This window comes from Oryctolagus cuniculus, chromosome 12 (assembly GCF_964237555.1).
Source record: "Oryctolagus cuniculus chromosome 12, mOryCun1.1, whole genome shotgun sequence".
Classification (NCBI taxonomy): Eukaryota; Metazoa; Chordata; class Mammalia; order Lagomorpha; family Leporidae; genus Oryctolagus; species Oryctolagus cuniculus.
Window position 1 is genome coordinate 55,340,640 of NC_091443.1, and position 144,179 is coordinate 55,484,818.

A 144,179-nucleotide genomic window follows, 5' to 3' on the forward strand; every position below is an offset into this window, starting at 1 on the left:
GAGTAGAGGGGGTGTAGATCAGAAGAAGTAAGGGAAGCTGTGTGTGTGGTTCACCAGCTGTGACAATTATACTGATACGTTATCCACAGGGGAAACTTGGTATATGGTATATGAGAACTCCTTGTACTACTTCATATTTTTTGTGCTATAAATTCAAAATTTCATTCCAAAATAAAAAGTTATATGAAATAAGTAAATTTACAAAACCGTTCACAGTTAAGGAAAAACATAAATACTTTCTGACATAATTGCTGTAAATACTACATGATCTCATTTATATGTGGGATTTTAAAAAGTTGAGATCAGAACTATAGTTACCTAAGACCAAGGAGACCAAGGGGAAGGAGAGCTGGGAAGAGGCCCATCAGTGGGTACAGTTAAAGTTGGACAGGAAGAATAAATTCTGGTGTTCTATGACACAGTATGCTGAAAGTGGTGACGACAATGCAAGTATATTTCAAAACGGTTAGGAGAGTATTTCAAATGTACTCATCATTAAAAAAATGCTAAGAGTTTTTGATGACCGATATGCTAATAACTCTGATTTGATCATTGGTTTTGAATGTATGACTTTAAATATCCTATTGCATTCATAAATATGTCTAAATGCCATGTACCAACTTAAGAGTCTTTAAAAGAACATTCATGATTCAAGAGAATAGCTCAACATAACAGCAACAGGCGTTTGCAAGAAGTTGACTCCCACCCTCATGGCTGATGTTGAAGGGCTCAAGATCTTAGTGGAGAAATAATTACATGTGTGACTGAAATACCAAGAAAATTAGAACTAGAAGTAGAGCTTGAAGATTTGGCCTAACTGTGACAGCTTCATGATAAAACATTAACAGAGGAGGGCTTACTTCTCATGGATGAGCAGGGAAAATGGTTTCAGAAGATGGAATCTACTGCTGGTAGAGATCTATGAATATTGTTTAAATGACAGAGGATTTAGAACATTATGTAAATAGTGTAAGCATAACATGGTCGAGAATATTGACTCCAATTTTGAAAGAGTTTCTACTGTGAAGAAAACAAAATGCTATTCTGGCCAATAGAATGCAACAACACATCAGAAAGATCATCCACCCAGACCAAGTGGGATTTATCCCTGGTATGCAGGGATGGTTCAATGTTCACAAATCAATCAATGTGATACACCACATTAACAGACTGCAGAAGCAAAACCATATGATTATTTCAATAGACGCCGAGAAAGCATTTGATAAAACACAACACCCTTTCATGATAAAAACTCTAAGCAAACTGGGTATAGAAGGAGCATTCCTCAATACAATCAAAGCAATTTATAAAAAACCCACAGCCAACATTCTATTAAATGGGGAAAAATTGGAAGCATTTCCACTGAGATCTGGCACCAGACAGGGATGCCCACTCTCACCACTTCTATTCAATATAGTTCTGGAAGTTTTAGCCAGTGCTATTGGGCAAGAAAAAGAAATTAAAGGGATACAAATTGGGAAGGAAGAAGTCAAACTATCCCTCTTTGCAGATGATATGATTCTTTATTTATGGGATCCAAAGAACTCTACTAAGAGACTATTGGAACTCATAGAAGAGTTTGGCAAAGTAGCAGAATATAAAATCAATGCACAAAAATCAACAGCCTTTGTATACACAAGCAATGCCATGGCTGAGAAAGAACTGCTAAGATCAATCCCATTCACAATAGCTACAAAAACAATCAAATACCTTGGAATAAACTTAACCAAAGATGTTAAAGATCTCTACGATGAGAATTACAAAATCTTAAAGAAAGAAATAGAAGAGGATACCAAAAACTGGAAAAATCTTCCATGCTCATGGATGGGAAGAATCAATATCATCAAAATGTCCATTCTCCCAAAAGCAATTTATAGATTCAATGCAATACCAATCAAGATACCGAAGACCTTCTTCTCAGATCTAGAAAAAATGATGCTGAAATTCATATGGAGACACAGGAGACCTCAAATAGCTAAAGCAATCTTGTACAACAAAAACAAAGCCGGAGGCATCACAATACCAGATTTCAGGACATACTACAGGGCAGTTGATATCAGAACAGCATGGTACTGGTACAGAAACAGATGGATAGACCAATGGAACAGAATTGAAACACCAGAAATCAATCCAAGCATCTACACCAACTTATATTTGATCAAGGATCTAAAACAAATCCCTGGAGTAAGGACAGTCTATTCAATAAATGGTGCTGGGAAAATTGGATTTCCATGTACAGAATCATGAAGCAAGACCCTTACCTTTCACCTTACACAAAAATTCACTCAACATGGATTAAAGACCTAAATCTATGACCCGACACCATCAAATTATTAGAGAACATTGGAGAAACCCTTCAAGATATAGGTACCAGCAAAGACATGTTGGAAAAGACCCCAGAAGCACAGGCAGTCAAAGCCAAAATTAACATTTGGAATTGCATCAAATTGAGAAGTTTCTGTACTTCAAAAGAAACAGTCAGGAGAGTGAAGAGACAACCTACAGAATGGGAAAATATATTTGCAAACTATGCAACTGATAAAGGGTTGATAACCAGAATCTACAAAGAAATCAAGAAACTCCACAAAAACAAAACAAACAACCCACTTAAGAGATGGGACAAGGACCTCAATAGACATTTTTCAAAAGAGGAAGTCCAAATGGCCAACAGACACATGAAAAAATGTTCAGGATCACTAGCAATCAGGGAAATGCAAATCAAAACCACAATGAGGTTTTACCTCACCCCGATTAGAATGGCTCACATTCAGAAATCTACCAACAATAGATGCTGGAGAGGATATGAAGAAAAAGGGACACTAACCCACTGTTGGTGGGAATGCAAACTGGTCAAGCCACTATGGAAGTCAGTCTGGAGATTCCTCAGAAACCTGAGTGGGAAAGGGGAGGGTTGCGGGTGGGAGGGACGTTATGGGGGGGAAGCCATTGTAATCTATAAGCTGTACTTTGGAAATTTATATTCATTAAATAAAAGTTAAAAAAAACAAAAAAATAAATTTCTTATATAACTCTAAAAAAAAAAAGAAACCTGAATATAACCCTACCGTACAACCCAGCCATACCACTCCTTGGAATTTGCCCAAAGGAAATTAAATTGGCAAACAAAAAGCTGTCTGCACCTTAATGCTTATTGCACCTCAATTCACAATAGCTAAGACCTGGAACCAACCCAAATGCCCATCAACAGTAGACTAGATAAAGAAATTATGGGACATGTACTCTATAGAATTCTATACAGCAGTCAAAAACAATGAAACCCAGTCATTTGCAACAAGATGGAGGAATCTGAAAAACATGCTGAGTGAATTAAGCCAGTCCCAAAGGGACAAATATAATATGTGCTCCCTGATTGTCGACAACTAACTGAGCACCAAAGGGGAAACCTGTTGAAGTGAAATGGACACTATGAGAAACAGTGACTTGATCAGCCCTTGCCCTGACTGTTGATGTGCAATGTAATACTTTACCCCTTTTAGCATTTTTTTTTGTTCTAGTACTATTGGTTGAACTCTGTAACTAACACACAATTATTCTTAGGTGTTTAAATTTTAACTGAAAAGTGATCCCTGTTAGATATAAGAGTGGGAATAAGAAAGGGAGGAGATGTACAATTTGGGACATGCTCAAGCTGACTTGCCCCAAATGGTGGAGTTAGAAACGTTCCAGGGGATTCCAATACAATCCCATCAAGGTTGCATGTACCCATGCCATCTCCCTAGTCCAACTGATCAATTTCAGTTCACAATTGATCACACTGATAGGTCTAAGAGTCAAAGGGATCACACAAACAAGACTAGTGTCTGCTAATACTAACTGATAGAATCAAAAAGGGAGAGAACGATCCAACATGGGAAGTGGGATACACTGCAGACTCATTGAATGGCAGCTATCCTAAATAGCACTATGGCCTCAGAATCACCCCTTAAGGCATTCGGATCTGGCTGAAGAGCCCATGAGAGTATTTTAGGCATGGAAAGCCAAGACACTCTGGAAAAAAAAAAAAAAAAGAAGATGACCTAAATGAAAGATCTCCACGAGTGAGATCCCAGTGGAAAGAATGGGGCCATCAAAGAAGGAGGTACCTTTCTCTGAAGGGAGGAGAGAACTTCCACTTTGACTATAACCCTGTCGGAATAAGATCGAAGTCGGCGAACTCAAAAGGCTTCCATAGCCTTGGCAACTCATGACTAGAGCCTAGGGAGATTACTGACGCCATAAACAAGAGTGTCACATTATTAAGTCAACAACAGGAGTCACTGTGTACTTACTTCTCATGTGAGATCTGTCCTTAATATGTTGTCCAATGTGAAATATTGCTATAGCTAGTACTGAAACAGTATTTTACACTTTGTGTTTCTGTGTGGGTGCAAACTGATGAAATCTTTACTTAATAGATACTGAATTGATCTTCTGTATATAAAGATAATTGAAAATGAATCTTAATGTGAATGGAATGGGAGAGGGAGCGGGAAATGGGAGGGGTGCGAGTGGCAGGGAAATTATGGGGGGGGGAGCCATTGTAATCCATAAACTGTACTTTGGAAATTTATATTTACTAAATAAAAGTTTAAAAAAAATAGAAAACAAAATGCTATCAAATAGTATCATATGCTCCAGAAAAATGTCTCATGAATGGAAAGTCACTGAATGTGGCATCTGTATTGTGCTATTACTTCTTTTAGATTTTAATAGTTCTCTATCTTTATTTTTCTTTTGTTATTTTTATGAATTTAAAAAGAGCAGATTTCATAGGTACAATTCTAAGAAGATAACCTATTGTGGTCTCAGTTTTAGAAATTGCCACAGCCATTCTATTCTCCAGCAACCACGACCCTGATCATTCAACAGTCATCAACATCAAGACAAGACTTCCACCTGCAGAAAGATTATAACTTGGTAAAGGCTCAGATGATTTCTAGAACTTTTCAGCAATAAAGTATGTTACTTAAGTACCTATAATTTATTTATTAGTACAATTATTTATTTTAAATTTATAATTTATTAAATCATAAACTACTTTAATTCATTAATTTTTAGATACAATGCTGTTTAACACTTAATAAACTACAGTATACTTTAAACAATTTTTGTCTGCACTGAGAAACCAAAAAATTCATGAATCACTTTATTGCAAAATTATATTTATTGCAGTCATCTAGAACCAACTACAATATCTCTGAAGTAGCACATAGTGGTGGTCAGTCCTTAACCTGATACAGATGCCAAACTGATATAGTCAGTGATATTGATAACTTTCAATAATTCAAAATAAATTAATCTCAAATTTAGAAAAATATTGTCACAGCTTCCTAATAATTGCCCACCACATGGAATTATTCCTTTCTCAATATTCAGTTCTGCATCTGATGATACTTGGCCCTTGGGAGAAGCGGAGAGCAGGAAAGATGTCACCTCTTTGGAAAGCTAACAATGGAGTATATTTTTGACCATTATTCCCAGTTCTACTAATTGGTTTCATTCCTAAAGATGGGAACTGTTTATAATTGTGTATCTAGAGATATAATGATGACTCTAAAAAGGAATAAATCCCTGTTTTTCTCATTCCTGGAAGTAGCTGAGAGTGTAATCCATACTTGTACAGGTAAGTATAATACCTCATCTTTATTTCTCTACCACCAGGGTACATAATTATCCCCATTTTTCCCCCTACAATCTATTTTTCTTTCTATCTTCCTTTTCATTTAATTGAATGATTTTCATTCTTTTTATATACCATTCTAATCTTTTCTTCAAAGTTAAATTTCCATTACAAAATGAACACAAAATATTCTTCAAGGTAGAATTATTTTTATTTTTATTAAAGTGGTGTGTGAAATATCCTGATTCTGGATCATAAAATGATCATAAAAATGAAAAACTATGCCTGTGTCTTAATTTTTCCATTTCTATCAGTCATAAAAAAGTATGCCAGCCCATTTGTGCCAGAAATCTATCGTTGCTTGCAATCTGAAAAATTCCAGGTTTCTTTCATGATTGTATTTCCTGAAAATTAACATGATGGATAACATTTAACATTTGTCACATGGCCAAGCATTTTGTTTATTTTAACTCATTTAGTCCTTATAGTGACCATAAAAGGAGGCGATTCTTGGTCTCTGTCTTTTACTGATGAAGAAACTTACCACACGAGGAAGTTTGGTAAATTACTCTGAACCACACATCAGGTAACCAGAGGATTGGAGGAGGCAAATTGGTGACTCTGTCTCTGCACTGTTACATACTGTATCATCTTGTGCATTAAAAATCACTACTATGTGAATTTTCCTTTTTCTTCCATGATTTTGATACTTTTTTATTTTTTAAACTGAAGGAATAATGCACTTTATCGCTTTACCAATGGTCACTATTAGCAAAAGACCACATACTGGCAGCAACAGAGCATTTGATACCCAGTCTACCAATATAACAAGAATGTAGAAATCTGCATATATTATCTGTCATAGGCAATTATGTAAGAGATAGATAGGCTTAAATGCAAATATGGGTATTATCAAATTGCATTAATAAAGAGTTTTTAAATTTTTAAACTGACATTAACATGTAAAAATTTGTACATTTTATGGGGCACAATGCTATATTTCAACACATTTATATAGTGTAAACTGATCAAATCAGGGAAATAGCCTTTCCATTTCCGTATTCACCTGTTTTAAAATTAAAAGAACAATAAACAGAGCAAATCAACTTGGGGTAAAAAACATGTTTTTTTTCATAATAGTTAATATAAATTTGGTAATCATTTATAAAGCCTGCTTTGCAGAAAAGTACCCATTTATTATTTAAACTCTCCTTTACTCTTGAACAATTATTTTATTACCACTGAATTTTATAAGGAATATTCATAATTAATGGCAAATAATTTTACAAATACATTTTTCCATTTTTCTATTCCCTTACAGTTAAATTCACAAAATAGGATTACTGTGTAATCCTAGTGCGCCGCAGCTCACTAGGCTAATCCTCCACCTGCGGTGCCAGCACACCAGGTTCTAGTACCTGTCAGGGCGCCGGATTCTGTCCCGGATGCCCCTCTTCTAGGCCAGCTCTCTGCTGTGGCCAGGGAGTGCAGTGGAGGATGGCCCAAGTGCTTGGGCCCTGCACCCCATGGGAGACCAGGCTCCTGGCTCCAGGCTCCAGGCTCCTGGCTCCTGGCTTCAGATCAGCACAGTGCACTGGCCACAGGGCAACACCTGCAGCAGCCATTGAGGGGTGAACCAACAGAAAAGGAAGACCTTTCTCTCTCTCTCTCTCTCTCTTTCTCTCTCACTGTCCACTCCGCCTGTCAAAAAAAAAAAGAATGTCATAAAAAATGTTAAAAGGTTTTATTTCTACTATGACTTGGCGCTCTAATGAGTACACACTCCACATTCCTATCAGCTGAAACTGAGGCGAGGCTCTCCCAATCCCATAGCAACAGCAAATTTAATAATCTTTTTCAGGAAATAGTATAATAGTGAAATTTACTTTCTAAGTGTAAACTTAGAAAAGTGTTCTAGTCACATTTTGAAAATTAATTCACACATTTTATTAAAATTTTGTCATTATATTTTACATTTAAGATTTCTAATTTTTCAGATCTTAATTTGCTATAAAATATAGGATAACATACAATTCTGTTTCCAGTGTTGATCAACAAGTTAAACAGCTATTGAGTGACATGACTTTTTAAATAATTCTTGATTTTCCTCTACATTTTGTCTTCTTTAATGTACAGTTTCCTAATTTGTATCTAACTCATAAGTATGTTTTTGTTCCATTGTGTGTTCAAGCTAGTCATATTGATCATTGTTTAACTATTAAAGGTTTACAATACATTCTGATTTCTTTTACAGAGAGCATTCACTTAGTCCTCCAACTGCTGATATGTTTGCTTTTCAGAATTTCCCTGAGTTTGAAATTAATCTTTTTGTCACTTTGTATTGTTCCAGCACAGATCCAATTGATCGTACAGCAGCATCACAGTTAATGCATGGATTAGTTCAGTGACAATAAATAATTTTATAACCTTGAATCATTTTTTCTATTAGCATTAACTGAATTCCCATTTTATTAAGGGCTTCAAATATATCAGAAAAAGTCATATTCTTTCAATAGAATGCATATATTGCACATGCTTCCTTTATATGAGAGTTTACTAATTTTTGAAAGGCAGAGTTACAGAGAGAGGGAGACACTGAGAGAGAGAAAGAGAGAGGGCAGGAGAGAGAGAGATCTTCCTTATACTAGCTCACTCCCCAAATGACCACAATGGCCACCGCTGGTCCAGGCTGAAGCCCGGAGCCCAGAACTCCATCCAAGTCTCCCACATGGGTAGCAGGGGCCAAACCATTTGAGTCACCTTCTACCACGTTCCCAGGCATGGTAGTAGAGAACTAGAGTAGAAACAGAGCAGCTGGGGCTGGAATTAGACTCGGATACAGATTGCAGCATTGTTCACTGAACCACAACACCAGCCCCATTTGTTTCCTTTATAAGTGATAACTCTCACCACATTTAACAGGTTATTATTAACCTTATATATTTATTTAAATGATCTTATTAGATTTATCATTTTCATTTAATTATCCTAAGTTTTATGTGATTTGACAACCAATGATTTCAGTTTCACACCTTCTCTCCAGTAGTATTACTTGATGTCATCTTCATGGCTATCGTACCTTGTTAAATTATAATGCTAGCAGACATGCTTCCTTGTGTTCTTAATATTCATGTCTCATATATAACCAAAAGCTAGCTGTTTAAAAATTGTTTAAAATTTTCTCTAAAAGTATTAAAAATGAAATATTTCTCAATATTTATTTTGCTAAGATTTTTAATTAGAAATTAATTTTGAAATTCATTCATTTACTAAAATTTTTATGGAAATACTCCTTGAAATCATATTATATGGCCTTCATGGTAGTTGTATGTAATATGATGTGGATTATTGGGAACTTTCTCTTGAAAGACTGCCAAAGGATTTATATTCCCTGATCAAATTGACTCTTCAGATAGATCAAGAAGCAGGGTATGGAATGATCTAGTCTTGAATAAGTAGGGAATCAGAAATATTCAGTAGCCTTTCAATAGTCAAAAAAAAAGAAAATATAGAAAATGGAAACTAATATGACAAGGGAAGTGTAGAAGATCAAACTGAATTACAAAAAGTTGAGAGTAAAAATATGTGGAAAGTATAGAAGAGACACGAGTGTCGCACAGATATCTACACTGGGTTTCCATGAAAATAGCATTAATATGTATTAAGGCATTGGAATTGATGAAGTTCGAGGGAATTAGAGTTTAGTGGAGTAGATTAAAGTGGATATGTAACAGATAAGATCATAAGATCAGTTTTGACCATTTAATTTGAATGTGGAAATGGAACTCTTAACATATAGATGTGTATCCTATACATAGTTTGGGATATGTAGCTTTGGGGTTCAGAGATAAAACTACAGATTTAGAACTTAATACAGAAACACTACATTAGTGAATAAACTGCCACTGAAGTGTTTTTAAATCTCAGGTTAGAATATAGAGTCATACCAAATAGTAAGAACGGTCAAAAGAACAAAAAAAAAAAGATTATGCCAGTAAAAGACATAAAGAAGTCAGAACTAGTGGAAAACGTTCATAGAAATGCTTGGATTACACTTGTCTGGAGATAAAGACCTGATTTAAAGTGAGTGAAACAAACGGCATTGTTTTTCTTGCATTGCAAGAATTCTGAAAAGGGACAGGCCGTGTACTGGCTTTGGTTAAGTGACTCAACATGCCCGTCGAGTCCTAGCATCTTCCTAAGTTTCTCAATTATTTAGCTATACATTGTAGGAAATCATGATTGCTTCACAGGTAGGTAATGCCAACATTAAATACAAGAAAAAAATCAACCAAGAAAACCTGTTCTCTGTGTAAATTTCTTTCTTTTTTCCCTAGAAGAAAAGCTCTCCACAGAAGATATCATACGACAACTCACTGAACAGTTCTGAGCTGCCTTGTCTTACATGAATCCATGGCTAAGGGCAATGGGATTATCACTACCACCTTGGAAAAATAACACATCGTGCTCTTAATACGGAATGGAAGTGTTCTCTTCTAAAGTTGGTACATTTCAACCCACTATCTGAACAAGTGGAGTTTCTATAGGCTAGAAATAGGAGGAATCTTGGCTTCCCAAAAGCCAAGCATAGAAGTTACAGAAACAAGGCCATGATAAAAAATAAATAAGTAAAATCCTGTATGGAGCTCTAGTAAAACAAGATTTCAACGTGATCATTTCATAGAATATCAAGAATCAGAATTTCTTTCTCTAAGAAAAAACACTCTGTCAATACTGGAATGGTTAGCATGTTGAATGAAGGAACAGTGGATCTCATATTGTCAGTGAAAAGGTAGAGAAATAAAGGAGTAATTATAAAGGGACACAGATTTCAGAGATTAGGTTTAAAAAAAAAAGTTCACCATGTTAGTAGCTCAGGGAAAGCAAAAGTTGAAGGAAGTCTAATTAATTGACATGGGGAAGATCTACCGTGTACTGGAAGGAGTTGGACTTGAAGAGTAGAGAACCATGGCTGCATAGCTATATTAGAGTGTTTTACACCTATAGATGCAAGTCTTGTCTCTGAAAAGTAATGTTTCTTCATTTGTAAGTGAACCTTAAATTTTCAATATAAGAAATTTTTACAATAAGGAATTTTAAGAAGTTTAAACAAAATAATGTGCTAAGTAGAGTGCCTTGCATTGAAAATCATTTAATAAATTTTATTTATTAAAATTATCAGTGATTAATTACCACATTTTGCTTCTTAACAGACATTCTGTGATTGTATCCAATAAGTAATTAAATATAGAAGTTCATGCATGTTGCATAGCAATGAGTCATGAGTTCAAAATATTAACAATTTCAATTCGTACACCTGACCTCAATTATAAATTTTTCAAACAAAATTAAAATACACATGCAAGGTGAAATAAGGTGAAATGTTTTCAATACTTTTGGCCTGAACATATTGATTTGAATGATGAAGAAAGAAATTCCACTAAGATAACTGAGAGTAGAGAGGTTGTGACTGGAAGACATGCTACAGCAGAAAAGTCACTGATTGGGACAATTTGCATCTAATATCAGAGTGCCTAGTTTGAGACACAGTTCCTCAGCTTCTGCTACAGTTTCCTGTTAATATGCACCCTGGGAGGCAGCAGGTAATGGCTCAAGTACTTGGCTCCCTGCTACCTATATGGGAAACTCAGAAAGAAATCTAGTATCCTTCCTTAGGCTTACCCTAGCCCTGGCTGCTGTGGGTGTTTGGAGAGTAAACAGAGATGGAAGATCAACTTCTTTCTTCCTTCCTTCCTTCCTTCCTTCCTTCCTTCCTTCCTTTCTTCCTTTCTTCCTTTCTTCCTTTCTCTCTCTCTCTCTCTCTCTCTCTCTCGTCTTCTCCCCCATCCCTCTATCTCTATATCCTTTCAAAGAAAATTGAAAAAAAAATTTTTTTTAGAAAAGAAATTCAGCTAAGAAGACTTCACAAGTTGATGAAAAGTATTGAAGTCAAAGAAATAGAAATTATTTCCCTTGAGGATATTAGTGGACCAACACCTAGGGAAGTGGTCATGGAAAATTTCTAGAAGTCTTTGAGAGACAATGAAGAGATAATGGAATAAGAAGGAAAATAATTTCATTTGCCTCCATCTAATACACCCATAATTTTATTTCTCTTTTAATGTAATCCCCTTGAGTACTATCAATACCTTCATATTCTTTTTATTTTTCTCATTAAACTCAACCTATTCTAACTCAGGATATGTAGCCCATAGAAAAACCTAACAGTAAAGAAAGGGAATATACCATTGTACAATTAATCCTGAGTTCTCATCACTCTACCCACAGGTGGTCTGAAATCACTCCTGTGCACAAGTCAATGGGCGGCCTGAATGACTCTGTGGTCTCTGAGTTTGTGCTGCTGGGACTCTCCACTTCGTGGGGAACTAAGGTTTTTCTCATGTTGACATTCTCCTTGTTCTATGTAGGGATCATCCTGGGAAATCTCTTCATTGTCTTCTTGGTCATTGCTGATTCTCACTTGCATTCTCCTATGTACTTCTTGCTGGCCAACCTGTCCCTCATTGATGTGAGCTTTTCCACAGTCACAGTTCCCAAGATGATCTCAGAACTTTTAAGTGAATACAAAGTAATCTCCTTCCAAAGCTGTATGACACAGACATGCTTCATCCACATCATGGGAGCAGCAGAATTGGTGCTGCTCATAGCCATGGCGTTTGACAGGTACATTGCAATCTGCAAGCCTCTACACTACTTGAACATCATGAGCCCTAAAAAATGTGTTTCATTTGTAGTCATTGGCTGGGTAACTGGAGTTGTCCATGCGATGTCTCAGTTTGCTTTTGTGATAAACTTGCCTTTCTGTGGTCCTAATACAATAGACAGCTTTTACTGTGACTTTCCTAGGATAATTAAACTTGCATGTACAGATGGAGCCAAGTTTGAGTTTGTTGTTGCTGCCAACAGTGGCTTCATGACTGCAGGAACCTTCTTCCTGCTAATCATTTCCTACGTCTTCATTCTGGCCACCGTCTGGAAACGTTCTGCAGGGGACTTATCCAAGGCACTCGTCACGTTGTCAGCTCACATCACGGTGGTTGTACTTTTCTTCACCCCATGTGTGTTTCTGTATGTGTGGCCTTTCCCCACATCATCAATTGATAAATACCTGTTCATTGTTGACTTTGCTATCACTCCCGCCTTGAATCCTATCATCTATACACTAAGGAACAAAGATATAAAGATAGCAGTACAAAGACTGAGCAAACAGAAATACTAGTTCATATTTTGCTGATCAGACTTATCTTAAGATAAGAACAAGGAAAGAGAAATTGAGAATAACAGACAGAAACCAGAGGTTGGAGGGAAAATAAGATCTCTCTAAGAAGGCAAAAGGAGATTTTCCAAGAATTTCTAGCCATAGAATGACAGCCCCTGAGTGTAGAACAGAAATAAGAAAAGGTGAATTTAAGAGGGTAGAATAAAAGTTTCCAGTTATCCACATCCCCCTCTTCACAAGCTCAAGGAGCACAATGAAGAGAGAGGTCCCCTACACATGATGAACACCAGTTAGGTGAGCACTTAACTTTGTCGTGGGCTCCGGGAACAGGTCTGCTCTGCTGAGCCCAGGGCCATGCCAGCTCCTGGACACTCTCCACCAGGCTCCAGACGGGGACCCAGCCTTTCACCATGCTCTCAGGCGGCAGGTCTGCTCCTGTGACAGGCCAGACCCTAGAGTCCCACGTTCCAGGCCATCCTTAGGTATTCAAAGTCCAGACCCATGCCAGCACCAGGCCAATCCCCATGGTCCCAGGATCCAAACCAACTCCTGCTGCTTCAGACTCTAGGCTCCAACATCAATCAATACTCTAGTCCCATGCCAGCACATATGAACTCAAACACCCCATTCTATGGACCCAGGTTCCGCACTTGACTCAGCGTCAGGCCAGCCTCTGAGCCCACTCCAATGGTTTCAGGTCCATTCCAGTAAAATAAAAGACAGAAGGCTATGCAAATTGAAGCCCAATGAGAGCAGAATAATTATATCAGAAAAATTCCATTTGAATTTAAAATAGTTATTATTAGATGTTAAGAAAGTATATGGAATGGGTGACAAAGGGAGATTTGATATTGCATAATAAAACTCAACAGTAACAAGTCCCAGTGTTCCACAGCACAGTGGGCCTTCTACAGTTCATAGTAATGGATTATATACCATACAAAAAACTGGAAGAAAAGAGCTGGTAGGCTCAAAAACAACAAAGAAAATGTAATTAAGTGGAAATGTGAGCAGCTTGGTTTGATCAGATTACTGTGTGTATACTTGTTGAAATATTGTACTGTGCCCTGTGAAAAATGTACACGTATTACATGTTAGTAGAAAATTAATACATTTTAAGATGAATTCTAAATAAAACTTTTTTTAAAAGATTTATTTTATTTATTTGAAAGACAGTTACAGAGAGAGGTAGAGACAGAGAGGGAGATCTTCCATCACTGGTTCACTCCCCAGATGCTACAACGGCCAGAGCTGCGCTGATCTGAAGCCAGGAGCTTCTTCCGGGCCTCCCACATGGATGCAGGGGCCCAAGGACTTGGGCCATCTTCTACTGCTATCCCAGGCCATAGCAGTGAGCTAGATTGGAAGAGGAGCAGCCGGGACTAGAATCAGCGCCCATATGGGATGCCGGTGCCACAGGCCCGGGCTTTAACCCGCTGCACCACAGTGCTGGCCCCCTCTAAATAAAACTTTTAAAAATAAAATGCCTGCAAAAGCAGAGGAAGATGGTTCAAGGTTAGGCCCTGTCATCCACATGGGAGTCCTGGATGGAGTTGGAGCTATTGAGTTTGTCCGCGACTAGCCCCAGCCATTGTAGCTATTTGGGGAATGAACCACCAGACAGAAGATCTCTCTCTCTCTCTCTCTCTCTCTCTCTCTCTCTCTCTGTGTGTGTGTGTGTGTGTGAGAGAGAGAGAGAGAGAGAGAGACTCTGCTTTACAAATACATACATACATACATCTTTCAAAGTTGAATTCACAGATGCAGAGAGTAGAATGGTGGTTACTATGATTGGAAGGAGGGAATAGAAATGGATAATTCTTGACCAACTGTTATAAAACTGCAATTAGGAGGAATATTTTCAGGAGATCTTTCTCACAACATTCTGAATATAGTTAATAACAGTGTCTTGATCCTTGAAAACTAATAGGACAGTATATTTTAAGTGTTGTACCACAGTAAAAGAATGATGTTAATGGCATGAGGGACACACTAATTAGCTTGATCTATTAGTTTCACAATGCATACATCTGTTAAAACATGACATTGTAAATACAATATCCCCTTGTCAATAAAAATAATGATAAATAAAACTCAATATCCATTTGTGATTTTAGAAAAAGAAATTTGGTATAACAGGAACAAATCTCAGCAAAACAAAGGCTGCACGTGCCAAACACATAATTTGCATCCTATTGAATGGGGAAAACATAAGCATTTCCTATAAGATGTGGAACCAGTCAAGGGGGTATACTCCCAATTCTTGTATTCAATAATACAATATTGGAAGTTTTATCTAGATGAATCAAGCAAGAGAAAGAAATTAAAGGCATATGAATAGGAAAGCAGAAAGTCAAATTTTTGGAATATATGATACTATACAGAAACTGATATAAACTGTACAACTTTAGGATACAAAATCTATACCGCCAAATTAGTAGCATTTTGTACACCACTAGCAAACTTACAGACAGAAATCATAAAAGCAATCCCATTCATAATAATAGCCACCAAAACATCAAATATCTTGAACTAAATGTAATGTTAAAGGATGTTAAAGGCCTCTATGATGAAAATTACAAAGCTCTTTTTTGAAAGAAATTGAAGAATACCCCAAAAAACGAGGATCTTCCATATTTACAGAGAAGAGGAATTAATATCATCAAAATTTCATACTACCAAAAAATTACAAATTCAATGCAATGTTCATCAAAATAACAATGATGTTCCTTACAGAACTGGAAAGAAACATCTGAAATTCATGTGGAAACACGAAAGATCCCAAGTAGCCAAAGCAATCTGGAATAATAAAAACAAAGCTGAAGGGCTCCTATAACCAAAATAGTACGATATTGACATAAAAATAGACATACAGACCAAGGGAACAGAAAACTTATCCATGCTGAAAACATTCCCCAGAGAAAGGACACTGTCTTCATAAATGATGTTGGAAAAATTGGATTTCCACATGCAGAAGTTTGAAACAAGATCCTTACCTCACACCCTATACAAACATCAACTCAAAATCAATGAAAGATCTAAATTTAAGACCTGAAATAATACAGAAAAACATAGGGGAAAGACTCAAGACATGACATAAGCAATGACTTTTTGGATAAGATCCAGAAAGCACAGGCAATAAAATCATAAACAGACAAATGGGATTGCATCAAGCAAGAAGATTCTGCACAGCAAAGGAAACAACAAAGTGAACAGAAAATGAACAGAGTGGAAGAAAATACTTCTAAATTATGCATCTGATAAAGGATTAGTATCCAGAATATATAAAGAGTTCAACAAATTCAACCATAACAAAAAAAAATCCAGTTAAGAAACAGGCAAAGGATATGAATAGACAGTGTTTTGTTAAAATATTTTATTTATTTATTTATTTATTTGAGAGGCAGAACTACAGACAGTGAGAGGGAGAGACAGAGAGAAAGGTCCTCCCTCTGCCGGTTCACTCCCCAATGGCCGTAATGGTGGCACTGCACCGATCTGAATCAGGAGGCAGGAGCTTCTTTCAGATCTCCCATGTGGATGCAGTGGCCCAAGGACTTGGGCCATCTTCTATTGCTTTCCCAGGCCATAGCAGAGAGCTGGATTGGAAGAGGAGCAGCCGGGACTAGAAATGGCATCCATTTGGGATGCCAGCGCCACAGGCAGAGTATTAACCTACTGTGCCACAGCATCAGCCCCGACATTTTTAAAAAGAAATACAAATGGACAATAAATACATGAAATTGCTCAGGACCACTAGCCATCAGGGAAATGCAAATAAAAACCACAATGACATATCCTCTCTCTCCAGTTAAATGGTTATTATCCAAGTCAATAAATAACAAATGTTGGTAAAAATATGCCATAAAGGGAACCCTGATACATTGTTTGTGAAAATGGAAATTAGTACATTCATTATGGAAAACATTCTGTACATTCCTCAAAAAACTAAAAATAGATTTACCTTAAGACCCATCTATATTCTTTCTCATGTTCATTGCAGCCAATCCACAATAACAAACTATGTAAACAATCTAGATGTCCATCAGCTGACAATTTGACAAGGAAAATGTAATATAGATACATGATGGAATACTATTCAGCCATAGAAAATAAAATCGTGAAATTTGCAGCAAAATAGATAGATCTGGAGATCATTATATTAAGTAAAATAAGTCAGACACAGAAAGACAAATTCCATATTTTCTCTCATATGTAGAAGTTAATCTATATAGAAAGAGTATAAAAAATGTGTGAGTGTTGCTTTCCAACTTGGGCTCTACAAAATCCTCCCGCAGAGAAGGGTGGTGAGAAGAAGAAAGGCTGTTCCTCCACCACTGACGTGGTGACCCAAGAGTGTACCATCGACATTCACAAGCACATCCATGGAATGAGCTGTAAGACATGTGCTCCTGGGCACTCAGAGAGATCCAGAAGTTTTCCATGAAAGAAATGGGGACACCATGTGTACACATGGATACCACCCAACAAAGCTGTCTGGGCCGAAGGAATAAAGGACATCCCATACTGCATCCATGTGAGATTGTCCAGAAAACATAATGAGGATGAAGATTGGCCAAAAAAGCGCTGCATGTTGGTTACCTTTGTACCTGTCACCGCTTTCAAAAATCTATAGTCATGTAGAGGCGCACTGCAGCAGCCACGAGCTGGAGCAGGTGGCAGCTTGGAGACAGAGGTGAGAGCAGACTGCAAACCATGGTGATACAGTCAGAGGGAGAGCATGGCATGAGTCTGGACTGGAGCCCTGGGGTCTAGTAGTTGCTAGCTGTTGCCTGCAGACCCATTGGAAGTAGAGGGGGCACATTTATCTCACCCCAACATCCCCACAACAGCACCTGCTTCCTGGCTGAGATAAGGTGGATTTGGACAGGAGCTACAGGAGACTTTGTGCACATCAACTAGCTGAGACAGAACACCATCTTCTTAGCAGTGCTAGTGGCAGCAGTGGGGAGAATGCAACATTCGTCCAGTGGTTCTTAGGTGATCCAGAGATTCTAGTAGAGATAGATAACAATCCACAGTCCCCACTGACTGTGAGTCTGACAGGATGTGAATGGACAAGCTTGTAGAATGATGAGGTTCTTGTAGGCTCCCAGGATCAAGACGCCTAGGCAGAGAGGTCTTGGGGAACATCTGTCTCTCTATTGACTGGACAGACTGGCAGGGCAGAAACATCTGTGCCCAGTGACTGGGGGAGCTTTGCGTGCGGTGGATATATGAGAAGGTGCATGGTGTAGGTGGGTCTCTGGGCTATCACCTGGTGTGGCTCCACACATTTGGAGCACCTTAGTGGCCTAGAGCAAATCACTGCAACAGAAACTGTGCTCAAAGTGAGGACTGCACAGATCATTTGTGTGGTTCATACAGTGGTGTGGAACACAGTGGAGGCCAACATCCAGCCATTGAGATCTATCACGCCTGATGTTACCATGGATACTTGCCCCACTGAGGAGCAGTGACCAGTTTCCTGGCCACACCCACCACACACCTCTTGGTATTCACTGAAAGCACAGAAATTCCAATAAGCCACAGAGGCATAGCTCAAAGATAAAAGCCATCAGAGGAAAAAAAAAATCAACTCCACAAATGCCTTAAAACATGCAGAAATTCAAGAAACAAGAATAAGAGAGATACCATGAACCCCCCCCCACCAAGGAACAAAACAACATTTCAATATTAGAATATGAAGATGAAGAGGTTGAGGAAATGCCAGAAATGGAATTCATAAAATTAATCATAGCATTACTCAAAAGTAATCAGAAGCAAATTCAAAAACTAAAGGAAACCATACATGAAAGAATTTTTCCCACGAAATTGAGATTTTAAAGGGAAATCAAAATGAAATATGAGAAATGAAGAATTCAATAGATCAAATAAAAAATGTGGTGGAAAGCCTTAACAGCAGACCTGGTGAGGCAGAAGAAAGAATACCCAAACTAGAAAATAAATCTTCAGAAATTTTACCTTAAAAACAAAAAAAAAGAAAAAGAAATTAGAAAACTTAAAAACAGTGTTGGCGATTTATGCAATACTATCAAACAACCCAACATACCGGTATTAGGAGTTCCTGAAGGTGTGGAAAGAGAATGGACTGTAAGGCCTGTTTAGTGAAACAATTACAGCAAACTTCCCCAATTTTGAGAAAGAAAGGGACATCCAAATACAGGAAGCACAAAGAACTACTACTAGACATGACCAGAAAAGACCTTCACACAACAATTGTAGTCAAACTCTCCACAAAAAAAAAAAAAAAAAAAAAAAAAAAAAAAAAAAAAAAAAAACACATAAAGAAAATATCCTAAAATATGCAAGAAAGAAATGTCAACTTACTTGCAGAGGATCTCCAAGTAGACTCACAGCTGATTACTTACCAGAAACCCTACGGATTAGAAGGCAATGGCAAAATATTGCCCAAGACTTAAAAGAAAAAAACTGTCAACTCGGAATACTATACCCTAAAAAGCTCTCATTTATGAATGAAGGTGAAATATGACCTTCCATAAAAACATATTGAAATAATTTGTCAACATTCATTCGGCCTTACAAAAGATGCTTAAGGATGTGCTACACACAGGAACACAGAAAGACAGCCATCATTATGAAAGATTGTGAGTGCAGAAAATCAGCCAGTAAAAGTACAGAAGAAATGTAAAGTAAACAGAGACAAAGAAGGGCACTATGTATTTATTAAGGGACCAATTCAACAGGAAGATGTAACTATTATAAACACATATGCACCTGGGGGGCGCCGCGGCTCACTAGGCTAATCATCCGCCTAGCGGCGCCAGCACACCGGGTTCTAGTCCCGGTCGGGGCACCGGATTCTGTCCCGGTTGCCCCTCTTCCAGGCCAGCCCTCTGCTGTGGCCCAGGAGTGCAGTGGAGGATGGCCCAGGTGCTTGGGCCCTGCACCCCATGGGAGACCAGGAAAAGCACCTGGCTCCTGGCTCCTGCCATCGGATCAGCGCGGTGCGCCGGCCGCAGCGCGCCGGCCGCGGCGGCCATTGGAGGGTGAACCAACGGCAAAGGAAAACCTTTCTCTCTGTCTCTCTCTCTCACTGTCCACTCTGCCTGTCAAAAAATAAAAATAAAAAAAAATAAACACATATGCACCTAATTACAAGGTAGCTGGCTATTTAAAATAAATGTTAAGGGTTCTAGAGAGAGACATAGACTCAAATGTAATAGTAATAGGGGACTTCAATACCCTATTTCAGCAATGGACAGATCAACCAGACAGAGAATTAGCAAGGAAACAGCAGAATTACTCAACACTATAGACCAAATGGACCTAACAACTACAGAACTCTTCATCCTGCAGTCACAGAATACACATTCTTCTCAGCAGTGCGTGGAACTTTCTATAGGGTTGACCACATGCTAGGCCATTAAGCAAGACTCAGCAAATTCAAGAAAATCGAAATGATACCATGAATATTCTCTGACCACAATGGAGTGAAGCTGGTAATCAACAACTCAGGAATCTTTAGAACATATGCAAACACATGGAGACTGAATAACGTGCTCCACCAAGATCTGGAACCAGACAAAGGTCCCCGGTCTCATCACTGCTTCTCAATATAGTCCTGGAAGTTTTATCCAGAGCCAGTAGACAAGAAAAAGAAATCAAAAGGATACAAATTGAGAAGGGGGAAGTCAAACTATCCATATTTGAAGATGACATAATTCTATACATAGGGGATCCAGAAGACTCCACTAATAGACTATCGGAACACATAGAAGAGTTTGGTAAAGTAGCAGGATATAAAATCTATACACAAAAATCAGCCATTGTATACAAAGAAAATGCAAAGGCTGAAAATGAACTTCTAAGGTCAATACCATTCAAAATAGCCACTAAAAAATCAAATACCTTGGAATAAATCTAACTAAAGATGTCAAAGATCTCTGTGATGGGAATTAAAAAACGTTAAAGAAAGAAATAGAAAACACAAAAAAAATGGAAAAAAATCTATCATGTTCATGAATCGGAAGAATCAATATTATCAAAATGTCCATTTCTCCAAAAGCACTTTATAGATTCAATGCAATACCAATCAAAATACTAAGGACATCCTTCTCAGATATAGAAAAACTGATGCTGAAATTTATATGGAAACACAGGAGACCTCGAATAGCTAAAGCAACCTTATACAACAAAAACAGAGCCAGAGGCATCACAATACCAGATTTCAAGACATATTACAAAGGAGATGTAATCAAAACAGCCTGATACTGGTACAAAAGCAGATGGATGGACCAATTGAATAGAATAGAAATGTCAGAAATCAATCCAAGCTTCTACAACCAATTTAAATTTGACCAAGGAGCTAAAACCAATCACTGGAGCGAGGACAGTCTATTCAACAAATGGTGCTGGGAAACTGGATTTCCACATGCAGAAGCATGAAGTAAGACCTTTACTTTACACCTTACACAAAAATCCACTCAAAATGGATTAAAGACTAAATATATGACCCAACACATCAAATTATTAAAGAACACTGGGAAAACCCTGCAAGACAATGGCACAGGAAAACAGTTCTCAGAACTGCTATCGATCAGCCGTTAAAGTTTCAATTTTGTCTCACCAGGAAGTTCTTGATTGTAATCCTGCTATTAAATATGCTATCAGTCCTTAAAGCATGGTCTGTTAAATCCTGGAGATCCCCAAAATCCTCTGAAGAGGTTTCAGAGGTCCTCTTTATTCCAACCACATATATGCATGAGGTTAACACAGACTGTCCTCAGACATGGGAATTCAGCTATTTTCTCTTAGTGCAGATAGTAAAGCAATTGGTTAAAAAAAAAAAATGTAAAGCAAAGCTGCTCTACTCACTAATTTTTTTTGACTTTTAAAAAAAAACAATTATTTCTCATTTTAAATGTTGGTTACATTAGCTTATAATGGACTTATTGTGGTGACGTTGAAGTAAATTTTAAAATAAGCATTTTTGAAGCACTCCCTTTTTAATTTCTTATTGAGCAACATCACATAAGCAAAAGCACTTTGATAATTTTTAAGAGGGCAAAAGGGTCTTGACATCAAAAACTTTAAAACTACTGATAAATACAAGCTACTTAAATTCTTCAGTCTTGTTTCAAATAGTGTGAATTTCATAAATGTATTTTCTCTTTCTGACTTTATATTTCATCAATTCCCTTAACAGGAAACCAGTTTAGGAGTCTTACTAATTCGGCAGATTAAGTCACAACCACTGAACACCGATTGAGTATCTACTATCTACAAAGCAATATGTAGGTAGATGTAGACCCAACATGCGTGTCTCTTGAGCAAAGTCCTCCCCTGGAGATTTCTGGCAGCATTTACAATTGTAATGCATAAAATAGTTTCACAAATCTAGATTACAACGGAGGAAGGATATGTCTCTGGGTACATGCAAGAGAAATGCCAAACATCATTAAGACAATTGAGTCTTTCATTTGACATAGAAGCCTGATTATTTCCTTCCAGGACTTTGTGAAGTATATGACTATTTGTTCTTCATTACAATGACTGATACTCCTTTTAATCATGGCAGGACATCTTAAAGCACTGATTTCTAATTTCAACTGATACTAGCACATTTCACACAGATTTGGCTATTGCAAATGGCTTGTGACAACTTCCTTTTGCACATTATGCCTAAAGATAGCAACAACCAGTTGTCTTACTTCAAGGGTTTTAGGAAGATCAAAGAGTAATTATGCATAAAATAAACAGGAGATGCAAGGAATAATACTCTATGAATGAAATTTCATTTCTGAGTCTTTTAACTTTGTTGTCAAATATCTATAGGATTTTGTTACATTTAGGTCAAGTTTGGAGGATTTCACATAATTCAACAAAAACACAATCTGTATTTGTTGACTCACTGCCCTTTGTTGATGACATGATTCTATATATAGGGAACTAAAACACTCCACAAAGAGACTATTGGAACTCATAAAAGGGTTTGGTAAAGTAGCAGGATATAAAATCAACACACAAAAACAAATAACCTCTATATACACAGACAATGCCATAGCTGACAAAGACCTTCTAAGATAAGTCACATTCACAATAGCTACAAAAAAATTTAAATGCATTGGAATACACTTAACCAAGGATGCCAAAGATCTCTACAATGAAATTTTCAAAACATTAAAGAAATAGAAGACATAAAAAAATGGAAAAATCTTCCATGTTGATGGATTAGAAGAATCAACATCTTCAAAATGTCCATACTAATGAAAACAAACTATAAATTCAATATAATCCCAATCAAAGTACCAATAATATTCTTCTCAGATATAGAAAAATGATGCTAAAATCCATATGGAAACACAAAAGAGCCCCAAATTGCTAAAGCAATCTTAAACAATAAAAACAAAAGTGGAGGCATCACAATAAGACATACTACCAGGCAGTTATAAACAAAGAAGCCTGGTACTGGCACAAAAACAGATGTGTAGACCAATGAAGCAGAATAGAAATCCCAGAAATTATTCCACACATCTACAACCAATGTGTCTTTGACAAAGGAACCAAAATCAGCCCTGGAGCCAAGACAGTCTCTTCAACAAATGTTGCTGAGAAAACTAGATCTCTGCATGTAGAAGCATGAAACAAGACCCCTACATTGCAACTTATCCAAAAACCCACTCAAATTGGATTGGAGACCTAAATCTAAAATATGATACCATCAAATTACTGGAGAACATTGGGGAAATCCTACAAGAAATTGGCATAGGGAAAGACTTCTTAAAAAAGACCCTAGAAACACAGGCAATCAAGGCCAACATCAACAAGTGGGATTACAGCAAACTGAGAAGTTTCTGCACTGCAAAAGAAACACTCAGCAAAGTGAAGAGGCAACCGACAGAATGGGAGAAAATATTTGCAAAGTATGAAACCGACAAAGGATTAACTTCCAGAATCTATAAAGAGCTCCAGAAACTAAACAACCACAAAACAGACAACTTAGTCAAGAAATGGGCAAAGGACCTGAACAGACATTTTTCAAGAGAAGAAATTCAAATGGTCAATAGACACATGAAAAAATGCTAGCCATCAGGGAAATGCAAATCAAAACCACAGTGAAGTTTCACCTCACCCTCATTAGAAGGGCCCTCAAACAGAAATCAACAAACAACAAATGCTAACAAGGGGGAATGTAAACTGGTACAACCACTGTGGAAGACAATATAGAGATATCTCAGAAAGCCAAATTTGGATCTACTATATGACCCAGCCATCCCATTCTTGGAAATTTATCCAAAGGAAATGAAATCAGCATATGAAAGAGTAATCTGTACCCCCATGTTTATCTCAGCTAAGATATGGAATCAACTCAGCTGTCCATCAAATGAGGACTGGATAGAGAAATTATGGTATATCTACACTATGAAATACTACACAGTGGTAAAAAAAATCATTTCATTTGCAAGAAAATGGATGCAGGTGGAAACCATTACCCTAGTGAAATAAGCCAGTTACAAAAAGACAAATATCATATGGTCTCTCTGATAAGTAGTAACTAATTGAGTACCTAAAATGTAATCTATAGGAGCAAAACTGACACTTTGAGATGCGTTCATTTTAACAGCCTTTGCCTTGATTGTCAAGGAACAATTTTTTTATTTATTCTTTTTTTCAGTTCATCTACTTGGTTTTTTTCTTCATATTAATTTGTGAACTCTCTACTTAGTGTAGGGTTAATTTTATGAGTATAAAAATTAACTGAAAAATTGATCTCTGTAAAAAATAAGAATGAGAAAGGAAGAGGGATGTGAAAGAAAGACAGGAGTATGGGTGGGGGTGGGAAAGAAGCATCATGTTCCCAAATCTGTATATATTAAATGCATTAAGTTGTATTCCTCAAGCAAAATAAAATTTTAAAAATGAAAAAAAAATGAAATTAGACATCTGATGTGGTTCATCTTCTTGGACAAAATAAAACTAAAAATAGTGAGACATAATGAGTATTTCTAAATTTGAAATAAAAACTATTTGAAGTTATACTAATTGCTTAAGTATTTGTTTCTGCTCCTCTGTAAATAAGCGCTGTTCAATTAAAAAAAAAAAACTAATACCTATGCTACTCTCTCCTGTTATTCACAAGGAACCTTACAATAACCTCTCTGACTTCCTCTGTGTAAATAAATCAGTTGTGCATATTCCAACTGTTTTGTATTCATGTGAAAGAGAATTTCCTCTCTGAATTATCGCTGCCCTTTCCCTCCTTCAAGTACTGCCCCCGGCTTCTGAAATACCACATTCCTTGCTTCTCCTCCTACATCTTATGCTACTCATTTCCATCATCGTTTGCAGAGATTTCCTTATTTTTTCAACCACCAATCCTTGTGTTCTCAAAATTTCATCTTTGATTTTCTTTCATTTATATTCTGTCCCAGGTGTTATCCATTCCCATGGCTTTAATTACAATGTAGACCCTAGGGTCTCTCAAACCTAGTACTTTTTCTTAAGTTCCTAACCCACGAATCAAACTGCCTTCTTACCTGAATGTCTCGCAGGCGTCTCTCACTCAACAAATCTAAAGTTAATCAATGAAACGTTTCTCAAACTTGCTTTTCTTACTGTGTCCTCAGTCACAACAAATGGTACCAATAACTACCTTGTTGTAGAATCCAAACTCCGGAAAGATAGTGGATTTTTCCCTCCCTCACTCATTAACCAACAAATCACCAAATCCTAATAATTCCATTTTCTAAATAGCTCTCAATTGTATCCTTTTATGTATGTATTCAAGGTCACCTTTGTTGTCTACAGCTTCACCTGTCATCTTTTCGAATAGAATACGGACACCTATGTAGTCTTTCCACTTCAATTTTTGTTTGCCTTAATTCCCATTACTCATACTTCAGTAAAAGAGTGTGTTCTTAAAAATCTAAGCATGTGGGGCTGGCACTGTGGCACAGTGAGTAAAGCTGCTGCCTACAGTGCCGGCATCACATATGGGTGCTGGTTCAAGTCCTGGCTGCTCCACTTCCAATCCAGCTCTCTGCTGTGGCCTGGGAAAGCAGCAGAGGATGGCCCAAGAGCTTGGGCCCCTGCATCCACTTGGGAGACCCAGAAGAAGCTCCTGGCTCCTGGCTTCGGATCAGCCCAGCTCTGGTCATTGCAGCCATTTTGGGGGTGAACCAACAAATGCAGACCTCTCTCTCTCTGGCTCTGCCTCTCTGTAACTTTACATTTCAAATAAATAAATAATTTTTTTAAAAAAATCTAAGCATGTGATTCTTTTGCTTCCGATCTTTCACATTACTAAATGCACATCTACAATTCCTGCTCCTCTACTGATCCAAACGTCTTCTGCTATTCAGCAAATCTGTGACCCCTGCTTGAGGAGGTAGCCCTCCAATCACAGCACACTCTGTTCCTGGCTGAACAACTCCCTAGAACTTAGTTTCTACCTGGGTCCTCCCTCATTCATCTTACTGTGCTGATGTACCATGTCTCCAGGCTCCCAGTGGTACAAGGACACTTTAGAACAGGTCACATTGCCGGGAAAGAGTGGTTTATGGGTTCTTTACTATTGCAGACAAAACTGGGTCAACAGAAGACATTTTCCTCTTGTGTCAGACAATTGTGCTTCCCTTAAGCAACTGAACTACTCTACTCCATCTACATCTATGTTTTTTTAATATTTCTGCCCATATTACTTTCTAGTTTTTATTTTGCTTATAAATTTGTAGAATGTCACTATTTTAAAAAGTTAATTTTGAAAACAAATACTTGGTTTCAACCAGCATTCCTTATTCTGCTGCTGTTCTAAAGAAAATCATTTCTCTTGTCTCAGAACATGAGAAAAAGAGACACAGCTCCCAACTAATGCTACTTAAACAAAGACAGATCTAGACACTTTCAGGCCTCTGTGAAAACACGAAAGTCAGATTTATACCAATTATAAAGCCAAGTTTCCCCAGGGAGAGTCACTAGGCTTGTCCCATTGACTTAACATCAGTCCATTTGAATGGTTATCTCTCTCTTAAGTAAAACAAACAAGACAACTCAATAAAATTCCCCATTACATTTGTGTTTGCTTTCTCAAACATATGAAAAAAAATTCAATAAAACACAAGTGTTTCTTGTTTTCAGGAAAGATAAAGGTCGAAAGTTTTCAGAGAGTCACATGCAACACCAAACAGTTTGGGAGCACAGTAGGCATCAAAAGCAAGTATTCTGCCGGCGCCGCAGCTCACTAAGCTAATCCTCCGCCTTGCGGCGCCAGCACACCGGGTTCTAGTCCCAGTCGGGGCACCGGATTCTGTCCCGGTTGCCCCTCTTCTAGGCCAGCTCTCTGCTGTGGCCAGGGAGTGCAGTGGAGGATGGCCCAAGTGCTTGGGCCCTGCACCCCATGGGAAACCAGGAGAAGTACCTGGCTCCTGCCATTGGATCAGCGCGGTGCACCTGCCGCAGTGCGCCGGCTGCGGTGGCCATTGGAGGGTGAAGCAACGGCAAAGGAAGACCTTTCTCCCTGTCTCTCTCTCTCACTGTCCACTCTGCCTGTCAAAAAAAAAAAAGCAAGCATTCATTATTTGAAAGCAGGAGAAAGATGAATTTATTCTGTTATTAACTACATACACTGTGTCTACAGACAGCGGTTTGAGCTTTGTTCCTTCAACTTTATTCAGACTAACACAAGTGAAGGGATGGCTGTCCACCCTGGATATATTTTCCTTCTCTCATCTCAAACATTCCAAGATTTTCTACTCTAAAAAGGGATTACTTTATATTAGCCAACATATTACCATGAAATTTCCTCCTCACCTCTGTCTCATCACCAGGCAATTCTTCTGCTATTTTTCTCTTGAGGAAACCATCGTGACCCAAAGTTGTAGTCCCCAAGAGAAACTAGTAATGATCTGGGTATTGGCCATCTCAGTAACATCAGAGTCACTAATTAGCTTCATTCCCATTATGCAGAAATTTATATATAGCTTTGTTGTTGGGAGCTTTATTTGCAGAAATTAAAACTAAGCTATCCAAATTTCTCCTCCAAAAGAGGCACACCCAATGCCTGAGCAGATAGGTAAGAGGGATGCTTTCAATTGCAAAAGTAGCCCTACCCTGGTTACTTCCCTTTGTTTATTCCTTTGATCTCACTCTGAATTATGCCCTTCCATGAAATATTTTTGTCAGGATTTTCTCCTTCCAGCAATGTTTTTGTCACTTCATTCCATGTCATCTCTCTCCTGTTTTCCAAATTTCAATCACTGAAATATGTTTTACTATAGAAAATTAATTCTGTGTATACCCTTCTTTTATGTTTTCCATTTGTCTCCTTGGTGTGAAGATTTTTCAGGATCTGTGTGTTTCTTACTTTTGCACTCTCCAAAACATAGTAAACTTCATTTTCTACTGCGCAAAGCAGACAGCTGGTTTCAGCTATTTCCACCCTACTTGAGGACCAGATTATTTCTTAAACCAGAGGAACATAATCTCAAACATTGACCTCCAATAATCTGGGGTGTCTCTCTCTCTCTCTCTCTCTACCCCCCGCAACATTCCTTGCACATTTGAAAGCTCTAGGCAATGCCTAGAGTAAGATAGTGTGCTGATTGGGTACTCTTCTCTTCTTCCAGGGCATGGTATGGAGGGGCAGCTTTGAGTTCTGAAATGAAATCATTCAAGGACTGATCAAGCTGAAGAAACAAGAGTAGAATTGGGAAGTGCAGTGCTCAGAGGAGGAGAAGAAACAGTCCTCTCGAAAGGGAAGGATAATTTTAAACAAAACCAGAATTCAAGGAGTAAGAGGCCTTTGCAACAGGATGGAGAGTTCCTATGAAGCATAAGGAGTTCTGATTTGCTCATGACTATTGGACTAAACAGATGTAAAGAATTATTGCTGAAAACCAAGAGATGGGAATTTAGAAATTCTGATGTCTGGTTCTGGCTTTGAGATGTATTACCATCAGCACACTGGCTAGACCCTGAACCACACTGGGTTGTTTCTCTACTTGTAGAATAAAGTGACTGGGTGAGTTGATACCAAATTTCCTTAACACGTCTATACAAACCTATAATTCTTATTTTACTTTTATTTAATGTGTGTTTCATTTGCTTTTTGAAGATGTGTCTCCCCAGGTACGAATTTTAAATCTCCAAAAGGAAAGATGACGAATTCTGTGTGGATGTGGCCTCTGAAGAATCCTAGGCGTGTCACTGGCCACCAGTGTTTCCTAAGAAGGCAGAGGTGCCAAACACATGGCTCTCTCTCACCAGACAAGCTTTCTTGAGTCATCGGGATTTCATCAATAATATATAATTATTCCAGAAGTTTTTGACAGAAAGGATGGGGGCTTAACTCATATATATATATGAGTAAAAAAATATATACTCCTATATAAAAATATGTACTCGTATATAAAAAACCTATATAACTGATTTAACACCAGGCAGTGGAAACTTACGCAGGAATAGTGTTGAATGTAATTTCCCTATATATTTGTGGGGCACAATTTTGTTTCTGATGAGAGAATCAAAAAATCTATTTCCCTTATTATTAGTTCATGATTACCAACATTCATTCAGTTTGGCCAACCCTGGTGAAAATAAAGCAGGCGAGATGCTTTGTCAGTTGTTGTCTGGCTGGGATATCCCAAAGTTCCATGATCATTTTACACAAAGTCCAAAAAAGTTTCCTCAGAACCCGTATCAACTCTTCCTACTTGATAAACTCAGCCATGAGAAAGTTTCTAGATGAAAGGAATATTGTAGCCTTTTATTTCTTCAGATGGTTTGTACTCATAATTATGAGTCACTCCTGGTTTTCAATTTTAACTCACCACTTATTCTTTCAGATTTTCATGTCATTTGATGTTTCATCCAGAAAATCTAATATAAGTAAAATACATATACTGAGAAAATATTTCAAAATCTGAAGTGAGATTAGAAAACCCTAAAACATCAAAAGCAACTGCTGTCATTTAAATGTTGTATGATGCTATTTATTGAACTTTATTGTACTTAATATTTTAATAAATGTCTTACTAATACTATTGTAAATTTTTTCATCAATATTAATTTTCATAACTGTATTTTAGTCCGTGTGCATATATTATAATAAACTAGTATCTAGTATTTGGTATTTAAATTATTTCAAGATTTTATCACTGCCAATAAAATGTGACATTTTTATGCTGAACTCATTTTTTTAAAACAAAGAGAATTCCAGAGAAATATTATTGGACCAAAAGACCCAAATATAAGATTTTTAATGCATAACTGCAAAATGTTTTTATATTTAAATAAGTTCACATATCCTCCAGCAATATATGGAAGTTCATATTTCCTTGAGTCTTTGTTACTTTTGATGATAACATTTGCAAAACTTTCTGTTAATTTGATAGGAAAATGAGAGTATTAAATGTCATTTTTAGATTTTTGAGCTGTTAATTAATTGTACATATCTGTGGCGAATGGTGTGATGGTTCAACATAAACGTGTGATGTATGACGACCAAATCAGGGGAGTTGGCAGTCCCATTTCCTTAAACGTTCTTCTTTAATTTTTACTACATAGTAATTCTCCATACTTATGGGAGCAATGTGTCTCAGTGCATGATTAGAATGTGTACTGATCAACTCCTGGTTATTAACATTTCACCTCCTTAACGCTCACACATGTATACATATGTATGACACACTCACAGGTGTGTTCCCTACACTTCTCAATTCTCTTTATATCATTGGTTTATTTACCTGACTTTATCGAATAGTTGAAACTTATTTAAATTTGAACATATCCTACTTTTGTCTCTCCTTAGCATTTCAAATTCAAGTACAGCATGATTTAGGCGTTAGTTTGGGGAACATTGTTGTAGTCACATAGAGAAAACAGACTGCAGAGAGCTCTTAACATTTGTCATGCATATATATTCTCACTTACAATTTTATTAATTTCATTACACTTGATTACATCTTAAAATAATGTTTTTGAAAATCATTTTATATGCTCATATACAGTCTTCCAGTTTTGACATCCTATATTCATTTGTTTTTGTTTTTAATCTTTATCCTTAATGTCCACCTTAATTCTTTGAGTTTATTTTTTGCATTCTTTCCTAACTTCCTAACTTGTCTCATAAGTTCATGTATTTGATAGAACAAAAGTGTTTAAAATCGGTCAGCTTTGAATACAGTGCTCTCTGTCCTACATAAATCTTTTATAACCCTGCGTCTACTATCTTGTAAGTCAACTCTGAAATAAATGAAATATTTGTTAATGATAAATTTCAAATCGTCAGCATTTAATAAATCATTTTCGGTGCCTCTAAACTGTTTCTTTCCTTGTCTTTCAGATCAGGTCAGTGTTCCCTTCTTTCCAAGTCAATGGACCAAGTAAACGACACTGTGGTAACTGAATTTGTGTTGCTGGGACTTGCACAATCCTTGGGAGCGCGGCTTGTCCTTTTTCTCTTCCTGTTACTGTTCTTTGTGGGAATTATCCTAGGAAATCTTCTCATTGTGCTCACAGTTCTCTTGGACCCGCACTTGCACTCGCCCATGTATGTCCTGCTGGCCAACCTGTCACTCATGGACGTGGGTCTTTCCTCCACCACAGTTCCTAGGATTATCTCGGATATCTTTAGTGATTGTAAAGTCATCTCCTTCCGTAGCTGCATGATACAAACGTTCTTTATTCATGTCATGGGAGGAATTGAGATGCTGCTGCTCATAGCCATGGCATATGACAGATACACAGCAATTTGCAAGCCTCTTTACTATCTAACTATCATGAATCCCAAAATGTGTGTGCTTTTGATAGTAACTGCTTGGGTTATTGGGGTAATTCATGCTGTGTCTCAGTTTGTTTTTGTTATAAATTTACCCTTCTGTGGCCCTAACAATGTGGGAAGTTTTTATTGTGATTTTCCAAGAGTTATTAAACTTGCATGCATGGACACTTACAGGCTAGAATTCGTGGTCACTGCCAATAGCGGCTTCATCTCTATGGGTACTTTCTTTCTCCTAATTGTATCATATATTTTTATTCTGGTCACTGTCAGACAAAATTCTTCCAATGGTTTATCCAAAGCGTTCTTCACTTTGTCTGCTCACATCACTGCAGTGGTGTTGTTTTTTGCTCCATGTATGTTTCTCTATGTTTGGCCTTTCCCTACTAAGTCATTGGATAAATTTTTTGCCATTGTGGACTTTGTTGTTACCCCTGTCTTAAATCCTGCCATCTATACTTTAAGGAACAAAGATATGAAGTTGGCAATGAGAAGGCTGAGTCAACAAGTTGCAAGTTCTATGGAGATGACATAATAGATTTCTTTGACAAGAGCTCCAAATGAATTTCATGGGCCCATGACTACCAGGAACACATTAGACTACATAAATAATATTATTGCCTTAAAAAAAAAAAAAAAAAAAAAACAGGAATTTGCAGAAAAGGAGATATTCGAGAATTTCATTTCAGATGGAGTTGCAGCAGTTTTGTATTCAACCTAAGAAAGTGTTATGTAGTTCTAAGTTGCAGACCTAAATTGTATTTACCATCAATGATTGTATTTATTTTTAATGTGATTATGTCATATTTGTATAACTATATTTATGATTTCATTTTATTTGGCAGTATCTTTATACTGATAATAGGCATCACGGAGAGTAATAAATATTTCTTATAGAAATTATGTGGATCCAATGGATAAAATACAGGCTTATAAAACAGCAGACATTAAAATAAAGAAAGAAAGGGTTCTCATCCTAATCATACTTTTAGATAAACAATAAGAGCAACACTATATTGCAAATCTTACCCATTGCTTCAAACTATTAATGTGTCGTATACAATGTTACTTTACAAATACACACGAAAATTTTGCATCATGCAAAACATGTGTATGCTCTACTTTTTTTAAATTGTATTTATTTAAAAGACATAGTGAGAGGCAAAGAGAACAAGAGCTCTCACCTACAAATGCACTCCCCCAAATGCCCACAGTGGCCTGGACTAGGTCAGGCTCGAGCCAGGAGCCAGGAATTCCCGCACAGGTGAAGGACCCAGCCACTTAGGCTCTCACTGCTGCTTCTCAGAGTCTGCATTAGCAGGAACATGAGCCAAGGCTCAACTTCTGGAGCTCAGATCTGGGACTCAGGCATCCTAACTAGTGACTTAACCACTATGCCACTCTCTTAAGTTTCAGTTTTTTAATATGGCAACTCTATTACCCTTGAAGTCTTCCTCAGTGCTTTTCTTGATACACTGTACAAAAAAAGCATCTACAATTCTAAAAGTATTTGAAGAGAATTATTTCCTAGAGGAAGATACCCCAACTGAGATCTCAAACCCTTATTTAACGTACCTGCACTTATGATTGGGTGCTTAGGACAAAGAAGATGATAGATGTCTTTCAAATAAAACTTAGCCTGGTGGTCAAGAAACACAGACACTGCTTGGATGTAGCTCTTGAAGATTTAGGAAACTAATTTTGGTGACCCAGCTCACTTTTTAACACTTTATGGTTACTACAACTAGAAAACAAAATTATTATAAGTAATATGAAGTGAGATTTTATTCCTATTATTCAAAGTACTTTTCTATATTTTCTTCACAAATGGAACATCAATGATCTGAACTATCTTCTTTTAAAAAATGTAAGCATAATTATTTACTGTATTATAAACCCAACTGGTTATCAATTTTGTAAGTATATCTTGTTCTACTATGTTTCTTTGAAAATCATCCCTAGAATCAGGAAGATAATAAAAATATTCAATGGACCAAGACACAGTGGCAACATCCCCTCACTCGGGAAGACTCCGTTGTCAGGGACCACGCAGCATGTGGCCTCTTAGTGGAAAACTACTGAGGCAGGGCTAGACAGCCCAGGCCAGAGAGCACTGATAACGCAACCTTGTGTGACCTTGTGCCTTAAGACCTTGTAACCTTTCCCCTACTTGCACAAGCATTGCAGCTACAAGATAAGCTCCCCCACCTTCCCCTGCCCAACGTACTGCCCTCCTAAACGCCCCTCCTTCCCCCGCCCGACACCCTGCCTTTATGATATATAAGTGTGTGGTTGAAAAATAAAATTTGCAGCTTGATCAGGACCCTTGTCTTGCTGCCATCTTTGTGTCTCCTGTCCCTTCATTTCTCCTTCTAGGTGCTCGGCCCTAGTTGATGTCCCGCAGGATGGGACACTCCGTGAGTTTTCTCTAGTGGCCAATGGAGAACTTGTGAGACTATAAAAGTCTCAGTCCTCAACACACAGTTCAGCTATTCCAAGATCGCTACATCTGCATCCGGTCACTTTCATAACCGGCTCTTAATTTTAAGTGGTTGACTAGAGGGCAATTCATATAAATGTTATACTCTTGGAAACGCCATGCTTTGAGAGAGTGCAAATAAAAGGAAATCTCTATTTTACTTTCTCTGAAAATTGCTGAATCTCTTCAAGTGATGAAGGAGGTAGGTGGAATACTGAAATTGAAATTCATTAGTAGAACTAATAAGATTTTGGCATTTTATTGACCATGAGATGCTTCTATCCACAGGACTTCATTTTTCAGAATTCAATTATGTATTGATCTTCAGAAAAATTAAAAGATCCTATAGGATTGGCTTAAAGGCTTAAAATTATTAATAGGATTAATGTGAGGAGTGATGGCTCCTTTTATTAGTGTTTTACCAGCAATAGTTGTCAAATTCTTCTCCTGGCTCTACTGGGAGGATCTACTCTTTCCTCTCAGTTTAGTGGTCCTGTTGTCCCATCTTCCTCAAATCCATGGTTTTCGTGTCACCTTCTTGCCTTCTTCCTGTAATTACAATGAAACATAATTTTGAATATTTTTATCAATAAAGGTGTGAATCATACCTTTAGAGCTGTGGCTATTTTGAGAGCCCTTGACTGAATGAAAACAAGAAAACAAAAGTGTGGAGATTTTCAATGGTCTGCCCAAGATCACACTGTGGTTTTTTGCTAGAACTCAAGTCTAAGACTTCTATTTCACTATGATTTATAAAGACATAAGGTGCTTTTATTTTAAACGGGTACAACATATTTAAGAAAAGTGGAGTTATAGTAATTGAACTACAAGATTAAATTAGCACATGGGGAAGGATCTTTTTCAGTTGTGACTGTGCCTTGGTTGCTACCACTGGTGTACGGGATTCCAGACAACCCCTTTAAGGAGCCCACACTTAATATTTAACTTATAATTTATACCATTTTTCAATGCCACTTTTAAAACTTAGCAGAATCATTCCTGATAAGTCAGAAAGAACTTTTGAAAGGATTTAGTCATTAAGAGTCCACATGGCTGAGGATCCCATGTTATCACTTTCACCTGAGCAGCATAAACAGGAGACGAGATATCTTAACTACATTATCAAGAAATTCCTTTTCTGAAGAATTCCTAAGTTTTTACTTGCTACTAGTTGTAGAAACGATTTTTTCTCTAGGAGAGAACCCTTAGGTCAATCATCATCTTCAAAGTTTATCCTGTTCTATCAGTCAAATGAAATGGTCTCATATCAATAAATACTTAAAGTCAATTCTAAGTTGCATACTTTGATTCTAAGTAAACATATCAACCATCAGATCATGATAAATGATCTACAGGGGTGGTCACTTAGGCTAGCAATCACAATGCCATGTTCCATAGCAGTGAATTCAATTCCTGCTCCTTGTTCTGACACCAGCTCCCTGCTAATGCAGACAATGGCTCAAGTACACTGAGTCCCTGCCACCCACATGAGAGACCTGGGTTGAGATCCAGGCTTCTGGCTTCCAGATGGCCTACCCTTGCCATTGCAGGCATGTGAGCAGTGAACCAACAGATAGGAAACCTCTTTTTTCCCTCTATCCCTCCTGTCAAATAGATCTAAAAAAAAAAAAGAAAGAAATGATCTTAAAATGGAAATCTTATCCTGTGTATTGCCAATGATTACAAAAACTTTTGAAATGACTATATTTACTACTGTACTAAGCAGAAGAAATTCAAAATCAGTATTCATGAATTATTTCACTGTTAGATTTTATTTAAAAAAAAGATTTAGAATCATTTAATTTTTATGGGACTTTGAAAACCGTAATTTGGTGCTTCAGTGGAGTGAGATTCAAGATAATGAAGAGGAAAACATAATTTTTAAGGGCAATAGAATAATTGTGATTAAAGAAATGGCAAAAACCATAGAATTACTCATAAAGACAAGTTGGCAAATGTATCTCTGTAAACCCTGGTATTTCCCAAGGAGAAATTTCCTTTCTCTCTTTTATATTTTACTTTCCCATTAACTCTTACACCTAATCTGATAGAACTATTTTTTGGCTATGCTTCACCTTCAAGATCTTTGCTACTTCACATCACTGCCAGACTTCCTGAAGCAGTATTTGTCTTCTTTCCTTGGTATGCACTGAAATGGCTGACTCAACTCATGTCCACCCTTGTGGGCTGGATGGACAGCATCTACCTCACATCTACCTCAGCACGTCCAGACAAGCATGATTGAACTTCTCCTCCTTCTGGATTTACTCCTGCTCCTAAAACCACGTGTCCCATATTGATAAACCAGTGTTTGCTGTAACTGTTACGAATCAAGTCCTCACAATGATCCTAATTATACAGAACGAAAACAATGAAATGACTTTTTTCATCTCCAACATTCTATTGATAAATTTTCTGTTATTACTACCTAATGAAAGCTATTATATATTGACCATTTTCTATGCACTATAAAATTTATGTACATGTTGTATAACAAAGTGATGAGAATCATTTGCTACTATAGTAGAGATAAAAACAAAATTTAGACACACGGCCAACACCCAATACTTTACAACATTCCTAGAAAGTGGTGCTATTATCACCCATCTTTTGTTGATGTGACCATAAGACACATAGCATTTAAATGACTTGTCCATGGTCACCCCCTTACAAAGTAAATAAATGCATATGTGAACCCATTACCAGACACACTAGCATACAATATGCATCTTCATTTACGAACCCTCATGAATGTACTCACAACCTACAGTTATTATCTATTGTTGAACTTAAACAACTCACTTGGATTTTCTTTCAAATGCCCCATCTTAGAATTCGCATTGAGGAAAGAGCTAACTTATTAAACGACTGCTAATAATTCTTCAATAGCTCTTCATAGTTTTCACAATAAACGCAAGTCCCTGTGTAAGCATTCCAGAAGTGCTTTCTACCTTTATCTCCTATTAAATCTCTACCATTTCTCCCGTGGAAACTTCCTTACATTTTCCTTCCTTTTTCTCACTCTACATTTGAATTCCCCATTTTTCAACCCCTCTTATTTTTATATCTTATATTCTGATACTTATCTCTATTTTGTTCTATTTTTCATCTTTCATTTCATTTTGGCATATCTCCTTTTCTCCTAAGAACTTTAATATCACCAAATGACATAAGACATGTTACAGATTACAAACTGTTTTGATATTCAAACAAAAAGGAGAGAAATATAAGATTGTCATATAAACCTAATCTAGCAGAAAGGGTAGTGTAAGCAATAGTATCTTATTAGAAATTAAACAAGTCCTACACAGTGGTCTGAGCTGCAACCCACAGCACTGGCATCCCATATGGGCACTTATTTGAGTCCTGGCTGCTCCACTACCAATCCAGCTTCCTGCTAATGCTCCTGAGAAGGCAGCAGAGGATCGTTCAGGTTCCTTGGCCCTGCCACCCACGTGGGAGACCCAGAAAAAGCTCCTGGCTCCTGGCTTCAGCCTGGTCAAGCCCTGGTCAATGCAGCCATTTTGGGAGTGAACCAGCACATGGGAGATCTCTCTCTCTCTCTCTCTCTCTCTCTCTGTCTCTTCTTCTCTCTAACTGCCTTTCAAATAAATAAATATTTTTTAAAAATAATATTTTAGACTAGTATGAGTGGAGACATTGAGAAGACTTGGATAGCAGGACAATAAGATACAATCAGGGAAATAGTTCGGGATAAAATTATAGATGCAGGCTGTCCAGTTTGAAAGCTTTTATGTAATGAACCACAGAAACTCCTTATACAAGTAAGCAGAATGATTCAAACTGAGGCTTTGAACTGCAGTGTGTAATTCTGACATCTTTCTCACGCTCTTCCCCAAGGTCACTGTGGAGGACACGTCCTGGAATGAATCAAGAAGGGAAACAAATCACTCCGCGGTGACCGAGTTCATTTTTCTGGGACTCTCCAATTCTCAGGAACTCCAGATTTTCCTGTTTGGGTTCTTTTTCGTGTTCTATGCAGGAATTGTGCTTGGAAATCTTCTTATCATTCTAGCTGTAGCTGTTGATTCCCACCTTCATTCCCCCATGTATTTCCTGCTGGCCAACCTCTCACTCATTGATCTGTCTTTGTCTTCAGTCACAGCCCCCAAGATGATTACGGACTTCTTCAGGAACTGCAAGGTCATCTCTTTCAAAGGCTGCCTCGCTCAGATCTTTCTCCTTCACTTCTTTGGTGGGAGTGAAATGGTGATCCTCACAGCAATGGCCTTTGACAGATATGTAGCAATTTGTAAACCTCTACGTTACAATACAATTATGTGTAGCAATGTATGTGTTGGCATTATGGCTGCTGCATGGGGAATTGGCTTCTTGCACTCAGTGAGCCAGTTGGCCTTTGCAGTGAACTTGCCCTTCTGTGGTCCTAATGAGGTTGACAGCTTTTATTGTGACCTTCCCAGGGTCGTCAAACTCGCTTGTACCGACACCTACCGGCTAGACATCATGGTCATTGCCAACAGTGGTGTGCTCACTGTGTGTGCTTTCATTCTCCTACTCATCTCCTACACCGTCATCCTAACGACCATCCAGCACCGCCCTTCAGAAAGGTCATCCAAAGCTCTGTCCACTTTGACTGCTCACATCTCTGCTGTTCTTCTGTTCTTCGGGCCATGTGTCTTCATTTATGCCTGGCCATTCCCCATCAAGTCGTCAGATAAATTCCTTGCTGTGTTTTATTCTGTGGTCACTCCATTCCTGAACCCACTTATATACACACTGAGGAACAAAGACATGAAGACTGCAATGAGACGACTGAGAAAATGGAATGTGGATTCTAGGGTAAACTCTTAAACTTTCTGTAAATGTGAGATTAAACTGTGATAATGACATAATATATGACAAAGTGGGTAAATTAGTTAAAACTCATAAAAATTGTAACTTCTTTCCCATATCACTTAGCAATTGTCAAATAACTTTGCCTAAATTTATCCATTAAAATCTTTGTATGTTGTATTTTATACAAAGTTAATATCATTCTTTTAAAAAACTATCTCATTAATTCTAAGAATAATAAAAGAAAATTTTGTTAGATTCTTGCACATTCAAGCCTTCCAGAGCTATCCTGAGTGTAATAGATAAAAGACAGAAATCAGCCAGGCTTATAAAAATTTTTAATTTTCTTTGGCTAATTTTCCCTAAAAGCACTTGGAAAGAAACTGCCACATGGTTAACTTGAAAAATATTCTTATTGATATGAATACATATGTCAGCTTTTAAGAGGTTTTAAAAGAAAGTTTTCTAGTGTCAGTTTATAGTTCACCTCCTAACACTGTGACAACGGTTACCTGTGAGTGTATCACCTGCAGTGATGGAAAGGTGGAATCTTCCAGTGTGATCTTTGCCTTGTGAGCACCTGACATCCAATATTGTAGGACAACAGCTCACAAACAGTAAAACAGTTTAGAGGGATCTAACCTCTCAACATGTTCAGTCCGATACACCCATGTCACTTTTCCTTGTTTAATAATAAGGTCTTTTTTTTTTTTTTTTTTTTTTTTTTGACAGGCAGAGTGGACAGTGAGAGAGAGAGACAGAGAGAAAGGTCTTCCTTTTGCCGTTGGTTCACCCTCCAATGGCGGCCGCGGCCTGCGCACCGCGCTGATCCGATGGCAGGAGCCAGGTACTTATCCTGGTCTCCCATGGGGTGCAGGGCCCAAGCACTTGGGCCATCCTCCACTGCACTCCCTGGCCACAGCAGAGAGCTGGCCTGGAAGAGGGGCAACCGGTACAGAATCCGGTGCCCCAACCTGGACTAGAACCGGGTGTGCCGGCACCGCAAGGCGGAGGATTAGCCTAATGAGCCGCCGCGCCGGCTCTAATAATAAGGTCTTTAAAGTCAAAAGTAGCTCAGTTCAGTTCTACTTATCCCTTACTAATCATGACTTTGAGTATTTTTTATTTATATTTTTATCTGAAAAAGAGAAATGAAAAAGGAGAGAGATTTGCTATCAACTGGTTCACTCCACAGTGTCCACAATAGCTGGGACTGGACCAGGCCAAAGCCAGGAGTCTGTAACCCCCATCCACATCTCCCCTGTAGGTGTTAGGGACCCAACTGCTTGAGCCACCATCTGTTGACTCCCAAGGCAGGCATTGCTGTGAAACTTGATTGAAAGCAGAGTGGCCAAGATTCAAGCCATGCACCCTGACATGTGAGCAGACATCTGAACAGTGCCTCAACCATTGTGAATCCCTCCCACAGGTCCATCATATAACTTTATGTTTTGGTGTTCATATTTGTAAAAAGGAGCTGATAATACTATTAATTTATGGATATTATTAGAGATAATAAGACAGTCCATAAAAATCAGATGACACAATATGTGGCATATTCAGCACTCAATAAATAGAGATAATTTTATTATGTAAATCCTATATATAAGCAAAGCCAAAAGTTGTTAAGCTTTATTTTTTGCCAACATATTGGATGGAGATGATACATTCCATTCTCAACAGATACTTATTTGGGGAATTGTAGTTACAAGTGGAAGTCTGTATATTTAGATTCACATGTGCATATTTCTATGGGTACTCATGCATTTACATACTATCATCCTAGAAAGACATGCTGAGAATTCAGGATAAAAGTGGAAATTAGGGCCGGTGCTGTGGTGCAGCAGGTTAAAGCCTCAGCCTGCAGCACTGGCATCCCATATGAGTGACAGTTCTAGTCCCAGCTGCTCCACTTCCAACCCAGCTCCCTGCTAATGCACATGGGAAAGTAGGGGAAGATGGCCCAAGTCCTTGTGCCCCTGCACCCACATGGGAGACCCGAAAGAAGCTCTTGGCTCCTGGCTTCAGATCAGGTCAGATCAGCTCAGCTCCAGCCTTTGCGGCCATCTGGGGAGTGAACCAGTGGGTGGAAGACCTCTCCCTCTCTCTGTTACTTCTCTCTGTAACTTTATCTTTCAAATAAACAAAATAAATCTTAAAAAAAAAATTAGTGGAGAACATGAGTTGAAAAAATATTTGATATGTGACTGTAGTGAATATCTCCTTCTCCAGTGAAAATCACTGGGGGTTAAATATCCTTAGAAAAACGAAATATAGTTTGGCAAAATCTCACTTGAATTAAAAGATAAGGAGCATCAAATGACAAGGTTAAAATTATGTTTACCCCAGGAAAATATAATAGAAAATCCATGAGTAGATTAAGCTAACACACAAAAATAAGTATCTGATAATATGGCTCTCAAATCAAAGGAGAAAAGGTGCAGTTATTCACGTGATGGTGGAATAAATGGGCACCATCTGAAAAAGCTATGTTTTATCTGCATGTTATACCACAACAAGACAATTTATAAATGGATTCATGACATAAATCTCTTCCTAAAAAATGTATAAACATTAAAATAAAGCATAAGTTTACATATACAGTTGATGAAAATGCTAACAATTGATAACATTGACTTAATAAAATTAATTTTCAATACATGATAGAACTATTCTGGAAAGCAAAAAAATAATGAAGGGAAACTACACACACATCCTGAAAAGTAATAGTTTGTTTGTTTGTTTGTTTGAAAGAGTTACGAACAGGCAGAGGCAGAGAGAGAGGTCTTCCATCTGCTAGTTCACTCCCCATTTGGCAGCAACAGCCGGAGCTGCACCAATCCGAAGCCAGGAGCCTTCTCCAATGGCCACAATGGCTGGATCTGCACCGATCTGATTCAGGAGCCAGGAGCTTCTTTCAGGTCTCCCACACAGGTGCAGGGACCCAAGCACTTGGGCCATCTTCTACTGCTTTCCCAGGCCATAACAGAGAGCTGGATTGGAAGAGGAGCAGCTGGGACTCAAGTTGGTGCCCATATGGGATGCCAGCACTGCAGGTGGTGGCTTTACCCATTATGCCAGAGTGCTGGCCCCAATAGTTGTAATATATAAAGAATTTTAAAAATCCAACAAATTACAGACACATGCCCAAAAGATCTGAACAAAAAATTCATAATTAGGAGATAAAAACAATCTTTAAATACATGGTAAATGTTAAATAACTTATGTTAAGAGATACACAAAATAAAATTATGGTTAACATCAGTTCTGACCTATAAGATTTTCAACATTTGACTTCAGTGTTTGATAAGACAATGTATTGGGATGGGTGCAGTAGGGTCAGGCAGAACTATAAATTTCCTTCTGGAGAAATTGGATTTCACTACCTACCTTCTATGCAGGCCAGCTCTCCTCCCCACACTGCTAGGTGACGGAAGTCAACAGGTTCACACCTCCCTTAGGATGTCTCTTCGGGTAGCCCCTGTGAAGAGATAGATAGGTCTGGGCCTCAAATCTGGCCAGGCCTAAAAGCACACCTGACAATTATCAAGGCCCTGCTGTCCATTTCTATTTGCCTCTCACTGGGAAAACTTCCTCATGGGTTAGACAGCTCCTTTCTTGGGTCCTCTAATAATGACTCTGTCCTTTGCTTTAGACCCTGTGAGTTTAATCTGATTGTTAGATTCATTTTCTCCAGACTTGAAACAGTGAAATTCTAGATGGCCGTGCACACGAAACCTCTGATGGAGGCAGTTTCTGCCAGCTGACAGCGCATCCCTCCTGCTGGAACCTTGTCTTGACTGTCACTCCCTAATTTGCCCTAGTCAGCCAGAGTGGTCATTGTCCCACACTCCCTAACACAAGTTAGGGCTGTTCTTGGGGAGGGAATGTGAGGAGTCAGGTTAGTAGGTAGTCAGGGTGGTCTTGGTGCAAACTGAGGATGCAAAATGATTTCTTCCCCCAAAAGATCAAAGTGCCTGCCCCAATGCTTAGGAATTCCAGAGTTTACCATGAGAATAGCAAGAGGGTGGTGATTCCATACTCCTAAGCTCATAGTCTACTGTGAAGACAACTTACCTATCCCACCCTTCTGGACACAATGACAGCCAGCTGCCTATCACATCAAGGTAAGAAGAAATTGCCACACACCCTGCCAATAGCTCTTTCAGCTGTGAGGGAATTCCAGTCACCCACTGACTATCACAGCAGCCTGGAGAGGGGATTGGGGCCTGAGCACTGGCAGGGTTGGAGCAGGGAAGCCACAGAGCTTCCCTCACCTCCCCAGTGATGCAGATTGCTGGACTCTGCAGGAGGACTCTGCTCTGCTCCTGCCAGAGTCAGAGTCAGAGTCCGGAAAATGTGGAGGGCAAATGAGAGATTCCCTGGATACTGCAGCTGTGGGAGTTTGGGAGTATTAGCACCAGAGCCACGTCCATGGCTCTACATGAGCCAAGAGGATGCCCCTTAGCTTCCGGGGACCAGCACCAGCAACTGCCCACAAAAAAAATCTGCTCCCACTCTGAGAGATCTGGGCAATGACACCCCTGTGTTACCAGAGAAATGCAGGGTTCTTGTCTTTGCTCAAGAAAGAATTCAGGCATGAGACAGAGTAGTGGAAAGTAAAAGTAGCAAAGTTTATTAGGGAAGGGACATCCCTAAGAACAGGTGGGCACCTCTCCAGACAGGACCTGAGAGAGAGTGCAGTTGCTAGGACTGGGTGTGTGTGTGTGTGTGTGGCAAGGTTACATGGTTGAGTGGAGAGAGATTACACCTGGCCAGGCAGGCAGGCAGCTCAGCAGACTCAGCAGAGAGGCAGAGGGCTGAGCGCACCCTCCGGTTGAGGCCGGGGGGGGGGGGGGGTGGTAAGGAGATGGTCTTGCTTCCCGACCTCTGCTCCTCTTGGAACAAAGGGCTTTTTGGATATAAATAGAAAAACTTCTATCTGAGTTTTCCCCTGAAAGTATCAGACAAGAGGAAGGCTAGCTGGCACCATCATGAGTTTAGAGGAATGGTGAGCAAGACCCCCTGGAGAATGGGGATCCTGAGCAGGGTATTTCAAATGTAGATACTGGGATGCATCTGGGAGATTGTGGAATATTTGTCAGGCAGAAGGGGCGGGGACCTCCACCTGGCAGGTTATCAGGTAGAAGGGGGCAGGGAAGAATGCAAATACTGGGCTGTCCATGAAACATTATCAGGATGACTTTGAGATGCAGATGCATATGCTGGCCATTGTTACACACACATAAGCTCATATCTGACTTCCTACCTAACAACTGCACCCTGCAACACCAGCACTTTAACAATTAGTTGAGAGTCCTCCAAGATGGTGGAATAGGGAGGGAGCACACTGATAGTCTGGAAAAAAATAGCTTAATAAAGTGGAGATACTGTAGTTTCAGGGAAGAGTTAGGGGAAAAACTGCAGAGGAAACTCTTCCAGAACTAATGGGACACGGTGGACCTACGTGGAGGGCATGGGTGCCCACGGCTGGGGACCCCAAAAGCTGAGTCTACACACCACCGCTGGAAAGGGAGGGACCAGCACTCAGACACTGATTGCCTTCAAGGAGAATAGTTCAGCTGTGTAGAATTACTTCCCTTCTAGGCACCGTGGCTCACTAGGCTAATCCTCCATCATGTGGCACCGGCACACCGGGTTCTAGTCCCGGTCGGGGCACCAGATTCTGTACCGGTTGCCCCTCTTTCAGGCCAGCTCTCTGCTGTGGCCAGGGAGTGCAGTGGAGGATGGCCCAAGTGCTTGGGCCCTGCACCCCATGGGAGACCAGGAGAAGTACCTGGCTCCTGCCATTGGATCAGCGCGGTGTGCCAGCCGCAGCGCTCCGGCCGCGGCAGCCATTGGAGGGTGAACCAACGGCAAAGGAAGACCTTTCTCTCTGTCTCTCTCTCTCACTGTCCACTCTGCCTGTCAAAAAAAAAAAAAAAAAAAAAAGAATTACTTCCCTTCTGAATAAAAAAAAGAGAGAGAGAAGATTTACCATGCCAAACCTGGGTGAGTCACCTTTGGCACACCCTTAACCCTGAAGAACTGAACAGAGCTCTCTGGCCACACCCATCACAAGCCTCTAAAGATCCACCAAAAGCAGACAGTCCACTTAATCTAGAGTCATGGTATAACAAGAAAAAGCACCACAGTGAAGAAACCAAAGAATATCTCCACAATGCCAAGCAACAAACGCAGAAACTGAGGAAACAAGAACAAGGAAGACATTATGACACCTCCAAATGAACAAGACAGCCCAATACAAGATTATAAAGATGATGAGATAGAAGAAATGCAGGAAACAGATCCTAAAAAAACTTGTTAGAACTTTAAGAAGTTCTCAAAAACAAGTTCTTGAACTACAGAAATCCTTACTGAACAGGATGGAAAATCTCTCTTGTGAAAATGAAAATGAAATCATAAGGAGGAATCAAAATGAAATGAAGCAACTAGTAGAACATGAAACTGTGATAGTGAAGAGAAATCATAATGCAATGAAGAATTCAATAGAACAAATGACAAACGCATTTGAGAGCCTTAAAAACAGAATCAGTGAGGCAGAAGAGAGAATATCGGACTTAGAAGACAGAGCACAGGAAAGTATACAGTCAAAGAAAAGAAGAGGAAAATAGAAATCTAAAAAATATTGTTGGAAATCTACAGGATACTATTAAAAAAACCCAACATTCGTGTTCTAGGAATTCCTGAAGGCATGGAGAGGGAGAAAGAATTAGAAGGCCTTTTTAGTAAGATACTAGCAGAAAACTTCCCGGGTTTAGAGAAGGACAGAGACATCCAAGTACAGGAAGCTCTGAAACAGTCAGGAAAATGAAGAGACAACTGACAGAATAGGAAAAAAAATATTCGCAAACTATGCAACAGATAAAAGATTAATAAAAAGAATCCACAAAGGACCAGCGCCACGGCTCACTAGGCTAATCCTCCACCTTGCAGCGCCAGCACACCGGGTTCTTGTCCCGGTCGGGGTGCCAGATTCTGTCCCGGTTGCCCCTCTTCCAGGCCAGCTCTCTGCTGTGGCCAAGGAGTACAGTGGAGGATGGCCCAAGTGCTTGGGCCCTGCACCCCATGGGGGCCAGGATAAGTACCTGGCTCCTGCCATCGGATCAGCGCGGTGTGCCAGCAGCAGCGCGCCGGCCGCAGAGACCATTGGAAGGTGAACCAATGGCAAAGGAAGACCTTTCTCTCTGTCTCTCTCTCTCTCTCACTGTCCACTCTGCCTGTCAAAAAAAAAAAAAAAAAAAAGAATCTACAAAGATATCAAGAAACTCCACTACAACAAAACAAACAACCCAATTAATAGATAAGCCAAGGACCTCAATAGACATTTTTCAAAGGAAATCCAAATGGCCAACAAACACATGAAAAAATGTTCAAGATCACTAGCCATCAGGGAAATACAAATCAAAGCCACAATGAGGTTTCACCTCACCCTGGTTAGAATGGCTCACATTCAGAAATCTGCCAACAACAGATGCTGGCGAGGATGTGGGGAAAAAGGGACACTAACCCACTGTTGGTGGGAATGCAAACTGGTCAAGCCACTATGGAAGTCAGTCTGGAGATTCCTCAGAAACCTGAATATAACCCTACCATACAACCTAGCCATCCCACTCCTTGGAATTTACCCAAAGGAAATGAAATTGGCAAACAAACAAGCTGTCTGCACCTTAATGCTTATTGCATCTCAATTCACAATAGCTAAGACCTGGAATCAACCCAAATGTCTATCAACAGTAGACTGGAAAAAGAAATTATGGGATATGTACTCTATAGAATACTATACAACAGTAAAAAAAAAAATGAAATCCGGTCATTTGCAACAAAATGGTGAAATCTGGAAAACATCATGCTGAGTGAAATAAGCCAGTCCCAAAGGGACAAATATCGTATGTTCTCCCTGATCGGTAACAACTAACTGAGCACCAAAAAAGAAAGCTGTTGAAGTGAAATGGACACTATGAGAAACAGTGACTTGATCAGCCCATGTCCTGACTGTTGATGAACAACTTAATACTTTACCCCTTTTAGTATTTTTTTTTCTATTTAATACCATTGGTTGAACCCTTTAATTAACATACAATTATTCTTAGGTGTTTAAATTTAACTGAAAAGTGATCCCTGTTAAATATAAGAGTGGGAATAAGAGAGGGAGGAGATGTACAGTTTGGGACATGCTCAATCAGACTTGCCCCAAATGGTAGAGTTAGAAATGTGCCAGGGGATTCCAATTCAATCCCATAAAGCTGGCATGAACCAATGCCATCTCACTAGTCAAAGTGATCAGTTTCTGTTCACAATTGATCATAATGATAGGATTAAGAGTCAAAGGGATCACATAAACAAGACTAGTGTCTGCAAATAATATCTGATAGAATTAAGGAGAGAATGATCCAACATGGGAAGCAAGATACACAGCAGACTCATAGAATGGCAGATGTCCTAAACAGCACTCTGGCCTCAGAATCAGCTCTTAAGGCATTCAGATCCAGCTAAAAAGCCCATGAGGGTATTTCAGGCATGGAAAGCCAAGACACTCTGGCAAAAAAAAAAAAAAAAAAAAAAAAAAAAAAAAAAAACAACTAATGAAAGATCTCTGTGAGTGAGATCCCAGCAGAAAGAATGGACCATCAAAGAAGAAGGTACCTTTCTCTGAAGGGAGGAGAGAACTTCTACATTGACTATGACCTTGTCTAAATAAGATCGGAATTTATGAACTCAAAAGGCTTCCATAGCCTTGGCAACTCATGACAAGAGCCTAGAGTGATTACTGATGTCATAAACAAGAGTGTCAATTGTTAAATCAACAATAGGAATCACTGTGCACTTACTCCCCATGTAGGATCTCTATCCTTAATGTGTTGTACAATGTGAATTAATGCTATAACTAGTACTCAAACAGTACTTTACACTTTGGTGTTTCTGTATGGGTGGAAACTGTTGAAATCTTTACTTAATATATACTAAATTGATCTTCTGTATATAAAGAGAATTGAAAATGAATCCTGATGTGAATGGAATGGGAGAGGGAGTGGGAGATGGGAGGGTTGCAGGTGGGAGGACAGTTACGGGGGGGGGCACTGTAATCCAAAAGCTGTACTTTGGATATTTATATTTATTAAATAAAAGTTTAAAAAGAAAACAATTAGTTAAACTTTCTCAGTGGCACTGGAATCCATTCAGTGGACCTAGGGAAGAAACTACCTTCATTCTACCTCTCTGGACTCACACTCTTCAATGCAAAATATCCTGTATACCTTGTAGTTACCCTTTAGAACTGGAACAGGATCCAGTTCACATCCCCTAGTCCTAGGACTAGGATTGTTGGCAAGACAAGACACAGCACCAGTTGGACTCTCATAAAAGAACCTGAGGAAGGATCCATCCATATAACACAGTCCTAGAGCCGTAGCAATTGATGCCAGAAACCGGGCATCACTCAGGCTTGTCAGTAAGATAAGTGGATGGTCATCCCCATCCCCTTCAGCATGAAGAACAAAGCTCTCACTATCACAATCACTAGGAAGAGTGACAACAAACTCTCAGTGGCCTAAAGATATACACACAAGGAAACCCATATTCATCTCAAAGCCACACTTCTGTGAACTGCTGGAGACCAGACCACTGTGTCACTTATAGACACAACTGACACTGAGACAAAATAAATCATTCAGAGACTACATGCCTGGGCTCACCTAGAACCAAAGACAAAGCAAAGGGTCAAGTGATACCCTGTATTCCAGCTAAACCATAAACTCTGTTCCAATAAAATCTACATGATAAAGAAGAGACAATTACACCAGATATGCAGATTTCAACATAGAGACATGGAAGGCATGAAGAAGCAAGGTAACATGATGGCTCCAAAAGAACACAATACTCCTCCAGAATTGGATCCTGAACTGAAGGAAATCTATGAAATGACAGACATAGGATTCAAAATGAGTATTGAATGCAAATTGATTAAAGAAATGAAAAAATCAATGAGTGACATGAATGACAATATTACTAAGGGGATAGAACACATTGAGAACAACCAATAGAAATAATGATGATGAAATCTTCAATCAGTTAAGCAAAAAATATGATTGAGAGGTTTAACAACAGAATAAACAAACTGGAGGAAAGAATTTCTGATCTAAAGAATTTGAAATAACCCAATCAAACAAAAAAAGAGAGAAAAGAAATAAAAAGTATAAAAAGAATGAAGAAAGCCTTTGTGAAATACTGGATACCACTAAATGGCCAATGTTCATATTTTATGTATTCCTGAAAGAGAAAAAAAAAAGTCATTGAGAACCTGGTAAATGAAATAATAGTTGAAAATCTCTCTGGTCTTGAAGGAGAAGACATGGACATTCAGATAAAAGAAGCACAAAGAATCCTAAGCAGACTCAACCAAAAAAGTCTTTTCCAAGGCATATTGTAATCAATTTGTCAAAAGTTAATGACAAGGAAAGAATCCTAAAGACAGTAAGAGAAAAGCATGAAGTTATATACAAAGGAAAACCAATGAGCTTATCATCAGACTTCTCAGTAAAAACCCTACAGTGCAGAAGAGAGTAAGATGATATATTTGGCCAGTGCCGTGGCTCATTAGGCTAATCCTCTGCCTGTGGCACCAGCACCCCAGCTTCTAGTCCCAGTTGGGGCACCAGATTCTGTCCCGGTTGCCCCTTTTCCAGTCCAGCTCTCTGCTGTGGCCAGGGAGTACAGTGGAGGATGGCCCAAGTGCTTAGGCCCTGGACCTGCATGGGAGACCAGGAGGAAGCACCTGGCTCCTGGCTTTGGATCGGTGCAGCACGCCAGCCAGCCATAGCAGCCATTTGGGGGTGAACCAACAGAAGGAAGACCTTTCTCTCTCTCTCTCTCTCTCTCTCTCTCTCTCTCTCTTTCTCTCTCTTTCTCTCTCTCTCTGTTTGTCAAAAAAAATGATATATTCAAGGACTTCAAAAAAACTTTTTCAGCCAAGAAAGTTATTGTGGTCGAATGAGAAGGCTGTGCTAAGATGGCCGCTGCAAGCGAGCATCAGTTACTCGGGAAATGGCTTTGGAACTCACCTGGCAAAGGAGCCTGCCTGGCAACAGGGTGTGATTGGTTAGGGCATAAACCGCCCCTTGACCGGATTGTCTGCCTTGGCTATATAAGCTGCTGTACCAACTGAAATAAACAAGTCTGTGAGCTTCTCGCCTCTGGCCCGCTTTCTCCCGACTCCCAGTGTCTGTGTGGTGACTCTGCGCCTCTTGCTCCCACTGCACTTCTCCTCTCAGAATGATTCCACAGTATCATATTATATCCAGTGAAACTATCCTTTAAAAGTGAAGGAGAAATAAGGTATTTCTCAGATAAGCAAAAACAGAGAATTCCCCACCACCAGTCCAGCTTTACAAGCAATTCTGAAGGGCATCCTGCATTGGAACTAAACATCATGACAATATAGGATACCACCAAATTCACTAGCAGAGCAAGTATTATCATATCCAATGAACAAATTGACAGGTATTCATTCTTATCGATCAATATTAACATTGAATGTTAATAGATTAAATTATCCAGCCTGAAGACTTGGGTTGCTTATTGAATGAAAATCCAAGGCCCCACTATATTCTGCCTACAAGAAACTCACTTCACAAAGGTACACATAGATTGAAAGTGAAAAAGATATACCAGGGAAAATGAAACCAAAAATAAGTAGTAGTCATTTCATATCAGATAAAACAGATTTTAAATCAAAAATTATAAAAAGAGATAAAGAAGTTTATTAATTTTGATAAGAGGCTCAATTCAGCAAGAGGAAAAAACAATCATAAATAAAAGTGCAATCAAAAAATCCCACCCAAATATATACAGAAAATACCATTAGACCTAAAGAGAGAGCCAGAATCTAATACAATAATGGTGGGTGACTTCAGCACCCTACTTTCATCAATGGACAGATCATCCAACATAAAATAAATAAAGATAAATTAGAGTTGAAACATACTCTCAAGCAAATGGACCTAAAAGATATTTACAGGACATTTCACCCAGCAGCTACAGAATACAAGTTCTTTGCATCAGCACATGGAATATTTCCTAGGATAGACCACATATTAGGCCACAAACCAAGTCTCAAGAAAGTTAAAGACTGAAATCATACTACATTTCTTCTTAGGCCATAGGGAATAAAACCAGAAATCAAAAAGAAGAAAAACAACAGAAAACTCATAAAATACTTGGAAATTAAACCACATGCTACTAAATGATCAATGGGTCATTAAGACAATTATAAAGGAAATAAAAAACTTTCTTGGAATAAATGAAAGGAAAACATAATTTATCAAATCTGTGGTATACAGTAAAAGCAGTATTGAGGAAAATTCATAGCATAAGCATTTACATTTACAAAAGACAAATGACTCAAATTTAAGATCTAATGATGCTTCTTGAAGATTTAGAAAAATAAGATCAAACTGATCTAAAATCATCAGGAGGCAAGAAATAATAAGGAGGGGCCAGCACTGTGGCATAGCGGGTAAAGCCAACACCAGCAGTGCCAGCATCCCATATGGGCACCAGTTCAAGTCCCAACTGCTCCACTTCCAATCCAGCTCTCTGCTATGTCCTGGGGAAAATAGTAGAAGATGGCTCAAGTCCTTAAACCTCTGCACCCATGTAGGAGACCCAGAAGAAAAACCTGGCTCCTGGCTTCAGGTTAGCACAACTCCAGCCATTGTGGCTCTCTGGGGTGTGAACCAATGGATGGAAGACCTCTCTCTCTCTCTCTCTCTCTCTTTCTCTCTGCCTCTGATTCTCTGTAACTCTGCCTTTCAAATAAATAATTTGTTAAAAAATAATAAGAATCACAGCAGAAATAAATGAAATTGAAACAAAAAATCAAAATATCAGCAAAAAAATCTGCTTTTTTTATAAAATAAACAACATATATAAAATTCTAGCCAGAAGAAAAAAAAGGAAAAAACTTAAATACCATCAGGAATGAAAAGGGAAACATTACAACCAACAAAACTGAAATGCAAAAGAACATAAAAACTACTACAAAGAAATATATGCTAATAAGCTGGAAAAACCTCTGAGAAATGAATAATGGTTACATGTAACCTACCAACATTAATTCAAGAGGATATATACAATATTAGCAGACCCATAGCAAACAATGTGGTTGAAGCAATAATCAAAAGTCTTCCATTAAGAAAAAGTCTAGCACCTCATGGCTTTACTATTGTATTCTACAAAACATTGAAAGCAGAAGTATTCCAAAAATATTGAATTGGGTGGAACTCTGTGAAACTCTTTTTATGAAGCTGGAATCACTTTGATATCAAAATTTGGCACAGACAAAATACAAAAAGAAAACCAGAGACCTACACTCTTAATGAAAATAGATGCAAAGATTCTTAATAAAAATAGAGCAAATCTAATCCAAAACCACATCAAAAAGATCTACATCACGATCAAGTGGGATTTATCCCAGGAATGTAAGGATGATCCAAAATTCACAAGTCAATAAGCATCATAAATCACATCAACAAAATGAAAATCAAAACCATATGGTCATCTCAACAGATGCAGAGAAAGCATTTGATAAATTTTAACACCACTTCATGATGAAAAATACTCCATGAGTTAGGTATAAAAGGAACATACCTCAAAATTAAAAATTATAAAATCTCTAAATGGCAAACAGCCACTATCATGCTGAATGAGGAAAATCTGAAAGCATTTCCCCTCAGATCTGAAATAAGACAAGATGTCTACTTTTACCACTCTTATTTAACAGAGTAATGGATCTTTTAGCAAGAGCAATTAGGGAGGAGAAAAAACAAATAACATCAAAATTGGAAAAGAGAAAGTCAAATTATCCATGTTTGTGGATGACATGATGTGGTATATAGAGAAACCTAAACACTCCACCAAAAAGCTGTTAGAATTGACAAACCAATTCACTAAAGTTGCAAGTTACAAAATAAACATTCAAAAAATAGTAGCTTTTCATATCCTAATGATGAACTCACAGAAAGAGAAATCAAGAAAGAAATCCCAACCACAATAACCACAAAAGAATCAAATATTTAGGAATAGATTTAATCAGAGAAGTGAAAACTGTCAATGAAAATTATCAAAAATTGATGCGACATCATCAAAGCTACAAAAACATGGAAAGATATTCCTTGCTCATGGATTGGAAGAATCAATATCATTAAAATGTCTATACTGCTTAAAACAATCACAATATTCAATACAATCCTTATCAAAATACCAATAACATTCTGTACAGAATTAGAAAAACAATCCTAAAATTCACATGGAATCACAAATGACACAGTAGCCAACACAATCCTGAGCAAGAAAACTCAAGCTGGAGACATCACAAAACCCAACTTCAAAGCATACTACAAAGCTACAGTAATTAAAACATCATGGTACAGGCATAAAACCCCAACATTAATCAATGAAATAGAATAGAGAGCCCAGAAATTAATCAATATACATAAAGTCAACTGATTTTTGACAAAAGTGCCAAAATCATGCAGTGGGGTAAGGATAATCCTTTCAGCAAATAGTGCTAGCAACATTGAATATATGTGTTGAGAAAGATATGGACATTCAAGTACAAGAAGTGCACACATAGAATATCTAATAGGAATGATGAGGAAGGCTCTTTCCCATGACACATTATAATCAAAATTTCAAAAATCAAAAATAAAATGTAAAGTTCCAAAACTGTGCAAGAAGGAGATGCCAAATTTTTTTTTTAAACTTTTATTTAATGCATATAATTTTCCAAAGTACGACTTATGGATTACAATGGCTTCCCCCCCATACCGTCCCTCCCACCCACAACCCTCCCCTTTCCCACTCCCTCTCCCCTTCCATTCACATCATGATTCATTTTCGATTATCTTAATATACAGAAGATCAGCTTAGTATACATTAAGTATGGATTTCAACAGTTTGCTCCCACACAGAAACATAAAGTGAAAAATAATAGATGATTTTTGTAAATGATGTTGTAAGCATTCCCACTAAGATCTGGAACCAGAAAAGGATGCCACTCTTACCAGGGCTATTCAATATGGTCCTGGAAGTTTTAGTCAGAGCCATTAGGCAAGAAAAAGAAATCAAAGGGATACAAATTGGGAAGGAGTAATTCAAGCTATCCCTATGTGCAGATGACATGATTCTATATATAGGGGATCCAAAAAAAACTCCACTAAGAGACTATTGAGCCAGCGCCGTGGCTCAATAGGCTAATCCTCCGTCTGCAGCGCCGGCACACCGGGTTCTAGTCCCAGTTGGGGCACTGGATTCTGTCCCGGCTGCCCCTCTTCCAGGCCAGCTCTCTGCTGTGGCTCAGGAGTGCAGTGGAGGATGGCCCAAGTGCTTGGGCCCTGCACCTGCATGGGAGACCAGGAGAAGCACCTGCCTCCTGGCTTTGGATCAGCACGGTGCGCTGGCTGCAGTGTGCAGGCCGCAGTGGCCATTGGAGGGTGAACCAATGGTAAAAGGAAGACTTTTCTCTCTGTCTCTCTCTCTCACTGTCCACTCTGCTTGTCAAAAAAAAAAAATAGAGACTATTGGAACTCATAAAAGAGTTTGGTAAAGTTGCCAGATATAAAATTAATTCACAAAAATCAGCAGCATTTGTGTACACAGGAAATGCCAAGGTTGAGAAAGAACTTCTAAGATCAATCCCATTCACAATAGCTACAAAAAAAAATTAAATGCCGTGAAGTATATTTAACCAAGGATGTCAAAGATCTCTACAATAAAAATTTTAAAACACTAAAGAAAGAAAATAGAAGACACATAAAATTGAAAAAAAAAAAAAAAAACCTCCATGTTCATGAATTGGAAGAAGCAATATCATCAAAATGTCCACGGTACCAAAAGCAATTTACAGATTCAATACGATCCCAATCAAAACACCAATAACATTCTTCTCAGATCTGGAAAAAAAGATATCAATTTCATATGGAAATGCAAGAGACCTTGAATAGCTAAAGAAATCTTATAAGACAAAAACAAATCCAGGGGCATTACAATACCAATTTTTAAGACATACTACATGGCAGTTATAATCAAAACAGCCTAGTTCTGGAGCAAAAACAGACTCATAGACCAATGGAACAGAATAGAAACTCCAGAAATCAATCCATGCATCTACAACCAACTTATCTTGGACAAAGTATCTAAAAACAATCCCTGGAGCAAGGACAAATTTATCTTCTACAAATGGTGCTGGGAAAACTAGATCTCTACCTGCAGACATATTAAATTAAACCCCAGCCTTACACCTTACACAAAAATCCAGACAAAAATGATTTACGACCAACTATCATCAAATTACTAGGGAACATTTGGGTAATTCTCCAAGACACTGGAATAGGCAAAGACTTCTTGGAAAAGACCCAAAAAGCACAGGCAACTAAAACCAAAATAGACAAATGGGATTATATCAAGCTGAGAACCTTCTACACTGTAAAAAAAAAAAAAAAAAAAAAAAAAAAAAAAAAAAAAAAAAAAAAAAAAACACTGAGAGAATGTGAGAAAATGTTTGCAAACTATGCAACTGATAAAGGGTTAACATTCAGAATCTATAAAGAGCTCAAGAAATTCAACAACATTGTGATTTAATGCTATAACTAGTACTCAAACAGTATTTTTCACTTTGTGTTTCTATGTGGGTGCAAACTGTTGAAATCTTTACTTAATATATGCTAAACTGATCTTCTGTATATAAAGAGAATTGAAAATGAATCTTGATGTGAATGGAAGGGGAGAGGGAGCAGGAAAGGGGAGGGTTGCGGGTGGGAGGGAAGTTATGGGGGGGGGGCATTGTAATCCATAAACTGTACTTTAGAAATTTATATTCATTAAATAAAAGTTAAAAAAAAGAAATTCAACAACAACAAAACAAACAATCCAGGTAAAAAATGGACAAAGCACTTCAACATGCATTATTCAAGAGAGGAATCTTAAATGGCCAACAGACACGTACTCAGTGTCACTAGCCATCAGGGAAATGCAAATCAAAACTACAACAAAAGCTTCAACTCACCCCAGTTTGTATGGCTCTAGTACAGAAATCAACAAAAACCAAGTGCTGGTAGGATGTGGAGAAAAAGGTGCCCTAATCCATTGTTGGTGGGAATGTAAACTGGTGCAGCCACTGTGGGAGACAGTATGAGATACTTCAAAAATCTGAATATAGACCTACTGTATGATCCAGCCATTCCACTTCTGGGAATTTGCGCAAGGGAAATGAAATCAGCATATGAAAGAGTGATCTGTACTCCCATGTTCATTGCAGCTCAATTCACAATAGCTTAGATATGGAATCAACCCAGCTATCCATCAACTAATGCCTGGTTAAAAAAATTATTGTATAGGTACACTATGAAGCACTACTCAGTGATAAAAAGAAAAAATGAAATCCTGTCTTTCAACAAAATGGATGCAACTGGAAACCCTTATACTTAGAGAAATAAGCCAGCTCCAAAAAGACAGATATCATATGTTCACTGATCTATGGTAACTAAGAGATTACCTAAAATGTAATGTATTGGAGTGAAATTGACATTCTGAGAATCTGTGATTGTTATATTGTCTCTACTGTTGAAGAATAGTGGGTTTTTTTTCCTTCATACTATTTGTTGAACACTTTACATAGTGTAGAGTTAAGCTTATGAGTGTAAAGTAAATCGAAAATAAATCTTTATAAAAATTAAGAGTAAGGAGCCAGCACTGTGGCACAGTAAGCTGAATCCTTCACTTACGGCACCGGCATCCCAAATGGACTTCGGTTCAAGTCCCAGCTGCTCAGCTTCCGATCCAGCTCTCTGCTGTGGCCTGGGAAAGCAGTGGAATATGCCCCAAGTCCTTGGGCCTTTGAACCCACGTGGGAGACCTGGAAGAAGCTCCTGGCTCCTGGCTTCAGAGCAGATCAGCTCCAGCTATTGCAGCCATCTGGGGAGAGAACCAGCAAATGGTAGCCCTTTCTCTGTCTCTCCCTCTCACTGTCTGTAACTCTACCTCTCAAATAAATAGATAAAAGTCTTTAAAAAAAAAAAAAAAAGAAGCTACTGTTGAAAAAAATAAGAGTGAGAATAGGAAAGAGAGAAGGAAGAACCAAGATTGCCAAGGAAAGAGCTCAATGAGATTAGAACCATAACACTGTATACTATATTCCTCCATGGGGTATGTGTCAATTCTTAGTACAGTCGATAGTCAAAAAAAATTAGACATGGAGGAAATGCTAAAAGAAAAGCAACAGCAGAGCTTCTGGAAATTTCAAAGGCTAAGGAATCTGAATGCGAAGATTCAGATTACTGAGGCAGCAAGGATAGGAGGGAGATAATGTTCTAATTGAATATTTGAATTGAGTCTGTTGAGACGGCTTATGTAGAAAATGATGCATCTTTCTGTTTATTTAGGCCCTCTTAAATTTCTCCCAGAAATACTATGTAATTTTCACTGGCACAATTTTATTGAGGAAGTCAAATTATCCATGACTGCAGATGGCATGATCCCATATTTAGGGGAAACAAAAGACCCCACCAAAAGACTTAGAAATGAACTTGGCGAAGTTGCAGTAAACAAAATCAACACAAAAAAGTTAGCATTTTTATACACCAGCAATACCTAGCTGAGAAATAACACAAACGCAATCTCAAGTGCTACAAAAAAAATTTAATGACTTTGTACCAAATTAGTCAAGCATATGCAATTCCTCTACAATGAAGTTCAAAATGCTAGTGAAAGAATTTGAAATGTGCAAGAATGGGCCGGCGCTGCAGCTCACTAGGCTAATCCTCCGCCTGCGGCACTGGCACCCCAGGTTCTAGTCCCGTCGGGGTGCCGGATTCTGTCCCAGTTGCTCCTCTTCCAGTCCAGCTCTCTGTTGTGGCCCGGGTGTGCAGTGGAGGATGGCCCAAGTGCTTGGGCCCTGCACATGCATGGGAGACCGGGAGGAAGCACTTGGCTCCTGGCTTCAGATCGGTGCAGCACGCCGGCCTTAGCAGTCATTTGGGGGGTGAACCAACGGAAGGAAGACCTTTCTCTCTGTCTCTCTCTCTGTCTAACTCTGCCTGTCAAATAAAAAAAAAAAGAATGTACAAGATGAAATGGACATTTTGTGATATGACTCTCATTTTTAGCCTTTGTTTATACTACTGTGAAACTGTTCTTACTTTATATTTGTTGAGTATTGTGGTTAGTGGTTAATAAAGCCTGTGGATATAAAATGGATTAAAACTGTTTCTTTGCAAAAACTGTTGAAAAGAAGAGAGGGGAGGGAGAAAGAGAGACTGGAACTGTTCCTGTGGGATGAATGAAATCTGTTCTCTTTATAATAATAAAAATCAGAAAAAAAGAAATTGGATAGTCCAAAAAAATAGAAAGCTATTCCTTATTCACAGCTTGGAAGAATTAATGTTATCAAAACTACCACACAACCCATAACAATTTACAGATTCAATGCATTTTCCTTCAAAATACTAATAACATTCTTCACAGAACTTAAAAAATCCTAAAATTCATATGGAAAAACAAAAGTCCCTGAATACCCAAAGCAATCTTGAGTAATAAAAGCAAAATCTTGGCATCACTACATGATTATTTTAACCAAAACAGTATGACACTGGAACAAAAACAAACACATAGAACAATGGAATAAAATATAAAATCCAGGAATATATCCACATATCTATACCAATTTATTTTTGATACATTACTAAAACACTCTCTGGAAGAAATAAGATCTCTTCAGTAAATGATGTTGGAAACATTAGATTTCCACACAAAGAAATTTGAAACAAGTACCCTAAATTAAACCCTTTATAAAAATCAACTCAAAATGGATAAAGGAGATAAGTTTAACAAATGAAACTATGAAACTACTAAAGGAAAACAAAAGACAAACTCTATAAGACAAGGGCTTCGGCAACTATTTTCTGGATAAGACCCTAAAAGCACAGACAGTAAAAGCAAAACTAGACTAAAATAGGATTAAAATAAGATTAAAATGGGATTATATTAAACTTAGAAGCTCTACACAGCAAAGTAAACAACACAGTGAGGAGATGACCAGCAAAATGGTTAAAAGATTTGCAAATTGTGAATCTGATAAAGGATTAACATCTAGACTACATAAGGAGTTCAAAAATTCAACAAAATCAAAACAAGCATCTTAGTTAAGAAATGGGAAAAGGATTTAAGTAGACATTTTTCCTAAAAAAAAAGAAATAGAAATGGCCAACAATCACATTTTAGGGACTCTCAGTATTAGTAGCCATCAGGGAAATGCAAATCAAATCACAATGATGTGGAACATCTCAGTCCAGTCACAATAGCTAATATCAAAAGTCAACAAATAACAAATGCTGGTGAAGATGTAGAGCAAGGTAACTCTAGCACAGTGTTGGCAACAATCCAAATTAAGAGGGCCATGTTGGAAAATCATATGGAAATTACTCAAAACTCTGAAAACAGATCTATCATATAACCCAGCTATCCCATTTCTTGGGATATGTCCCAAGGAAATGAAGTCAGCATATGAAAGATATAACTGTACTCTCATGGTATTGTAGAACTGCTCACAACAGCAAAGATATAGATTTCACCTAGAAGCCCATTAAGGGATAAGTAGATAAAGAAAATGTTATATATACACATGATGGAATATTACTCAGCCATAAAAGAATCCTGACATTTGCAACAAATAAGAGCCCAACTTTCAGTAAGGATAAAATACCTTCAAAGAAGAAATAGATCTGAACAAAACTATAAGAAAACAGACCCAACAGTCATAGAGAATGCTGATTCCAACAGCAGCAGAACGCACACTCTCCTCAAGTGAGCACCGAACATTCTCCAGAGCAGACAGTATGTCAGGCCGTAAGATCAGATCAGGCCGGCGCCGCGGCTCACTAGGCTAATCCTCCGCCTTGCGGCGCCAGCACACCGGGTTCTAGTCCCGGTCGGGACGCCAGATTCTGTCCCGGTTGCCCCTCTTCCAGGCTAGCTCTCTGCTGTGGCCCGGGAGTGCAGTGGAGGATGGCCCAGGTGCTTGGGAGAAGCACCTGGCTCCTGCCTTCAGATCAGCGTGGTGCGCCAGCCGCAGCAGCCACTTGGGGGGTGAACCAATGGAAAAGGAAGACCTTTCTCTCTGTCTCTCTCTCTCTCTCTCACTGTCCACTCTGCCTGAAAAAAAAAAAAATCAGATCAATAAATTTCAAAGATCAGAGTCATGTAAAGTATCTTCTCTAGGCACAACAGGATCAAGTAAAAAATAAATAACATAAGGGAAAAACTAGAAATTCACAAATGTTTGGAAATTAGACAATACCCTGTTAGCCAACCAGTCATAGAGAAAAAAGATTAAAAATATTTAGAAATTCATGAAAACAATGGTGCAATGTGGATGCACCACAAAGATACTTATCCATAATAGGTAAATCCATAATGACTGAAGGTACATTGTCATTTGCCATGAACAGGGGAGGGGAAGAATGGAGAGTAACTGCTTAATAAGTACAGATTTTCCTTTCAGAGTGAAAAAAATAATTAACGGCTAGAGAGAGAGTGGTGATGCAGCATTTTTAATGTACTAAATGGCACTTAATTGTCATTTTAAAATAATTAATTTCCTATTATGTGAACTTCACCTCAGTTGAAATGATTGGCAAAAGATATATTCTCCCAAAACAGATACAAAAGCATCTTTTAAACATAAAAAATGCTTCATCTTTACTCTTCAAAGATAAAAGCAAACTAAAAGCCAAATGAGACACCATATATCATGCATTTTATTGACAAAAATGCCAATAACTTTTTGTGAGACAGGACAGAAACAGTAAGCCTCCTGTGGGAATCAAAATAGCTCAGTCCCTATGGAGGAGAATTCGGCAGTATCTTACAAAATTATGTACACATTAGTCTTTCACTGATGGATCCTGCTGTTAGGGATTTGCCCTGGAGACACAGCACCAATAATACAAAACACATATGTGTGAGAACTGCGAAATATTGGAAACTACATAAGTGAGCAAATATTAGAGGTATAGGTTCAATAATCTATGAACATGCACATAATGGAGTATTATGCATCTATAAAAATCAAGAGGGGCTCTATGAACTAAGACGGAAGTATTTTATGTGAGAAAACTACCAAACTGAAGGAGAAAAATGAAAACTAATCCAACTAACTCTACTTTTCCTATTAACTTTTGAACATTAGTACTTTGAACCCTTACCATTATTTTTAAAATAATATAGATACAAGAAAATTAATTGTATTAGATTTTTTCTTTTTATAGTAATATGGATATAGCAATTCTGAAACAGTTGTGTGTATAGTGTAATATTGTCAATGAATGAATATGTTGATGTTGTTGGGATCCAAAGTTCTCACTATAAAAGCAGAGAGGTACAAATAGAGGATACGAAAGAACAAGAGGAATTCACGGGGCCCAGCGCTGTGGCGCAGCGGGTTAAAGCCCTGGCCTGAAGCGCTGGCATCCCTTATGGGAGGCGGTTCTAGTCCTGGCTGCTCCTCTTCTGATCCAGCTCTCTGCTACGGCCTGGGATAGCAGTAGAAGATGGCCCAAGTCCTTGGGCCTCTGCACCCACGTGGGAGACCTGGAAGAAGCTCCTGGCTCCTGGCTTTAGATTGGCGCAGCTCCAGCCGTTGTGGCCATCTGGGGAGAGAACCAGCGGATGGAAGACCTCCCTGTCTCCACCTCTCTCTGTAACTCTATCTTTCAAATAAAATATATAAAATTTTTTTTGTTTTTTGTTTGTTTGTTTGTTTGTTTGACAGAGTGGACAGTGAGAGAGAAAGACAGAGAGAAAGGTCTTCCTTTTACCATTGGTTCACCCTCCAATGGCCGCTGCAGCCGGCACACCATGCCGGTCTGAAGCCAGGAGCCAGGTGCTTCTCCTGGTCTCCCATGCAGGTGCAGGGCCCAAGCACTTGGGCCATCCTCCACTGCACTCCCAGGCCACAGCAGAAAGCTGGACTGGAAGAGGGGCAACTGGGACAGAATCCGGCACCCCAACTGGGACTAGAACCTGGTGTGCTGGCGCCGTAGGCGTAGGATTATCCTATTGAGCTGCGACGCCAGCCAAATAAAATATATAAATCTTAAAAAAAAAAAAAAGAGGAATTCACTGGATTACATTAGAATTGATATTATCAGTGATAGATATATCGATATATCCCTCTCTTCCTCTCTCTGTCTCTACACACACACGTAAATATGTGTATTCACATTGAACTCTAAAAGTTGTTAACAACAAGGGGGAAGTCATAATCTCCTAATGAATGAAAAAACACCCTCTATAACCTTTCCAAAAATCAAATCAAACATGTGTTTGGTCAAACTTCTGGATCCAGTTGCCGTTTAGATTAGATACATAGATTAAAAGAAATCTTAAACTTCACTGAGCATCTATATAATTAGCAAAACACAGAGTGGAAAATCAAGGGACAGAAGACCCAAATTTTCAACAAGTAAATTTTAAGGAAATGAAAAATTTAGTAGGAAATCTGAATATTATAAGAGAATTTAAAAATAGATCAACTGAAAAAATGGAAAATTGAAAAAATGGAAAAGCCTAAATCAGGTTATCTTGGAACACACACACTAGGAATATAAGGTCATAAACATGAAAGGAATATTAACTTAGCAGTCAGGATCATAGTCATTTTGAGGGAAAAGGTGACTGCAGTTGGAAAAAATCACATAGAAGATTTTGGATATGGCTACCAAAGTTCTATATCTTGACTTGGGTGATGATTGTAAGATTATTCACTTTATAAAAATGGAGTAAACTTTAAATCTGTTTTGTGCTATTTTTGGTATTATTTCATTTACAACTTAAAAATGATAGATGATGATGATTGATTGAAAACTGATTGATAGATATAGATTCAAAATTGAAAGCTTGGTGAACAAGTGACAGCATAAAGTCTTCAACCTACAAATCCTTGTATGGAGGTCAACATTCAGTTACCACTGCCAGAATTTAACATCATCAGCGCACTCATATTCTTAAACACTGAAACAAAATGAATGGAAATTTTTACTCATCTAGCCCAGGGCATAAGACAACTGCACCTTCAGGGAGTGGGAAACCCTTGGAAAGTTTCTGTCTGTTGCATTATACTCCTCTGTGTATAGTTACACAAAATGTGGCAAAGTAAAGAGAGTTAATTAACAGCACTAATTGTGCTAGGGCATGACCAGTGGAACTTCAGACCTCATATTGCCAGCCAGAAATCGCTCAGTTAGGGGAATTGATTCATAGAATCACATTGGTTTTCCCAGGATAACTAACGGCAAAGAAGTTAATAGGTCACTGGGGGGTGACATCTTTCTGTAAATTTCCATTTCTTTCTCCAACTAAAAAGTTTATTTTGGCCAAGAAGACAGAAAAACAGAATAAAAAAAGCCCTTGAATCACATGAAAACAAGTTATGATTTAATAAAAATAACAGGAAGAAAAAGAGCTGTGAACAATGTTATGATTTTAAAGCTAGCTCTACATTACGACTATATGAAGAATATATGACTATATAAGGATAGATATGACTATATAAGAATATAAGCCACAGTCTCATCCCAGGCACTTAAGTAAATGGAAGCTGGTGAAGCAGTCTATTGTTTTGTCTGTTTATCCACTCAACAAGTTTTTCATGGCAAGTAGGGGATTTAAAAAGAGAGAATAAAGTGGTAGCTACAAAAATTTAAGCAGGAGAAATATTCATGAACTGTTTGCTCATGAAAATTTAATTAACAATAATGTAAAGAATAAACACTGATGACTACATTAAAACAAATCTTGGAACTCTTAATTTGAGTCTAAACAGAACCACCCAAATGTCATTTTCTACAGGAAGTTTTAAATGAAAATGTCAGATCCTGAAAAATTGAAAATGATCCAAGAGAATATGTGGAAAAAATATAAATTAATAATAAGCATAAAAAGGAATAAACACCTAATACTCAAAAATAGTTTAAGAAAGTGAGAAATCTGTATAGTCATTAAGCCCATGGTTAACAGCAATGCAAATATGAAAGCTACTGTGTATTATGTAATTCCTCTGTGACAGGCAGTGTATTGTTCACGTAACCTTTATTCTAACATTAAAGTTGATGCATTTGAATACAGGAAATCTGGTCTAGACCCCTGCATGTCTATCAAGTTTTGCTCATATTTGCTCCCTGTGCATTTTTCTAGCATATCTGTATATAAAGATAGACAGACACAGAGAAACACGAAGGGGAAGACAAGTGGAAACAGAAAGTTTATAAAGGAGATTTATGGCATTTGATATTACTCCAGGGTAAAAACTCTATAGTTATATCATTAACACAACTTTCTTTTATTACCCACAGCATTTACAAAAGCAAATATACAAATCAGAAAATTGACCTCACTCGGCTAATCCTCCGCCTGTGGCGCCGGCACCCCGGGTTCTAGTCCTAGTTGGGGTGCCGGATTCTGTCCCGGTTGCTCCTCTTCCAGTCCATATCTCTGCTATGGCCCGGGAGTGCAGTGGAGGATGGACCAAGTGCTTGGGCCCTGCACCCACATGGGAGACCAGGAGAAGCACCTGGCTCCTGGCTTCAAACCGGTGCAGTGAGCCGGCCGTAGCGGCCACTTGGGGGGTGAACCAACGGAAAAAGGAAGACCTTTCTCTCTGTCTCTCTCTCTCTCACTGTCTAACTTTGCATGTCAAAACAAATTGTCAAATACAATCTTTGGTATTTCTATTGTAATATCACTATTAGGATTACAGTCTCAGGTCAGTGACCCGAAATCAAAGTTTAATTCAACAAATAGTCACTGAGTGACTGCATGCAACCAGGAACTATGCTGGGTACTAAAGATACAAAGACAAGTAAGAAGTCTGCTCTCAGAAGCTTTCTATCTCCTGGGAGTTACGCATCAAAAGAGAATATTCTAATAAAATCAAGTAAAACATTAGCGAATTCAATAAAATAATACAAGATCACAGAGGCAGGATTTCAAGAAAGGTAATGTTACCTGAGATGAATCTTGAAAGTAAGCGAGGAATAATAATCAAGTGAAGAAGTGTGTGAATTTTCCAAACAAAAAAGACAACATGATCAAATTTAAGGAAGCAAGAAACTGAAGGAGTAACAAGAAACAGAGGAAAAGAGTTCAGGTCATGGAAACTTTTTATTATAAGAAATCTGAAATGTAAGAAGTAGGGAGATCATGAAGTATGTTAATAAAGATTGTGTTTTATTTTTAATTTACACAAAATATTTGTACATATTTGTGGAGTACCAAATGATCATGTGTACAAAGTATAATGATCAAATCAAGGAATTAGGAGTTCTATCTCCTCAAACATGTCATTAGAATTACTTCCTTCTATCTAATTGTATTTTGGTACACACTGTCTTATTTCTCTATCCCTTCATCCAAGTTCTGGATGACCACTACCCTACTTTTATCAACTTTTTGAGCTTCCACAAATGAGAAAGTACATTCCGTATTTGAATTTCCGTACCTGAGTTATTTCATTTAACACGATGCCCTCCAGTTCCATTCTGTTGAAACAAATTACAAGATTTAATTGTTTTTGTGAATGAATAATATTCAATTTCATATAATTAATTATGATGTTGGATATGGTTTTTGAAGACATGTATTGTCAGGTTGTTAACAGTCCCTTCTATTTTCAGTTTGTGGCATTGTTATTACATATATTGTTAAATGTTAAAGAATGCTTTCTCTGCAACTATTAAAATAATATGGAATTTCTTTCACCCAATTAATGCAATTAATAACATTGTTTGGCTTTTCTAATATTAAACTACATATTCAGGGGATTGCTTCACTTAGCAATGATATTTTTTTCCTTTTTTATATTATTGGATTATATGTACCTCTACTTATGTTCAGAATTGACGCATGACATGTTAGTCTGCATTTTTTTTCCTTTATATCCTTGTATGGTTTTAGCATCAGCTATATGCTATCCTTATAAAACAAGTTGAGATGTATTATGTCTTTTTAATTCTATAAAACAATTTGTGTAAGACTTGTATGATTTTTCATTAAGTTTTCTGAAGAATTGACTTGTACATTCACTTGCTCCTGGAATTCTCTTCATGGATAGACTTTCGATCTTACAAATTTTTGGAAAAAGAACTATCCAGGTTTCTAGTTCCTTTTCCATTAGCTTCAGAAAACTAATTATTTTTCAAAGGAACTCCACCATTTCTTGTGATATGTCAAGCTAATTGATACAACTTTTCATTCATTTATATATTTGGTAAAAACTATATTTTATCATGTACAATATGTTCTTTGGGAATAGGCATAATTGGGGAATGGGTATCTAGATCTAATCAACATATGAATGATTTCACATACTGTTTCAGATGAGAACACTAAAAATCTATTATGTTAGCAATTTTCAAGAACATGACACATTGTTATCAACTATAGTCACCAAGTTATAGAGTAACCGTCTTGAACATACACCTTCTGTCTGACTGAATTGTACAAGTTTTGACCAACGTTTCCACAATTTCCAACCTAGCACCTTATAACCATAATTCTACTGTAGTTCTATGAGTTCAAAGATATTAGAATCAACATATATGTGAAATTGAATGCTATTTGTCTTTGTGCCAGGATACTTCACTACAGTATGTCTTCCAGCTCCACTCCTTCTTTTGTAAGGCTTAATAGTATTCCATTATGTATATATTCCATTCTTTATTTATGCATTCACCAATTGGCTATTGTGAATAATGCTGCAATAGATATTGGAACGCAGATTTTTTAGAGATACTGACTTATGTCATTTGGATATATAGCCTGAAGTAGAATTACTGACTCATATGGTAACTCTATTTTATTTTTGAGAAGTTCTGTACTGTTGTTTTCCATAATAGTTTTATTGATTTACATTCCCATATCTCCTCATGGCTGACAGGGTCCCATCAAGGCTGACAGGGTCTCCTCAAGACTGACAGGGTCCCCTCATGACTGACAGGGTCTCCTGAAGACTGACAGGGTGCCCTCATAACTGACAGGGTCCCCTGGTGGCTGACAGGGTCCCCTCATGACTGACAGGGTCCCCTCATGGCTAACAGGGTCTCCTCTTGACTGGCAGGGTCCCCCCTCATGACTGGCAGGGTCCCCTCATGACTCACAGGGTCCCCTCATGACTGGCAGGGTCTCCTCATGACTGGCAGGGTCTCCTCATGGCTGACAGAGTCCCCTCATGACTGACAGGGTCCCCTCATGACTCACAGGGTCCCCTCATGACTGGCAGGGTCCCCCCTCATGACTGGCAGGGTCCCCTCATGACTCACAGGGTCCCCTCATGACTCACAGTGTCCCCTCATGACTGGCAGGGTCTCCTCATGACTGGCAGGGTCTCCTCATGGCTGACAGAGTCCCCTCATGACTGACAGTGTCCCCTCATGACTGACAGGGTCCCCTCATGACTGACAGGGTCTCCTCATGACTCACAGGGTCTCCTCATGGCTGACAGGGTCCCCTCATGACTGACAGGGTCTCCTCATGGCTGACAGGGTCCCCTCGTATCTGACAGGGTCTCCTCATGGCTGACAGGGTCCCCTCTTATCTGACAGGGTCCCCTCATGACTGACAGGGTCTCCTCATGGCTGACAGGGTCTCCTCATGACTGACAGGGTCCCCTCATGACTGACAGGGTCTCCTCATGACTGGCAGGGTCTCCTCATGGCTGACAGGGTCCCCTCATGACTGACAAGGTCCCCTCGTGACTGACAGGGTCCCCTCATGACTGACAGGGTCTCCTCATGGCTGACAGGGTCTCCTCCCTCCCACTGTCCATCACCCCAAATGTTGGGATGCCAGGCAGAGATGGGGTTCCCAGCATGCCCCGGGTGCCTCTGCCTGCTCCGTAGGACGGAACAGAAAAGACCAAGACAGAATCGCACAGAGCGAATCCCTTGCACCTGCTGCGTCGGAGCCCCTCCCACTTGTCAATCAGCCCTCATGTCATTTACAGAAGCCTGAAGGGAACTAGGAGGAGTCTGTCACGTGAAATAATCCAGACTCAGGGGACTGTCGCTCTGTTTCTCGGTTCGATTGCTTCCGCCTCTCCAGCTCGGTCTGTCTCTGGCTCGATTGCTTCTCCCTCGCCTCCTCTGAGTCTCTGGGTTCCATTGCTCCTGCCTTTTTTTTTTTCCCACCTCGTAGCCCTCCGATAGCCCGAGACAATTTTTTTTTGTTTTTCACCACGGCTGCGCGCGGGGTCAACGCAGGATAATTTTTTTCTTTAACCTGATAATTCAGTTTTTTTGGATTTGCGTCGGCCTCTGGGCTGCGTCCGACGGGCTGCGCGGGGTCCCGGGCGCTGCGCGTGCGCCTCCCGCTCCGGTCCCGGACCGCGTCCTGCGCCCGAGGAGGAGCCGGCCTGCCCGGCTCGGCACGCGACAGAGCCGCGTCCCCGCCCCCGCCCGGATTCCGCCCGCTGCGCGGAGCGGAGGGGCGCTCCGGACTCCCGCCGGGAAAAATCCGGATCGGACCGCGTAGACCAGGAAAAATCCGGATCGGACCGCGTAGACCGCGGGGAAAATCCGGATAGGACCGCGTAGACCCGGGGGAAAAAATCCGCATCTGACCGCGTAGACCCGGGGGGAAAATCCGGATTGGACCGCGTAGACCCGGGGGAAAAATCCGCATCGGACTGCGTAGACCCGGGGGGGCCCGGATTATCACCGCGTAGATCGGGGGAAGGGGGCGGAATCCGGATTCTGACCGCACAGACCCAGGGGAGAAAAAAAAATCTGTATCGGACCGTGTAGACCTAGGAAGAAAAAAATTCGATTCTGACCGTTTAGATCGGGGAAAAATAGCCAGATCGGACCGTGTAGAGCCGGGGGGAAAAAAATCCGAGTTTTGACCGCGTAGACCTGAAAAAATCCGCATCGGAGCGCATAGACCTGGGGGGGAATCCGGATTCTGACCGCGTAGATGGGGGAAAATCCGAGTTCTGACTGCGTAGACCCAGGAAAGAAACCAGATTTTGACCGCGTGTACCTGGAAAAAACCCGGATCTGGAGGAGCTGAGGTAGGCCGGTGCCCGCTTATTATAATATTTCTTAATATTTATTTATTATTCCTATTTCGCTATTGGAATCCTTTTTTTTTCCTTATTGCAATTTAATCATTTTTCTTGATTATAATGATTTTTCATTTTTTTGTCCCAGTTTTTTTAAAGATTTTAAATTTTTTTCCCATCATCCACTACGTTCTCAGACTTTAAAAAATATTAAAATCAGATTTATGTCCATTTTTAGAAAAAAAAGGGGGGGGCAATCTGGGCCAAGTCGGGGAAAAATAAAGGAAAATTTAAAAAACGGACGCAGGCAAATAGAACGACAGGGAAGGCGCAGCGCGGGAGGCTCGCGGGGAACGACCACGCAGCACCGCGGGGTCTGCGCGGCCCCGGGACCCGCCGCGTCCTGCGGCGCTCACGGCTCACGCACCGCGCGGAGCCCCATCGCGCCCTGCGACACCAGACCCGCACTGCGCCCCGGCAGAGCCCGCTGCGCCTGCGCCCGCGAGCTCTCGGTCTCCGTAAGAAATCCGTCCGCGGCCCGCCGCCCGCGTTCTGGGAGCGAGACGATGCCCGAAAGCGTCGATCGATCCACTGCTCTGGTTCGACTAGGTCGGACTTGTCTTTTTCTGGAAGAGGCGGGCGCGCTAAGAGGAGGCTGGGGTCGGGGTCAGGACTCAGGAGAAGCCCCCGGGGTAGCGCCAAGGCCTGGCGGGGCCGGGAACCCGGCGTCCGCCCCCCCCCCCCGAGGGCCCCTTCAATGAGGTCGTCCCTCGCGGGCCCCCCCCCGCCCCTTTCCTCCGCCGTGACAGACAAGGGGGCGGGGCTTAGGCAGCAGCAGGTGCAATGCGCTCTATTTTCTCCTCCATCCGGGTCTCGGGGGCGGGGCTCCTCCGGCTGCTGGGAAGCAGTGCATGCTGGGAGATTCCACCTGCACCTGAACACCTGGGACCTCCGAGCTGGGGAAGCTTTTGAATGTTCTAGAACATTTCAGAAGCCAGGCAGGGGCTGAGGGGAGTGCAGGGGTTTTGATATTTTGGGGGGGGGGGCCTCAATGGATGGACGTGGTAAATGAGTGACAGGTGGAAATGGGCGGGGCTAACATGGACATGGTGAATGATTGGCAGGTATAATATATCGCATTATGTGTGTTATTATAATTACTATATTATTATGTAATTTTAGGTATGATGTAGAATCTCTTAATATTTATTGTTGGCACTTTAAAATGTTTTATTTGTGTATTTTATTGGAAAGGCAGAGAGAAGCAATCGAACCCAGAGAGAGGCAGAAGCAATCAAACCCAGAAAGAAAGCGAGAGAGGCAGAAGCAATCGAACCCAGAGAGAGAGGCAGAAGCAATGAAACCCAGAGACAGCAAAGCGCGGGGCGTAGGGTCGCCAGCCTTGAGCTGTCCCTTCCTTCTGTGGTGTTCTAGAACTTCCTCTCCTTGTGTTTCCCCTCCCTTGCTCCCTTTAGATCTGTGGGGTGAACACTCAGTGCATCTAGAATTCTCCCAGAGAATCAGAGGTTAAAAAGTAAAGCTTGCTTTGAGGAGCGCCATCATCTCGTTCTAAGAGCTTCTGGAATGTCCTAAGAATTTCCAGAATGTTCTGAGAACTTTCCCGAATGTTCAATTCCAGAATGTTCTGAGAACTTCTGGAAGGCGCGTTTCTCACTGGACTGATTTTTCTCTCTTGTGTTTTCCCAGGATGGAAAAGCAAATCAGGTAGATTTCTATGGGATTCCGGAAGGTTCTGCCCTGGAACACTCAGGGAAGGGTGAGTGTCAATCAATCAGCATGGATTCTCGGTGACTAGAGAGCCAGGCAGAACCAATCAAACCCAGCACCCAAGGATTTGCTCTGATCCCTGCTCCCCCCAAGGCACCTGTCAGCCGTGCTGTCAATCATTAATTGTCATTAATTCGGCCCAGCCAACTCCGTTGAGCAACGAGGTTTCCAGAATAGCAGCAAGTCTCACAAAATTCTAGACGATTCCAGAATGCTCAAGGGTGCCTGCCTTCTCTGTCCCCCTTAGGCCGTCCTGGAGTTTCCGTGAGGAGTTGTCCGTCCCAGGGAAGTTTCCAGAACCCTGCTCCGTGATCCGTGTTAGCTGCAGCTCTGTGACCCCTTCTGGAACCTTCCAGCTCCGTCTGTGATCTGCCCCAGAACCCGCTGGTTCCCTCATCCCTTCGAGAGTTCTGGTTCGTTCCGGAACACTCCAGCTCCTTCTAGATGCTTCCAGCTCCTTCTAGAACCTTCTGGCTCCGTGTGAATCCCTGCTGGCGCCTTCCACGGACCCTCTGAGAACGCCCCAGCTCCCATGACCCCTTCCGGAAGCTCCCGGATGTGAACGATGCCACAGCCCGCGGGCCTGCCCCTCCCGCTCCTGCCCCTGCTCTCCGGCCCCGCCCCCGTGCTCTGGCTGGCCGCGCTGTCCATCCACGTCGCAGTGATGGATGGCCAGGCCCAGGGCCCAGTGGTGAGCACCAACTACGGCAAGGTGCGGGGCCTGCGGGCGACGCTGCCCGGAGAGGTGCTGGGCCCCGTGGACCAGTTCCTGGGTGTCCCCTACGCGGCACCCCCAACTGGCGAGCGCCGGTTCCAGCCGCCTGAGCCGCCGTCGTCCTGGGCCGGGGTGCGGAACGCCACGCGGTTCCCGGCCGTGTGCCCCCAGCACCTGGACGAGGCGTCACTGCTGCATGACATGCTGCCCGTGTGGTTCACAGCCAACCTGGACTCGCTGGCTGCCTACCTGCAGGACCAGAGCGAGGACTGCCTCTACCTCAACCTCTACGTGCCCGCCGGTGAGCCCGGGTGGGCTCAGCGGGCCATCGGTCTGGTCTGGCAACCGTAATCCATTACTCGGCCAGTGATGGGTTGTGTCTGGGAGTGCCAATCTGCAGCTTGGCAGGCGATGGGTCCGGTCTGACTACTGAAATCCATTACTCTGTGGGTGATGGGTCGGGTCTGGTGACCGTGATCCATTGCTTGGTGGGAGATTGCTCAGGTCTGGGATCAAGGAGTCAGTCCTTGGTCAGGTCTGGGATTGGCAATCCGCTGCTCACCGTTGATTTCTTGGGTCTTGCAGTGAGGATCTATCATGAATTGTTGGGTCTGGCTAGGGAAAGAGCTAGGGTTATGCCCAGGCAAAAGCAGTTGAATGCAGAAGTAGGCACATGTAGGCCTAGGCAATCAAACCTGAGAGAAAGAGGAAGCAGGCAAAATAATCGCACGCAGACTTGGGCTTTGCTGATGGATCCTGAGATGCAGAGAAAGAGCACAGGCATGATAAGTCGATCTCAGAGAGGCAGCCACGACCAATCAAAGCAGAGAGAGAGAGAGAGAGCTTCTGTCCCATTGCATGCTGGGAATTGGGTATCCCAGCAGAGAAGCCGATTCTAAAAGGTTCCAGAAGCCTAGGTCCCCCAGGATCTCGCAGATGCCAGCGCGGAGCCAAGAAAATAAAGTAAAAAATAAATTAAATAAATGGAAAATAATTTAAAAATGAAATTATGAATTTATCAGCAAAAAATCAAAATTAAGAAATTGGAAAAAATAAGTTAAAAAATAAAAAAGGAAACAAAATTAAAATAATTTAGAAAAATGAAATTATAAATTCCTTAGCCAACAAAAAATAAAGCTAAAATAATAAAAAAATAAAAAGTCAAAAGAAATTGAGAATAAATTAAATGAAAACAAAATAATGTAAAATAATACAATAAAAATATTAAAAATAAAAATCAAAGTTTTGAAAGGTGAAGTTAGAGACAGAGGCAGAAGCAATCAAAGCCAGAGAGAAGCAGGCAAAACCAATCAAACTCAGAGAGAAGGAGAGACATAGGCAGAAGCAGTCAAACCCAAAGAGGACACCAAAAATCAGGGTCCAGGAGACTTTGTAGAACTTAGAATGATTGGGAGTGCAGCATCATGAGAAGGAGGGAATGATCATGGGAAGGAAAAAGTGAAGCATCATGGGAAAAGAAAGTGAAGCATCATGGGAAGGAGGGAGTGAAGCATCATGGGAAGAAAGGGAATGAAGCAACATGGGAAGGAGGAGGAAATGAAGGATCATGGGAAGGAAGAAGTGAATTATGGGAAGGAGGGAGTGAAGCATGGGAAGGAGGGAGTGAAGCATCCTGGGAAGGAGGGACTGAAGCATCATGGGAAAGAGGGCCTGGAGGATTTTTCTTTTTCACCCATTGACGCTCACTTTCAATCCCACCCTGACAAATCTGCATCCTCACAGGACAAAGCATATTTCTTACTTTTTTATTTTTTAGTGGAAAAATACACATTTTCACTCATTCTTCTTGACATCCTTCTGTGCATGAGCCTTTCTCGCCTCCCTATATTTTTTTCCGTGTCCTTCAGAGCCAAGATACTAGAATCCTAGAATGTACCAGAAATGTTCCAGAACCCTCCAAACTGTTTCCAGAAATGTTCTAGAACATTCTGAATTGTCCTGGACTGTACTAAAATGTTTTTTCTCTAGATTTTTTTATCAGCCTTTTTTGATTCTAGTGCATTTTAGAATGTTCCACAAAATTCCAGAATTTTTCCAGAATGCGCTAGACTGTTTCAGAAAGTTCCAGAACCATCAAGAATGTTCCAAAATGTTCCACAGTCATCCAGGCTGTTTCCAGAAATGTTCTAGAACAGTCTGGAAATGATTCCGAATATTCTAGAATGCTCTTGTTTTCTCTAGATTTTTCGCCAAATGCAGTCTTTGAATCCCAGTGCATTCCAGGATGTTCCACAATTTCCAGGAATGTTCCAGAAATGTTCCAGAAACTTCCAAAATGTTCTTGAATGTTCTTTTTCCTCTAGATTTTTTTCGGGAAATGCAATCTTTTTGAAATCTCTTATTTTTTTCTGGCTATGCCCTCAGGAAGCCACACAAGGAAAAACGCTGATGAAATAAACAACAGCGAGCGGCTCGAAGAAGGAGGTATTTTTTTTCTTTTTTTTTCCTGATGGAATGTTTCTATTTTTAGTAACAGAGTTCTATAGACAAGAAAAATCCCATATGATTTTTTAAATTTTTTATTTTTAAAAAATTTTTTAAACTTTTTTAAATCTATAAATTTTTTTATTATTTTTCATTTTTATTATTTTCAATTTTTAAAAATTTTTAATTTTTAAATTTTTCAAAAAAAATTTTTTTAATGTTTGTTATTTTTTAATTTTTAATTATTTTAAAAATGTTTCATTTTTATATGATTTTTTAAAAATTATTTTAATTTTCAAAATTTTTATGATTTGTTAAATTTTTATTTTTAATTTTTTCTTTCTTTTTTGGGGTTCACAGCTGAGATTCTGGGGTTTTTTTTAACTTTTTCTTTTTTTATTGGGAAAAATGCTGATTCTAAAATAGGAGTATTAAGAGGAGGTTTTTCTTTCAGGATCTCTCTCTCTATGGGTTTGATTGCTTCTGCCTGTCTCTCTGGGTTTGATTGCTTCTGCCTGTCTCTGAAATTGGTTGTCCTGTCTCGCACTCTCTCCCTCTCTTGCTCTGCATTCGATTGGTTCTCCCTGTCTCTGTGTCTGGGATTGATTGGTTCTGCCTGACTCTGTCTCTTTCTCACTGTGGATTTGATTGCTTCTGCCTCTCTCTGGGATTGATTAGCTCTGTCTAGCTCTGCCTCTGGGATTGATTGGTCCTGTCTCGCTCTGCCTCGGGGATTGACTGGCTCTCCCTCACTTTCTCTATCTCTGGGATCGGCTGACCTACCTGCTGCCTGAAGACGCCCGTGAGCAGGGCGGCCGGAAGCCGGTGATGGTCTACATCCATGGGGGCTCCTACCTGGAGGGCTCGGGCAACATGATGGACGGCAGCGTCCTTGCCAGCTATGGCGACGTCATCGTCATCACCCTCAACTACCGCCTGGGCGTGCTGGGTAAGTGCCCTGCCAGCTGGAGAGATCCAGAACGTTCTAGAACATTCCAGTGCATACCAGAACGTTCTAGAAAGTCCCAGTGCGTTCTGGAAAAATCCAGAGCATTCCAAGTTCTAGAAATTCCAGAACATTCTGGATCTGACAGCTTCTGAAGAGCCTCTGGCTTGGATGGGTTGGTTCTGTCTCCCTGTTTCTGGGTTTGATTGGCTCTATGTGTCTCTGGGTTCAATTGGTTCTCTGTGTTTCTCTGGGCTTGGCTGGTGCTGCCTATCTCTCCGGGTTGGATTGGTTCTGTGTCTCTCTGGGCTCAGCTGGTGCTGCCTGTCTCCGTGTTAGATTGGTTCTGCCTGCCTGTCTCTGGGTTGGATTGGTTCTGCCTGCCTGTCTCTGGGTTGGGTTGGTTCTGTCTCCCTGTCTCTGGGTTGGATTGGCTCAGCCTGCCTGTCTCTGGGTTGGATTGGTTCTGCCTGCCTGTCTCTGGGTTGGGTTGGTTCTGTCTCCCTGTCTCTGGGTTGGATTGGTTCTGCCTGTCTCTGGGTTGGATTAGTTCTGTCTCCCTGTCTCCGAGTTGGATTGGTTCTGACTGCCTGTCTCTGGGTTGGGTTGGTTCTGTCTCCCTGTCTCCGGGTTGGATTGGTTCTGACTGCCTGTCTCTGGATTGGGGTGGTTCTGTCTCCCTGTCTCTGGGTTGGATTGGCTCAGCCTGCCTGTCTCTGGGTTGGATTGGTTCTGTCTGCCCCCGCAGGCTTCCTCAGCACCGGCGACCAGGCGGCCAAGGGCAACTACGGGCTCCTGGACCAGATCCAGGCGCTGCGCTGGGTGGAGGAGAACGTGGGCGCCTTCGGCGGGGACCCCAAGCGCGTGACTGTGTTCGGGTCGGGGGCCGGGGCCTCGTGCGTGAGCCTGCTGACCCTGTCGCACTACTCGGAGGGTGAGTCTGGCTGTTCTAGAATGTTCTGTGTCCAGCATATGTAGAACAGTCCCCTTCCAGAAGGCTCCATTCTAGAATGTTCCATTCCAAGAACGTTTCCCGTCTCCATCATTGTTGAGAGTCTTGGTCGTGCCTGTGGTGTTGCTGACAGCTTCCAGAACATTCCAGAGAAATCTGGGTTTCTTGAGTCCCAGTGTGTGTGGAGGCTTCTGGAACATTCTGGAAGCTTCCACAGCATTGTGCGTGCTCTAGAATGTTCCAGAGAAATCCAGATTGTGGAGATGTCTGGAAGACTGCAGAGGCTTCTGGAACTTCCAGAACGTCTGGGACAACTCCAGATTTCCAAGGCTCAGTCTTTGTGGCAGCTTCTGGAACATTCTGGGTCAAGAACATTCCAGAACGTTGCAGAGCAGCCACAGCCCTGCGTGCCGGGTTCTGTGGAGCCTTCTAGCAGATTCGGGGCCACCCCACAAACATTGCTGAGGCTTCCGGCACACTCCGGAATGTTCCACACCCACCTCCCCGTCTCCCCCACAGGGCTGTTCCAGAAAGCCATCATCCAGAGCGGCACGGCCCTGTCCAGCTGGGCGGTCAACTACCAGCCGGCCAAGTCCACGCGCCTGCTGGCCGAGCGGCTGGGCTGCGGTGCGGGGGGGGACTCGGCGGCGCTCGTGCGGTGCCTGCGGGCGCGGGAGGCCGAGGAGCTGGTGCGGCAGCCGGGTGCCGTGGCGCCGGCCCCCTACCACGTGGCCTTCGGGCCGGTGATTGACGGCGACGTGATCCCGGATGACCCGCAGATCCTGATGGAGCAGGGCGAGTTCCTCAACTACGACATCCTGCTGGGCGTGAACCAGGGCGAGGGGCTGCGCTTCGTGGCTGTGGACGACGTGGACGTGGCTGACGTGGACTTCGATGGCTCCGTGGCTGCCTTTGTGGACCGGCTCTACGGCGCCCCCGGGGGCCGGGATGCCCTGCGGGAGACAGTCAAGTTCATGTACACCGACTGGGCCGACCGGCATGACCCTGAGGCCCGGCGCAAGACCCTGGTGGCGCTGTTCACTGACCACCAGTGGGTGGCACCAGCCGTGGCTACGGCCGACCTGCACGCCCGCTACGGCTCGCCCACCTACTTCTACGCCTTCTACCACCGCTGCCACACCGACACCAGGCCCGCCTGGGCCGCCGACGCTGCCCACGGCGATGAGGTCCCTTACGTCTTCGGCGTACCCTTGCTCGGCCCCGCCGACCTCTTTGCCTGCAACTTCTCCCGCAACGATGTCATGCTCAGCGCCGTAGTCATGACCTACTGGACCAACTTTGCCAAGACCGGGTGCGTGTGGGCGAGGGAGCTTGCTGTAGGGGATTGATTTGGCAATCGGGCTGTCAGAGTTTGATTGGTCATGCCTGGTGATCAGGCCATCTGGGATTGATTTCTCATGCCTGCCCATCAGTTGCACAGGGATCGATTTCTCATGCTTGGCTATCAGAGTTTGATTGCTCGTGCCTGGCAATTGGGCTGTCTGGGATCGATTGCTCAGGCTTGCCATTCTGTCATATCTGTCTCTCTGGGATTGATTACTTCTGCCTGTCTCCTTATGTAGGCCGACAATGGGTTCTACCTGCCTCTCTTCCCTCTCTCTTTCTCAATTCCTTCTGCCTGTCTCTTTTTCTCTGGGATCAACTGCTCCAGCCTTTCTGTCTCTGGGATCTATTTTTCCTGCCTGCCTTTCTCTGTCTCTGGGATCTACTGCTCCTGCCTGCCTCTGTCTGTCTCTGGGATTTACTGCTCCTGCCTGCTCCTCTCCTCCTCTGGGATCAACTGCCTCTACCTGCCCCTCTCTTTCTCTGGATTGACTCATTCTGCCTGTCTCTGCCCACAGGGACCCGAACCAGCCAGTGCCGCAGGACACCAAGTTCATCCACACGAAGCCTAACCGGTTCGAGGCAGTGGCCTGGGCCAAGTACAGCCCCCGGGAGCAGTTGTACCTGCACATCGGGCTGCGGCCGCGTGTGCGCGACCACTACCGCGCCACCAAGGTGGCCTTCTGGCTCGAGCTCGTGCCGCACCTGCATGGCCTGCGCGAGCTTCTCCAGGACGCCTCCCCTACCCCCACCTCAATTGGCGCTCGGCGCTCAGCCGGCCATGCCTGGCCACACTTCCAAGATGGCGGCCAAGATGGCACCCCAATCGGCGCTCGGCGATCAGCTAGCAATGCCTGGCCTGGCATCCAAGATGGTGGCCAAGATGGCACCCCGATTGGTGCTCGGCGCTCAGCTAGCAATGCCTGGCCCGGCATCCAAGATGGCAGCCCGATCGGCACTCGGCGCTCAATGAGCAATGCCTGGCCCGGCACCCAAGAAGGCAGCCAAGATGGCAGTGCGGAACGTCCCGGAAGTTTCCGGAAGGCCGCGGCGGTGCTGATCGAGACGCGCCGGGACTACGCGGCCGAGCTGAGCGTCACCCTGGCCGTGGGCGCCTCCCTCCTCTTCCTCAATGTCGTGGCCTTCGCCGCACTCTACTACAAGCGGGACCGCCGGCGCCGCGTCAGTCAGCGCCGAGGGGGCGGGGCTGATGGCGGCCACGCCCACCGCCGCGACGCCAGCCACACACCCAAGGACGTCGCTGCCGCCGCCGCCCCATGCCACTCCCAGGATGCCCTGCGGCTGGGCTGCCCGCCGGACTACGCCCTGGCCCTGCGCCGTGCACCCGAGGACCCCCCACCAGGCGCCCCCAGCACCATCACTCGGGGGGGCGGGAGTGGCCAGGGAGTGTCCAGTCTGCCTCATGGACACTCGACCACCAGGGTATAGGGCTAGCGAGGGCCCTTGAAACTGTTCATAGATATGGGGGGCCTTGAAACTGTTCATGCACATTGGGCGGCCTAGGGTGTGGGTGGCCTCAAAACTGTAGGTGTGGGGAGCCTTCAAACTGTGGACATGGGGAGCCTTGAAACTGTACATGGAGGTGGGTTACCTTGACACTGACCATGGACATTGGTCAGCATTGAGACTGAGGACATGGGTGGCCTTGAAACTGTCCGTGGATATAGGCCACCTGGAAACTGTCCATGGACAATGGGCAGCCTTGCAACTATCCACAGTATCCACTAGCTGATGTGGGGAGTCTTGAAACTGCCCCCAGGAGATAGGGAGCCTTGAAACTGTCCATGGACATGGAGAACCTTGAAACGCTTGGTGAACAGGGAGAGCTTTGAAATTGTCCATGGACAAGGAGAAACCCTGGAAAATTCCAGATAATTTCATCCCTATCCATGGTACATGGGAAGCCTTGAAACTGTCCGTAGATGTGGGTGGCCTTGAAACCGGCCATGAACATTGGAAAACTTGAAAAATTCCAGAAAATTCTCCCAACCCTATCCGTGAACCCTATCCTTGAAACACTCCATGGACACGAGTGACCTCAAAACCATCCCTGAATGTGAGCAGCCTTGAAACTATCCACGACCAAGGAGAAACCCCAGAAAATTCCAATCTCTGATTTTGTGCAACCAGGGAAAAAAAATTCCTGGAAATTCTTATCTTGATGATGGAAAGTTGTGGAACATTCCAATTTCTTTTTTATATTCCTACTGGGAAAAAAAATTCCTTCAAGGGACTCTGCTGAGGCGCAGGAGACTCTCAGCTTCGACCTGGCACTGGAACCCATCCTGGAATCCTCCAGAATCTTCTGGAATGTTCTGGGTGCTTCCATGCAGACGTATTTCCAGAGCTGTTGTCAGCGTTTTCAGTCTCCAATTCTGCTGTATGTAAATAAATATAAATACACATATAAATCTCTACTGAACCAAGATGGCCGACTGTCCCATCGTTCTGGAAAGTTCTGGAAGCTTCTGTGTGTGTGCATGTGTGTCTGGAAAGTTCTGTGCATATCTGTGAGCATTCCGGAGCATGCCAGAAAATTCCATAGGCATTTCAGTCTAGAAATTCTAGAAGGTTCTATAAAGAGGACCAGGAAGAGTAGTCGATCGCCTATGTGGCGATGTCTTGTGTCTCTGCGGAAAGTTCTAGAACGTCAATGGAATAGGCAGAATCAGTCAAACCCAGAGAGAGACAGGCAGAACCAGTCAAACCTAGAGAGACAGAGAAAGACAGATGGAACCAAACTCAGAAAAACCCAGAGAGACACAGAGAGAAAGAGAAGGAAACAGGCAGAAGCAACCAAACCCAGAGACAGAGAAACCAATGAAATCCAGAAATCCAGGCAGAACCACTCAAACCCAGGGAGACACAGGCATAACCAATCGAACCCAGAGACACAGAGGGAAGGGAACCAGGAAACAGAACACCAACCATCCATGGAAATTTCCGGAATCCCAGACAACCATGGAAAGTTCTGGAAACACCAAAGAACCACACTCATGTGCAATGAATGAGTTTACTTCACCAGTGAGGAGACAGAGAGGCAGCCAGGAATGGACAATTCCAGAACATTCTAGAACCTTCCAGAACATTCTTTCCTGTTATCCTTGGTGGAAGGAGATGCCAACGTGAAGAGGGACAGAAATCATCCAAAAATAAATAATCCCAGGGATTCTAGAATGTTCTAGAATGTTCTCTCAGGGACAGGCTTGGACAGCCTCATGGCGGACAGGTGTCTGTCAGAGAGAGGAAAGCCAAGTCAGCACAGCAGGGCCGAGGATTCCACAGAACTCCAAGGAATTCCATGGAAGGTTCCAGAATGCTCACCTGTGCCCAAGATCCGGATGTGCTCCTGCGGGATCCCGCTCTGCTCCAGGAGCTCTGCGTAGCGCTCAGCTGCTTGGCGCTCAGGCCCTCTGCTCGAGCTGCGATGGGGGGCCGATAGTATGTGCCAACTGCATACACTCAGCCAGACCCACCCCAAATAGGATGCGGTCAAAACTGATCTAGTGTGCGCCGACCATATAGACTTGGCTGATACTGCTCTATCTAGTAGGCGCCAACTGTATACATCCAGGAAACCAGTGCAGGCTAGGACAGGTCAGGATTGTTCTACTTAGTATGCTCCAAGTGTATACAGAAAAGCAAACCCATCCAGGATAGGACAGGGCCAAGGTTGCCCTACCTGCTATGCACCAACTGTATACAAAAGGCAAACTGATGCAGAACAGGATGGCTCTGGGTTGTTGTATCTAGTATGCACCAACTATACACTTGGCCAGACCCATCCCACACACGACGGGACCCCGTGTTGCTCTATCTAGGAGGCACCAACTTTATGTGATCTGGAAAAGGCCATGCAGACACAGCGTAGGGCAGGGGTGAGGGGTGTCTGACACTGATCCAGCTGTGTGACAGGTGCCGGGAGCGCCCGGTAGAGTGCCGTCTCCTCAGTAAATGGTTTCGGAGTAATGACTGCCCACGTGCAGAACTGAAAATAGACACTTATATCACATAGGAAACCTACTCAATGCAGCTAAAGACTTTATTGGAAATTGAAGTGTCTAGGAGAAGAAATCGGGATAAAAGTCTGTGACGGTGGTCAGGCCATGTCGTTTTTGTACTTGAACCCAAAAACCCAGGCTTATTAAAAGTTTTTTAACAAAGTTTTACTTTTGTGAAAACAGAAGGAAGTGTGCAGGAATGAGCAGCGTGGGTGTAGCTCCTCAGGAACTGGCCCGCTGTCGGGAGCCAGGATCTGGGAAGGCACTGCCCTGCTGCACGGCACCTCCAGCCCACGTCCTGGACTTCCTGGCGCCCGACGACGCAGGAGACGGCAGGACAAGATGGCCGGGCCCCTGAGGAACAAGGACGCGAGCCGTGAGCAAGGCCCATCAGCCCCCCAGTGCACACGGGGGCCCTGACAGCCCCGTCACCTCCAGCACTGCTGGGGAAGAGGGCACCACACCGTCTAGGGAGAGCCCAGAGTGTTCTGGAAACTTCCAGACGATGCCAGGAAACTTCCTGGAAGGTTCTAGAGAAACACTTTAGAATGTTCTAGAAAAAAAATGTCTGGAATGTTCCAGAAAATTCCAGGCGATTCTAGGAAACAGTCTAGAAGGTTCTAGGGAAGATTTCAGAAGGTTCTAGAAAGTTTCTGGAACGTTCCAGAATGTTCCCAAGCCTTTTCTGCCACAGTCAATGGGAAGAACTACTTCAAGTTCCTGGTGCAGGAGCCCGGCCACCCCTCCCCTGCTCACCCCTCCCCTGCCCCTCTGTGTCTACTCACCCCTTCCCCTCCCCTCTGTGTCTGCAGTGTCTGCTCACCCCTCCCCCACCCCTCTGTGTCTGCAGTGTCTGCTCACCCCTCCCCTACCCCTCTGCTGTGTCTGCAGTATCTGCTCACCCTCCCCCTACCCCTGTGTCTGCTCACCCCTGACCCCTGCCCTCTGTGTCTACTCACCCCTCCCCTGCCCCTCTGTGTCTACTCACCCCTCCCCCTCCCCTCTGTGTCTGCAGTGTCTGCTCACCCTCCCCCTCCCCTCTGTGTCTGCAATGTCTGCTCACCCCTCCCCCGCCCCTCTGTGTCTGCACTGTCTGCTCACCCCTCCCCTGCCCCTCTGTGTCTGCACTGTCTGCTCACCCCTCCCCCGCCCCTGTGTCTGCAATGTCTGCTCACCCCTCCCCCGCCCCTCTGTGTCTGCAGTGTCTGCTCACCCCTCCCCTACCCCTCTGCTGTGTCTGCAGTATCTGCTCACCCTCCCCCTACCCCTGTGTCTGCTCACCCCTCACCCCTGCCCTCTGTGTCTGCAGTGTCTGCTCACCCCTCCACCGCCCCTCTGTGTCTGCTCAGCCCGCCCTGCCCTCTGCTCCAGTATGGTTGGGGCAGGTTCCCCATGCACAGCGTCAGGCTGTCTGCACGCAGCCCCGTCACGCCCTGCCCTGCTAACCCGCCCTGTGAGTATGAAATGCTCATCGTCCGCCCTCACCAGCTCAGGCTAAAGCGAGAGCTCCACTGCACCGTGCTTGGAAATGTCTCATTTAAATCCTATTTTTAGTTTTCCTGGAAATAATTCCATTTCATTAATATTTTCAAAAAAGAAATTTGGCGTTGATAATTTAGTGATGTCTGCTCTTTCATCCCTTATCTTTTTTTTTTTTTTTTTTTTTGGACAGGTAGAGTGGACAGTGAGAGAGACAGAGAGGAAGGTCTTCCTTTGCTGTTGGTTCACCCTCCAATGGCCGCCGCAGCCGGTGCATCGCGCTGATGCGAAGGCAGGAGCCAGGTGCTTCTCCTGGTCTCCCATGGGGTGCAGGGCCCAAGTACTTGGGCCATCCTCCACTGCACTCCCGGGCCACAACAGAGAGCTGGCCTGGAAAAGGGGCAACTGGGACAGAATCCGGCGCCCCGACTGGGACTAGAACCCGGTGTGCCGGCGCCGCAAGGCGAAGGATTAGCCTAGTGAGCCGCGGCACTGGCCTTCCCTTATCTTCTAAGTACAGAATTTCCATTTGTTTTTCCATTTTCTGGAATTTGTAAATTAAAAAACCAAATCAAATGGTCTTTTTTGGGTTCCTAAAATGACAAACCCTACAATTATTACTTTACCACCTGTCACTATTCCCTTAGCTCCACACAACTGCCTTCCACCACCTCCTGTATGCGGCGATTGGCAAACATATCAAAATACATGCTTTTAAAGATTTATTTATTTATTCAAAAGGAATGGTTATAGAGAGGGAGACAAAGAAAGAGACCTTCGATCCCATGCCTAGAACTGCCCGGACCAGGCCAGGCTAAGCCGTGGGCAGGAACTGCATCCGGCCTCCCGGGCTGGGAGCCAGGCCCCACACAGAGTGGCCAGGACTCCACCAGCATCCACAGGAGAGGCTGCACCACAGTCACCCCACTGCCACGCGTTCCATCATCCCATCACCCCACATCACTCCACACACCAGAGCCATTCACATCCTTCTAAATGGACGACTCTAAAATGCCCGTAGGAGGGGAAATGCGTGCCTGCACGCCCGCTGCTTCTGGCTCTCCGGGTACCTTTGCCGGGCTCTCTGTGGGTGAGAGTGCTGGCAGGGGTGTTTGGCACCTCCGAGGTTACTGTGGCTGAAGAGCCTCGTTCTAAGGGGGTCCGGGAGCAGCCAGTCCTCTCAGCGTTCATCACCTTGCTAACCCCTGTGGTCTCTGCCGTCATAGTTAAAGGTGGCAGAGCTAACCGTGGGCCCATGGTCGACGGCGGTTTCTCTGGAGGCTCTCTGGCCGCCACTGTCCCACTGGGCGGTCAGCTGGTATTCCCACCACATCTCCCCTGTGAATCACAACTCATTTTTCTCTTGTGTTCAAGAATGTCTCCTCATCTTTTGCTTTCAGCTTTCTAAATAATGCGCCTTCCTTTAGAATCCTGTGTTATCTTTGTGTCCATATTCCTTAAATCCTACTTTTAGTTTCATGGATGCTTATGTTGTAGTTTCCAAATTAAAATTTGAGAAATTATGTCATTATTTCTTCTTTTTAAATATTTATTTAGTTAGTTATTTGAAAACACAGTTGCAAAGAGACAGAGACAGAGAGAGACAGAGACAGAGGCAGAGAGAGAGGTCTTCCATCTCCTGGTTCACTCCCCAGATGGCCTCAACGGCCACAGCTGCGCCGATCCGAAGCCAGGAGCCAGGAGCCAGGAGCTTCTTCTGTATCTCCCATGCAGGTGCAGGGCCCAACGACTTGGGCCACCTTCCCCAGGCCACAGCGGGGAGCTGGATGGGAAGTGGAGCAGCCGGGACTCAAACTGAAATCCACATGGGAGCCGGCTGTGCAGTCTGCAGCTTTGCCCGCTGCGCCACAGCGCCGGGCTGGGTCATTATTTCTATGAATATTTTCTCTGCTCCTTTCTTGCATCTACTTTTTGTACTTCCATTATATGTATTTGATGTGTCTGATGATGTCCCACATTTCAGCTAGGCTTTGCTTGCCTTTATTGTGTGTGAGTGTGTGTGTGTGTGTGTGTGTGTGTTCTTCAGTTTAAATAATCTCTATCAATCTGCCTTCAAGTTTGTTAACTTCTTTATCTGCCAATTCACTCTTGCTGTTAAGCTCACAGAGTAAATTTTTATTGTTATTTTAGTTTTGTGAGCATATATATAATTCTTATTTTGAATGTTTTTCCTGTTAAAATTGACATCAGACACTCCCACAGGCTGTTTAGGTTTGCTGCTTTTGGTGTGTAAGTTATACTTTTCTGTTTATTTTCATGCTTCACAATTTTTGTTGAAAACTAAACATTTTAGGTAATAGGTTGTAGCAATAATGGGTACTGGTTCCCTGGTCTCCAGCTCTTATTTTTATCTTATTGCTCATTTCTTTAATAGCCTGCTGGGAATTTTAATAACTCTATTCCTCACCCAGAATACCAAGAACTGAGGTTACTCCTCAAAGGGGCATGGCTTTGAGTACTCGGATGACAGTGGCTTTGCTAGGCTCTCTCTCTTTTCCCATAACCTCATCCAACTGATAACTCAGAGTTCTTGCTGATTGCTATGTTCTTTAAGAGTGTTCTGGGGCATAAATTATTCTAAAACCAACCCAACCAAAATCTAGCTCCTGGGGCCGGCGCTGTGGTGCAGTGGGTAAAGCCGCCGCCTGCAGTGCCAGCAGCCCATGTGGGTGCCAGTTCAAGTCCTGGCTGCTCCTCTTCTGATCCAGCTCTCTACCGTGGCCTACTCTGAGGTAGGCCCAAGTCCTTGGGCCCCTGCACCTGCGTGGGAGACCTGGAAGAAGCTCCTGGCTCCTGGCTTCGGATCTGCACAGCTCTGGCTGTTGCAGTCATTTGAGGAGGGAACCAGTGGATGAAAATCTCTCTCTCTCTCTCTCTCTCTCTCTCTCAATCTCTCTACCTCTCCCTCTGCCCCTCTGTAACTCTGCCTTTCAAATAAATAAATAAATCTTTTAAAAAATCTTCCTCCCTTGGATGTGTAGTTTCTAAGCTCTATCTCACAGTTTTTGATCCTTAGAGGGTTCACTCCAGTTCTTATTCCACAATTCCCTCTTGAACACTGCCTGCCGACAGGCCCGCCTGTGTCTGAATGTCTGCTCAATGGACATCCACACCACGTTCTTCTCATTTATTCATTTTCATTTCATTTGCGCCATCCTCTTCCTCCCCAGGTACGCGTTAGCAGAAAGCGAGGTCAGAAGGGAAGCAGCTGGTGCTCCAGGAGGCATTCTGACTAGGGAATGCCAGGCAGCGACAGCCCCGCCCCTCAGTCACTCTGGAGGACTCGCTGAGACCTGGACAAGGGCCTCCAGCACCTCCCAGCACGGCCCTCCAGCACATGAAGCTGCAGGTGCACCGAGCTCCACGGCCAACACAGATCGCACAAGGCCGTGCTGGGGCAGCCCCTCAGATGAAGTCTCCGAGGCACAGGAGCAAACCCCTGGTCCACACTCTCAGTGAGACTCTGTCATCCTCCCTCTCAGGACGACAACCTCCGGGGACGTCGCCTCTGACCCAGGCGCATGAGAGAGAACCAACTGCAGCATTTTTATGCATCGTTATGTACAATCTGCTTATTTTGCTGACATTTACCACAGAATAAATTTTAAGCTTCATTCTACTGTGTCTTGCATGGAAAGACATCGGAAATATCCGCACCTCACGCACAATGTAAATTGTGACAAAAACCGATACTAAAGAACACAAAATATGAAATAAATATTTAAAAAATGCAAAACCAGTATACCCAAAGCTACAGAACATTGCAGAAAGATACTAAAAGACAGGGATACACGTGGACAGATGTAGTGCATCGTGGCCTATCCTCCATGAGTCGTAAACATGCTCATCAGATAAGAAGGACGTCACAGCATAACTGCATCCAAATCAGTATTTCAATCTCAAAGTTCCTGAATCTACCATTCCAAAGGAAGACACATAGGCTGCAGGCTGTGGAGCAGAGCGTCTTAACCCACCAGTAAGGACATCGTCCTGTAAATCTGTTTGCACACTCTCTTCATGGCGGCCTTCATCTCTTTATTCCTGAATGTGTAGATGACAGGATTCAGAACGGGAGTGAGGACAGAATCAAAGAGAGCAAGATACTTGTCCATCTGTGAATTGGGGTGTGGCCAGGTATAAACAAACAGGGTGGGACCAAAGAACAGGATCACCACAGTGATGTGAGCTGACAAGGTGGACAGGGCCTTGGAGGACGCTCCTGAGGAGTGTTTCCAAACACTGACCAGGATGAAGGTGTAGGAGATGAGAAGCACAGAGAAAGAGCCGACACAGATGAACCCACTGTTCACAGTCACCATGAACTGCAGCCGACTGGTGTCTGCGCAGGCCAGCCTGAGGAGCCGAGGGAGGTCACAGTAAAAGCTGTCCAACACGTTAGGGCCACAGAAGGGCAAGCCAGTGAGAAACACCAGTTGGAACAGGGAGTGAATAATGCCAAGGCCCCAGGCAGCAGCCACAAACAAAACGCACACCCGTGGGCTCATGATGGCCAGGTAGTGAAGAGGCTTGCAGATGGCCACGTACCTGTCAAAGGCCATGGCCATGAGCAGCACCATCTCCACACCGCCGATCACATGGATGAAGAAGATCTGGGCGATGCAGCCTCCAAAGGAGATGACCTTGCGCTTTCTGAACAGATCATAAATCATCTTGGGGGACGTGACCGAGCAGGCTCCCAGGTCGATGAAGGAGAGGCCCGCCAGCAGGAAGTACATGGGGGAGTGCAGGTGAGGGTCTGTGGTCACAGAGAACACAATGAGGCTGTTCCCAGTCATGCTCGCCGTGTAGAGGACCGAGGAGAACACCAGGAGGAGACGCTGGAGCTCCTGGGAGCTGGTGAGGCCCAGGAACACAAACTCGGACACCCCCAAGTGGTTCCCTCCAGCCATGGGTCAGCCCACTGGGTGCAGTTGCAGTTATAAGAACTAACAAAACAGAAGGACACGTGGTTAGGGAGACAGTGATAAGTACTAGAACTGCTGATAGTACCATGCTCTCATTATGAACAAATCACATATGGTTATCCAGCTCTCAAACAGACAAAACAACAAAATCAGTGTCACAACACGTAAGTTGCAGCATAATTTAAACCCAACACTGGTACTATCAGTGTAATATGCCATCATCAAATAGGTAATGTAGGCCAAAAACAACAGGATTTAGAACTAATGAGATGTTTAAACCACCTGTGATACTACTTCTCTCAACATATTCCCTATAATATTTATGCACATTCTCATCATTTCCTTCACCCCCCAGTTTGCACCCATAATTCTCTGACAGAAAGTGTGGACAAGAGGACGGTGTCCTGAGGGGTCATCAGGTGGTCATCACAAGGAGTCAGAGGTGGAGACTGGACTAAGATGAGCTGTAGGTTGAGACAGGATAGAGAAGTGGGAATGTGGGAATGGAGAGCCCATGAGAGCAGTCAAACTGGACAAGGATGTGGGTTTCCATTTCTAACACAACAACCACTAAAATCCACCACATTTCCTGTCACTCACTGTTCTCTGCTGTTTCTAGTTTCTACGTAATTTTTCACGATTGTAGAACCGTTAATGGCTTCACACACGGTCATGATTTGTTAAGGCACCTTCACCTCCTATCACACAAGTGTTTCTCAAGGCATAACAAATATGCACTTAGGTGATTCAGCCAGAATTTCTTCAAGGTATATGTCTACAGAGGCCAACGTGGGTGTGACACCTCTCGAGCAGACCTCTCTGTTCATACCTGTGGACGTACTAAGGACCAGCACCTAGAATACGGAGATTTAACTTTATTTTATCATCTAAGTCTCCTTCTAGGATCAGCTTTTATCACCATGGACATTTCCCTGTAGAGTACGCAGAACCTCCAGCATGCAAACCACTCTGGTTATTGGATATTATACTGAGTATTTAGCTAAAATCTATTCAACTACAGGTATTTTTATCTTCAAGGAAATCTGAAGAGACTTTTATCTGATTTACACTTTTAACTGATGATTACAAAATGAGAAGAATATCAAATATTAGTGACTCAGGTCTGAGGCGGGCATGTGGGATTTCTCACTGTGAGGTAAACCACACTGGAGGCTTAGTCCTTTAAACGGAACGGAGCATGAACAAAGAGCAATGCTGTGTTCCCACGTCTCAGTCACTGTGAGGGCAACAGGCACTGGTGACGGAAGCCCTAAGTGCCCAGCGTGGTGATGGGGTGATAATGCGCATGGGGTGAGATAAGGCCCTTCTGTGGAAGACGGTCATCATTCAAGGGGAAGCATGACACCCAGAAAAGCTACAGGAACTTCCAGAATTCAAACAATTGAAAGAACAGACACCAAAATCTAGGTCTTTCAACCTTATTTCAGAACTACAGGGTATACTAACCAAGTAAACTGAGCAAATAATCAAGTAAAAAAGAAGGGAACGCAAGGGGCCAGCGTTGTGGCACATTCCGCGATGCCAGCTTCCCATGGGGGCACCACTTCATACCCCAGCTGCTCTGCTTCTGCTCCACTCCCTACGAGTGGCCAGGAAAAGCAGTGGAGGATGCCCCAAGTCTCTGCCCCTGCCACCATGGGGGAGAACCACATGAAACTCCTGGCTCCTGGCTTCAGCCTGACTCAGCCCTGGCTGTTGGGACCATCAGGAGCAAGAATAAGCAGATGGATGATCTCTCTCTCTCTCTCTCTCTCTCTGTAACTCTGACTTTCAAACAAAGAAATAAAAATTTGTTCAAAAACAAAAGAACTAAAAAATGTTATTTTCCTGATTAAAACCAAAATTGACCAGAGACAGTCAAATAAATTATCCACTATTAATATAAAATTATATAGTAGCCTAAAAAGTATTACATAAAATATGTACCCACTTAAAGATTATTTAACCTGTACAATAGTAAATTTTATTTGGTAAAGTGCTCATTGCTATCATGATTTGTGTACTTATTCTTCATATTCTGGTTGTATAATGGCTCACTACAATTATAAAAACTTTAGATCATGCTTCCAATAAATCTACTCTTTTGGGTTTCCTAAATTTTATTGTCCCCAGAGATCTATTAAAATCCCAATCATTCTCTGTAATTTTACTGTCAGTTCCCTTATATATTACCTTGTTTGTCCCTGTAATCCAAATAACTAAGAAAACAGTTTTAAAAAAGAATCATAAATCTGAGTTTATGGAAAATTCAGGATATGTTTATTTCAGGGCTGGTGCGTTGGTGCCGTGGGCTAAGCCTCCAACTCTGGGGCCAGCATCTTACATGTGCACCACCCGCTCGGGACCCGGCTGCTCCTTTACTAATCCAGCGCCCTGCTGTGGCCTGGGAAAGCAGTGCAAGATGGCCCACGTGCTCGGGTCCCTGCACCTGCGTGGGAACCCAAAAAGAGCTCCTGGCTTCAGATCAGCCCAGCTCCGGCCACTGTGGCCATTTGGGAAGTGAAACAGTGGATGAAAGAATTTCTCCCCATCTCTCTCTCTCTGTGTCTGTAACTCTACCTCTAAAATAAATGAATAAATTTTTTTTGACAGGCAGAATGGACAGTGAGAGAGAGACAGAGAGAAAGGTCTTCCTTTTCTGTTGGTTCACTCCCCAAAGGCCACTGTGGCCAACACACCTCACTGATCCGAAGCCAGGAGCCAGGTGCTTCTCCTGGTCTCCCATGGGGTGCAGGGCCCAAGCACTTGGGCCATCCTCCACTGCACTCCCTGGCCACAGCAGAGAGCTGGCCTGGAAGAGGAGCAACCGGACACCGATCGGGACTAGAACCCGGTGTGCCGGCGCCGCAAGGCAGAGGATTAGCCTAGTGAGCCGTGGCACCGGCCTGAATAAATATTTTTAAAAACACATATTTATTTGGTGCAAATAATCTTGAAATCTATGCATAATTTTTTCATAAGCATGTCCCATGAACTATTTGAAGGCTTATCATAATACAAGTACAATTTAATGTGATATATGTCAGAGGAGTAGTAAGATAAATTTTTGGTGATTTTTTTTTTTTTTTTTTTTTTTTTTTTTGCCGTGGAGGATCCTAGTGTATGAACAGCAGATGGGGAAGGCTATACACAGGGATATTTATGCGGCCTTTTAGGAATGAGTGACACATGAGTAGAAGAAGGAGGTGCATACAAAGTTTAACAAATACCCTAAGCTGTATAATATGACAAGAAATGTGCATTAGTCAGTTGTACACAGCTCATAGTACAAACCCAGACACATATAGCAAGTGGTGGGTAGTTTCTGACTGGTGTGTTAGATTCATAACCTCACCCACCCTGTAGGAAGGCCATGCCCTCAATTCAATAATTTGTATTATTCCATATTCTCTCTTCTATGTCATATTTTCTTTTTTAATAAAATGGTTTTCAGAATGGATTATGATGTAAAACCAGTAAACTTACAACATGCTGTTAAGAGATATATCCAAACAAAAAGATTTAGAACATTTGAGAATTAAATATATTCCAGGGAGATACAAACACAAAGAAAGCAGGGATGGGTGTAATAATATCATAAAATGAGAAATAAGGGCACATTATTATGTAAGGGGTATAATTCAGTAAAAATGATCCTCATAAATATCTAAATGCCAGGTAATACTGCACCCACATTTTTACTTTACATTTATTATACTTCTACCTATCAGAAAAAGCATGTTGTATTTGTCTTTTGTCTGACTTATTTCAGTTAGCATAGTGATCTACAACTCCGTCTACTTGTGCAGATGCCAGTATTTCGTCCTTTTTATGACTGAGTGCATGTTTCCTGATGTGCTCAACACACACAGGGAAAAACATCTCATTTAAGAACACAGTAGCTGTAACCTTCCATTCCCCAGTGTGAAGGCACCCAAAGCTACACGGCAAAGTCTTTGCTGAGGATGAGACAGACTTACAGACAGATCCAACTTCTTTTCTTGAAGCCAGTGGAAGACTATTAGATACAGAAAAAGTACAGGAGACATGAAGGTAGAAGAAGGAAGATTCAAAATATGAGTGATATGGGGAGAGGGAGAAATTAGTAGGTAAACGCACAAGGACAAAACAGAAAAGAGGAAAGAAGAGGAGCCGAGCGAGGCGCGGGTGGCTTTCAACAGGGCATTAAGGAGGCGTAGATGTCGGTCTCCCACGGTGCCGCACTGACCCAGGGCTGCTCCTGACTGTGGCGCGGGGGTGCATGGAAAGGTGATAAAGGATTCTCCTATAGTCTGCCCTGCAGGCCAGGCTCACAGAGGGTCTGTGAAAATCACAGGTGAAGAGAAATAGAAAGATTATCTCTTACATGCACAGCTAATTATACATGTATAATTCACTGTAAAAATATGACTTTTACCATGACTGAGGAGCCTATAAAATATGCCAGTCAGGAGGAGGTCACGGACAGAACCACAGAAAGCAGGCGGTGAAACTCTCCCCCGTCGGGGTTTTCTCTGTGTTCCAGCACCCAGAGGGCTCTCTGTCCAGTCGCCGTCTGCTACTTAGGGTCATGTAGGGTTATTTCAAAGGCCATGCTTCTCCTAGGAGCAGACTCATCACATAACTGAATTCCTCTCAAAAGTACAGCAACTGTTTCCAAATTGTTACCTCTGTCTTCATCAATCCTAAAAATATAAAATGCACAGATTGATTCCATACATTACAATGGAAGCGTTCAGTGACCGCAGCTTTGGTCATCCAGGTCTCCTTTGGAAGCCAGGCTCCACCACTTAGCCACTAAACCTCTCTGAGCCGCATTTTCAATGGGAGGTAATAAAGATTGTACCTTTCTAGTTTGAAAATCAAAAACCTGAGTGCTCCAAAACCTGACACTCCGTAAACATCCACATGACACCACAGTGACAATATTCCACACCTGACTCTGAGACAGGTTTCAGTCAAAGCAGGTGCACTAAAAATATTTTATAAAATTACCGTTATGTGTATAAGAAATGTATCAAATAATTAAGTTTCATGACTAGACCCAGTTCCCATCCCCAAGTTATCTCCTTATACATGCAAATACTCTAAAACTGAAAAAATTCAAAATGCAAGGCACTTCTGGTCCCAAGCATTTTGGAAAAGGGATATTGGATCTGTACCTCCCTTGCAAGAGATTGTGAGAAATAAGTGATGTAACATATGCAATATCAGTACCTCCACATAATATGGCATAATGAATGGTGCCTGCTCCACACTGAGGACTGTCTACCTGCATGGCTTTCCAAGTACAGAGAACAATTCCTCAAATTCTGATTTTTCCATGACTCTAACATGGAAACTAGATCTGGATTTAGAGAGTTTTCATGTAAACACTTTCTTGCCACCATGTAAGTGTATTTCCCCAAAACCAATGTTGCTCCTAGATGGAGACACTAATCACAGGTGCATGAGGAACACAGGACAGAGATCCGCGTGCTGACAGGTCTTATCCTCACCATAATGGAAGTGCCACGAGCCAAACCATAAACTTCAGCTCTCCACATGGAAATAAAACCTAAGTCTTCTACGAGTATTCAGAGAGCACCCGACAGCCGGCCTTACGGAGCAGAAGCCTCAAGGAACATCTGAAGACTATGCAATCCAGCACAGTTTATGTCGACTTCTAAGACAAAGAAGCCAAAGCATACAACCCCTTCCACTCAGGAAAAAGCTTTCTCTTTTTATTTACACATAAAAACTATACAAATTTACGGGGTACAATGTGATGTTTCCCTGCATGTAAACACTGCATAATGACCAGAATGGGTATTTATCAGTCCTTTGAGGTGAAACAATCAAAACCCTCTTCCAGCTAGTTTGAAATATGCATTAAAATCAGCCACAGCCACCCTACTGTGCAAAAGAACACCAGAACTTGGTCTTCCTACCTGAAACACATGAGACTCCTCTGTTTTAATCGCAAGTTAAAACTTACAAATAGAGAACACAGAGGTAAATTATGCACATCAGAAAATCAGATGGCTGCTCCAGATCAGATTCTTGGCTGCAGGTATGTTCTATTGTAAATCTTACCATCTCATCTATTCATTCTGTTCATTTAAAGTGGATTTGCTCAATATGTACCAGTATTCAGTAAAACAATACTGTGCAAAGCTGTTCCTTACCCAACATGCATGTAGATATACATTAGGTATTATGCAATGCATGTCTTAGAAAAGTGACAGAACCTCTAAAATACAAGCAAAGCAGAAAGAGATAACTATAGTGATACGAGAAGAAAATGTGGCAACGTAGCATTGGATTTATAGCCATAAAAGATGGTGAATATTAAAATACACAGATAGAAGGCTGAACGAATTCATTTCAAGGATTAGCAAAATATATTTTAAAGGGTTAAGTTCAGTGTATACCCTTAATAATGAAATGTTCAGAATTGCTTTGGAGACAAGAAAAATGTAAGACAAGAAATTTATTAAAATTTAGTTTTTCCTAACATTAGGAACTTCTCTAAGATAGTCAGCAATTAGTAAATAAATGTAGGGAGCCAGTGGAAGTATGGGTGCAGGGAATTAGGAGGCTAGTAATTTCAAAAAATGCTTTATATTTGAAGTCATGAGCCCAATGGCGGTACAAGACAACGGAGGGAGGGACTTACCTTAGAGCTGCTTTACTGAATTAGACAGTGCACTGGAGGAGGAGAGGTGAGGAGATGAGCAAACACACCTGGACCACAGCTTCAGCTGCAGGATCCATGCTGCAAAGCAATAGAAATAACAGTAAACAAAAACCCAAAGGAATTGGTGACTGATTGAAGTGCAGACGAAGAATGCCAAGTCAGAGATTACAAAGATTTGAGCAAGAATGGGTAAAACAATGCCAGGTCCATGTTTAGCAATAAATAAACCAAGCATAGAATTTGTCAGAGTAGAGAAAATAAACGATGCAGATAAGGCCTGCAGGAGTCTTTCAGGTAAACAGAATTCTAGGTACTACTGATACGTCCAGGGGAAACACGGGGTACGATGTAGCAGAAGAAATACAGCTCACAGACAAAACCGTATAGTAATCCATACAAAACAGTAAATGCACAAGAGTGAACAAAGTGTCTGAAGGAAAGAGTATAGAATGGAGACATTTAAAAAGCAAAGACCCAGCTATGGAAAATGCTCACACTGATACCGAGAAAGGACTGACGAATGAGCAGAACAGGAAGACAAGTCACGTGGAGCCAGCACAGCCGAGAGAAGAATCAAGAGTGACGGAGTAGAAGTGAGAACCCAGGGGAGCAGGAAAGAAACTTCTGAAGAAGGAAACAGGATAATAAAGAAAAATAAATACACAAAATGAGGGATAATTTACATAAATTCTCCACTTTGCAAATGGAATTTCAGCCTGGTATACTGTGATCAGACATTATAAATGAGCTAATGGATCAATAATATAAGGAACATGATAGAGTTGTCAAAGAGTGAATTTTTGAAAGTCCTTATGAGAGGCTGGGTAACAGAGTTTCCAGCAGCGCTCAGCTTGGTCCCTACCGTGGGAGTGACAAGGACTGAGAAGTGGGGCGCTAGGCGGGGCAGGGAGGGGTGAAAGTTTGCCAGTGTGCAGATGGACCAGGAGGGTGACCACAGCGTGGGCCCCACAGGATGACATGCAAGAAGAAACAGGGCAAACAGGCAAGGAAACTCAAGACAGAGGATGCGTTCGGTCAATCGACTCTCATGCTCCTCTGGTGTTTTTAGCACTTTAAGCTCCTTCCTGGGGCTGAGACCGTCGCCTTCCTGTGCCCACACCCTTCCCTGGCCACACCTGACGGCTTGTTGCACAGTGCCTGAGCCCGGCCAGTCCTCCTCCAGCACAAACAGCGACTGCCCGCCCTCGGGCTGACCTCACCTGGGTGGAGCGCACAGCGGATTGCTCGCGAAGGGTTTACTTCCCCTCACCTACCTGTGGGAACTACGAGAACAGCATCATTGGGTACAGTTCTCAGATTAACTGGATCCAGTGCGAGATCACCACAGACACACACAGATAGCTGAATAAAACACGAACAGCGGTGATACCAACCCCAAAGAGCAGAGACCAAAGTTTCAGAAATCTGGGATCACCACGTGAGATCATTCGTCTCGGGAATTATCACCCATGCCAACTTTGGTTTTCCCAGGGTAGTAAAGCAGTTAAGCCATTAATCAGGCAAAATAAAAGACATTTAATTTCTTATGATAAAAAGTTCCTTTACTGTTTTCTAGAACTAATTTCAATGATTAAACATGAATTTTTAAAATAACAGAATATTACTCTACTAAATTTTAAATCATTTAATCATTTATTATGTATGATATAATAGTATTCAACTTAAACTGAAAATTATAAATGTATGAATAAATAATACACGGAGATAAACTAAATTATAATATATTCCATGAAAAGAAGAAAGATAATATGTAAAGAAATGATATTTAAATTGTCTTCAAAAATGTCACATTCTATCCAGATTTTACTGAATCCTCGCCAGCACACTGTGACGCACTGCCACGTGATCATCCAGTGCACACAACAACCACTGAGGAATCACTAGGCTAATCCTCCACCTGCGGTGCCAGCACCCCGGGTTATAGTCCCAGTCGGGGCGCCGGATTCTGTCCCGGTTGCCCCTCTTCCAGGCCAGCTCTCTGCTGTGGCCAGGGAGTGCAGTGGAGGATGGCCCAAGTGCTTGGGCCCTGAACCCCATGGGAGACCAGAAGCACCTGGCTCCTGGCTTCGGATCAGTGCAGTGCCGGCCATAGCGGCCATTTTGGGGGGAGAACCAACAGAAGGAAGACCTTTCTCTCTGTCTCTCTCACTGTCTAACTCTGCCTGTCCAAAAAAAAAAAAAAATGGTACTACACAAGACTGAACACCAAAGTTTACATGCCTCTAAAGACTTTAAGTGGAGCTGGCATTGTGGCACAGTGTGTTAGGGCCACTTGGGACATCCATATCCTGTGTCAGAATCCCAGGAATTGAGTCTCACCTTTGCTTCTGGGCCAGCTTCCTCTTAATACACCTGGAAGGCAACAGATGATGGCCAAGTATTTGGCCTGCCAACCATGGGGGAGAGCTGGATGCAGTTCCAGGCTCCTATCTTAGCCTGGCTCAGCCACAGCTCCTGTGGACATGTGGGGAGAACCAGCAGAGAGAAGCTATCTCACTCCTTCTGTCAGTCACTCTGCATTTCAAATAATTAAAATTTTAAAACTTAAAAAATAAAGGCCTAGGGCTAATCAGGAAGCTCAGCAGCCTTACAGGGGTAAAACTCACCGAGAATAAACCCAGCAATCTTTTCCTGGACTGGAATTATTGGCACATGTGAACAGTAGCTGAAACACTGGTGGAAAAGCAGCAGGAAGAACCTAGAGGGAACGAGGCTTGAAGCCCTCTGGCGGAAAATGCAGCCAAATTAGAGGACAAAAAAAAAGGACAGGGTGGACACGTTTCTCTCTCTCCAATCACTTTAGAAAGGTGTACTGTGACAAGCCAATAGAGAGGGCACCATTTTGTACATACGTAACAGCTGTGCCAGCTCGTGTCTGCGCCCGGCAATCAGCCGAGTAGAGACTCCTAACTTGTGGGGAGAAATAACAGGGGCCTAGGAGCTTGTGACTGTGTGAAGCTTCTGGACCGGGACTGTGAATAAAACTGAGGGTGTGTGGGAGGAATCACGAAGTGGCTGGGACTTTGGGCAGTCTCAGTGGGAGACTCCACAAGCCCGGGCGTCCTGGTTACCTGGTGACAGACATTGCTGGGGAATCTGAACTTACTCTGAGGACTGCACAGATCCTTTGTGTGCTCCTTGGGACAGAGTGGACGAATATTATACCCACTGGGACTAGCACTCAGACACTGATCACCATCAAGAAAGCTCAGCTGAGCAGAATTACCTCCCTTCTGATTAAAAAGAGAGAGAGGAGGGGCCAGAGCCATGGCTCACTTGGTTAATCCTCCACCTGCGGTGCTGACATCCCATATGGGCACCAGATTCTGTCCCGGTTGCTCCTCTTCCAGGCCAGCTCTCTGCTGTGGCCTGGGAGGGCAGTGGAGGATGGCCCAAGTGCTTGGGCCCCTGCACCCACATGGGAGACCAGGAGGAAGCACCTGGCTCCTGCCTTCAGATCAGCGCAGTGCCGGCTGTAGCGGCGACGAGGGGAGTGAACCAATGGAAGGAAGACCTTTCTCTCTGTTTCTCTCTCTCTCACTGTCTATAACAATACATGTCAAATAAAAAGAGAGAGAGAGAGAGAGAAACAAGATTTACCACGCCAAAGCTGGCTGTGTCATGTTAGGCACACCCTTAACCCTGGAGAAGTTAACAGAGCTCTCTGGCCACACCCACCACAAGCCTCTAGAGATTCACTGAAAGAAGACATTCCACTTATCTATAGAGTCATAGTACAACAATAAAAGCCACCAAAGCAAAAAAATAAAGAAGAAGAAGAAGAAGAGGAGGAGGAGGAAGGGGGAGGGGGAGGGGGAGGGGGAGGGGGAGGAGGAGGAGAAGGAGAAGGAGAAGGAGAAGGAGAAGGAGAAGGAGAAGGAGAAGGAGAAGGAGAAGGAGAAGGAGAAGGAGAAGAAGAAGAAGAAGAAGAAGAAGAAGAAGAAGAAGAAGAAGAAGAAGAAGAAACCAATGAGTATCTCCACAAATGCTGAAAAACAAATGCAACAATCCAAGAAACAATAATAAGGAAAACAACATGATGCTCCCAAAAGAACATGATACTTCAATACAAGATCATGAAGACAATGAGATACAAGAAAGGCAAGAAATGGAACTCAAGAAATTGATTATAAGAATACATAAAAGTGGCTGGCACCGCAGCTCACTTGGCTAATCCTCTGCCTGCGGCACCAGCACCCCAGGTTCTAGTCCCGGTTGGGGCACCAGTTCTGTCCCAGTTGCTCCTCTTCTAGTCCAGCTCTCTGCTGTGGCCCAGGAAGGCAGTGGACCTTAGGCCCTGCACCTGCATTAGAGACCAGGAGGAAGCACCTGGCTCCTGGCTTCGGATCAGCACAGCGCACCAGCCATAGCAGCCATTTGGGGGGTGAACAAATGGAAGGAAGACCTTTCTCTCTGTCTCTCTCTCTTACTGCTTAACTCTGCCTGTCAAAAAAAGAATACATAGAAGTAATCAAAAGAAAACACAAGAACTACTGAAATCCATGCAAGACACGAAAGAAAATCTATCCCACAAAATTGAGATCTTAAAGAGGAATGAAAATGAAAGAAGAATTCAATATATCAAATAAAAAATGCAGTGGAGAGCCTTAAAAACAGAATCAGTGAGGCAGAGAGAGAATATCAGACTTAGAAGACAGAGCACAGGAAAGTATACAGTCAAACCAAAGAAAAGAAGAAGAAATTAGAAATCTAAAACACACTGTTGGGAATCTACAGGATACTATAAAAAAAATCAACATTTGGGATCTAGGAGTTCCTGAAGGCATGGAGAGAGAGAGAAAGAATAGAAGGCCTTTTTAGTGAGATACTAGCAGAAAACTTCCAGAGTCTGAAATAAGAAAAGGATGGCCAAGTACAGAAAACACACAGAACTCCCAATACACATGACCAGAAAAGGCCTCGTCATGACACATTGCAATCAAACTCACCACAGTGAAACATAAAGAAAAGATCCTAAAATGTGCAAGAGAGAAGCATCAGATTACTCTCAGAGGATCTCCAATCAGACTCACAGCTGACTTCTCATCAGAAACCCTACAGGCTAGGAGGGAATGGCGAGACATAGCCCAGGTACTAAGAGAGAAAAACTGCCAGCCCAGAATATTATATCCTGCAAAGCTCTCATTTGTGAATGAAGGTGAAATAAAGACCTTTCATAGCAAACAGAAATTGAAAGAATTTGTCACCACTTGTCCAGCCCTGCAAAAGATGCTTAAAGATGTGTAACACACATACAACCTACCTAAACTGAGCCATGAAGACATAGAAAACCTAAACAGACCCATAACTGAGACAGAAATTGAATCAATAATAAAGGCCCTCCCAACAAAGAAAAGCCCAGGACCGGATGGATTCACTGCTAAATTCTACCAGACATTTAAAGAAGAACTAACTCCAACTCTTCTCAAACTATTCAAAACAATTGAAAGAGAGGGAATCCCCCCAAATTCTTTCTACAAAGCCAGCATCACCTTAATATCTAAACCTGAGAAAGATGCAGCAGAGAAAGAGAATTAAAGACCAATTTCCCTGATGAACATAGATACAAAAATCCTCAACAAAATTCTGGCCAATCTAATCCAACAACACATCAGAAAGATCATTCACCTAGACCAAGTGTGATTTATCCCTGGTATGCAGGGATGTTTCCACATTTGCAAATCAATCAATGTGATACACCACATTAACAAACTGCTGAACAAAAACCATAAGATTATCTAAATAGATGAAAAGAAGGCATTTGATAAAATACAAAACCCTTTCATGAGAAAAAACTCTAAGCAAATTCTATATAGAAGGCACTTTCCTCAACACAATCAAAGCAATCTATGACAGACTCACAGCAGCATCCTATTGAATGGGGAAAAGTTGGAAGCATTTCCACTGAGATCCAGTATCAGACAGGGATGCCCACTCTCATCACTGCTATTCAATACAGTTCCGGAAGTTTTAGCCAGAGCCATTAGGCAAGAAAAATAAATTAAAGAGATACACACTGGGAAGGAAGAAGTCAAACTATCCCTCTTTGCAGACAACATGATTTTTAATTTAGGGGATTCAAATAACTCCAGTAAGAGACTACTAGAAATCATAGAAGAGTTTGGTAAAGTAGCAGGATATAAAATCAATACAAAAAATCAACAGCTTTTGTATACACAGACAATGCCATGGCTGAGAAAGAACTTCTAAGATGAATCCCATTCACAATAGCTACAAAAACAATCAAACACCTTGGAATAAACTTAACCAAGGATGTAAAAGATCTCTATGATGAGAATTACAAATATAAAAGAAATAAATAGAAAATACAAAAAAATGGAAAACTTTTCCATGTTCATGGATTGGAAGAATCAAAATCATCAAAATGTTCATTTGTCCAAAAGCAATTTATAGATTCAATGCAATACCAATCAAAATACCAAAGATATTCTTCTCAGATCTGGAAAAAATGATGCTGAAATTCATATGGAGGCACAGGAAACCTCAAATAGCTAAAGCAATCTTATACAACAAAAACAAATCTGAGGGCATCACAATACCAGATTTCAGGATATACTCCAGGGCAGTTGTTATCAAAACAGCATGGTACTGGTACAAAAACGGATGGATAGACCATTGGAAAAGAATAGAAATACCAGAAATCAATCCAAACATCTACAACCAACTTACATTTGATCAGGAAGCTAAGGCCAATTCCTGGAGCAAGTACAGTCTATTCAATAAATGGTGCTGGGAAAACTGGATTTCCATATGCAGAAGCATGAAGCAAGACCCCTACCTTACACCTTACACAAATATCCACTCAACATGGATCTATGACCCGACACCATCAAATTATTAGAGAACATTGAAGAAACCCTGCAAGATATTCTCACTGGCAAAAACTTCTTGTAAAAGACCCTAGAGGCTCAGGTAGTCAAAGCCAAAATTAACAACTGGGATTACATCAAACTGAGAAGTTTCTGTACTGCAAAAGAAACAGTCAGGAAAGTGAAGAGACAACCGACAGAATGGGAGAAAATATTTGCAAATTATGCAGCTGATAAAGGATTAATAACCAGAATCTACAAAGAGATCAAGATACTCCATAACAACAAAACTGACAACCAACTTATGAGCTGGGCCAAGGACTTAAAAAGACATTTTTTAAAAAAGGAAATCCAAATGGCCAACAGACACATGAAAAAATGTTCAAGATCACTAGCAATCAGGGAAATGCAAATAAAAACCACAATGAGGTTTCACCTCACCCTGGTTAGAATGGCTCACATACAGAAATCTACCAACAACAGTTGCTGGAGAGGATGTAGGGAAAAAGGGACACTAACCCACTGTTGGTGGGAATGCAAGCTGGTCAAGCCACTATGGAAGTCAGTCTGGAGATTCCTCAGAAACCTGAATATAACCCTACCATTCAACCCAGCCATCCCACTCCTTGGAATTTACCCAAAAGAAATTAAATTGGCAAATAAAAGAGCTGTCTGCACCTCCATGTTTATTGCAGCTCAGTTCACAATAGCTAAGACCTGGAATCAACCTAAATGCCCATCAACAGTAGACTGGATAAAGACATTATTGGATATGCACTCTGTGGAATACTACACAATGATAAAAAAAAATGTAATCTGGTCATTTGCAGCAAAATGGAGGAATCTGGAAAGTATTATACTTAGTGAATTAAGCCAGTCCCAAAGGGACAAAGATCATTTGTTCTCCCTGATCTGTGACAACTAACGGAGAACCTAAAATGAAACCTGTTGAAGTGAAACTGACACTAAGAGAAACAATGACTCGATCAGCCCTTGTCCTGACTGTTGAGGAACAGCTTACTATTTTATTCTTTTTCGTATTTTATTGTTCTACTTAATACCATGGTTGAACTCTTTACTTAACACAGAATTATTTTCAGGTGTTTAAATCAAATTTAAAATTGATCCCTGTTAAAAAATAAGAGTGGGAATAAGAGAGGGAGGAGATACACAGTTTGCCACATGTTTTCTCAGACTTATCTCTAAGGGTATAGCTAAAAACTTGCCATGGGGCACAAAATCCCATTAAGTTGGCAGGTACCAATTCCATCTTACTAGCTAAAGTGTTCATTTTAAGTGTTTAACTGATCATAAAGATAGGATTAATTGTCAAAAGGATCACATAAATAAAACTAAGTGTCTGCTAATAATAGATAGAATTATAAAGGAGAGAATGATCCAACTGGGAAACAGGCTACACAGCAGACTCATAGAATGGCAAATGCTCTAAACAGCACTCTGGCCTCAGAATCAGCCCTAAGGCATTCGGATCTGGCTAAAAAGCCCATGAGAGTTTCGCAGGCATGAAAAGCCAAGACACTGTGGCCAAAAAATGACCTAAATGAAACATCTTTGTAAGTGAGATCCCAGTGGAAAGAACGGGCCATCAAAGAAGACAGTACCTTTCTCTGAAAGGAGGAGAGAACTTCCACTTTGATTATAATCCTGTCAAAATACTGATGGGGCTGTGGACTCAAAAGGCTTCCATAGCCTTGACAACTCATGACAAGAGCCTCAGGTGATAATTGATGTCATAAACAAGAGTGTCAATTGTTAAATCAACAGGAGTCACTGTGCACTTGCTCCCCATGTAGGACCTCTGTCCTTAATGTGTTATACTATGAGAATTATTGGTAAAACTTGTCTTCAAACAGTACTTTATACTTTGTGTGTCTGTGTGGGTGCAAACTGTTGAAATCTTTACTTAGTATAGAGTTGGTTTTCTGTATATAAAGATAATTAAAAATGAATCTTAATGAAGAATGGGATGGGAGAGGGCGTAGGAGGCGGTATGGGAGTGGGAGTGGGAGAGCGAGAATGGGGAGAACTGCTATATTCCAAAAGATGTGCCTATGAAATTTATATTTATTAAATAAAAGCTTTCTTTAAAAATTTGCAATGAGAGTTTCCCCAGTCTAACGGAAAGAAACAAAGACAGTAAAAGAGAGCACAAAATATTTCCTCCCAACTCCATGGCTTCCAGGGGCCACTTAACCCTGTTCTTGAGCCAGGAGCCTTGTTTTCCTCTTGGAGTTTCTTCTAAATGTACAATGAATGATATAACAGAATATTCTGGGGTATCTGTTCTCAGGTAAGAAGTGTAGAAGGAAGAAAGAAAAAAATGAAAAAAATGCGGACTCATTTATGGGTTACTTCTTTAGTTTTTGATTCATCCCCACAATATAACAGTTTTTCTTTACTTTTGTTTTTCTTGTCTTCAGGTAGATGTGGGGGTTTTAGTAATTTTCCAGATAGTTTGATGTAACTAATAGGGAAAAATAGCTTGTACTTATGACACTTGTGACAGTCCTGGAAATCTTTCATTGTATTTTTGTAAGACAAAACAAGCCTTTCATAAATTTTTCCTTCAAATGTTTAATTTATATCTCACCCTAATTATAAGTCTTCCAGACCACAATTTTGCGTTATTTTCATGTATTGCTAGGAACAATCTCAAATATACAAGATGACTTCCAAAAGTTTATGGCAAATACTAATAAAATGTTTCTTTTGATGTGAAAAAATTGAGTTCCATGCACAGTTTTCATAATATGCATTTTATGAGAGTTCCAAAGATTATTCATATACACGATTTCAAAAATCTTTATACTTTGCAGATTAAGCCACCACCTGCAATAATCAGCATCATGTATGAGTGCAAGTTCAAGTCCCGGCTACTCCACTTCCAATCCAGCTCCTTGGTAATGTTCCTGACAAGGAAAAAAAGGTAGCCCAAGTACGTGGGCCAGTCACCCACTTGTGGGAGACCCAAATGTAGCTTCTGTCTCCTGGCTTTGCCCTGCCAATTCCCAGCTGTTATGGCCATCTGGTGAGTGAACCAGCAGATGGAAGATTCTCCTCTCTCTCTCTCTCTCTCTCTCTCTCCATTTCTCTCTTCATTTCTCTGTAACTCTGTCTTTCAAATAAACAAGTAAATCTTTTTAAAAATCTTTGCATCCTGGGCCATTATTGGGGTGCAATGGTTTAAGACACTGCTTGCTAAGCAGTGTCCTGGAGGAAGCTGTGGTACAATTCTGGCTGCTCCGTATCCAAGCCTGCTCCCTGCTATGTACCTGGGAAGATACAGGAGCATCATCCATATTCATGAGCCTGTGCCACCCATGAGAAGACCTGGATGGAGTTCCAGGCTTCTGGCTTCATCCTAACCCAGCCCCAGACATTGTGGTCATTCGGAGAATGAACTAGTGGATAGAAGATCTCTTTGTCTCTCCCTCTCTGTGTGTTATTCGGTCTTTCAAAAATTAAATACAGCCCTAAAATAAATTAATTGTACCCAAAAATAATTTATTTTAATATCACATGACATGAGCTTTTTGAAGTACCCTCATACACTAGCACAATTCCAGATATGAAGGTAGTAAAAATATAATTTGGAGCAATATTTTAATGAAAGAATAAATTGTTGGTTCACAAATATGCATGCGTAATGAACAAAAACAAGCCTGTGGCCATTCTGACTTAAGGCTTTTCAAAACACTTACCAGAGGGGCTAGCATAGTGGTATAGCAGGTTAAGCTGTTGTCTGCAATGCCTACATCCCTTGTGGGTGCTACTTCACATCCCAGATACTCCATTTCCAATCCATATCCCTGAACACGGCCTGGGTAAAGCAGTGGAGGATGGCCCAAGTGCTCGGGCCCCTGCAGCCACAGGGGAGACCCATAAGAAGCTCCTGGCTCCTGGCTTCAGTCTGGACCAGCCCCAGCCCCAGCTCCAGCCATTGTGGCCATTTGGTGAATGATCCAGCAGTTGGAAATCTCTCTCTCTCTCTCTCTCTCTCTCTCTCTCTCTCTCTCCCCCCTTCTCTATCTCTGTAATTCTACCTTTCAAATAAAAATTAAACTTTTAAAAAGAAAGATAATAACTGAAAGAGAAGAGAAAAAGGGAGGATCTCTGGCGCAGTGGGTAAAGCTACCACCTGCAAGCGCCAGAGTCCTGTGTGGGTTTCACTTCAAGTCCCAGTTGCTCCATTTCCAGTCCAGCTCCCTGCAGATACACCTGGGAGGTCAGTGGAGATGACCCAGTACTTGGGACCCTGTGCCCCCGTGGGGACCTGGAGGAGGCTCCTGGCTTCAGATCAGATCTGTTGCAGCTACTTGGGGAGTGAATCAACAGATGAAGGATCGGTCTCTCTCTTTCTAGTTCTCTCTTTCTCTCTCTCTTTCTCTGTCATCTCTCGTTCTCTGTAACTCTGCCATTCAAATAAACCATTTTTATAGAGAAAGAAATAATCAAGCTATAAATAAATGACTATAATTACTACACACTCTGCAATCCCATCTGAATCAATGTAAGTTTTGCAGTAAGTTTCTTTGTTTAAATCTTCTCTCTTTTGGAGAAGAGGAACATTCTCAAACGATGCAGTAACATGCTACACCAAAGTAGCCAATTCTAAAAAATCAGTTATGGGCCACGAGACTACCAGGCCTGGAAACACTATTTATGAAATCTTTTTGAAAATGTCCAATGACTTGAAAAGCCTCTTTATTGTAGCCTTCATCTCTTTATTCCTGAATGTGTAGATGACTGGATTCAGAAAGGGAGTAAGAACAGCATCAGAGAGAGCAAGATACTTGTCCATCTGTGAATTGGGGTGTGGCCAGGTATAAACAAACAGGGTGGGACCAAAGAACAGGATCACCACAGTGATGTGAGCTGACAAGGTGGACAGGGCCTTGGAGGACGCTCCTGAGGAGTGTTTCCAAACACTGACCAGGATGAAGGTGTAGGAGATGAGAAGCACAGAGAAAGAGCCGACACAGATGAACCCACTGTTCACAGTCACCATGAACTGCAGCCGACTGGTGTCTGCGCAGGCCAGCCTGAGGAGCCGAGGGAGGTCACAGTAAAAGCTGTCCAACACGTTAGGGCCACAGAAGGGCAAGCCAGTGAGAAACACCAGTTGGAACAGGGAGTGAATAATGCCAAGGCCCCAGGCAGCAGCCACAAACAAAACGCACACCCGTGGGCTCATGATGGCCAGGTAGTGAAGAGGCTTGCAGATGGCCACGTACCTGTCAAAGGCCATGGCCATGAGCAGCACCATCTCCACACCGCCGATCACATGGATGAAGAAGATCTGGGCGATGCAGCCTCCAAAGGAGATGACCTTGCGCTTTCTGAACAGATCATAAATCATCTTGGGGGACGTGACCGAGCAGGCTCCCAGGTCGATGAAGGAGAGGCCCGCCAGCAGGAAGTACATGGGGGAGTGCAGGTGAGGGTCTGTGGTCACAGAGAACACAATGAGGCTGTTCCCAGTCATGCTCGCCGTGTAGAGGACCGAGGAGAACACCAGGAGGAGACGCTGGAGCTCCTGGGAGCTGGTGAGGCCCAGGAACACAAACTCGGACACCCCCGAGTGGTTCCCTCCAGCCATGGGTCAGCCCACTGGGTGCAGTTGCAGTTGTAAGAAAGGGAATAAGAAAAAGGTGTGGTTATTCAGAAAGATACTGCTATTAGTTCTTTATGTTCACATTATGAATGAGAACCATCTGATAATCCCATTCTTCATGTGATGATATTGGTGATGGTGGTGATGATAACAACGATGGTGATGATAAAAGCACAGTTCAAGAGCACATACTTTGGTTGGAAATACCAACAAAGTTTCCCATAGCCCAGAACAGGAGAATCAAGCCTTCACAAACTATGCCCGCACAAAAAATAGAATATGCAAGCGGGAAATTATATTTTCTCACAAACAAAGAAGAAGGGATACATGGAACAGTATATTTAATTGTCCCTAAAGGAAAGTTAGTGATTCGTATTGTATGTGACCATAATTTGCCAACTCTACACATCACATTTCTGTTTTGTGTTCACTTTCACACTCTCGACTCCATAAAATTTACACACAGACAGGTTCAGGTGAAACACTAACTATGATTAATCAATGGATCACCATCCAGGACTAAGCCTTGTCTGAAACCTTTAATGGAACTGAGTTAACATGAAACAAACTGAGAATAGGTATAGATTGCAATGAAGACAAAACTAAGGAATTGAAACATCAGAGCCCAGCAAGAAAGTTAGGAGAAATAATATGGGCCTTATCAAAGATACACGGAGCATTCGTCATCATGCTTCACCTGTTTTACTGCTCTTCTGAGTCTCCCCATTATTTACGGTAAAACACACACCCACACACACATAAAATTTGCTTTCTTAATCACTGTAGGTGTGCAGTCCAATAGTGTTAAGTAAATTCATATTTTGTAAAACATATCTCCAGAACTTTTTCATCTTGCAAATCTGAAACTTGACACTCATTAAACAACTTTAAACAAAGTCCCCTTTTCCCTTACTGGCTCACCTCCACCCCGCCCCCATCCAAGCTAACCACCATTCTATTTTGTTTCTATGAATCTGACTGCTTTGTAGGTGCATGGAATTGGAACCACACAGTACTTGTCTCTCCTCTCTGGTTCATTTCACCTCATGTAGTGTCCTCAAGATTCAACCACTGAATCTCTCCACTTTTTTGAAAGCTGTGTTCTGGCTCTAGCTTCAGCTGACTGTCACTGATTGATCTACTAAGGTCATACAGAGCCCTCTACTGGCCACACCGCTCAACAAAATTCTCTAGAGCCTTCACCTGGCTCTGCAAAATGTTCCTCCAGACCTAAGAAATACATAAATATTTAGGATCTCACTCGAGTTTCCACTAAAGCACATACCTATGTAACCACCTATAATGTGAAACGCACCTGTGTACAGCTTCTGCTTCTCCACACATTTGGAAGGTATTTATAGCCAGTACTTGGAAACAGTGAAATAGTAAGGTTTTCTTCACTGTTGCTTCAATCTCATCTACCCATTCCTTTGTTCTGCCCAGAACTATCTCCCTTTAACATATTCAGTGCTTTCTTTATTGTAACCTGCTCTGGTATTCAATGCTATGTTTTCTAGGTCTGAAATTCATGTAGGTATGTTCATTTGTTTGTGTACTTAAGCTTCTAGCTTATTTTGAAGTGGAAGGTATGTCAGATTTCAGTAAGTAATATCTGTGTTAGCAGCATTTTCTCTTAGGCCTTGATCATATGGACTGAAAGCTGATACATACAGTTGGCACATTTTAAGTCTGACTGTGTGTTTGAAGGGAGAAGAATGAAGGGGTGGAAAAGTTCTGTCACGCTGTGTCTAACAATTCCCAGCAGAAAGTGAACCCTGAGAGCAGCCCTGCAGGTCTACCTTCTTGGGAGACGCTGGGATGCTCATGACCTGGTGTCCAGGTACCCCTCTTCATTTGCAGACACAGCTCTACAGATCCGAAGAATCTCACCCAAAGACTTGCCTAATGGATGACCTCATGACCTCATTCATCTCATCTGCCTCTATCCCAAACCTTCCAGAAGCCTTCACTGTACCCTGACTTCAATTCCAACTGACAGCCACCGAGCAGAATCTCTCCACACTCAAGTAGAGGATTCTGTGGTCACGTTCCAAGCCTACAGTCAGTGGTCAAGAGGAACGTACTCTCTGCTCTCCAGTTCTCGTAAATCTGAGCCTGGACTGGGAACATGAAACTACAGATGCTGCTCAGCATGAAAGCAACAGAGCGGCAATCGGGAGATGGGAATGCATGGGGGAGTGACTGGGGCCCTGGTAACGGGACCGGATACCAGTCCCGGGTGAAAGCACACAAAGGCTTTGGTGTGGGAAAATGCAAGCACCCAGTGGACTCATAGCTGCTTAACTCCAAGAAATGGCTTTGTCCAGCCATCCACTATTCACTAGAAAACCCAGACACTCAAAAACAGGAACTGAACTGCTCATACTGACACTAATGGCAGAACTAGGGACCAAACCCAGGTCTCTTAGTTCCTGATCCAAAATTTCAGATCCTATAGAAAACAACCTATGAAGGAAGAACAAAAAGTCAAAGTTACAAAACACAGACTTCTACATAAATTGTCTATTTTTTGCATTAAATGTTTTTGCATAACAAATAATTAGATATAACATTTAAATGTGGCTAATTAACTGTTAGGAATAAACTGTAGACAGAACACGTTGTACATTCACACTTCTTATCTTGGGCTCATTTGAAAGCCCATAACAATGGTAAAGTATTTAAATGAATATTTGTTATCGCATTATATTTTTATGCTCTAAATTTTACTGTGCAAACCTTTAGCCAACATTCAACATAACAAACTTTTAGCAGTAATCTGAAAAAGAGGAATAAGATGGAATATTTTTATAGTAAGTGTTTTTACAGTAACCTATTATATGTTCTATGAGCAAATAGAAAAGAGGAGTTCAATGGCTCTGAACATAGAATAATGACGAGGAGAGGGAAGCACTCACTACCTTGATCTGATCAATACACACTGTGTACCTTAATGGAAAATCACACTGTACCCCATAAATATGTACAACTAAAATAATAATAATAAAGGGATAAAACAAGTATAAACTTGACTATGAACAGGAGATAAATCCACAAAAACCTACCTCTTAGCAAGTAAGACTTTGCTCCCAAAAGAACATTTTCAAGATCCGCTTAATATTCTTTAGACATAGCTATTGTTACCCATGTACAAATGGAAGTTACAGAGGCAGTTCATGCATGTCAAACAATCATAAAAGCCAGCGCGACGGCTCACTTGGCTAATCCTCCGCCTGCGGCGCCGGCACCCTGGGTTCTAGTCCTGGTTGGGGCACCAGATTCTGTCCTGGTTGCTCCTCTTCCAGTCCAGCTCTCTGCTGTGGCCCAGGGGTGGAGTGGAGGATGGCCCAGGTCCTTGGGCCCTGCACCCTCATTGGAGACCAGGAGAAGCACCTGGCTCCTGGCTTCGGATCAGCGCAGTGCTCCAGCCGTAGTGGCCATTTGGGGGGTGAACCAATGGAAGGAAGACCTTTCTCTCTGTCTCTGTCTCTCACTGTCTAACTCTGTCAAAAAAAATCATAAAGGATGCAGATGGCAAGTAAGGCCAATGTAGTCCAATCCTATTGTGCCTTTTTGTTTGATTATTATACTAATTAAAATGCATTTGTGGCATCTACTCTGCTAGGTGCTTAGAAAAGCATTGCCTGTATGACATTTAAGTAAATATCCACAGGCATAATAACATGAGTATTGCACCAGTGTCATAGATTCAGTAATTCTGAGTAAAGTGGAAGGAGGTAAGTGCAGCACAGCCATCAGAGACACCAAAGTGGGAAATGTAGCAGTGGACGAGGTCTAACAGTGTCAGAGCAGATCCGAATAGGGCAGTCCTCACGGCACTGAGACCGTCTCTGTCCCTATGGCAGAGAGGCTTCCCTCTGATAGTTTTGCAGTTTTCATCCCTGCCTGTTTTACCGAGAGAACGAAGAAGACAGTATCCCTAGAGATCCAAGAATGCCCCTAGAATATCTACCATAACCTATGCAGGATAGTTCCAAACACACACACACAGGATACAAGGTCACAGTAAGAATAGACGCAACGACTGCTCCAGAAGGTGGTGACCGAGTTATACCACAGGCATCCGGGGTTGCCAGACTCTGCTCACTTGGCCTGGGGAATTATCTCTTTAGATCATTTTGGTTTTCCCAAGGTATCCAAGTGAAAATTATTAATGACTGGCTTTCTTTTGTTATTGTTGTTGTTGTAGTTTTCTCATGATAAAGAGACATCTTGCCATTTCCAGGAGCCATTTTGAATCTTTTTCTCTACCTTGTTCTGCTTTCTGTTTTTTTCTAATTTCTCTTTTTTCCTTTTTATGATGTAATATCCAAATAAAAATGCAGACATTTTAATGTAAAAATGTGGTTTTTTGCTATTGTATATTATGAAGTGATTAAGTCAGTTTAATTAGCATATTCATTGCCTCATATATTCATTGTTTTGTGAAAACATTTAATATCTACTCACTTAGTAATTTTCCAGTTTACAGTATACTCTTATTAACCAAAGTCACCACAGTGTACAACAGACTTCAGAATTTGTGCATTCTATCTAACTGAAATTTTGTGCTCCCTGACCAATATCACTCATTGCCCTACCCTCACTGAAGCCCCTGATAGCCACCTTTCTACTTTCTACTTTTTTAGATCCCACATATAAGCATAATCATGCAGTTTTTATCTTGTGTATGGCTTATTTCACTTAAAACAATGTCCTACAGATTCACTTATGTTATTAAAAATGACAACATCTACTTCTTCCTAAGGTAGAATAGTCCATATATGCACAAGGGCATTTCAAAAGTTTGTGAAGAAATGAATTCAAAAGATCAGCTTATTTTGGTGCCCAAAAAAAGTAAAACCCATGAATAGTTTTTTTTTTTATTTTTCCATGAACCTTTTAAAGACTCATCAAATGAAATGATTTCAAAATTTTTGCATGAAAATGATCTTTTAATTCCATTTTCCATGAACTTTTTGAAGTCCACATGCTTATGTACCACTGTATATACATGAAATATATAAATCTCCACATTTTGTAGCTGTTGTTGCAGTTTGAATAGGATTTGGTTCACCAAATTCATGCATCGATTTAAGTCCCAAAGTCTTCTGTTAACAATGAATGGAGTAGTAGTGCTTTACGTGTGCAGACTTGGGCCACTCCTGGTGTCATGCAGACAGGTCTGGAGTGAGGTCTCAGATCACTGAGGCTGGCCTTCAGAAGACAGCTCTCAGGAGACGGGAGGTCACGCGGGCAGATCATGCTCCTCTGTCTCTCTGCCTCCTGGTTTGCTATGCGATCATCCCTCCACCCTCCCACGTCAACAGATGCCAAAAACACTGGCACTGAATTGTGAGACTGAACTGTAGGAACTGAAACTGATCTTTTTTCCTTCTAAGTTGCTCACCTCAAATATTTTAATTAAAGTTACAAAAATTTCACTAATACAGCCATTTATCTGTCAATAGATGATTGGGCTGTTTCCATACCCTTGCTATTATGATTAACGCTGCAGTGAATATAGAAATACAGGTATCTCTTCAACACACTAATTACAACTCCTTTGGATATATATCCAGTAATGGAATTACTGGTTATTGCAGCAGCTACATTTTCAGTGTTTTTAATTTTTTTTCATGTTATGGTGATACTACTACAAAAGATATTCAGTGTAGCTCACAGGTACAATTCTGAGAGTATAATATTTCCTTCTTCCTTCCCTTGAGGAACATCTATACAGGTTTTCATAACGGGTATATTAACCTACATTCCCACCAATAGGGTACAAAAGTTGTTTTTCCGTCCTACTCAAAATTTATCTTTCATCTTTCTGCCAATAGTCATTTAACAGATGTGAGATAATGCCTCGCTGTGGTGTAGGTTCATCTCCCTGGTCCTGGAGTGGTGCTCATGTTTTCATAGACTTGGGGCTGTGGGATCCTCCCTGGCACTGACACTGACCTGGAGCCTGGGGCAGCCTCAGGCCCAGGAGAAAATTCTTGGAGACAGCATCTACAGAGTCCCATCAGTCCCTGGGACCAGCATGAAGTCTAAGTCTACGAGTACTGTCCTGGAACCTGAGGCCAGGTGAGCCTGACTTGGTACAGGGGCTGGCTGGCCTGGAGCCTGAAGCAGGCCTGGCAACTGACTTATCCTGGGGGCTTGCCTTAAACCCAGAGTACAAGGAACAGCCTAGCAGTGAAGTGGTCCTGGAGGCTCGGGTTTTTGGGGGCATTCTACAAGCCAGAACCACAGGTCCCAGTCTGGAGACTGAGGGAAGTCGATAGCCTGAGGCCAAGTAGAACAACCTGGTATTCTTTCACTGGGGTGGGCCTCGTGCTAGAGTCCATGGAAAATTCAGTTTCTCCTTGACTTTTAGCTTGACTCTTCCAAAATATGTACAGTATCTCTGTCCACATTGTGCTGTACAGGCATGAAGAATGTGAAACTGTGCTCCCAACCCTCGTCAATGCAGCCCTTCTTAATTTTGTGCTCCATACGTATCCTAATCTCTCACCTAGATCCCTTGGCTTTCGTGAAAGATGCTCACATATGGACAACTGCTCACACTGACATTACTATGAGGAAATGAACCCTGGAACATTCTTAGTCTACCATCTTTCCTTCTCCTTGAATTTTTGCTTCATGCCAACTAAAGGTGCAGTCATAGCAAAATTTAAAGGGACCTTATTCATTTTTAATAATTTCATGACAATTTGAACAGTAAATATTTATGTTGAACGTGAAAACATTTTTAAAAATTTAAGGCATGAAGGCAGTTTTGATGACCCACAGTTGAAAATAAAGCATTTTTAAAGCAAAAATGAAGTGATTTTGAAAACCATGTTATGTATCTTTTTTATCAGAACAACAATACAAAATGAATACTGTTATCAAAATGTGATTGCAATCTAAATATTAAACCAACCCACATAACTAATACAACACAGTTGTATTTTTTTAACTAAGAACTACAAATAATTGTTTCTTGTTGTTCTCTACACCATACATCCTTTGACACTAGTTGTCGAAGCCCTGGTCATTGCAGGCATTTGGGGAGGGTACCCACCTAACTCCACAGAAGATAAGCATGTTTCTTTCTACCCATCTCCTCACAAGAGCACCCAGCAACTGGGGGGGAGAAGGCACCATTTTGACACCAAAAGAGGCTGTGGTGGCTCTCATGTGTGTGTGTGTGTGACAAGGGAATTTTACAAGAGGGAAAATCAGTATTCCCATTGACTTTAAGTCTGGCTAGAAAAACTTACTGAGGGCTGGATACCCACTGAGGACTGTGAGGTGCCCCCAGCCTCTCAACATATCACAGGCCCTAGGGCTCAAACTGCCAAGGTGGACCACAAATAGGCAGCTGGCTCTGGGAATGCCTTTGATCTCTCCATGCATGGGCCAGGTTCATGGATCTTAGTGGATCCTCTGCACCCCGTTACTATGGCAGCCTTGCACTGTGACCGTGGGAATTCTGCGACAGCATAATGGGGCACACCATGCAGCTGGGTCTCTGGGGAATCACTTGTCGGCATCTGAGGCTCACAGCTTTCTGATGGCCTAGTGTGGGTCGTTGCAGATGGTTCATTCCTCACACTGAGGAACTACACAAACAGTTTGTGTGGTTCAGGCGCCAATGTGGATGGGGGTGTACCCACTGTAAGCCAACCACAGTCATTGAGTACTTTGAAGAGAGAAGGTGAGGTTATGATTATGCCAAAAGTGTGATCATACCCTCTCTGCAGCTGACAATAGAGGAAACCTACCAAGCCCAACAATTGGGTCACCCGGATACTCGCCACACATTTGAGCACTGACCAGAGCTCTCTGGCCACACTCAACACATGCCTCGGGATAGTCACTGTAAGAGCAGACATTCTGCTAAGCCAAGAAGAACAGCTCAAAGATAAAATCTATCAGAAGAGAAAACCAACAAGCAATTCCACAAAGGCCTAAAAATAAACACAGATATGCAAGAAACAAGAATAAGGAAAACATTACTACCTCAAAGAAACACAACACTCTTAGAGAAGATGAATAGAATGAAGAAATGTCTCAAGAGGAATTCAGAATATAATGATCATAGAATTACTCAGACCAGATGAGAAGAAAATTCCCGAGTTAAAGAAACCCATACATGACAGGATGAAAAAATTTTCCTATGAGAGTAAGATTTTGAAGAGAAATCAAACTGAAATAAAGAAAATGAAAAATTCAATATGTCAAATTTAAAAAATGGAAAGCCAAAATAACAGATTTGATGAGGCAGAAGACCCCCCAAAAAGAAGAAGAGGAAATTAGAAAAATTTGAAACAGTGTTCAAGATTCATGGCATAGTATCATGCAACCCAACATATAGGTCTTAGGAGCTGCTGAAGGTGTGAAAAGAGATAAAGGATTAGAAAGCCTATTCAGTGAAATAATAACAGAGACCTTCCCTAATTTGGAGAAAGAAAAGGAGAGCCAATATAAGAAGCACATAGAACTCACAATAGACATTACCAAAAAAGATATTTACCACGACACATTGTAGTCAAACTTTCAACAGTAAAACATAAAGAAAAGACTCTAAAATGTGCATGAAAGAAATGCCAGAATACTTTCAGAGTATCTCCATTTAGACTTCCAGAGGATCTCCACTTGGACTTTTAGAGGATTTCCATTTAGATGGATGGCCAATTTCTCATCAGAAACATTGCAGCCTAGGAGAGAATGGAGAGACATAGTCCAAGTCTGAAGAGAAAAAACTGTCAACCCAGAAGTGTACCCTGAAAAGCTCTCATTTATGAATGAATGTGAAATAAAGACCTTCCATAACAGAAATTGGAAGAATTCATTACTACTCATCAAGTCAAACAAATGATGCTTAAAGATGTACTACACAAAGAAACAAAGAAAAATAGTCATCACAATGACAGAATGTGAGGCCCTTTTTGGCTTTTTGGCCTTTGCCTCTTTCGACATTGTGGGCTCTTGCTGTCCCTGCGCCTCCAGGTAGCTTTCATGGGATGGCTTTCAGGCCACCCACCCCATGCTTCCTGGCCTGCATGCTCCTCCACATGGCTGGCTCCTGGTACTCAGTATGAATCCAGATTTCCCTCTCTCTCTAGATAAGGTGCTCACTCTCCTATGCATTTCTCTCACTGAATAAAATGCTTAAATCTTTGAAAAAAGAAAGAACGTGAAGGCATAAAATCTCCCAGTAAAAGTACAAAGGCAGTCCAAGGCAAAAAATAGAAATATTTATGGGAAAATGGAAGAGCCAAGTTGTTATTTATCAATAGTAACCTTGAATGTAAGTGGCCTAAATTCTCTAATTAAAAGATACAGACCAGATGAATGGATTAAAAAGCAAGACCCATCTATTTGCTGCCTAAAAAAACACATTTCACCAATAAAGATGCACACAGACTGAAACTGAAAGAATGGAAAAAGATATTCTATGCTAACAGGAATCAAAAATGAGCAGGTATAGCCATCCTGTTTTAAGACAAAACAGACTTAAACACAAAAACTGTTTAAAGAGACTAAGAAGATCACTATATACTGATTAAGGGATAAATCCAAAAGGAAGACATGACAACAGTAAATGTATATATATTCAATGCCAGAATGCCTGGCTATTTAAAAGAAATGTTAATGAATCTAAAGGGAGACATAGACTTCACTACAATAATAATGGGAGACATCAATACCCCCACTTTAATTTTGAACAGATTAACTAGACAAAAAATCAACAAAGAAACAACAGAGCTAATTTACACTATAGAATAAACATACCTAATTTATATCTAGGAAACATTTCATCCCACAGTTGCATAATATGCATTCTTTTCACCAGTGCATAGAACTTTCCCTAGGACAGATCATATGCTAAGCCATAAAGCAAGTCTCAGCAAACTCAAAAAAATTAAAATCATACCATGTATCCCTTCTTTTACTAATTTTATTTAAGTTATACAAGTTTTACATATTTCATATATACATATTTTAGGAACATAGTGGGACTTCTCCCCCACCCTCCCTCCCACCCACATTCCAACTCTTCCTCCCCTCCCTCTCAAATTCCTGTTCTTAATTTTTACAATGATCTGTTTTCAATATACTTAGTAATCATGCATTTAACCCTACTCTAAGTAAAGGAATTCAGCAAATAGTATGAAAAGAAATAAAAATGAAACAAAATAAATGGGAATCTAGCTGGAAATAACAACTTAAGAACCTCTAGAAAATATGCAAACACATGAAGGGTAAGCAACATGCTCCTGAATGAACTGTAGGTCATAAAAGAAATCAAAACTGACATCTAAAAACTTCTCAGAATGAAAGAAGATGACAATACAACATATCAAAACTTATGGGATACAACAAAAGCAATGTTAAAAGTGCAGTTCATAGCAGTTAGTGCCTACATCAAGCAATCAGAAAGGCACAATTAAATGAGCTATCAATGTATCTCAAAGACCTAGAAAAAATACAACAAAAATTATTAGGAGGAAACAAATAATTAAAATTAGTGAAGAAATAAACCAAATTATAACAAAAAATACAAAAAAATCATTGATATAAAGATCTGGCTTTTGTCATTTGCAATAAAATGGAGGAATCTGGAAAACATTATGCTGAGTGAATTAACCCAGTCCCAAAGGGACAAATATCATATTTCTCCCTGATCGGTGACAACTAACTGAGCACCAAAGGGGAAACCTGTTGAAGTGAAATGGACACTATGAGAAACAGTGACTTGATCAGCCCTTGCCCTGACTGTTACTGTTGATGTACAATTTAATACTTTATCCCTTTTAGTATTTATTTTTATTCTAGTACTATTGGTTGAACTCTGTAATTAACACACAATTATTCTTAGGTGTTCAAATTTAACTGAAAAGTGATCCCTGTTAAATATAAGAGTGGGAATAAGAGAGGGAGGAGATGTACAATTTGGGACATGCTCAAGCTGACTTGCCCCAACAGATGGAGTTAGAAATGTGCCAGGGGATTCCAATACTATCCCATCAAGGTTGCATGTACCAATGCCATCTCACTAGTCCAAGTGATCAATTTAAGTTCACAATTGATCACACTGATAGGTCGAAGAGTCAAAGGGATCACATAAACAAGACTAGTGTCTGCTAACACTAACTGATAGAATCAAAAAGGGAGAGAATGATCCAACATGGGAAGAAGGATACAGCAGACTCATAGAATGACAGATGTCCTAAACAGCACTCTGGCCTCAGAATCACCCCTTAAGGCATTCGGATCTGGCTGAAGAGCCCATGAGAGTATTTTAGGCATGGAAAGCCAAAACACTCTGGCAAAAAAAAAAAAAAAGGACCTAAATGAAAGATCTCTGCAAGTGAGATCCCAGTGGAAAGAATGGGAGAATGGGGCCATCAAAGAAGGAGGTACCTTTCTCTGAAGGGAGGAGAGAACTTCCACTTTGACTATGACCCTGTCTGAATAAGATCGAAGTCGGCAAACTCAAAAGGCTTCCATAGCCTTGGCAATTCATGACTAGAGCCTAGGGAGATTACTGATGCCATAAACAAGAGTGTCGAATTGTTAAGTCAACAACAGGAGTCACTGTGTACTTACTTCTCATGTGGGATCTCTGTCCTTAATGTATTGTCCAATGTGAAGTAATGCTATAACTAGTACTCAAACAGTATTTTACACTTTGTGCTTCTGTGTGGGTGCAAACTGATGAAATCTTTACTTAATATATACTAAATCGATCTTCTGTATATAAAGATAATTGAAAATGAATCTTGATATGAATGTAATGGGAGAGGGAGCGGGAGATGGGAGGGGTGCGAGTGGGAGGGAAATTATGGGGGGAGGGAAGCCATTGTAATCCATAAACTGTACTTTGGAAATTTATATTTACTAAATAAAAGTTAAAAAAAGAAAAAATAAACAAAATAGACACAGCATTGGCCTTCTAACAGAAAAAAGGGAGAAGACACAAATCAATAAGATCAGAGATGAAGAGGAGATGTAACAATGGATACCATAGAAATAAAATCTGGAACCACTGCAAAGAGCTGTATGCTAACAAATTGAAAATCTAGAAGAAATGGATAGATTCCTGGACATATACAAGCTACAAAACTTGAGTAATGAAAACATAAAAAACCTTAACAGACCTATAACCAAGACAAATATTGATTCAGTTGTAAAGACTCTTCCAACAAAGAAAAGCCCAGGACCGTTCAGCTTCACTGTTGAATTCTACCAGTCCTTTAAAGAATGAATTCTAATTTTTTCAAACTATTCAAACAATTGAAATGGAGGTAATCCTGCCAAACTTCTTCTATGAGATCAGTATCACTTTCATTCTATATCCAGGAAAAGATGCTACTCCACATCACCAGCCCCTGTCTCTCTCATCTTAAATGAGAAAAATGCATCTCTCCAGTTGCTTTTAAAAATCATAAAGTAATAAAGTAATCTTTTACTCTTCTATTTCTCTCACATCCAAGATCCCATCATTTGATGAGACCTGTTAGTGAACCATTAAAAGTATATCTAGAATTTTATCAGACCATACATCTGAATTGCTACCCAAGCCACAATATCCTTCTTCCCTTCATTACTACATTAGACTGCTAAGCTGTCACTACTTAGACCATTGTACCATCCTCTCAAGACTATTCTCAGCAAGACCACCAGAGATAAAAACAAACGTAAATGTAAAAAGTATTACGTCCTTCTCTGTTTAGAACCCCTGATGGTTCCCTTCTCTCTTGGTAGAAACCAACTTCTCTGCAATGATCCAAAGAGTCCAACCTGATTCGGCCGCTCTTTACCTCCTTGGAATATTTTCTAACTATTCTCCTATTCGTTTGCATACAAAATCACTCTGGCTCTCTTGCTCTCTAGTGAACATATCATGCACTTTAGAACTTCCCATGGCCTGCAAACTCTCTGGGATGCCCATCTCCCCTCTCTCTGCCCACCAATATCTGCATTGGTATAAGCTCCACAATGGTAGGAATATTTTTGTATTTTATTTACTAATGTGTTCCAAGTATCCAGGATACTACCACACACTTATGAGATACTTGGTAATTGTTGCATGAATGGAAAGACAAAAGAGGCACAGAGAGATGGAGAGTTGCTCTTTGGTTTCTTGTTTCATGGCTGGATAGATGATGACAAAGGAGGAAGGAGTTTTCAGTGATAATCACAGGCACTGTTTCAGATCTGTTTAGTCAAAGAACATATGAAACACCCAAGAGGAAATGTCAAAATATATGTTCCCTGGATGAGGAAATTAAGGGCCAGCATGGCAGCACAGTGGGTTGTCACCACTTGCAAAGCTGGCATCCGTATCAGAGCGCCAGTTTCTGTCCCAGTTGCTTTGCTTCCAATCCAGCTTCCTGATGTGCTCAGGAAAGCAGCAAACATTTTCACAAGTGCATGAGTCCTTGTCACCCAACTGGGAGGCCCAGATGGAGCTCCTGGCTTCTGGTTTCAGCCTGGCCCTAACCTGCATGTTGCAGGCACTTGGGGAGTGAACCAACAGGTGAATGATCTTGCTGTCTCTTTATCTCTCTCTCTCTCTCCCTCTCTCATTCTGCTTTTTAAATAAATCAATAATTTTTAATTGATCAAGAATACTTTATATAAATACATAGTGTAAAATGAGGATATCTTTACAAATCAGATGGGAAATGAAATATTATTCACTAAATGGGGCTGGGAAAATTAATAAAGCAAATATGAACACTTTAGCTTCTTATTGTACTCATCAAAAAATAATTGCGACATGCAATATGCATTTTAAATAACATTTATGGATACAGAGCCAAAATGGCAGCACAGCAACAGGGTGTTCTGAGTCTCGGGGGGTGGAAATAGATAGGAAGGAAAGGGGATGTGGGCTGGAGACAGAGCCGCAAGACTTTCAAGCAGAGAAACCCGGGAGTCCAGCAGAGACTGAGCAGGACCACATGGAGGGAGCAAAGGGTCACTGAGACACAGCAGAGGTGCCACAGAGAAGCCGAACTGGGCGGCTGACACCACACCCCTCCAGGAGGACCAGGTGAGATGCGAGGTTGTGAGTTCAGGGAGCTGCAGTCAGCAGCAGGCAGGAGAACCGGGGGAACCATTTGAAATTCCAAGAGGGAAGAATAGGGGGAAAGATGAACTAGGGCAGACCCCCGCCCATCCACGTCTCCCCACCCCCCAAATCGGACCTGCAGCCAGAAGCCATATTGTCTGTTTACATTTCCGAATGTAACGGGGTGCCACTGTGTTTGCCTTCAGTGCTCACGCCTATCGATTGTGGGGCCACTTCACCACACACACCCCCTGTGGGGAGCAACTCGGACTAGACTAAGTTACTGGAATTAAGACTTATTCTATGCATCTGCTCTCCCACAATATGGCGCTGGGAGAGGAGCAAACAACTTCTACGCAGCTGCCTCTCTTTGGAGGAGAGCAGCGTGCTCGGCGTGTGGGTAGCAGAGTTGGGATTGGTGGAAGAGGACTATAAAGGAGGAGAGAGACAACACGCACCAGGGAACATCCGGATAACATCTGAGCAGCCCCCAAGAGAGCCGGCCGGCGGTGTGCCACTCCCCCGCGGAAGTGGGGAAAGTGGCAGGGGGAACCGCCCCTCCACGGAGGTGGAGGGGTTGGCAGCCAACCCGGGAAGGACCAGCAGCAAACCCAGGAAGGGCCGAGCAGACAAAAGAACAGTGCAGGGTCCTGTGTCGTTCCTCCACGAAGAGGGGGAGCGACAACCTCCCACCCAGAAGCAAGGATCACAAGAATCTCAGAGTGGTTTCCCCACCACCACCACAGAAACTGTATGGTGAACTCAAGAGGGTTCCATAGCCTTGGCAGCTCATGACAAGATATACAGTAAAAGAGGTTGTTTTCATAGTTAGTATAGTTATATATGAAAGACCCCCTGTCCATTGACATCTGGCATAACAGTTAAGCTGCTATGAGGTGCCTGGATTCAAAGCCCAGCTCCACTTGGGGGTTCAGCTTCCTACCAATGCCTGTTAGAGGCAGCAGGGTGGCGATGAAGCAGCTGCATTCTGACCCCCTATAGGGGAGACGTTGACAGAGTTCCCAGCTCCTGAATTTCCCTCGCCAGCCCTGGTGGTTGCAGGCATGTGAGGGATGAGTGAAGAGATGGATCTCTCTCTCCCTCTCTCTCTCAACACATACATACACACACATATATACATTATATATATTACATATATATACACACACATGTATATATACATTGTGTGTGTGTGTGTGTGTGTGTGAAAATACTATGCCTTTAAGAACACAGAAGTCAGACAGCCTAGAGTATGGTACAAACAAGAGTCAAAAGTTAAACCTAGGGCTGCTAGGTTATCACTGTCCAGATAAGAGTAACCTGACCTAAGGACCCTATTTTCCCTGTAGTAATCCCAGGCATATCCTAGCACAGAAATACATTCATAAAGTATAATATTTGATATCATTCCATAGTTGAATAATCCAGTTAAACTCTTCTTGTTTAGAAGGATCCTCATCATCCTTTGGCTTTGCAAAAACTTCCCTGTAAAGAATGAGTTGGGCTTATAAATAGTCCAGGACACTTACAGATATTTTGTGACCAATTAATGAATTGACAACTTGATATATGTATTTCCATCTACTCTCAATTTACCTTGTGTCCATCTGCATCCCCTTATATAACTCACTCTGTGATGCAGAAGATAGACCATTTAGAAGCCTTCGCCATGGACAATCCAGCAAGGGAATGTCTTCTAAAAGAACTGACCTCTTCCTGGTGGAGAAGCATTTTACCACACTACCTGCTTCTTCCAACCAGATGCAGCAACCAAACTTCTCAATTTAAATTGTAAAAGAATCATGTAATTTAATCTGGGACACATAAATATCAGTGATAAAGAATCACAGAAATTTAATATCACTCTGTGTCAGTAATCTCACAACTCCTTTGTCAGTTAGGAAATCTTTCTATAATGATAAGTTGGCTGCATACTCTCCTCACTGCCATGTTCATTTCTTTGTTCCTGAATGTATAAATAACTGGATTCAGAAACAGAGTGAAAACTGCATCAGAAAAGCAAGGAATGTGTCTATATATGATATGGAATAGGGCCAAGTATAAATAAATATACAAGGACCAAAGAACAAAGGTACCACCATGATATGTGTTGACAAAGTAGAGAGGGCCTTGGATGAACCTCGTAAAGAGTGTTTACAAACCATGATCACAATAAAAATGTAGGAAACCACCAATATGAAGAATGATCCAAGAGATATAAACCCACTGTTGACTGTCACCATGAACTCTAGCCTGTAGTTATCTATGCAGGCAAGTTTGATGAACTGAGGAAGGTCATAGTAAAAGCTGTCCAGCACATTAGGGCCACAGAATGGCACTTTTACAATGAAAACAAGCCGAATTGAAGAGTGGATCAAGCCAATTATCCATGCAGCAGCCAGAATCAGAATACACCTTTGTGGCTTCGTAATAGTCAAGTAGTGGAGAGGCTTATCTGTCAAAGGTCATGGCTACAAGTAACACTATCTCCACAGCTCCAGTGAACCAGCAGATGGAACATCTCTCTCTCCCTCTCTCTCTCCCCCCGCCTTCCAAATAAATAAATAAATCCTTTTTAAAAGTCAATCTCATTCACATTAGAATAAAAAAAGAATTTACTAGGAGTAAATATGTAACATAACCTGTAAACCATAAAACACTGATGAAAGAAATTGAAGATACAAATGGAAATAAATCAAATAAAAAGTTTCTAAACCAGAAGAAAACAGTCAACAAAGTAAAGAGAAATCGACAAAACAGAAAATTTGTAGGCCGCTCATCTAACAAGAACATAATACCCAGACTATATACAGAATTCAAACAACTCAAAACAAAAACAGCAAATGGATTGACGTAGAACTGTGTGAAGGATTCCAGGATGGCTGAATAGGGAAGGGATGACTAGCTGTAGGTGAGGGGGGAAACAGCAGAAAAATAGTGGAGGAAGCGCATTCCCAGGGGAGAGTTGGAGCAAAACTACAGTGGAAACTCCACAGCAGGAGGAGGAACTCTGGACCAGAGTGAAAGGTGCAGGCTCGTAGCAACAAGCACAGACACACGCGATCCCTGCAGCTGAGAGCCATAGGATGCACCTGCCTCAGAGAGCAAGGAGAGAGACTGGGGCAGTCCTGTGATGCAACACTGTCGGGGGAGAGGCTTGTGAACCACATGGCATTTGAGTCCAGCGTGGAGCCCCAATGGGGGTCAGGGTACCCACCTAATCCAGTGGGAAAAAAAGCACATTTCTATTTCCCCATCCCCCTACAAGGGAGCCTGGCAGCCAGTGAGGAGAACATGCCGTCTTGACACCAGCAGTGACTGCAGAGGCTCTTGTGCGCCCGTGTGATCAGGGGATTTCACCAAAGGGGAAAATCCACCTTCCCCATGGACTTTGAGTCTGGCGAGGAGGGCTGACAGAGGGACCATGAGGTGCCCCCAGCCTCTCAACATATCACAGGCTCTGGGGCTCAAACGGCCAAGGTGGAGCACCCACAGGCAGCTGGCGGTGGCAATGTCTCTGCTCTCTCCATGGATGGGACAGGCTAGCAGGGCAGAGCAGAACCTCTGCACCCCAAGACTGGGGAGACTCGTGTGCTGAGACTCCGGGAAGCATGTGACTTCACAATAGGGTGCAGGGTGCTGGGTCTCCAGGAAAACATGGAGACTGCCCAGGGTGGGTGGGTCATTGCAGCAGGACCAGTGCTCACACAGGACTGCACAGAATCACTGCGCAGTTCATTCAGCACCATTGGTGAGAGCTGCATCCATTGTGGGCTAACACTAGGCATTTATCACCTTGGAGAGAGGAGGGGAGGGTGTGGTTATGCCAACAGAGGGGATCTTACGCTCCCCCTGCTGACAATAGAGGTCCAGCAACCCCAAGTGAATGTCATCCTGGAGCACTGACCAGACTCCCCAGCCATATCCAGCATGGACCTCTAGATATTCACTGAAAAAGCAGACACCCAACTAAGCCATAGCAGAAAACCAACAAGTATTTCCACAAATGCCTAAAAATAAATGCAGAAATTCAAGAAACAAGAATAAAGAAGGCAACATGACTCCCTCAAAAGAACACAACAATACTTCAGTATTAGAATGTAAAGACCAGAATTATTCTTAGGTGTTTAAATCCAATTGAAAGTCGATCCCTGTTAAACATAAAAATGGGAAAAAGAGAGGGAGGAGATGTATAGTTTGACACATGTTCCCTTGGACTTACCAAGAACAGGAGCCACTGTGCACTTGCGCCCCATGTATGACCTCTGTCCATAATGAGTTGTGCTATGAGAATTAACAGTCAAACTTGTCTTCAAACAGTATTTTATACTTTGTGTGTCTGTGTGGGTGCAAAATGTTGAAATCTTTACTCAGTAAAGAGTTGATCTTCTGTATATAAAGATAATTAAAAATTAATCTTAATTAAGAATGGGATGGGAGAGGGTGTAGGAGGTGGGACAGGATTAGGGTGGGAGGGTGGATATGGGGGAAGAACAGCTATATTCCAAAAGCTGTACCTATGAAATTTATATTTAATAACTAAAAGCTTTCTGAAAAAAATAGAATGTGAAGAAGACCTTAGGGATTGATGGAATGCTTGAAAAGGAATACAAAAGATTGATCATAGGATAACTCAGAAGCAATGAGAAGTAAATTCGTAAGTTAAAGAAATCCATACATGGCTAGAGGAAAAAGCATTCACAGCAGATTGAGGTATTGAAGAGAAATCAAACAGAAATATCAGAAATGAAGAATTCAATATGTCAAATAAAAGTACAGTATAAAACCTCAACAAATTTGGTGAGGCAAAAAATAGAACATATCCAAGTTAGAAGACAAATCTTTGGAAATATATCAGTCAGAACAAAAAGAAAAAGAAATCAGAAAAAATGGAGGGCCTGGTGCTGTGACCTACCAGGCAGAAACAGTGCTGTAGTACGGGCCTCCCATGTGGGTGCCGGAGTCCCATCTGCTCCACAATTACAAACTATGCAACAGATAAAGGGTTAATAACCAGAATACATAGAGAGATCAAGAAACTCCACAACAACAAAACAAACAACCCACTTAAGAGATCAGCCAAGGACCTAAACAGACATTTTTCAAAAGAGGAAACCCAACGGCCAACAGACACATGAAAAAATGTTCAGGATCACTAGCAATCAGGGAAATGCAAATCAAAACCACAATGAGGTTTCACCTCACCCCAGTTAGAATGGCTCTCATACAGAAATCTACCAACAACAAATGCTGGCAAGGATGTGGGGTAAAAGGGACACTAACCCACTGTTGGTGGGAATGTAAACTGGTAAAGCCACTATGGAAATCAGTTTGGAGATACCTCAGAAACCTGAATACAGACCTTCCATAAGACCCAGCCATCCCACTCCTGAGAATTTACCCAAGAGGAATGAAATCAGCATATGAAACTTTTATCTGTACCCCCATGTATATTGCAGCTCAATTCACAATAGCTTAGACATGGAATCAACCTAAATGCCCATCAACAGTAGACTGGATTAAGAATTATGGGATATGTACTCTATGGAATACTACATAGCAGTAAAAAAATTGAAATCTGGTTATCTGCAACATAGTGGGTGAATCTGGAAAACATCATAGTTAGTGAAATAAGCCAGTCCCAAAGAGACAAATATCATATATTCTCCCTGATCTGTGGGAACTAACAGAGCACCTAAAATGAAACCTGTAGAAGTGAAATTGACACTTTGAGAAGCAATGGTTTGAACACGTCTTATCCTGAGTGTCAAGGAACAGTTTTTTATTCTTGTTGTCTTTTTTTAATGGAGAATGGCACTGGGAATAGGAGAGGCAGGAGGAGGTAGAGTGAGAGTGGTGGTGGGAGGGTGGGTATGATGGGAAGAATCACTTATGAAATTTGTACTCATTAAATAAATGGTTTCTTTGTAGAAAAATAAATAAATACTATTGATCAGAACTTCAAAAAAAAAGAATCACAAGGGAATTTCTACAAACAGCTATATGCCAACAAATTGGAAAATCCTGAAGAACTAAATAGATTGCTGGACACATACAATCTAGAAAAACTGAGTCATGAAGACACAGAAAATGTAAATAAACCAATAACCAACTTGATGATTGGGAGATTGAATCAGTAATAAAGACCGTCCAAACAAAGAAAAGCCCAGGACCACACGACTTCACTGCTGAATTATACCAGACTTCTAATGAAGAATTAATTTTAATTATTTTCAAAATAGCTGAAATGGAAGGAATCCTCCCAAAATCCTTCTGTGAGGACAGCATCACCTTAATTTCTAAACTAGAAAAGATACAGCAGAGAAAGAGAACTATAGACCTATATCCTGATGAACATAGATGCAAAAATCCTCAACAACATATTAGCTAATCAAATCCAAAAACACATCAAAAAGATCATTCACTCTGACCAAGTGGGATTTATCCATGGTACGCAGGGACGGTTCAATAATCACAAATAAATTAATGTGATCCATCACATTAAAAAACTGGGTAATAAAGCTATATGATTATTTCAATAGATGCAGAGAAAGCATTTGATAAAATTCAGCATCTTTCAAGATAAAAACCTTAAGCAGTTGGGTATAGAAGGAGCATTCTTTAATACAATCAAAGCAATGTACAACACACCCACAGCTAGCATCATTCTGAATAGTGAAAATTTGGGAGCATTTCCACAAAATGCAGAACCAGACACAGATGCCCACTTTCAATACAATCCTGGACATTTTAGAAAGAACCATTAGATAAGAAAAAGAAAAGGATACAAATAGGAAAGCAGGAAGTCAAATTATCCCTGTTTGCAGATGACATGATTTTATACCTATAGGGGATCCTAAAGACTCCACTGAAAGATGGCTGGAACTCATAAGGGAGTTTGATAAAATTGTAGGATATAAAATCAACACACAAAAATCAATGGCCTTTGTGTATAAATAATGCCATGGCTGAAAAACAATATGTAAGTTCAGTTCCATTCATAATAGCTACAAAAAATTTCAATATCTTGGAATAAATTTAACCAAGGATGTGAAAGATCTCTACAATGAAAATTATAAAACATTAAAGAAATAAATAGAAGAAGACACACAAAAATACAAAATCTTCCATGTTCATGGATTGGAAGACTTAACATCATCAAAATGACCATACTACCCAAAGCAATTTGCAGATTCAATGTGATTCCAATCAAAATACCAATGACATTCTTCTCAGATCTAGAAAAAAATGATGCTGTAATTCCTATGGAAACACAAGAGATCCTGAATAGTAAAATAAAAGAAAAGAAAAGAAAAGAAAGAAAGTCTTGAACAACAAAAGCAAAACCAGAGGCATCACAATACCAGACTTCAATATCAACATACAGAGCAGTTATAATCAAGATGCCTGATATTAGCACAAAAATAGACATGCAGACCAATGGAACAGACTAGAAAGCCCAGAAAATGACCCATGCAGCTACAACCAACTAACCTCTGACAAACATACAAACATGCTAAAATAGATCTCTGGAGAAAGGACAGCTCCTTCAACAAATGGTGCTGATAAAATTGCATCTTCACATGCAGAAGTAGGAAGCATGACCCCTACCCTGCACCTTATACAAAACCAACACTAAGTGGATCAAGGATCTCGCTCTATGACCTGATATCATCAAATTACTAGAAGAGAACATTGGGAAAGTCTGGTTCACTCCCCACATGCTCACAATGCCCAGGGTTGGGCCAGGCCAAAACCAGAGTCAGGAGCTTCTTCAAAGTTTTCACGAGGGTGCAGGGGCTCAAGCACTTGGGCCATCTTCTGCTGCTTTCCCAGGTGCGTAAGCAGTGAGCTGGATCAGAAATGGAGCAGCCTGGTCCCATGTGAGATGCTGGCACTGTAGGCAGGAAACCTGCTGGGGCCATAGTGTCAACCCCACCAAAGTCTTTGCAAACACCATCTGACTTAAGCATCTTAAAGACCCTGTAGGCTGCCACCTTTAAAAAGAGAATTGAATCATAGACAGATCAAGTGAGTTAGATACCATAGAGGCTGCCACCTTTAAAAAGAGAATTGAATTATAGACAGATCAAGTGAGTTAGATAGCATAGCAAGTTAGTTGATATTATTGGGACCAGAATGTCTATGTTTTAATCATAAATTGTGTGTTATGCTATAATGCCTTTCATTTTAGACTCCTGTTATAAAATAAGGACTATGATACCTAGAATAATAGTCAAATTTGTATGTTGAACAAAATCTACTTTAGAAGTTGACAAACATACCGTTGAGTCAGATTCAACCTATCTTCTGTTTTTGTAAATAAAGTTTTATTGGAATTCAGCCATGCCTATTCAGGTTTGCATTGTCCACATTACAACAGCAGAATTGAATGGTTGCAAAGGAGACCACATAGCCCCCAAAGATGAAACTATGTGTAACTCCTCACAGAGAAAAAAAAAATGTGCCAACACCAGATCTACTTGACTGAAAATAAGGTAGAAAAAATATCCAACAAAACATGAAAGCAAGATCTTTGGATCAGAATATGTAAAAGGTCACAAATCCTAAACATTTATCCTTTTCACCCATAATTGAAAGGCTGACATAGCAAAGCCAAACAAATGAAAAAGATCTATGGGATGCAAGCAGATAGGAAAGCATGCTGCTAACAAGTACACCAATTATGGGGCAGGAAGGCTTGAAAGCAGTGTACAGTTTTCCTGAGAAATAAGTTATTTACACAATTATCTAATATCTGTGAAAGCTATTATTTTTTAATTGACACAGTTCTTTCAGAAAATAAAAAACAAGAGTCGATATAATTTTATCTCTATATATTTTAGGTAAAAATCCTTCTTTCTCTTCAAGGAGGAATGTCACCCATTCTCCAGTTGTAACAAGACAGACCCTATAAGCGATGAAGTTCCATGAGCACTCACAATGTTGGCAAGTAGAAAGTCCTTTCCCCATAAGCACTGGCTCTGATAGACTTGCAACAGTCACTTGGAATCTTCATATTTCAACCAAGCCATTTCAGCGATTCTTCTAAGAAGCCATGACCCTCCTGAATACTCTCTTCATTGCATTCTTCATCTCTCTGTTCCTGAATGTGTAGATGACCGGATTTAGTAAAGGGGTCACAAGTGCATCAAATATGGCTAGAAATTTGTCCAGATGTGTTGAGGGAGATGGCGACGTGTAGAAAAATATAAGTGGACCAAAGAATAAAATCACCACAGTAATATGAGCTGACAGAGTAGAAAGTGCCTTGGATGAACCTCCTGAGGAGTGTTTCTGAAGAGAGGACAGGAGGAAGATGTATGAGAGGATGAGCAAGAAGAAAGCACCTAAGGAAATGAAGCCACTGTTAGCAGAGACCATAAACTCAAGTTTATAGGTATCTGTGCAAGCGAGTTTGATGATTCGAGGGAGGTCACAGTAAAAGCTGTCTAACACATTAGGGCCACAGAAGGGCAAGTTTACAACAAACACCAGCTGGCTCAGTGAGTGGATGAAACCGATGACCCAGGCAACGACTAGTATCAAAGTGCACATTCGTGAGCTCATGATGGTCAAGTAGTGGAGAGGCTTGCATATGGCCACGTATCTGTCAAAGGCCATGGCTATGAGCAGCACCATCTCAGTACCCCCAACAGCATGGTTGAGAAAGATCTGAGCCATACAGCCCCCGAAAGAGATGACTTTCTTCTCCTTGAAAAGATCACAAATCATCTTGGGTGCTGCAACGGAGCAAAATATCAAATCAATAACAGAAAGGTTGGCCAGCAGAAAGTACATGGGGGAGTACAAGTAACGGTCAAAGGATACAGTGATGACTATGAGGAAGTTTCCTGTCAAACTAGAAACATAGAAGAGACAAGAAAAACAAAAAAGAAAAATCTGAATCTCCCAGGAATTGGAGAGTCCCAGGAACACAAATTCAGACACTACTGAGTGATTTCCTCCATTCATTAGCTCATTTGGTAGATTCACTCTCAGGTTCCCTAAGGTGAAAAAAGAAAAAATTGAAATAAACACCATTATATGAATGTCCTCTTTGGAGAAGTATATAAATTATGGAATTCAAATATTACCTGAACATTTCACAACAACTGAGTAGCATTCTTGTGGCCACTAATGCTGCTGTTACACATAGCAGTTAATGAATCGTTACATGGGCTTACTACCAAGAGGAATGGTGAAGGATCTAGAGGCCCAGTGCCCATACCACACCTGTCAAAAACACAAACAAGTAGCACTGATGTGAAATTGTTGTATATGTGAAGATTTCTGTGACTCTGGTTTTGTTTCTAAAGTCAGAAATTATCTTTTCCTATTTCATATTTCTCAAGATATTATTCATTGTTTGATATCCAGACTGACCTCATCAGTCACATCTTCCTCATGCCTAAATTTATTTCCTAAACTTATTGCCACATGTTTATTTTCCCCCAGGACTATATGTTAATCAAACCTATCAATAATTATTCCTCTGCATTTCTGTCTCCATAATTTGTTCATACAATGTCTTAAACATAAAAAGTTATCAAAATGGGTTTTTTGTGAATTAATGATTAAAATGAAATAGTTCCTATTAATTCATTCCATTATGTGCCAGGAACTGGTCTAAAGCACCACGATTATTGTCAAAAATAATACTCGTGGGGGCTGGCGCTGTAGCATTCTGGGTAAAGCTGCTGCCTACAGTGCTGGCATCCCAAGCCGGTTCAAGTCGCAGCTGTTCCACTTCCAATCCAGCTGTCTGCTGTAGCCTGGGAAGACAGTAGAAGATGGCCCAAGTCCTTGGGCACCTGCACCTATGTGGGAGACCCAGAAGAAGCTCCTGGCTCCTGGATTTGGATCGGCACAGCTCCAACTGGGGAGTAAAACCAGCCGATGGAAGACCTCTCTTTCTCTCTGCTTCTGCCTCTTTGTACTCTGCCTTTCAAATAAATAAATAAATCTTTTTAAAAAATAAAAAGAAGAATACTCGGACTGGCATTGTGTAGAGGGTTAAGCCACTGCCTACAATTCCAGCATCCCATATGGGTGCTGGTTCAATACCCAGCCGGTCCACTTCTGGTCCATCTCCCTGTTAATGGCCTGGGAAAAACAGCATCCTAACAAGTACTATGGACCTCTGTTACCCACATAGGAGATCCACTCAGCCCTGGGCATTGCAGTCATCTGGAGAGTGAACCAGCAGATGAAAGTTTCTGTCTCTCCCTCTCTCTGTGTAAGTCTGACTTTCAAATAAATAAATAAAGACAAATTTAATTAAAATAGGAAAGTACTCATATAGGTGAATCCATCCACATACATGTGTTTTGATCAAAAAAGACAATTAAATAATCAATAAATAAAGATATATGTGCTGTTAGATGGTAATTTTGCTATGGAGAAAATTAAGCAAGGAAAAATAGGGTAGTATTGGGAGTGGTTTTTTTTTGGGGGGGGTGGGTGTTATTAAAAAATGGGACTGACAGGACAATTCTATAAAATGATAGAGAAATTTTCAGGTCTACAGATACTCATAACTATTTGGGGCTTGTAAAACACTGCATCTCACTGGTGAATTTTTATTTGAAAATAAATAGAAAAGACTTCAAATGTACAAAATTATGAACAATGTTGATAGAGTAAATATACATTTAGGCACAAAGTTCAGTAAGAACCCCAAAATATGGAGATATTTGAGGCTTTCAGAAGGGAATCTGGGACAAATAAAGTGAAATAATCTCTTGCACAAAAAGTCCAATGCTACAAAAATACCATAAGTAATGGTAAGGACAGAAAATATTATGACAACATTTTCAAGAATTTTGAAGTGAAAAAAGAAAAATATTCTTTACTTACTATACCATATCCTGGGTCATTTTAAATAATTTGTCATTTATTTAACATTTTTTTAAAATTTCTATTAAACTTTATTTCATGTAAGGAAAAGCAACAATGAATTCTGCTTGTTTATTCAGCTGAATTAGGATCTCTCACATGGAGTTACTAAAGTTACTGCATAACAAAGTAAATTCAGCAGTAATGAATTACTTCCTCAAATATGAGATCTCTTCTTTTGTGACTGAACTAAGAACTATTTTGTAGAAGTATGTTAGCATTGATCAGAGATCATTATATGCAGATAGACTACACTTCCTTTGTGCACTTTATTGTAATGCATCAAAATATAAGAAAATTATGACCTCTTAAGTCTCTCTCATCAATCCAATGGTTCTGAACCTAGGATGCTATAACCCTCCAGGGTAATTCAGCAATGACTGGAAACATTTATGGTTGCCACAACTGCAAGTGATAGGATACAGTACATGACACTAACATCTAGTTAGCATAGCCTGGGGACACTACTATGCAACCTTCAGTCATAGGGTAGCCCCCCATACACACACACACAAAACAAAGAATGACCCAGTCCCAAATGTCGATGGTGCCAAGGCAAACTGTTGAAATCTTTACTTAATGTATGCTAAACTGATCTTCTGTATATAAAGAGAAACGAAAATGAATCTTGATGTGAATGGAAGGGGAGAGGGAGTGGGAAAGGGGAGGGTTGCGGGTGGGAGGGACGTTATGGGGGGGAAGCCATTGTAATCCATAAGCTGTACTTTGGAAATTTATATTCATTAAATAAAAGTTTAAAAAAAATCCTGCATTAGACTATTAGTTCCTCTAGACAAACGTCAGTCTTTTGTATTTATTCCTCAGACGTCCCCAGCACCATTCCTGTCACAGGGTGTACCTTTCTCATTAGTGTTTGTTGAATTAGTGAATAACTAATTGGATGAAAGACAGATCTGTGGATGCATGTGTGCAGGATGAATAGAGAAATAGATAGATGGAAGGGGAGAGCAATCCAGCTCAGAGAATAAAAGGTCTCTGAACAATTACTAACTAGTTAATGTTAGGAACACTGGAAGCCTCTAATGGCTGCACCACAAAAATGTAAATTTCATGTAATATATTACCTTTAAACAAAAACAAACTTGGCAGTATACCTGGTGTATTCCCTAAATTGATAGATAAAATCATAATTTTCCTAGAGACCCAAGCAATAAATCTGTGGGATAATATATTCAGCTCCCCAAGGGTTCAGACCATAAGAAATGACAAGTTTTCACAGCCTTGTGTAAATTATTTTTTCTGACCACTTTCTGGAAGCAGTAGCAGGAATTTAAGCAACTTGAGTTTTGAGGGTAGGAAAATTCAGATAGTTTTGGAACATCTGGAATTGCCCAAGTATACAACCAAAGAACGAATTAGATAAGGAAAAAGAGAAAGTCAAGAACTGGGTCAGGTAACTTAAAATGGAAATGGAAACGAAGAACTCAGTAGCAGAGTCATGTGTCTAAAAGGACACTTTCAATATGTTATTCTCCAGAATTTTTATCCACCATACTATTCTTTTCTTAAAGGCCATTAAAGTTAAAAAACACAACCCTTCAAAACTTGCTCTCTGAACATCATCATTTGCATGAATTTGGCCAGTCCTCCAGGAGAAATTTTTAGCCATTTTAACATTTACAATTGAAGAAAATAGAGAAAAACAAGTGCCCTACCAATGAAACAATAGAAAGAATATAAAAAGAGAATTTCTTTTTTTTTATTAAAAATAAATTTCATTTCTCCAAATCAACAATTATCAATTACACATTTTAATAGAAAATATATAATGACATTTAAACACCAACAAAGCCATATAACATCCAGAAATTAAGCCAATAAATAATACAGAAAGTGATTATGGAAAAATGGCATTAAACTACTAAAGGATATTAAAAAATACCAAATACCAAAATAAATGAAGCAAACTACCATGCTATCAGATGGGATGACTTAACATTTTAAAGATTTAATTTCACAAAAATTAATATTTAAATGCAATATAATTTTAAGAAAAATTCCAGGAGGCTTTTTGGAGAGAAATGAATAAAGTGATTCTGAAATATATTTGGTAACTATATAAGAGAAGTTTTGAAAAATAAACCAAAGTACTTGAAACAGTGTGATAATATCAGGTCTTCAAGCCAAGGGAGCAGAGTAGAAAGAACCAGGCCTGAGTATCTTGGGAATTTATTATATGATGGAGAAATGTCACAAACCATTGAATAAATGATGAATTATTTAGTATATGATATGGGAAAATTAGCCTAGTACAATGAGAAAATACAATCAGATCCCTATCTCTTATTATGTAAAAAAATAAACTCCAAATGTAATTAAAAATTCAAATATCAGGGGGCCAGCGCTGTGGCACAGCAGGTTAACACCTTGGCCTGAAGCGCCGGCATCCCATATGGGCGCCGATTCGAGACCTGGCTGCTCCACTTCTGACCCAGCTCTCTGCTATGGCCTGGGAAAGCAGCGGAGGATGGCCCAAGTCCTTAGGCTCCTGCACCCACGTGGGAGACCTGGAAGAAGCTCCTGGCTCCTGGCTTCGGATTGACGTGGCTCCAGCTGTTGCAGCCATCTGGGGAGTGAGCCAGTGGGTGAAAGACCTCTCTCTGTTTCTGCCTCTTTCTGTAACTCTGTCTTTCAAATAAATAAAATAAATCTTTAAAAAAATTCAAATATCAAACATAAAAATGAAGAGGAAAAATACAGGAAAGTATCAGGAAAGGGAGAGGAAAGAATTTCTTTACTAAGTGTTGCAGGTTGGATTTGCTGGGAAAAAACTCTTAAGAGATTTGCATGCAAAAAGTTGATTGGATATCAGGATCACCACCGATGCAAGAATGAAGGGAGCAGGATGAGGCTGAGGAAGAAACTGGACTGTGTACAGGCTAACAAAGGTCTCAGCTGATCCCTTCGGGAACTCTGGAGTTGAGAGGCTCTTCTGAGTTGTACTGAGTGGGCCAAACTTGTGTTCCTTGCAAATACCAGTCACTAAATGCAGGCTGCCCCCAGGAAGGGTATGTGACCTTGGGCAAGGCAGGTGGTCAGATGGCTACAATAATTTTAAAAAACATAAAATAACCAATGTTGACAGGAATGTGGAGAAATTGGAACCCTTGGGAACTGTTGGTGGGAACAGAAAATGGTACAATTGCTATGGAAAACAGCAGTTTCTCAAAAAACTAAAAAATAGTTACCATATGATGCAACAATACTACTTCAGGTGTATGAGGGTACTTCAAAAAGTTCATGGAAAAATGGAATTAAAGGACACATTTGTTTTGATGCCAAAAAATGAAATTCATGCTTAGCTTTTTCATAATATGCATTTTACATGAACTTTTTGAAGACCTTTTGAATATCTAAAAAGATCAAAGGCAGAATCTCAAAGATATTTGCACATTCAGCATTCATAGCAATATTATTCACAATAGCCAAGAGGAGGTGGGAGGGTGGCAATTCCAGTAATTGCCTTTTTTTTTTTTTTTTTTTTTTGACAGGCAGAGTGGACAGTGAGAAAGACAGAGAGAAAGGTCTTCCTTTGCCATTGGTTCACCCTCCAATGGCTGCCGCAGCCTGCGGCGCTGCGGCCGGCACATGGCGCTGATCTGAAGGCAGGAGCCAGGTGCTTCTCCTGGTCTCCCATGGGGTGCAGGGCCCAAGCACTTGGGCCATCCTCCACTGCACTCCCGGGCCACAGCAGAGAGCTGGCCTAAAAAGAGAATTTCTGCCCTCCTTCGTATCGGAGTATATATAAATTATTTAAAATACACCACCCGAAATCTTTACTTAATATATACTGAACTGATCTTCTGTATATAAAGAGAATTTAAAATGAATCTTGATTTGAATGGAAGGGGAGAGGCAGCAGGGGGTGGGTGGGAGGGAAGTCATGGGGGGGAGCCATTGTAATCCATAAACTGTACTTTGGAAATTATATTCATTAAATAAAAGTTTAAAAAAAATACACTACCCGAGACTCTGATATCTGTCTTTGTTAAACATTTTTAAGATTTAACATTCTATCAGTCCAAAACTACTTCCCTATACCCAGCTGAATTTTCTGGCTTTTGGTTTAAGTCTATGTGCATTTGTCTACTTCTCTAGGACAGTTAGCATACACTGTTACAGGATCCCAGTCATGTAATCCTTACTGTCTTGAATGATACAACCAGATTGTTAACCACTTTTTTTCACCTTTCCTCTTAAGAACAATTCTCATGCTCTTTGATTTCTAAATATATGCTTTTCTCTTAACATTATAGATTTCTATTTTAAATTAAGGTGGCCAAAATATGAGAGAAAGGAAAACACAACTAAATGCCCAAGAAATATAAATTATAGCAGAAGGAATAATTCTCCCATTGATACCATTAGCACACCTTTACTATATCACAGTTGAAAACAATGATACATTTATTATTAGATGTGCTGAGGTCATATGGAGTTCTCAGTTCATCTCTCTCTAGGGTCTGTGTCTATTGTTTGGCTTTTGGCCCCCAAAAAATGCCACAGAACTAGTGTCTCATGAATGCATCCTATTTTAATTTTCTGCCAAAACAGAAATAAAATAGAGCATATAGTATTGACTTGCAACTTCTATGAGTTAATAATTTCCCCAAGTGCCTATTGAAGAGATTGATGAGATAAAAAAAAATCCTATTCTAGTTTCAATTATTTTTAAGAGATTTATTTATTTATTTTAAAGTCAGAGTTACAGAGAGAGAGGGTGAGACATACAGAGAGGTCTTCCATCCACTGGTTCACTTCCCACCACTGCCAGGGCTAGGCCAGGCCAAAACCAGAAGCCAGGGACGTTTCCCAGGTTTCACACAAGGGTGGCAGGGGCCCAAAGCATTTGGTCCATCTGCTGCTGCTTTCCCAGGCCGGGACACAAAATATACCTACATGGGATGCCAGAATCAAGGTGCAGCTTTATCCACTGCACCACAATGCCAACCTCAAAAATAAATCCTTTTCTAAGTCATCATTGGAATCCCCAAATCCCTGACTGACGACACTACTTTGGGCTGATCCTGATTCTCTTCCATAACTTTAGTTTCATCCTTAAAACCCAAAACATACTTTTACTACCTGGTGAAAGTTAAAAGTCAGTTATTATTTTCCTTTTACTTTCTCTACAATAGATTGCCTCACATTATAACTGACTGGGCCACAACCAAAAACTTACTTGGTATCTACATAGGTAGATCCTGGTAGTACACTGCGTTTCTTAAACTAAGTATAATAGCTCAACTATGTTTTTTCCATCTTTCCACCTACCCTTTCCAAGACCACAGCATCTTCAGGTAACCAGAGTTCCGTGGTAACTCAGCTTCTGCTTGCACTACTGCTGTTATGTAAAAAGCTGAACGTACGTCAAAGCAGTGGTTAATCAACAGCAATGGAGAACAATGACCAGGTGCTTGTTCAGAGCATGGATTTGTCAGCTTTGCTCATATGGTCAAGGGAATTGTCCTTGGAAACCAGTTGGTTTGGCAAGAACCAAAAAAAAATTGTGTAATGAGTCACTGGAGAGGAAATAAAAAGAAAACTTGATGTTTTAAGAGCTTCACCTTTGGCAATTTTATCTGCCCACTTTGAATTGTTCTTTGATGGCCTAAAATGAGGCAGAATGCCTGGGGAGTGTGAACACATGTAATCAAAATTATGTGAATTTCATTATAAATGTTTATCAGTTTAAGCACATGCACATTCAGGTTAGGAGGAATTTACTTGAATTTTTTCACATTCAACAGTGGTGATGCAAGCATTTGGCACAGCAGATAGATGACATTTGGGACACATGCATCCTATAGCAGAATGCCTGGATTCAAGTCTGGGCCCTGCTTCTAGTCTAGCTGAGGCTAATGTGCACCCTAGGAGGGAGCAGATGGTATGTCAAGTACTTGGGTCGCTGACACATGGGAGATCCACAGTGGGTTCTAGACTCCTGGCTTCAGCCGGACGGAGCCACAGCTGTTGCAGACATTTGGGGAGTCAATCAACAAATGCATTTCTCTCTATCCCTCCTTGCTCTCTCCCTCCCTTTAAACTAAACAAATGGACTTTTTTAAAGGCTTACAATGTACAATCTCTAAAATGACAGCCAAAGACATTTTTTTAAAACCTGTTACATTGTAAGTCCCTTGAAAATTAATGCCTAGGACCTAGAGGTGCCAGTGTTGTGGCATAGCAGATTAAGCCACTGCCTGCAATGCTGAAATCCCATATTTGCACCAGTGCATGTCCTGGCTGCTCCACTTATGATCCATCTCTCTGCTAATGGCCCAGGAGAGCAGCAAAAGATGACCCAAGTGCTGGCCGGCGCCGCGGCTCACTAGGCTAATCCTCCGCCTTGCGGCGCCGGCACACCAGGTTCTAGTCCCGGTCAGGGCACCGGATTCTGTCCCGGTTGCCCCCCTTCCAGGCCAGCTCTCTGCTGTAGCCCAGGAGTGCAGTGGAGGATGGCCCAGGTGCTTGGGCCCTGCACCCCATGGGAGACCAGGATAAGTACCTGGCTCCTGCCATCGGATCAGCGCAGTGAGCCGGCCGTGGTGGCCATTGGAGGGTGAACCAACGGCAAAGGAAGACCTTTCTCTCTGTCTCTGTCTCTCTCACTGTCCACTCTGCCTGTCAAAAAAAAAAAAAAAAAAAAAAAAAAAAAAGATGACCCAAGTGCTTGGGCCCCTACCAAGCACCCAGAAGAACCTCCTGATTCTTGGCGTCAGCCTGGCCCAGCCCTGGCAATTGTGGCCTTTGGATCAGCACAGTGCGCTGGCCACAGCGCGCCAGCCACAGCAGCCGTTGGAGGGTGAACCAACAGCAAAGGAAGACCTTTCTCTCTGTCTCTCTCTCTCTCTCACTGTCCACTCTGCCTGTCAAAAAAAAAAAATTAGAAATATCTTTGGAAAAATGGCAGGGCAAAGTTACTACTTATCAATAGTCACATTGACCATTAATGGCCTCAACTTTCCAGTTAAAAGACACAGACTGGCTGAATGGATTAAAAAATAAAACCCATCTATTTTCTCCTTACAAGAAACACATCTCACTAACAAATGTGCATGCAGACTGAGAGTGAAAAGTTGGAAAAAGATATTCCCTGCCAACAGAAACCAAAAAAGAGCTGGTGTAGCCATCTTACTTTCAGACAAAATAAACTTTAACACAAAACTGTTAAGAGCGACAAAGAGGGGCACTATATAATGATTAAGGGATCAATTCAACAGGAAGATGTAATTATTATAAATGTATATGCACCTAATTATAGGGCACCGGTTTATTTACAAGATATGTTAAGGAACTTAAAGGGAGACTTAGACTCCAATACAATAGTATTGGGGGACTTCAATACTCTACTTTCAGCAACAGACAGATCAACCAGACATAAGATCAACAAGGAAACAGCAGATTTAATCAGCACTGTAAACCAAATGTATCTAACAGGTATCAAAAGAACTTTTATCCTACACTTGTAGAATACACATTCTTCTCAGCAGTGCATGGAACCTACTCTAGGATTGACCACATACTAGGCCATAAAGCAAGTCTCAGCAAATTCAAAAGAATCAAAATCATATCATGCATCTTCTCAGACCACAGTGGAATGAAGCTGGAAATTAGCAACTCAGGAATCCCTGGAGCATGTGCAAACACATGCAGACTGAACTACATGCTCCTGAATGAACAGTGTGTCATAGAAGGAATCAAAAGAGAAATCAAAAACTTTCTGTAAGCATATGAAGATAACAACATAATATATCAAAACATATGGGATACAGCAAAAGCAGTTTTAGTTTCAAGAGTAAAGTTTATAGCAGTAAGTACCTAAATCAAGAAATTAGAAAGGCACCAAATAAATGAGCTATCAATGCACCTCAAGGATATAGACAAACTTCAGCAAACCACACCCAAAACTAGCAAGAGAAAAGAACTAATTAAATTAGAGGGAAAAATCAACAAAATTAAATCCAAAAATAATTACAAAAGATCAACAAAATGAAGAGCTACTTTTTAGAAAAAATAAACAAAATTGACACATCATTGGCCCAAACAACCAAAAAAGGAGAGAGAAAATCCAAATCAATGAAATAAGAGAAGAAAAAGGGAATGTAACAACAGACACCACAAAAATAAAGAGTCATCAGAAAATACTACAAAGAGTTGTATGCCAATAAACTAGAAAATCTAGCAGAAATGGAAAGATTCCTGGACACATAGACCTACCTAAACTGAGCCATGAAGACATAGAAAATCTAAACAGACCCATAACCAAGACAGAAATTGAATCAGTAATAAAGGCCCTCCTAACAAAGAAAAGTCCAGGAATGGATGGATTCACTGCTGAATTCCATTTTTCCAAAGAAATTTCTAATTTATACTTTGAACTTCCTGTGATCTTTTATTGAGACACAGACATCTTAAATAGCTAAAGCAGTCTTGTACAACAAAAACAGAGCTAGAGGCATCACAATACCAGATTTCAAGAAATACTATAGGACAGTTATAATCAAAACAGTATGAAACTGGTACAGAAACAGATGGATAGACCAATGGAACAGAATAGAAACACCAGAAATCAATCCAAACATCTACAACCAACTTACATTTGATCAGGAAGCTAAGGCCAGTTCCTGGAGCAAGGACAGTCTATTCAACAAATAGTGCTGGGAAAACTGGATTTCCACATGCAGAAGCATGAAGCAAGACCCCTACTTCACACCTTACACAAAAATCCACTGTATTAAAGATCTAAATCTACAAACCAACATCATCAAATTATAGAGAACATTGGAGAAATCCTGTAAGATATGGCATAGGCAAAGAATTCTTTGAGGGGACCCCAGAAGCACAGGCAGTCAAAGCCAAAATTAACAATTGGGATTACATCAAACTGAGAAGTTTCTATACTGCAAAAGAAACAGTCAGGAAAGTGAAGAAGCAACCAACAGAATGGGAGAAAATATTTACAAATTATGAACTGATAAAGGAAAAAATAAACAGAATATACAAAGAAATCAAGAAACTCCACAACAACAAAACAAACAACCCACTTAAGAGATGGGACAAGGACCTCAATAGACATTTCTCAAAAGAGGAAATCCAAACGGCCAACAGACACATGAAAAAATGTTCAGGATCACCAGCCATCAGGGAAATGCAAATCAAAACCACAATGAGGTTTCACCTCACCCCAGTTAGAATGGCTCACATACAGAAATCAACAAACAACAGATACTGACAAGGATGTGGGGAAAAGGGACACTAATCCACTGTTGGTGGAATGCAAACTGGTAAATCCACTATAGAAGTCAATTTGGAGATACCTCAGAAACCTGAATATAACCCTACCATACAACCCAGCCATCCCACTCCTTGGTATTTACCCAGAGGAAATTAAATCAGCAAATAAAAGAGCTATCTGCACCTCCATGTTTATTGCAGCTCAATTCACAATAGCTAAGACATGGAATCAACCTAAATGCCCATCAACAGAAGACTGGATAAAGAAGTTATGGGATATGTACTCTATGGAATACAACACAGCATAAAAAATGAAATCTGGTCATTTGCAACAAAATGGAGGAATCTGGAACACATCATGCTGAGTGAAATAAGCCAGTCCCAAAGGAACAAATATCATATGTTCTCCCTGATCGATGACAACTAACTGAGCACCAAAAAGGAAACCTGTAATAGTGAAACTGACACTATGAGAAGCAATGACTTGACCAGCCCTTGTCCTGACTGCTGAGGAACAGCTTACTATTTTATTCTTTCTTATTTTCTTTTTCTACTTAATACCATTGGTTGAACTCTTTAATTCACAGAGAATTATTCTTAGGTGTTTAAATCCAATTGAAAATGGATCCCTGTTAAAACTAAGAGTGGGAATAAAAGAGGGAGGAGATACACAGTTCATCACATATTCCCTTGAACTTACCTCTAAGGGTATAGCTAAAAACTTGCCATGGGGCACAAAATCCCATTAAGCTGGCAGGTGTAAATTCCATCTTACTAGTTAAAGTGATCAGTTTAAGTTCATAATTGATCATAAAGATAGGAATAATTGTCAAAGGGATCAATTAAATAAGACCAAGTGTCTGCTAATAATAATAGAATCAAAAAGGAGAGAATGATCCTACATGGGAAGCAGGATACACAGCAGACTCATAGAATGGCAAATGCCCTAAACAGCACTCTGGCCTCAGAATCAGCCCTTAAGGCATTCGCATCTGTCTTAAAAGCCCATGAGAGTTTTGCAGGCATGGAAAGCCAAGACACTGTGTCAAAAAAAAATGACCTAGATGAAAGATCTCTGTGAGTGAGATTCCAGTGGAAGAATGGACCATCAATGAAGCAGGTTCCTTTCTCTGAAGGGAGGAGAGAACTTTCACTTTGAATATGGATTGTCTAAATAAGATCAGAGTTGGTGAAATCAAGAAGCTTCCATAGCCTTGGCAGCTGATGACGAGAGCCTTGAGTGATTACTGACCGCATAAATAAGAGTGTCAATTGTTAAATGAACAACAGGAATCACTATGCACTTACCCCCTATGTAGGACCTCTGTCTTTAATGAGTCATACTATGAGAATTAACAGTCAAACTAGTATTCAAACAGTATTTTTTAGTTTGTGTGTCTGTGTGGGTGCAGTCTGTTGAAATCTTTACTCAGTATAGAGTTTGCCTTCTGTATATAAAGATAATTAAAATGAATCTTAATTAAGAATGGGATGGGAGAGGGAGTAGGAGATGGGATGGGTTATGGGTGGGGGGGTGGTTACAGGGGGGAAGAACCACTGTAGTCCAAAAGTTGTACTTTTGAAATTTATATTTATTAAATAAAAGTTTTCTAAAAAAATGCCTGCCTGTTTAAATCTTTGCCCATTTCTTAACTGGGTTGTTTATTTTGTTGTGTTGAGTGTCTTGATCTCTTTATATATTCTGGTAATTAATCATTTATCAGTTGCATAGTTTGCAAATAATTTCTCCAATTCTGTCGGTTGCCTCTTCACTTTGCTGTTTCTTTTGCTCTCTTCACTTTTTTAAAAAAAGATTATTTATTCCAAAGACAGAGTTACAGACAGAGAGAGGGATAGACAGAAAGAGGTCTTCCATCTGCTGGTTCACTCCCAAAATGGCAGCAATGGCCAGAGATGGGCCAATCTAAAGCCAGGAGCCAGAGCTTCATCCAGGTCTCCCATGTAGGTGTAGGGGCCCAAGCACCTGGGCCATTTTCCACTGCTTTCCCAGGCCATCAGTAGAGATCTATATCAGAAGTGGAGCAGCCAGGATTTGAACTGGCACCCATATGGGATGCCAGCACCTCAGACAGAGGCTTGACA

The 144,179-nt window shown here is 41.2% G+C and overlaps 7 protein-coding genes, 1 long non-coding RNA gene and 1 pseudogene across 11 annotated transcripts; 4 read left to right on the plus strand and 5 right to left on the minus strand.

Moving 5' to 3' along the window:
* Positions 1 to 11,891: 11,891 nt before the first annotated feature.
* On the plus strand, positions 11,892 to 13,069 carry LOC138842993 (olfactory receptor 4F15-like). The gene has a single exon (XM_070054871.1). It carries the CDS (start codon positions 11,940 to 11,942, stop codon positions 12,858 to 12,860), a length of 921 nt encoding a protein of 306 aa, XP_069910972.1. The 5' UTR covers positions 11,892 to 11,939; the 3' UTR covers positions 12,861 to 13,069.
* An 18,138-nt stretch (positions 13,070 to 31,207) lies between these two features.
* Positions 31,208 to 32,155, plus strand: LOC100337750 (olfactory receptor 4F6-like). The gene has a single exon (XM_008269588.4). It carries the CDS (start codon positions 31,217 to 31,219, stop codon positions 32,153 to 32,155), a length of 939 nt encoding a protein of 312 aa, XP_008267810.3. The 5' UTR covers positions 31,208 to 31,216.
* Positions 32,156 to 33,889: 1,734 nt separating this feature from the next.
* Positions 33,890 to 67,286, minus strand: LOC138844662 (uncharacterized). The gene is made up of 5 exons (XR_011380831.1): positions 67,141 to 67,286; positions 65,484 to 65,523; positions 42,305 to 42,395; positions 36,317 to 36,448; positions 33,890 to 34,648 (listed from the first exon to the last, which is right to left on the minus strand). It is a non-coding gene; the product is annotated as an uncharacterized lncRNA (long non-coding RNA).
* LOC100358714 (olfactory receptor 4F4) lies at positions 36,823 to 38,932 on the plus strand. Its single transcript, XM_051823004.2, has 2 exons — positions 36,823 to 36,852; positions 37,961 to 38,932. The coding sequence occupies exons 1-2, from the start codon at positions 36,823 to 36,825 to the stop codon at positions 38,930 to 38,932; spliced, it is 1,002 nt and encodes a 333-aa protein (XP_051678964.2).
* Positions 67,287 to 68,041: 755 nt separating the features above from the next.
* Positions 68,042 to 79,678, plus strand: LOC100358455 (neuroligin-4, X-linked). Of its 4 annotated transcripts, none has more exons than XM_008269267.4 (8): positions 68,042 to 69,050; positions 70,749 to 70,818; positions 71,077 to 71,845; positions 73,930 to 73,989; positions 74,786 to 74,938; positions 75,684 to 75,869; positions 76,407 to 77,199; positions 77,750 to 79,678. In XM_008269267.4, the coding sequence occupies exons 3-8, from the start codon at positions 71,395 to 71,397 to the stop codon at positions 78,678 to 78,680; spliced, it is 2,574 nt and encodes an 857-aa protein (XP_008267489.1). In that variant the 5' UTR covers positions 68,042 to 69,050; positions 70,749 to 70,818; positions 71,077 to 71,394; the 3' UTR covers positions 78,681 to 79,678. The 4 variants fall into 4 exon arrangements, with proteins under 4 accessions (XP_008267489.1, XP_069910062.1, XP_008267491.1 ...); XM_008269268.4 differs by lacking the exon at positions 68,042 to 69,050 and adding an exon at positions 69,837 to 70,165; XM_070053961.1 differs by lacking the exon at positions 70,749 to 70,818.
* Positions 79,679 to 86,015: 6,337 nt separating this feature from the next.
* LOC100358190 (olfactory receptor 4F3/4F16/4F29-like) lies at positions 86,016 to 87,757 on the minus strand. Its single transcript, XM_017348400.3, has one exon. It carries the CDS (start codon positions 87,661 to 87,663, stop codon positions 86,719 to 86,721), a length of 945 nt encoding a protein of 314 aa, XP_017203889.2. The 5' UTR covers positions 87,664 to 87,757; the 3' UTR covers positions 86,016 to 86,718.
* An 18,132-nt stretch (positions 87,758 to 105,889) lies between these two features.
* On the minus strand, positions 105,890 to 107,051 carry LOC100345611 (olfactory receptor 4F3/4F16/4F29-like). The gene has a single exon (XM_002718020.4). The coding sequence runs from the start codon at positions 106,826 to 106,828 to the stop codon at positions 105,890 to 105,892; it is 939 nt and encodes a 312-aa protein (XP_002718066.2). The 5' UTR covers positions 106,829 to 107,051.
* Positions 107,052 to 122,813: 15,762 nt separating this feature from the next.
* LOC103351226 (olfactory receptor 4F3/4F16/4F29-like) lies at positions 122,814 to 125,176 on the minus strand (annotated as a pseudogene).
* Positions 125,177 to 129,535: 4,359 nt separating this feature from the next.
* On the minus strand, positions 129,536 to 130,898 carry LOC100357929 (olfactory receptor 4F15-like). Its single transcript, XM_008269587.3, has one exon. It carries the CDS (start codon positions 130,893 to 130,895, stop codon positions 129,969 to 129,971), a length of 927 nt encoding a protein of 308 aa, XP_008267809.2. The 5' UTR covers positions 130,896 to 130,898; the 3' UTR covers positions 129,536 to 129,968.
* Positions 130,899 to 144,179: the final 13,281 nt, after the last annotated feature.

Excerpts from the sequence above, each read along its gene's own strand:
- LOC138842993 (XM_070054871.1), top strand. The coding sequence starts at position 11,940 with ATGGGCGGCCTGAATGACTCTGTGGTCTCTGAGTTTGTGCTGCTGGGA.
- LOC100337750 (XM_008269588.4), top strand. The coding sequence starts at position 31,217 with ATGGACCAAGTAAACGACACTGTGGTAACTGAATTTGTGTTGCTGGGA.
- LOC100358714 (XM_051823004.2), top strand. The coding sequence starts at position 36,823 with ATGCATCTTCATTTACGAACCCTCATGAAT. Across the intron at positions 36,853-37,960 it reads ATTTACGAACCCTCATGAAT|GTCACTGTGGAGGACACGTC; the intron begins GTACTCACAACC and ends CTCTTCCCCAAG.
- LOC100358455 (XM_008269267.4), top strand. The coding sequence starts at position 71,395 with ATGCCACAGCCCGCGGGCCTGCCCCTCCCGCTCCTGCCCCTGCTCTCC. Across the intron at positions 71,846-73,929 it reads CAACCTCTACGTGCCCGCCG|GAAGCCACACAAGGAAAAAC; the intron begins GTGAGCCCGGGT and ends CTATGCCCTCAG. Across the intron at positions 77,200-77,749 it reads ACCAACTTTGCCAAGACCGG|GGACCCGAACCAGCCAGTGC; the intron begins GTGCGTGTGGGC and ends CTCTGCCCACAG.
- LOC100358190 (XM_017348400.3), bottom strand. The coding sequence starts at position 87,663 with ATGGCTGGAGGGAACCACTTGGGGGTGTCCGAGTTTGTGTTCCTGGGC.
- LOC100345611 (XM_002718020.4), bottom strand. The coding sequence starts at position 106,828 with ATGGCTGGAGGGAACCACTCGGGGGTGTCCGAGTTTGTGTTCCTGGGC.
- LOC100357929 (XM_008269587.3), bottom strand. The coding sequence starts at position 130,895 with ATGAATGGAGGAAATCACTCAGTAGTGTCTGAATTTGTGTTCCTGGGA.